The following is a 127679-nucleotide window of genomic DNA, read 5'->3' as shown; positions in this document are numbered from 1 at the left end:
GTAGAACTTTTCTCACAACAAAAGTGGTGTAAAGGTGATACCTTTATTGGCCAACTAGGATGATAATCACAGCTAGCTTTGAGAACCATTCTGTTCCTTCTTTAAAGCTGATTACCTTCTGTCTCTGTTACTGTATGTAGAGTGTTATATTCTTATTGGCTGCCTTTGCTTGGTAGTCAAAAGTGTCACAACCCTTCAGCAAGACAATCAGATCAACTATACAATTATAAAATCAATAAAGAAAAAACAATTAGCAAAAAAAAAAAGACTTTACATCATGACATGGCAAAAGTAGGAGTTATTAGGCACCATGGCAAAATTATTTTACATTCCCCCAATACTTAACAATTACTGTCTGCCCTTTGCTATTGCCTTCCCACTGTGCTTTGCACACTTCTGTTATTCCCCTTCTTGGCAGATTATTTAGTTAGTTAGTCACAGAACATGCAAGACATTATGGCATTTGCAGTCTTGGCCAGAGGAGAGCTGACCGCTGATGCATTGATGCAGTGGTGTATGTAGTAGGGGGAAAGAGGAGCCATTAATAAGAGACAGATTTCAAATAACTAAAAATGCTTAATTAATGTATATTGGAAAGTAGCTAATAATTAAATTTTCTTTAAAATTGCAGTTATTTAGGCGGGCATTCCTTTTAAAACTGATTGGCGCTGACTGATCACTAGTTGCCTATTTTCAACTTAATTATCCATATACTTATTGGCCTTTCATTTCCATTTTCAGGTCAGCAGTAGAAACCACTTGCTGTCTCCCATGAGTTCTGGTTCTCTTGGATTCAAAGCTCTTGTGCAACCTTTGTTCCTCATACAGTAATCCAGGGGACCCCGACCTTTTTTTGCATGTGAGCACCACTCCAATGTAAAAACTGTTGGGGAGCTACAAAAGCATGAAAAAGGTTCCTTGGTGATGCCTCCAAAACTTACTTTCAAGTAAGTTTTGGAAAATAGGCCCTTACTTTGAGACAGGGCTGGAACTAGGTGTAGGCTGAAAAGGCACAAGCCTAGGGCGCAATGACCTGGATACAGAATGCTCTTACCCTAGTCCGGGCTCTCAGCTTGGCATGGCTCGGCTTTTTTGACATTATGAACAATGAGAAATATTGGACTAGTCTTTATTTTTGTGATTTATATTTTTACTGACACAAAGATACATAATTTTGCAAAATAACACTCCTCACTAAACTCTATACATATATACATACACATGAACTATATGTGTATATGCTATTTCACCACAAAGAAGTTTGTTGTTTTACAATACTGAGTTGGATCCGCTACCTTCTCCTTTGAATTATTAGTCCATCATTTCACACTTGGTCCCAGATTGGGGGATACTGTACTGTTTATTGTTCCAGGCACACTTAGCACCTACAGATGTACACAAGAAGCAACAAATGTGTCATTAACCAGACACATGCTCACAACCTGTGAAACTGTCACCTCTGCACACCCTGCAGTTACCTCAAATGCTTTTTAATTACATCTTAAATAAATACGCTGAATAATTAGAGAATAAAGGAGAATTATTTGCTGTTCAATGTAGAAATCAATCATTTTGAAATGAGTGGAGATCTCTGCAGCATTTTCCCCAGGTCCCTACCCTTTGGGTAAATGTACAGCATACTATATTGTTTCCCAAGTGTTAGATGTTGTTAATACCCCTTAGTCTAAACAGCCTTTCATCTGTTACTGAGTGATTGCTTCCTGCATCCCAAGAAACTCCATCTATTGAACTACTTCTCCTGACTGAGGGTCACATGTTGGATATCCCTAAATATAAAGCTGTGCGCCTCAGATTAGGAGCCTAGTCTGCCTACAATGCTCAGATCCTTCTTCTTATATTACCTCAAGTTAAATCATAATATACATATGTATTTTCAAACTAAATAATATTCTAACACCACATCAAAATTATAAACATTTTTATATATGGAAGACTTTTTGCCATGATAAAAACAGTTGTGCGTGGGGCATATTAATAAATACCCACTCAATAACTTACTTCAGGGGATATGTACTGTATATGGCCTGTCAAAAACAGCTCAAGCCCAAGGTAGCAGAATACTGCCCCCAGATCATATAACAAACAAAAATCAGGAGAATCCTGTGACTGAAAATTTCAATGTTACATGTTAATAAAAATATAAATATTACAGACCCCATGGTATTCTTCCTTACGTGTTTTGAACACTCCGGTACTTAGTCATAGGCACTAAAGGTAACAAAATATTTAAGGTGGAATACTATGGGTCTGTATGTATAATATAGATATATAATTTTTTTAACATGGAACTTTAAATAAATTTGTATTTTTCTGAAATGTTTGAGTCACAGGACACTCCTTATTTTTGTTTCATGTTAATAAATACACAAGGTGTGTATGTGTGAGCGAAAGTTTGTATGTGGGAATTTATGTATAAACCATCAGCTTGAAAAAGGAACTAAAATGTTCTGAAAGCTTGCTATGGTTATCTTAGTTAGCCAATAAATGTATCACCTTTATATCACTTTTGTTTTTTTTTTTTCAAAAGGGTTACCCTGTAAACATTTTGACTGGCTAACACGGTACATCACCTTTTCCTGTATAAACCATCCTAATAAACTATTCTTTCATGTTACTGTTCAAGCCAAGAGTGGATTTTTGCTCATTAGAAAGTCATTGCCTAGAGTACACATAACACTACTACTTCTCTTAATGTCATCAATTGGGAATGAATTGGTAATTAAATGCCTGGTGCCTTGGGCCTTTTCAATTGCAAAAAGCTGTACAGCTCAAAGACACAATTGCTGCTTGTTAAAATGAAGATGGTCTTACATACCTCAAAGCCTTTTGCTAAATGTGTCCCTTCAGGCTGGGGCTTTATGCAAGTTTTTTTTTTTACTGCATTTTATGAATAGCGAAAATTCTGTTACTAGTTATAGCACAAGCAAGCAATTACTTTCTTACAATGCATTTAGAGGCAATAATATTCTGTGCACCATTACCTTGGTGTCATTCACTTTTATTTTCTTAGCTTGTTGTCAGAAAATTTCTCTGGGAAAAGGACACATTGCAAAATACCAGAAAATGTCCCATGAGCCATAATAAGCTCTAAGGTAATGCCAAACAGTGATTTGGCTTGGGGGCTTTAAGCACAGAAACAGCCTCCAATAGACTTGAATTGCAATTGTCTGACAAGTAATGGCTTGTTGTCATTATGGGGGGGGGGGGGGGGGGTTGCTGCAGCATTTTCAGACTACTAAAAAATGCTGCATGTAAGTCTATTTTAGGAAGATTAATGAAGCTCAGCAGGTTTTCTCACCAGTTTGCTAATGCTGAGCTCACTCTGCCAAGGTCTATGGCACATGCAATGCAATGATTTTTGAGGTTTTTTGTTTTTTTTTGGAGCAATGAAAACGATACTAGCTGCTACTAGTTTGAATATATACTAATATATATATATATATAATTTGAATATAAACTCATAATTAGCACTCCAAAAAAAGCTGACTCACAACTCTTCCCTTTATGTGTGAATTCAAGTCACCCTGGGCAACAAGGAGCTTTTTAAGCCACCAAAGGCATCAGAATGTTTATGTGCCATAGTCTTTATGCAGCTTCTTCCTTGCTGCCCATGTGGCTGCAGCCTTAAGACAAGTAATTTTGCCTAAAGAAACAGACATGGTTATATCTTTATGGCCTACCTGACCAATATCTGGCCGAAAAACAGCCAAATGTCAATTGGGCAGGTTTAAAAATCCCATCATGGCAAGGAGCGCATTAGCTCATTGATACGAGCCTCACCCCAATGGTCTACATCCCATCAGTGTGATTTGACATTTCGCCCTTGGGCCAAGCAATCGGATCAATCCGATATCATGCACCTCAAGGTGGGGATATTGGGGAAAGATCCGCTGGTTTGGCAACCTCACCTCATGAGCGGATTTTTCAGTGTATGGCCACCTTAAAGGGGAAGGAAAGGCTAAGTCACTTGGAGATGCTAAAATGTTAAGCACCCCCAAGTGACTGGGGCGATGCGCTTCCTCCTTCCGCCTTCGTTTAGCTGCGACTCCGAGTCCGGCGCATGCGCAGTAGAGTGAAAAGGCCGACTTCTCTGTTCGGCTTTCCACTTTACTACGCATGCGCGCGCGGCGAAGGAGGAAGCGCTGCAGGTACCCCGGGCTGGTACTGTTCTCTCCAAACAGGGGCACCAACCCGGGGTACAAGGTAAGCGATTCAAGTCACTTGGGGGTGCCTAACATTTTGGCACCCCCAAGTGACTTAGCTTTTCCTTCTCCTTTAAGTGCTGCTGGACTGAGGTAGCTGCTTAGGGCAATTTTAGTACAAGCAAATGGTGCAATGCTAAATAATTAGTAATACTGACATGTTCCTAATAGGAATGTATCACTTTAAGGAAATTCCTTTTTGCAAAAGTTTGGCCCTGATTTAAAATGACAAACTTCATGACATTCCAACATTGTGCTCATTTTGTTCCATTTGTTCATTAGTCCCCCTTTTTATGGAACAAACTGTCCAGGCTGTGTCTTTTGGTACAAGTCTCTCAAACCTTCATTAACCCGCTCAGTAATGGCACAAAAGCCAGTTTGTTTAGAAACAACATATAGGTAACAAAAGTGACACGTAGGCACAAGAGCATAGAACAATTTGTTCCACTATTATTCCCCCGCAGGGCTGAGTGTTGTCTCAGACACATGTGGAACCCCTTTTTCTACTAAACATAGTACTTTGAATAATAACTAGATTTTTATTTCTGCCAAAATCTTGGGATAATTATTAGGAAGTTGTGCATGCTGTGTTGTTAAGACATTTGATACTCTGCAACTGAAGGTTCCCATTATTTGGCTCTCCTGTTGCTTTCTAAATACTAAGTAATTGAACTATAGTATTGTATTGAACCTCAAACTACCATAAAGAAACCCCTCCACTGCTTTAAATGAAAGTTCCATTCTTACAATCTAAAGGGGTGGGGCCTCTGGTGCGCTGATCATTTCTATGGTAAAAAAAGAACACCCCTATCTGTCTATAATCCCCTCTAATCTATTTATACAAAGTAATCATGTCCCCTTGCAAGCAGGGTCGGACTGGGCCGCAGGGGCACCAGGAAAAAACCCAGTGGGCCCCAGAGCCCTATACCCGATGCCTGTCAGTGCTCCCCCAGCTCCCTTACTTGTGCTCAGGGGAGGACTGCGGGGGATTAGGGGGCACAGCAGGGGCCCCTGTGGGGGACGTGGCCAGTGGGGGCACCTTGGGTGGTGTGTGTCAGTCTGACCCAAATGATTTGCAGTCCCTTACTTATTTGTCAATCCTGCCTCTCACTAATAGAAAAAAAGGATAAAAAGAAATGTAAAAAAAATATGCCATTTATATAGCTGGATTGTACTCCTTACTCCTGATATTACACCATCCATTACCATTTCTGACATAAACATTCAGAATCCATTACAAAATTGAAAGCAGTGATATTTATATGTATTTTTATTTATTCCAGAAATTTGGACCATAATTCTACTTTATCTCAGATTAAAGTCAATTGAAAAAGCGTTTTGCTTTAGGTGCAGCTTTATATTGTTTTTTTACACCAGGATTTTATTCTTGCCTACACATTCATTGCACAGCTTTTTAAATACACATGATGTTACACAGTGTTGCATGTAATTATAGCAGTGATCAATAGTATATTCTCACTCTGCGTAGAATGGCTGGTAATACAAATTTACCAGTATTCGCATTATGATACAGGACATAAATCTCAAAAAAGCTCAAAAATACATAATTGTATAAGAGCTCGTACTGGCATTTTTATCTTTGCATTATCTAACATTTTTATCTTTGCACCCCTGTGGTGGCATTCTCCTGTGTTGCACAACATGGAAGTGCAGAAAGGAACCAATCCCATTCTTCCACATGTGGCTTTAATCACACAGGTGCGTGTAAGCTCCAAATGTAGTAGAAAGCCACTACAGGGGAGCGCAGAAAAAACGCTCATCAGTACAAGCCCTAAAATTTCTTCCATCAGTTGTTGGAATCAAGGTTATCAAATCATATTAAAATTGGGTGAAACTTCTAGAATATTGGGCTTTTATTTAATTCTGTTTGTAATCAGTAAAGCCCAGCAACTTGCATTTATTGTGTTAACCTTACACTAAGGACATGTTCCCAAAATATAGACTTTGGTAAGGTTCTAGTTAGATTGCAGTAAAAAATCATATGTGATTGCCTGGAGTGGCACTGTAGCTCTATAACAACATAAGATGATAGTGGTACACTTACACCAAAGGGCAGATTTATTGAAATGTGAGTTCTATTCATTCCTATGGGATTTTTAGAAGCATATTTATTAGCAGTGGGTGAAAGAGTCCACCACTTGATTAATACGCTTCATAAAACTCTAATAAGTAGTAGTAATGAGTAGAACGTGGAGGAGTTTTTATATATTAAGATGTAATCTCACATTTTGATAAATCAGCCTGTTAACCTTGATTTTTGGGGCGTCCGGTGCAAGGCTGTATTCCTCTCTGCACAGGGTAAGTATTCACAGAAAGAATGTTTCAGCAGCCCTCCAAAATGGTGAATTCAAGGTAATTTTATTCAGCCGAGGAGGCATCTTTTTGGGCTCTGGTACTAAATGACATTTTATGACCCTACTGTTGTAAACTAAATCTTACCTCCTTTTGTAAATTCACACTCTGGCTTTGGTTTGCAAGAAATCATGACAAGTACAAACTGGTATATCATTTGTATAATAAAATTGCACAAAACAGCAAATAACAGTCTTAAGTTAACCATGTTACCACTATGCTATTAGGTTTTTAAATATTTAAAATCTGACACAACATTTGAATAAAAGTTCTATGAGTTTATCCACTTTGATTTAATAGAAGTCACTTGTTAATGTGATTATGCAATTAATTCACTTTGAAATGGGAGAGTAAAAGGCTTACTATGCCAACATGCACCTATACAGAATATAAAGTTCCCCTTATTTTTTGGCATATTTATTGTTTGAGTAAGAGTGGCAAAGAGAAATATAAGTGACAAATGTTAGATAACCCCTGTGAGGGAACAATTGGCCCTTTCCTTGCTGCAACCACAAAGTCTCTAACAAATTGTGCAAGTGGAACAAATTGTTTTGCTCTTGTCTGTCAACTTGTCAAATTTGTTACCTCCATGTTGTTCCAAAACAACTAGCATTTTGTGTGCTTACTGAACAGAAAAAGTTTTTTTTTTAAATAAGAGTTTGGGAGACTTGGTTCAGAGGACAAATTTTGGAGGATTTGCTCCATATGGGAGACTAATGCCCAAATGGAACAAACTGGGAACAACTCTTTGTTTTCATGAACTTTCCTATCTTAAAGCTGAATCCATCATTTGCAAAGAACAGTTGTAAGAAACATTGTCCATCTGGCTCTATAGCAAAAACTACAGAATACACTGGCCAGTCTGTTCCTTTGCTACATGCCCCCAGTGTGTGTTCTGGATTGCTCCCACATTTAACAATTGCTTTGGACTATAACCTTATAGCACTGCTCATGTGGTTAGGAAAAGCTTCAGGGCAATCAATGCTTAGGGCTGCCTGGTATCATGTTGAGTTGGTTTAACAAGGAGGCCCTGTATGAAGTAACACTAAAAACACCTGAGGCATTAAGGATTTAATTACCTATTTGCTTCTAATTGATGCCATTAGCAAAGGTCTTCTAATCACTGTAGTGCCATGTGAACTCTTGTCAATTGCTGTCTGATATGTAAAAAAAAGGTCTGTTGCCTTAAACAGAAACTTTCAATAAGAGTTTTACTGTTTCAGGAGGATGTTCTGCAAACCTACACCTACACATAAAAACATACACCAACTCATAAACACACACAGAACGTGTGCGCAAATTCACACTGTGTGCAGTTCTCCTTTAGAAGGCACACTTACACACTGAATCATGGAGAGATATCCTTAAATGTCTGCATGCAAGAGATTTCATATTACTACAATACATAGTAAATAACTAGCTTACAGTGTTAATTTAATTTTAAAAAAAAAGGTGCCATGTGTAAGCAGAAGAGCAGAGGGGAGTAATAGAGTATTATTACTCTTACAATACATGGTGGACAAAATAATCTAAAGCAGTGATCCACAACCAGTGGCTTGTGAGCAACATTGATGTTGTTCCCAATGGCCTCAAAGTAGGTGCCCATTTTTACATTTCTGGCTTGGAGGCACAGAGACACAGTTTTACTCCAAGCAGAGCCTCCTGCAGGTCAGCAGTCACATGGGGCTACCAAATAGCCAATCACAGTCCTTATTTGGCATCCCTAAAGAATGTTTTTCATGCTAAAGTGACTCACCAACACTTTTTATAACTGAGTGTGGCTCACAATTAAAAAAGATTGGGGATCCCTGATCTAAAGCAAGGTCATCTTGCTAACTTTGCCAAAGACTAGGTCCCCTCAGGGCCCGTATAGATGCATTGGCCCAGGATTGGATGTTTCAGTCCTCACAAAATCTGCCAAGTATGGCCAGTTTTTATAATTGCCTATAACTGAAATCCTACAACTCTGCTCCTTTAGTTATATGCTGCTTCACACATACATGACAGTGTGAGCAGTTGGCTGTTTTACCTGGTAAAATTGTCCTCATCCCACAGTGGGCCCTTGATCCTAAAGGTCCTTGCATGATTGGCAGCTGTCCCTTATCATGGACAGTCCCTGGTTCTGACTTGGTTATTGGAAGTTGTTTCTAGAAAATGTACTTTTTTTTTTTTTGTGGCCTACTAGACAGTATTTCTAATGACAATAAACAGCTCTCATTGTTTGCACTGACCAAAATTCAATTTACACTGAGAATAATCGTATAGCGTGGCTAAATGTTGGACATTTTTGGGTTAATATAATTATTTGCATTGGACCAGCAATTGCATGGGGGGCTGTAATGAACTGTTGATGGCAGACTGGCAAAATCATTTTCCACATGTCTGTAGGTGAAGGGATTGTTTTGGGCCCATACACAGTCCAACAGCTTGGAAAGAATCAGCTTTTTGGAAAAGGCTACTTAAATCCATAACTCCTTGACATTAGTGATATTGCACACTTTTCCATTTTGATTGCAGGTTTTCAGAAGAAGTCATAAAAAAGCCTAAGGATCATGCAAGGCTTTTTTATGACTTTTCACATTTCCTGGAGTCTTTTGGTAAAACTGATCTGCCATGAAATACTTAAAGCTCATCCCATTGCTATCACTGGGAAGTGATATGGTAGTTAGGGAACATTATGTCCATTTAAGATTTTTCTTCCTGTATTTTGACCATTTACAGGAAAAGGAATGGTTGAATCACTGGGGGGGTGGCAATATATTAGCCCCTCCCCAAAAGCACTGGTGAAGGGTACCTGCAAGTAAGTAATCCTTTTTCTTCTTTATTCGCGCTACCTGCGCATTCATGGTAGAGTGAAAAGCTGAACTTTATCAAAAAAGTCAGCTTTTGACTTGAGAACTAAGGAAGAGGATCGCTCGCCTGCATGTACTCTAGGCTAATAGGGGCACCAGCCAGAGGTATCAGGTAAGTGATTACAATCACTGGGGGATGCCTAACATTTGGCACCCCTTTTCCTTGATGCCCAGTAACAAAGCCTCTCTCAAATTCTTATCCCAGTTCTTTAAAACTGAGTAAGAGCATAGATCTGTCTTTCTGTGCAACCAGTAGTTTAAAAGGATGGCTCAAAATATTATTACATCATGAGACTGGTAATTAAATAGCAAAGAGGGGATGCAGATTAGATTATAGTGGAGTTTTGTAAGATTGACCAGGGTTGCAAAAGGCAAAGAAGCATTTACCCTGCCCAACCACCAGGCCGTTCAACTGCTATACTGCAAATTTAGAAAAAAGAAATAAAAATTAAGAATGGTAGTGACTCTAAAAAGATGCCAAGTTATTCCTTATAAAACTAGCCAAATATATACAGGCCTTTTGGTTATTTACATGCTGGGTTGGTACTGCTACAAATTTAAGGCTGTGTAGATAGGATGCCAGGAAATCTACTAAAAAGACCTTTGTTCTGAGCCAACCAGAGCTTTATGGTAAGCAAAACTCTATTGCAAAGGGTGAGGTATTTCAAAAGTGTCCTCTTTAAAATATTTAATCAACTCACATGATATTGGTGACTCTCTAATGGGCATATTTATCAAAATGGGAGATTAGAGCTCAACACAGAAACATTCACCCACTTTTTATTTATTCCTATGGAATTTTTAGAAGTGTATGTATGAAATGGTAAACTCTAACTTCCAGCTATTAATTATTATGCTATCTTACATTTTGACAAATCTGTCCCATATATTGTATAGCAAATGAAATACTGTATATAAGTATGAGTTAAGTCTGTGGAAAAAACATTATTCAGAAAGCTCCAGTTTACAGTAACGCTATCTCCAATAGAGCCAATTTTAAGCAAATAATTCTAATTCTTAAACATGATTTCCTTTTTCTCTATAATAATAAAATAGTAGCTTGTACTTGATGGTAACTAAGCTGCATGAATCTATATTGGTGGTAAAACTGTCCAATTGGGTTTATTTAACATTTAAATATTTTTTAGTAGCTATAAGGTATGGTGATACAAATTATGTAAAGATCCCTTATTTTGAAAAAACCCAGGTCTCAAGCATTCCAGATAATAAAATGCCACTTGTGGATGATGTAAACCTTACTAATGGAACCATTTGGGTGCTAACCAGTATGTTACAAAACTGTCCAAAGAGAAACTACTTACTATGTGTGAGAGCAACAGAGAGGAAGCACATGCACTTTATTAAAAAGAGGCAAAAAAGGAAGTAAATTAACTTGTGTAGTTTGTGGTGCATATATATATATATATAATATACAGTTTGGTCATTTTCCTATGGGACCAAACTGTAAATTATATCCTTATAAATGGTGCTTTGTGAAGACATCAGTTATAATAATATGATGTAATTATAATAATGATGTAATTCTGTCACATGACTCACTAAAACTTGTATATTATAATAAATAAAGTTATAATATGTTAAATAGGATATTAGAAGTCACATCAGACATATCCCTATATTTTACAATAGGGGGTACTTTATGCACTATATATATATATATATATATAGAAAATCTATCTATCATCTATCTATATGTATGGGACTTGTTATCTTAGCTGGGATAAAGTACAAGGTACTGTTCTACTATTATAGAGAAAAAAAGAGAATCATTTTTAAAAATGTAAATTATTTTATTAAAATGGAGTCTATGGGAGATGGCCTTTCCATAATTCTGAGCTTTTTTTATAATGGGTTTCTGGATAATTGATCCTATACCTCTGTGTTTATTGTTAAAAACAGTTTATAATTCATTTGTTGAGCTCCAGCATGGAAACTCATTATTGTGGCCATGCATTTAGAAACTTAAATGAAAACTACACTTTTTGTCTGTTCATTCTTAGATATTTGGCTGTATTCATATAAAGCTGCATTTTTTTGGGAGACTTAATGACAGTACCATTTGCTTATCCTCCCTGCCCATTTGGCTGTAGGGAAAGTGACAGCCTAATGGGATGGCTCATTTACATATCACTGGGAATATAACCTAGGGCAGAGATGGGACCAGCAGATACACGCTCTTGCTCCTACAGACAAGACCCACCCACTGGGACTGCTTTAAATGATTACACCTTTGGAAGGAGTCAGAGTTCTTTATTCTTTCCAATAAGCGGGGGTGTCACAGCAACTTTGTTGGAGGAACTTTACAACTAAGAGAGAGACAAGATGTTACTTCTTTTAAAAGCTATACCACTGCTGCTTTTGGGTCTGATGGCTTCACAGTCACTCTGCGAAACTGTTCAATACTTCATAGATGAAGAAGAACCCTCTGGCACTGTTATTGGAGTTTTGTCACACCATTCAATATTTAACACCACAGACATTCCTGCCTACAACTTCCGTCTGATGAAGCAGTTCAACAGTTCCCTTATTCATATCCGGGACAGCGATGGGCAGCTGAGCGTCGGTGAAAGGGTAGACCGAGAGCAGATCTGCAGGCAGTCTCTTCATTGTACTCTGGCTTTGGATGTGGTCAGTTTTTCCAAAGGACAATTCAAACTGATAAATGTGAAAGTAGAGGTAAGAGACATTAATGACCACAGACCTCACTTTCCCAATGATGTAATACATGTGGAGGTGTCTGAGAGCACCCCTGTGGGCACCAGGATACCTATAGAAATTGCTGTAGATGAAGATGTTGGCTCCAATGCCATCCAGAGCTTCAAAATCACAAACAACAGTCATTTCAGTATTGAAGTGCAAACCAAAGCAGATGGGGTTAAATATGCAGATTTGGTCTTAATGAAAGAGCTTGACAGGGAAAGTCAATCAACCTATACATTTGAAATAATGGCTATGGATGGGGGAGAACCAGCTCTGTCTGGCACTGCAGTGGTTAACGTGCGAGTCCTGGACTTCAATGATAACAGCCCTGTATTTGAGAGAGGCACTGTCTCTGTGGACCTTATAGAGGATGCCCCAGTCGGATATCTCTTACTGGACTTAAACGCTGCCGATGCTGATGAAGGTGTGAATGGAGAGGTGGTCTATAATTTCAGCCCTTTGGTATCTCAAGAGGTACGTCGCCTATTTAAAATCAACTCCAGAACTGGTGGTGTTACCTTGGAAGACCAGGTTGACTTTGAGACCAAGCAGATTTATGAGTTTGAAGTCCAGGCCCATGATTTAGGCGCAAACCCACTTAGTGCTAGCTGCAAAGTAATTGTGCATGTAATAGATGTAAATGATAATGCTCCAGTCATCACCATTACCCCACTTACTTCCATAAGTGAAGAATTTGCCTACATTGCAGAGTCCGCTGCCAAGGAGACTATTGTAGCTCTAATCAGTACTACAGACAGAGACTCTGGCCCAAATGGACAAGTTCATTGCACTCTCCATGGGCATGAGCACTTTATGCTGAAACAAGTATATGAGGATAGTTTTATGGTAGTTACCACTACTACTCTAGACAGGGAAAAGATAGCAGAATATACCCTAACAATAGTGGCTGAAGACCTAGGCTTCCCTTCACTAAGCACCAAAAAATACTACACAGTCAAGGTGATTGATGAAAATGACAATGCTCCTGTATTTTCGAAGCCAGATTATGAAGTGTCTGTTCTTGAAAATAATTCTCCAGGTTCTTATATTGCTACAGTCATAGCCAGGGACCCAGACACTGACCATAACGGTAAAGTAACTTACAGACTTGTGGAAGCAAAAGTAATGGGCCAATCACTTTCTACATTTGTTGCTCTTGATGCCGATTCTGGGGTGCTGCGTGCTGTAAGGTCTCTGGACTATGAAAGAATAAAACAAATAGATTTTGAGATAGAGGCAACAGACAATGGAGTTCCTAAACTCTCAAATCGTGCTCAAATTAAACTCAAAATAGTTGATCAGAATGATAATGCTCCTTTCATAACATATCCACTGCTGAATAATGGGTCAGCGGAGGTCCTGCTGCCAATCAGTGCCCCTCAGCATTATTTAGTTTTTCAACTCAAAGCTATAGATGCAGATGAAGGGCAGAATGCACAGCTCTCCTATACGGTAATGAGGGATACACAAAGACTATTTGCTATTAACAGAGAAAATGGAGAAGTATCCTTAAGAAAACAAGTGAACCCAGACCAGATCAAGGACCTGAGCATTGTAGTCGGAGTTTTTGATTCAGGAAGACCTTCCTTGTCCACCAATGCTACAATAAGGTTCATCCTCACAGACTCTATGCCTTCCAGCGTTGAGGTGGTCATTTTGCAACCATCGTCTGAAGATCAACACCAGATAGATCTGTCCATTATCTTCATTGCAGTTTTGGCTGGAGGTTGTGCATTGCTGCTTGTGGCCATCCTGTTTGTTGCATGTACTTGTAAAAGGAAAAGCAATGGATTTAAGCAGGTACCTGAGAAACAAGGGGGATACAGTAGTGACCATCTACTGAAGAACCACCCTCCTGAAATGGGATCATCCAACGCCTCTGTGTCTCAGTCCAAGTCATGCCAGATCCCAATCAATGCTGAATCTGAAGACTGCAGTATGTCCTCTAACTCAGAACAATGTGGAGACCAGCAAACAGATCCAAAGGTATGCAATTATTTCATTACTGTGTACTGTTGTTCTGTATTTGTTTTTCTACAGGGAAATCCATTTGGCTTCCATCCATCTATTGCTGTACTACAACTCCCAGCATCCTCTAACAGCCATCAGCTTATAGTTCAATCACAAATAACAGGAAATAGGTTGTTTGTAGCACATTCAGGTTACTCACCTTTTAAACATAATTTGACTAACTTAAGTATGTAATTATCAGAATGCAGAAAACCCAGCAATTCATTATTATTTAGTCCATTTCTTTCACATACTTACTTTCACAGTAGATAATGTTTGTGTTACTTCTCTGCAATTAAACAAAGGCAGAACATTGATAGTAACTCAAGAAAACAGTGTAAACCTATTTTGAAGAAAAAGTTCTGTATTTAATGCCTAGTTTTTCTATTGATAAAAGATGCTCCTGGGAAATAGCCAACTGGGGCAACTTAAATCATAAAGATACGGACAGACTGTTTTTTTATTTTTCCTTTCAGCACCCGGAGTCTGTCCCATCTTATAAGACATCTGGTTGGCAGCAGGACAGCTGTTCAGGAAGCATAAGGTAACAATTACTCTTCTCTTGCCTCCTATCAGTTCAGTTCTACAGTTGGAAGCAGTTTCCCATAATACCAAGCTTTTGCCCCATAACCATATTGTAGTACATACACAACATTTTGGATCTGTGCAACCTATGTTTGACCTCTGTTACTGTCTTAAGAAAATTTCAAGGTTTTCTTTTTATATTAATTATATTAAGCAATATTTAAGCTGTGTCTGCGGTTTAACTAAAAAAAAAGAAAACTATTTAGAAAACTATTAAGTCTATTCCATGGTCTGTTTAAGAGGGGATTAATAGAAAATAAATACATTTTTAAGTTTTAAAGTATGTTTGACAGTGATATACAATTTAAAGTCCTCGAGCTGTTGTTACTATAACGTTCAGCTTCCCCCAGTAGGCTTTAGCAGTTAGGAAGATGCTGAGATTTGCAGTTAAACAACACATAGAGAACTGCAGGCACACTTTGTGGGACTTCTTAAGCCCCTTTGCTGCTCCTGCTGGGGTTGCATTATATACCCACTTGGAGACATAGGTAATTTGTTGACACTCTGCATGCTGGAGGCGCTTTTGTGATATCATGTATTTATCATCACAGTGGGAATTCTCATGTGGAACAGTACAGCACAAAGGACAGTGGCAAAGGAGACAGTGACTTCAATGATAGTGACTCAGATACCAGTGGAGAAGGGCAGAAAAAGAGCAGTGAGCAGCCAATACAGACTGGTAAGTGTTTGATAAAACATACTATAAATAACACATACATACTCTCTGCCAAGGAATTATTACATGTGTAAATCTAGGCTGCTCAGGCTTACCCATATATCTTTTGTTCAAGTCCCCTTTAGGTTCGACCCTTACGTAGTAATACTGTCATAGATAAATGGATATATTGTTCAGTTATATTTGCATGTCTAGCTCTAGTTACTGTATGTAGACCTATATATATATATATATATATATCGAACCAAGGGTGGCACACCGCTTCAATCCTTGTCCCAGGTGCACGGTAAAAGAGTTTAATATTGAAAAAAAGACCAGCAACACCGGATCTATTGCAAACAATTAATTATATATTGAAAAATACATGAACTAAGTTTAATAAGTTTGACTTAAATGTAAATTTAAGCATGATGTAGATGATGACATCTTGGAGCAATTCACATTTTTGTGAAACATATATTTACCCCTTTCTGTTCTATAGCTTTCATTGCCATCTGGTTACTAAGCGCACTAATCCTAGCAACAAGGCTATAGTCTTAATGTCCAAATGAATGTTTAATAACAATATAATATAGTCTATTAACTATCAGTATGCGTTATGGTCAATCATCAGATATGGTAGCAAATAAAGTTGAATACATAAGTACAATATGTTTGAGATTACTCCTGATTTTCACTTGATGCCAGTGTCTTGCTTTCAGAGGGTATAGATTTGAATGAACACTTAAAACAATGTGCATGGTATTCTGGGATATACATCTGATATTAATAGCAGAAGGAAGGACTGGAAGTCACATGACATCTGTAGCATTGTGTATTATTGCTGCCACATGTGGCACTTCCTGTCCTTCCCTAACAGAGGATCTGTGTGTTCCCCTGTTATTTGTGTCATGGGACGGTGCTACTTCCTCTTTTGTTTGTTTTTACATGGCTGGGACACTGACAGGGCAAATGTGTAGCCTTAGGCTTGTGGCACATGTGGCATTCTATCTACCATGGGAAACAGACTGATAGTGTTGCTCATCACACATATGTTGGGAGCTGTAATCTGCTAAGATTAGGCATAAATGAAAGCAATATTGCTTGACAAATCTTTTCCTTAGTTACTGCAAGAGGAACTTTCAACTCCTTCCTGTTCTGTTTATACCTGCATTTTTGTTCGTGAATTAAACTTAATAAATGAAAAATATTTACTCTTGTTTTTTTCCCCTCTAGGTACTCTATATACACAGGAAGTGATGTCATACCACCATGTAGATAACCATTTTGGTCACAGAAGAATCAGTGGTAATCAGTGTCCCAACTACACACTGCAAAAGGGTTACACAGTGTCTTATTCAGTAGCTCCTGCTCATTACAATACCTACCATACAAGACAACCTAACCTGTTGCACCTCCCTCACCACAGAGACCCATATTACCATGTCAGCCAACCTAACAGAATGCAGTCAGATTATGAAAGAAATATAGCAGCTAGAATTGGAACATTATCTCCACAAAGATTGTCTAGAATAAGGCACCAAGAATCCTATCAGAACCCACAGGTTCCTCTACAGCACTACCCCACAGAAATAGCTACAGCCTTTTAAGAATGAGACGTGTCTGTTATTAATCAAAGAAAAGGTAGAATCAGCTTAGTATTTAAAAATTGACTGCCCATATTTATGGCTGATACATAGGATTCACACGTATCACATGGTGTTATCTTATTTGAATCCATGCTAGATGCTGTTTTGTCTGTATAAACTTAAATTAAGACAATGCCACTTTTATCCTATGTGGCTGTTAGCATGGAGATTGTAGATGTCCTACTTTGTGAGTGACAAGCCTTTTTGTAGGTCTTCTAAACTTATTTCTGTCTGACCTGAGATAGGGCCCATTGGACATAAAAATGTGTTAAAATGATAGATGTAATATTATTACACTGAATAACCCTTGTTTGATCTCTCCAATCTGTGGCCTTCTAGCATACCAACAACAGCGGAATGTTGCATGCTGGCTATACCTAAATTACTTTGGTTTTTTTCTTTCTCAATTTGAGGCCCTGACTTTCCTTTTCTGACCCAGATCCCTCTTCTTTAACTTTATCCTGGCCTCAAGAAAAAAACATCAATTGGGCCACTAGCTGTGTTCATTTCCCAATATGTTTTTATTTTCTCTATCAACAAGGCCTCAGGCTGGCTATGCATGGGCTGATAAAAGCTTACTTTTTGGAAACTTATCACTTGGGGCTGTCTCCCGAATCAATATCTGCAGTATAATCTAAGGCCCAACAATCTGAACTGCCTTGTTTTGCCCAGTGCACACTGGGATATGCTTGTTTAGGCACCTAGCCACACAAGTGGTCTTCACATGTATTGCCAGCTTAGGCGTATGTACACATACTGGGAAACATGGATTTTTGTTGCACTGACCATTGTTCATGCTGTATATTGTGTATATAATAAGATACTGTGCATGTATATTTTGTGTCTAAATGTTTGTATATATTTTATTTTCAATAAATATTTATATGAAAATATACAAAACAAAGCTGTTATTATTATTATTACCATTATCCTTTCTTTAGATAGTCCTAATTTATGTACCCCAGTGCTTGTTCTTTTTTCATAACAATCTAATTTTACAAGTGTTTTAGTTAAACCATGTGAGGTTTCACATAATATCTTATATTCTCATATTGATATTATCATTTATCCATATATTCATATACTTTGATATACTTTGGAGCTTAGCATATCATACTCCATTTTAGAAATATATCTCTCACAATAGTTTGTTTTTCCCTGCACGGCTAGCATATTGTGAAATACATACTATGTATCTTATTAGTTACATTCCTGTCCGGTACAGGCCATCCTTGAAGGCCATCTTTGAAACTACAATGGTCTTTTTCTATTTGCTATAACACACCCCTATGTATTTGCATGTACACAGAAGGTTATAAAAGTTATGATCACAATAACAATGAATTGAACAAGTTTGAACTTCCATTGTGGTTGTGTCCTTATTGTTCCCGTGCACGTCTTTGTCCTGGCAGGAGAGCTCCCACAGGTCCCTACACAGTCTGCGGTCAGGAACCCTAACATGAAAAACATGGCATAAAGCATGAATTGCATTTTGATTTTCCCTATTTGCAGGGGTGATAAAAACACCACCACTGACCTCAGATCGATTCCCATTAAAATTAATAAGAAGTGCTACAGGTCTCTATTAGCCTTCAGTTAACATTTAGCACTAGTGGCAGGTACTGGCTCACAAAGGGCACTTTCCACTGAGGTAACTGGTAAAACAATGGTACTCTATCCTTTTAATTAAAGTGTTGTAAAGGTATTGGACACATTATCCAGAAGGCTAGGGACACTGGATTTTCCGGATAAGGGATCTTTCCGTAATTTAGATCCCCATACCTTAAGTCTACTAAAAGATTATTTAAACATTAAATAAACCAAATAGGGGTGTTTTGCTTCCAATAAGGATTCACTGTATGTTAGTTGGTATCAAGTACAAGGTACTGTTTTATTATTACAGAGTTAAAGGGAATCATTTTTTAAAATTAGAATTATGGTATTATAGTGTATGGGAGATGGTCTTAACATAATTCTGAACTTTCTGGATAATGGGGTTGTGGACGGATCTCATACATACATATATATATATATGTATAAATGGAGTATTGGAGTTTTTTCAATAAACTTTTTTTCTTTTGCACCAAGTCCCTGAGTGTACGGTACTATTTCTCTATATGTCTACTTTTTGACCTGCACCCAGGGCTGTTATTTTGGCGACGGGTGTGCTCCACTCTGTTCTCTCTCTCTCTATATATATATATACTGTATATATAAATAGTAAATATAAAGACTGCATTTCATTTAAATACAATAATACAATTAGCAACCCCCATCAACAGGCATTTATTAGAATTGCTCAGGTTTTGATCTGGTAACCTGATGATTATTAATAATGCCATTTGCAAAGCAGAAAGTCATCTCTGTTGTTAGTTGCATCTCCACCTAGTGGCGGAACACAGAATCTATTACTAAATATAAACATTGGTAAGTACAGAGAGATTGGTATTCACTGATTCCCATGAAGTTGAAGGTAACTATTTGGAGAATGGGATAACATTTACCTGACTACTGTCTGAGTTAAATATCATAGTACAGCATGCACAGCTTCTATAGCTTCTTCTATAGCCATTGCTTTTAAGTTTTGCAGTACTAATCTGTGCAGCTGGAAATACCAGTAATGAGAATTAAACCAATGTAGATTGGCTCACAAAATGCTTATTTAAATAAGGCTTAAGGTCTCTTCATCAAGCAGATTACAGTTCCTGATAATCCTAAAACACACAGATTTCACACATTAAAGAGACATCTTCCTAGGGATCATACAATATCTATAGGCCAGGGGTGGGCAAACTACGGCCCGAGGGCCACATCCAGCCCCTTGGCTTTTTTAATCCGGCCCGCCGCCAACGCCAAGTCTCATCACGCGAGACTTGGTGTCATTGGCGTGCCGGACGAAGGGGGCGTAACACTGGCCTGGCCCTGCCCGCCCTGGCCCGGTCCGGCCCGGGGGTGAGTAAATGTGGCCCGTGAGCCAAAAAGTTTGCCCACCCCTGCTATAGGCAGACATGTAGGTAGCAAATGTAAACCATGCATAGTAGGCAGGGGTGTAGACCATTGGTTTCTTTGACATAAAAGGTATTAACTGATTCAATGAATTTATATTCACACATATAATGTGTTTGATAGGCCAATAAAAGTCTAGTGCATATTGTTTTGTATTAGGAAATAGGGCTGCTTTGCTGCTTCACACAGTCCCACTTGCCTTCCAGGTTCTTCCGACACAGCTATCCTACCTTTATATCCTTACCTTTTATATTTTAAAAAAGGGGGTGCATTATTAATTATAATACACAAGTTTCAGAGAGTCAAGCAACTAAAAATTATATTATTAAACATCGATTATACCTGATGGCATCACCAAGCACTGTTTATATAGAAAGTAAGGGATATAAGTCACAGAGGAATTCTATCTTCACCAAATAAAGGCACAAGACTGAAGACTAAGTGCTTTTATTAAAGTCATGGAACTTGGACGTGTCCACTAATATCTTTATATTTTACAATGGTGGTACGTAATTTATTATAATACAAAGGTTCCTGTGAGTCATGTGACAGAAATGACATCACTAGGCACCATTTATAAGCATAAAATTTACAGGATATTCATGGCTCCTGTGTATTATAATTGTATAGTCTAAAGGATATTCCTGACTCTCTCTCTCTCTCTCTTTCTCTCTCTATATAAGGGTCCTGGTTGCCCCCCCTTGCTATCCCCATGCTTAGGTTTTTGTAGTCAGAGGAAGGGCGCATTGCTTGAGTAGAGAGCTTATGAATCGAAATTTCGGCTCTTTAAGTCACCAGGAGTGACTTTTTGCCACAACTCACCTCATGGCAGCAGAGTTGGCTTAGACAATTGGTACATGTTGCTACTTCTATGTAAACAAAAAAAACATGCATTTTAAATCTGCCAAAAAATAATGGGACAGTTATTGAAAGGGTAAATATTTATCAGCAGGATCTAATTACCTGTAAATGTATAAAACATGTTGGCATATGAATTCATAGTTAGAATTGCTCTGGTTATTAGCTAGCGCCAGTGTAATAGAGGTGTCTGCCAGCTACTGGGATGCATGCAAAACACACTTCATAGTGAACTCTCCTCTGCTGTCTGATGTATTCAGAGGGTGCTCAGCCAAGTCAGCCATCAGTGTACTTCCCCTATGGCTTGATAAATGGGCGTTGCTCAGTTAAATATATCCCTGTTTTCTCTCAGTGTAATGCAGTGAAGTTAAATATTCCTCTAATGTGATAGCTTAAATAAATACAGACCCCAAATTGTTAATATCTGGATACCCCTACATTTAATCCTATTTTCCAGATATGATTTCTTTTGCTGTAATTTGCATCACCATACCTTCAGTCCACTACAAAATAATAAACCTCCAACTAAACCCATTACGATTGTTATGGATTTATGCATCTTAGTTACATTTAAGCACAAGGTACTGTTTAATTATTACTGAAAAAAAGTAAATTATTTTCTTAAAACTTGTTGCTGTACAACTGGCAGCCTGCACCACCCCCACCTGTCTGGCTGCTTTGACTGCTTATCGGTCTAAGATTTAAATGGTATCTCTGTAATCTCAGTACTGAGATTAACTGGTCCCCTGCATTGTTCACACCTCAGATTCAGGCTGTTTAATCCCCTGGATTGTTCAGACTTTTAAGACCCTGTGTTGTTCACATATTTCAGTACCTGTATTGTTTACAACTCATGCTCTGATTGTAAACTTCCCACACTATTCACCTGTTCACACCTCAGACAGTGTGTGCAGTGAGTGCAGGAGCAGTTCCAGCATTGTGTAACTTTGTGTACTGCCTGCCCTATGCTGCCTGTGTGTGCCATACTCTGCCTGCCCTATGCTGCCTGTGTGTGCCATACTCTGCCTTACCCATGCTGCCTGTGTGTGCCATATTTTGCCTTCCCCATGCTCTCTGTGTGTGCCATACTCTGCCTTACCCATGCTGTCTGTGTGTGCCATACTCTGCCTGCCCTATGCTGCCTGTGTGTGCCATACTCTGCCTGCCCCATGCTGTCTGTGCATGCCATACTCTGCCTGCCCCATGCTGTCTCTGCATGCCATACTCTGCCTGCCCTATGCTGCCTGTGTGCCATACTCTGCTTGCCCTATGCTGCCTGTGCGTGCCATACTCTGCCTGCCCCATGCTGTCTGTGTATGCCATACTCCGCCTGCCCTACGCTGCCTGTGTGTGCCATACTCTGCCTGCCCCATGCTGTCTGTGTATGCCATACTCTGCCTGTCCTATGCTGCCTGTGTACCATACTCTGCCTGCCCTATGCTGCCTGTGCGTGCCATACTCTGCCTGCCCCATGCTGTCTGTGTATGCCATACTCCACCTGCCCTACACTGCCTATGTACCATACTCTGCCTGTCCTATGCTGCCTGTGCGTGCCATACTCTGCCTGCCCCATGCTGTCTGTGTATGCCATACTCTGCCTGCCCTATGCTGCCTGTGTGCCATACTCTGTCTGCCCTGTACTGCCTGTATGTGCCATATTCTGTCTTCCTTATGCTGCCTCTAGGAGTTGAACTGGGCAGGGATTTCTTCTGGAAGTTTGTTAGCATTTGGAAATAGTCATTATAGTCACCCTAAAGTGTGTAATTATGTGCTGGGGTTGCTGTACTTTGTAGAGGAGAAGATGAGGCATATGGATTTAAGAGAATGTCTTAATATGACAAACAATAAACTTATTTCACATATAAATGATGGGTGATATCCCTGCACTGAGCGCCAACCATTTTGGTTTTTGCCTAACTACCACGGTTTATGTGGGTATAGCCTTGAAATTTCTGGCCGCATAGGCCAGAAAAATTCCGGCCCTCGGCACCACAAAAGTTGGACAGCGCTGTCTTAAAATATACTCTGTGGGACATGGCCTTCTTGGGTACAGTTTTGTACCCATCTCAATATTTCCCCAAATACATACAATTGCATGTTTTAAGTTTTATCAAGCCATGGTGTGCCATAGTCCTTACGATTTATATAAAATCTATTGTACAAACCAACCAGTCCTGATATTATCAAGTGTGGGGCCCAACTGGGACCATTTCGGCAGGGCCCCCTAGACAAAGTGTTGCTTGCTCTCACTGGGTTCCAGATCTGGGTGTGCCCTCCCCCTTTCATGGTCCATTGGAAAGATGTAGGTACAGGTTGGGTGCAGGTCCTACAATAGCAACATTTTGCGGGTTAGGGTTGGGTGTGTGTTAATTTTTCCACAACTAACTAATGGGGAGCTGCTGGGGGCATTTACAGAGGCACAGAACTTCCCTGCTAAAGGGCTGTGGTTGCTTTAAGTTGGTAGAGAAGCCCAATACATAATGTACAACATTTCTAGCCTACTTCTTTTTTGTTAAGCTTTAGCTCTCTTTTAATCCAGGTCACATCCCTAAGGAGAATTATCATTAAATTTACTTTGAGACATATTTTAGAGACTATAAGACATATTTTAGAGACTCAATCACAATTATTTTTTCTGTAAACAGTCATGGATTTCAGAGATGACTTCTAATTTACTTATGTTGCACAATAAAATAGTACATTTATTTCCTTTGTTAACAGTGTCAGTTTTAGGGGAAATAGCCTGTGTGTGCAAAAGAGTTCATTCTCCATCCATCAACAATTTGAAAAAAGTGTACAAAGTACAGTGGAACCCCTACCTAGTGCAACAATATCTTAGCTTTCAGTGCATACATAGAAGGTGATATTAAATAAGATCAGTTTTACTGTCATTGTTTGAAGGGCCTAAAAGGGATAATGGGCAGTTTGGTGCTGTTCTACAAAATGGCCAGCAATGGATAAAAATGACCACAAGATGTCTCTAAAGATACATGTTGATATTTTTTAGTCGCTAAATGGGTAAGCAGAATGTTTATAAAGAACATTACACATTGCGGCTATGTGTAAAACTTTCATTAAAAGTAGTAATACCTTTTTCAAAGGACAACACCCAATGTCATTTTCAAGCAAGTATGCACCTGTGTTTTATTAACAGACAGGTTTTTTATACGCAAGGCAATTTTCAACTTAGGGTTTAAAGTCATAGGGGCATATTAACTATGGGTCCCTACACCATATAAGAAAATATCTCAGAAACATGATATTGTTAAGTGCCTCATCTACTATTAGGGCAATGTAACCCAGGAAAAGTACAAATATTGAACTCATAGGGGCACATTTACTAATCCACGAACGTCCGAAAAGCGTCCGAATGTTTTTTTTCGTAATGATCAGTATTTTGCAATTTTTTTGTAAATTGTCGTGACTTTTTCGTAGCCGTTACGACTTTTTCGCAAATTGTCGCAACTTTTTCGTAGTGTTATGACTTGCGCGAATTGTCGCAACTTTTTCGTAGCCGTCGCGCCGAGTACGAAAGCTTCGGATTCATTCAAGCTTCAGTATCGTGACTTTCCTTGGGCCAGGTTGGAGCTGCAGAGTGCCATTGAGTCCTATGGGAGACTTTCCTTGGGCCGGGTTGGAGCTGCAGAGTGCCATTGAGCCCTATGGGAGACTTTCCTTGGGCCAGGTTGGAGCTGCAGAGTGCCATTGAGCCCTATGGGAGACTTTCCTTGGGCCAGGTTGGAGCTGCAGAGTGCCATTGAGCCCTATGGGAGACTTTCCTTGGGCCAGGTTGGAGCTGCAGAGTGCCATTGAGCTTTATGGGAGGCTTTCCTTGGGCCGGGTTGGAGCTGCAGAGTGCCATTGAGTCCTATGGGAGACTTTCCTTGGGCCAGGTTGGAGCTGCAGAGTGCCATTGAGCCCTATGGGAGACTTTCCTTGGGCCAGGTTGGAGCTGCAGAGTGCCATTGAGTCCTATGGGAAGCTTCCAAAATCATGCAAAGTCTGAAAGGTTTGCCCGCCGTTTACGAGCGATAAATACGAAAAAGTTGCGACAATATACGAGCAAATCGTAACGGCTACGAAAAAGACGCGACAATTCGCGCAAGTCGTAACGGCGACGAAAAAATCGCAAAAAGGTTCGTTTCCAATCCGAATTTTTCCGATTCGGATTCGTGGATTAGTAAATGTGCCCCATAGTTTTTTAACGTTGCTCCTTAACATTCTCAGTTGTGCCCACTCACTTTCCACTTCCTGCTTAGAGAGCTAGCTCACAGCCCCTCACATTTTTGATAAGTGCTGCTGCTATATGCAGGCATGCATACATATATATTATTTTAATATATACTGTATATATATATTCCAGCACAATTAATAAGAGATATCTTGATGAACCCAGGCCCGGATTTGTGGAAAGGCCACAAAGGCCCGGGCCTAGGGCGGCACAAGTTTAGGGGCGGCATGCCGCCCCGCCGCAACAGAATTTTTTAAATTTGGCTCCCATACGGAGCAGTCGGGACCTCTCCCCACTGCTCCGTATGGGAGTTTAAATGCGCATGCGCATTGATGGCGCATGCGCACTCAGGGGGAGAGGGCGCCGTGCGATTGCGCATGCGCACTCGCAGGGGCGGCCTCGGGGCGCCGCCAAGTGAAATCCGGCCCTGGATGAACCTTGTCAAACTGCCGAATCTTTGAAAAAGGTTTCAAACTAAACGTGTATATTGACTGGAACACTGAACTATATCTGCTTCTCTTCATAAAAGAAATCTCTTTTCAATTCACAGTTTTTAAGATCATATCTAAATATAAGATATTTGATATACTTTGACCAGTCTACATGTGAATTCACTGTTGTTTCACATTTAAAATGCACTGTCAGTAAAAACCCATTTGGGTATCTGTGTCAGTATGTAATAGGACAATATGTGAACCTTGTTAATTGATATTGCACATAAATAGGTATGTGATCCCTTATCTGGAAACCTGTTATCCTGAAAGCTCCAAATTACAGGCTAGGCATCTCCCATAGAGTCCATTTTAAGCAAATAATTCTATTTTTATAGAATTTTATGATTTCTTTGTACTTGATCCTAACTAAGATATAATTCATCTTTATTGGAGACAAACCAATCCTATTGGGTTTGTTTCATGTTCAAATTATATTTTATGCACTTAAGGAATTATGGTAAAACCCAGTACCTGAAAACCCCCAGGTCTCTATAAATCAAATTTACCAACGTAGTGCAGTGCATGCCTTGCCTTGCAAATTGGTATAAATGTTATATCACTATTTTATAAGCTGATCATAGAAACATTAAAAGGCTTCTATAACAGTTGATGATTTTTAAAAATCTGGGACATTTCTATGAATGCAAAAAATCAATGGAATGAATGTTTTAAATGGGGGCAATACCTGGATTTTAGGTAGCTATGTCACACAACTTATGTTCCACTAACAGAGATGGTGCATTACCAGGTATCTTGTTACCACTTGGTGTCCCAGTAGCTGTTCCTCCGGTCTCCATTGCTTTGTGTGACTGTGCTTAGACAATCCATTTGCACAGTCATTTCATGAAACCTGCAGAGCCACAGTACATAATGTGCTATAATTACTCAAGACCACAACTGCAGCCAGTTCAGCTTGCAAAAACCTATGCTATGTGTGGCATTAGCCTTACTGTATACTAATGAGTAATAAAGAATAAACGTAAATGCTGTTTCATATCATTCATATGTCTGTTAATACAGATGTGGTGCTGTGAGGCAGGGAAAGGGGGTGGTGAAAGGTGCACTGCTGTGGACTGCAAATTTAAATCTTCTAGTCAGTTGTGTTTTGCCTTTTATCTGTAATAAAAGGCTCTACACCAGTGATCCCCAACCAGTGGCTCAGGGGCAACCCCTTGGATGTTGCTCTCAGTGCCCCCAAACCAGGTAGTTATTTTTGAATTCCTGACTTGTTGGCAAGTTTTGGTTGAATAAAAACAAGATTTACTACCAAATAAAGCCCCCTGTAAGCTGATAGTGTGCATAGAGGCTACCTAATAGCCAATCTTAGCCCTTATTGGGCACCTCCATGAGCTTTTATGGTGCTTGTGCTGCTCTCCAAGTCTTTTTACATTTGACTGTGGCTCACAGGTAAGAAAGATTTGGGACCCCTGCTCTACACTGTAGTGCTCGTGCTCATTTAAAATGCTCTTGCAGACTTGTGTCATTGTGTGTGCACATCATATAGGCCAGAGCCTGCTTTTCCAGTAAACACAAACTTTGCCCTTAGTAGTTGTGCCAGGCATTATACTAATACCCTCTGCACTGCATGACAGAGCATCTTTTTATGCACAGTTGTTTTTAAAGGGTTCACCTTTAATGTTTAGTACGTTATAAAATGTCCTATTCCTAGCAAGTTTGCAATTGGACATTGGACATATTCATTAATTTATTATAGTTATTGAATTATTTGTCTTTCTCTTCTACATCTTTCCAGCTTTTCAAATGGGGGTCACTGAGCCCAGCAGCCAAAAACCTATTGGTCTGTAAGCTTTCAATTCTATTATTATTGCTACTTTTTTTTCCTTATCGTTCTATTCAGTCCCTCTCATATTCATAGTCCTGTCTCTCATTCAAACCACTGCCTGTCCTTGGGCGCCGTGTTAAGAAAACCAGCGCTGCCCACGCTGAGTGCAGGAGCAATTGTTTGTAGCAGGTTAAAATCCCAAATGTTCTAATAACCAGATTCCTGCAAGAAAACAGTAAGGTTGCTAGGATGTACTAATAAACCACCTAACATTTTTTAAAGAAGTTTAGAAAATATATTTATGGAAACATCCGCTACACTTTGAGTCCATTCTTTGCTTTACACATTTAGCAATACCTAAACTCAGCAGACACAGAATGCTGTGCTCCCAGGGGTGCAGTGTGTATGAATGCACAGTACAGACGTCCTTCCTGTGGGAAAACAATGTCATTTAAATTCACAGACTGATCGCACAAAGGCTACTCTGTCTTTTTCAGGAAAAATCTAATAGATATAAAAAAATTGTTGTGAATAAATTGGCGCAAGAGGATACAGTCATTTAATGAACAGAATAGATTTTGTACCTAATTGGAGAATGAGGGCCCAGCATTTAGGCACTGAAAGTGGCACAATAAGTACATAAGGCTTCAGATATTTCTGCTCAGAAATGCTGCATGGCAATACAGCATGCAAACCAACTGCTCTACAGAAACATAGACAGCTATAGACTATCAACTTATAGTGGGCTTCATTTATTAGGTTGCACTCTGGTGCAAAGCATTACACTGTGTACATTGCACTGGGACTGTGATGTTCTGGGCCCACCAGTTGCTGCCATCTCAGAGGCCCACCACCCCAGCTGCAGGCCCCCCACCCATACTGCCATCACGAATCCATCCTGCACTGAATGCAAGTCCACTCACTGCACCTGCTACCCCACTGCGGCCACCACAAAAATCCCCTGCCCCCAGTCCCTAACAGGATGAGTCCCACTCTGTTGTTGAGCCCGTAGATCTTTTAAAGTCTCTATGCCAATTAATGCCAAGGCTTTCCTTCTTAACCATTGCATCATGTTACTCACAGGTATTCTGCCCAGTTACAGCCTATTTCTCTCCCTCAGTGTCTTTAAACATCACTGTTCTCTTCTTACATACAGTATGTGTAGGCTACAACTTCATTTGTACAGCTGGATGTTACTAAAACACAAGGAAGGCAAGGAAAACTTATAGCCCTTTTTCCACTTAAACCTTACTCAAGGCTGGGCAAAGGAGGAGTGTGTGAAGCAAAATTTGCAATAACTAACATTTACTAACAATATTCAATTTCTAAGTAGCCATATGATATGTGTATTTTATTTGTCTGGATTTAATTCTAACTTTAGATCAGTTATAGTCTGGGAATGCTGTCACTTATAGTTCATTTATCTTTCAATCCAAAAGCCAGCAGACATCACACTAATTATTATTATATAGCGCTGACACGATATAAGCAATATGTTGGAATATGTTTGCACCTTATAAATAAACTTTAATAATAATACATATAAGCACATGAGGGGCATGGCCCACTTGCATACCTATATTTGTTTCCAAGGGAAAACTTAGTTGTGCCACTTACATACATTAATACATTAATAAATACTCGGCATCATGGGATATTTTTTGGACTTTGCACTAGTTAGTAGTGATAGTTTTGCTTTTCTACTATAACCCCAGCACTGTATTTGTAGATTTGTGTTACCAATGTGTCTATGTGCCATACATAACCACTTTGTAAATACAATGGGAATAACCTTGGTATAGTTCTAAAATGAGGTAAATATGTCATTATTCACTGGTAGTTAAACTTACTTATTGAAAAGGCATGTCCTTTGGGGAACAGTGCAGGGGTAATGCATACCGAGGACTTGTGGTTATAATTCTAAACATGCAGTTTACTGAAAACTGTTCTAATTGTAGGCAAGCACAAACAACTATCCTCAGTTGCCCACACATTGCAGGGCCTTCCACAGAGAAGCAATTGTGAGCAGGAAAATGATGGAGAAGCTCAGTTATGCACTGTTAAGGGGAGGGAGAGAAAGTTTTAAAAGGCAATGAAATAAAGTACATTTAAAGCTAGATACTAATGACTTGGTGAGTACACTAACCCCTGTAAACCTGAGGGTTTTAATGAATTTACAAACACATTGTACTATATGTGTACAAACTAGCCCTTAGTCTGTAAAAGGTCTGATCATTTTTGGCTGCACACTATAATAGTTTGTATTACCTGATATTTATATGACTATACTTCCTAAATAAACTTCCTTCTAAATCTAACTTGAATTGCGTCAATTTGAAAATATAAATAAAATAAAAAAGGCATGTAAGCAATTTCCTATAAAAAGGTGAGTGTATTTGGGGTTTTGGTCTAACTTGTTTAGATTGTTTCCGAGCTGAGAGAAAAATAGAATTTCTATATTGCTTGTGAACTGGAAGAATTTCAGGATTTAGAACATTTTATTTTTTTCTGACCTTGGTGGAAGAGAATCTATGATGATATAGTATCTTTATTAATATCCTGTCTAATAATTTTATGTGTTTGATTTTACAATTTCATTAATACCAATAAACAAGGGAATAAGTACCATATAGAATGTCTGATGCAATAATTTTCATTGTTTTTAACACACTGCAATGGACCTTTGCAGAAGTATCTGTTGGTTATACAAGCATGCCGTCTTTCTGTGTTATTCACCTATAGAAGTCACACTGGCTCCAGAACTTGTATGTGATATTGATAGAATCCCTTGGACAGGGCACCACTAGAGCCCATAGAGTTAGGAAGAGCTGTAAATGGGGCCATGGGCAGTCTCTAGAAGATGGAGAACACACACCCAGTGAATGGATGGAACTACTGATATGAAGGGAAGAGGTCGGGGCAGGTGGCAGGCAAAGTCCATTGTACAGGTTAAAGGTATAAACTGAAAAATGCACAGAACAAAATAGGAACCAGGTAGGAACAAACTCAGAAACAAAGGCAGGAACACTAGGGGGCACATTTACTAACCCACGAACGGGCCGAATGCGTCCGATTGCGTTTTTTTCGTAATGATCGGTATTTTGCGATTTTTTCGGAAATTATCGCGACTTTTTCGTTACCAATACGATTTGCGCGAAAAAACACGAGTTTTTTGTAGCCATTCCGAAAGTTGCGCAAAATCTGGCGATTTTTTCGTAGCGTTAAAACTTGCGCGAAAAGTCGCGATTTTTTCGTAGCAAGTTTTAACGCTACGAAAAAAATCGCCAGATTTTGCGCAACTTTCGGAATGGCTACGAAAAACTCACGTTTTTTCGCGCAAGTCGTAATGGCTACGAAAAAGTCGTGTTTTTTCGCGCAAATCGTATTGGTAACGAAAAAGTCGCGATCATTTCCGAAAAGTCGTAAAGGCGCCGAAAAAATCGCAAAAAATATGAAAAAGTCGCAAAATGTTCGTTTTCCAATCGGAATTTTTCCAATTCGGATTCGAATTCGTGTCTTAGTAAATCAGCCCCTAGGTAGGGACCAGAACAGGATCAGAACAAGACCACAAAGCAGTGGTCAAGCAGTGACTCAGGAACCAGGACAGGACCACAGGAACCAGGCAAGGACACAGAAAATTGCCAGTAGGTATAAAAAAAGCTTTAATAAATATAAATAAAACAAAAATATCAGGAATTGACTCAACAAAGACCATAAACACATACAATCATTGCATTACATTAAATGAAATTACATACAATCATAACATTTTAAAATTTGTGACATTTACTTCAGCACCATAAAAGTGCATATTTTGTCACTTTCTTACTTTGTATCAATTAAAATGATAAGTGCATGATTCTATGGCCAGCGATACGCAATCCCACATTTAATTCTCATTTGAGTTAAATTTCGTCATGCTGCAAGCGTGGGCAAGGTGTGCATTGCATAGCTCCATAGGAAACCACTTTGCAGTCCATGCTTTCTGAGCACCCCACCAGGCTTTCAGTTATCCACATCACCTTTAAACTTTAGTATGTTTAATAGGATTCCTAACAACTTATATTTGGTTTTCATTTTTTTTTTTATCATTTTTTCAATTACTTGCCTTCTCCTTCTGCCTCTTTTTAGTTTTCAAAAGGGGGTCACTGACTCCGGCAGCCAAAACCTATTTCTTTGTGATGCTATTATTATTGTTACTTTTTATTACTTATCTTCATATTTAGTTTTTCTGCTTTTCATATTCTTGTCTCTTGTTTAAACCACTGCCTTGTTGCCAGGGTAAATGCGACCCTAGAAACTGGATAGCTGCTGAAATCATTTGAAAAGCTGCTGACCAAAAAGCTAAGTGAGAAATAAGTGATATAAAAATAAAAGAAATAAAGTGATAAAAAATTGAAGATCAGCTGCAAATTATCTCAGAATAATATGTCTACATCATACTTAAAGTTAATTTTAGATCCTCTCTGGTCTCTGTCCATGTTTCTAATGAGGGGTGGGCATGTTCTAACAGTCTCTGCAAGAAGCTCAGTAGGAGGGGATAACCAATCACAGCCCAGCACCCAGTCACACAGGCAAAAGCAGGCTTCAGTTCCCTATCAGGTCAGCCTAGCTGCTGATTGGTTCCTGTCCTACAGTGCAGTGTACTGAGTGCTGCCAGCACAGCCTTTGTTTTTCACACAATATTTGCCCTTTACTCTTGCACTGTAATCATAAAAATAATTTAATTTGCCCTTTTCTGCAGTAAAGTATTAATACTTCCTTTAATTAATGCTTGCATAAGAGGTCTCTCCATAATCTGGATCTCCATGCCGTAGCTCTGCTAAAAAAGAATTTAAATTTATTTTGCCTCTAATAAGGATTTATTATACCTAAATTGGGATTAAATTCAATATACTGTTTTATTATCACAGAAAAAAGGAAATTTGTTTTTTAAAAATCTAAATTATTTCATTAAATTGAGTCTATTGGAGATGGCCTTCATGTCATTTGCAACTTTCTGGATAATGGGTTTTCTGGATAATGGATCCCAAGAACATTTTTCCATAAGAATATTTAATGTTTCAAATGGTTGATCTATGATCAATATGGTCTGTTGAAGCATACACATTTAAAAAGTTCTTCTGAAGGCTCAACAGGGAAATGCACTGCCATTTTATCACATATACTGCTTAGCCACCATGGCAGAAAGGAGACTCCACATCATTCTTTGTGAACTTTGAACCCCTTGTCATCATGGCTAGAACCTCTGGCAGGGCGCAAAGAACACTTTATAGCGTCCTAGCGGGAGAAAGCATAAACATGCCAAGATTTACCTAAACCATGTGTTTTTCTTGAAATACACAAGATCTAGAGGTTGTTGATAATAGATTGATGTTTGTTGATACTTTTCATTCAGTGAAGCACTTTAGGAATTATCATTAGATATCTGATCTGATGTGAAGTGGCAACTGATGTGTAACAGCTGTAGATCTCAACAGAAATCTAGCTGATCCTATCATGTTATTTTGTCCTGTCATGGTTAGAGTTATAGGAAAGCACAGCAATGCGGCCAGCAGGCTGCTAATATTACAACATGTTCCTAGGAGTTAGCTTAAATATTTATGAATTTCACAACATTGAAAGTAATAGTTCATACAAAACATAAAAATTGAAATAAAACTTCCCCTTTTTCCGTGTCTTGCAGATGCCATGCAGAGACCTAAACAGGAATTGTTTTAGTATTGCCATGGAAACTGTGTACACAAATATGTACAATAAAGAAAAGACCTACTTATGTTTGGATCCAATTTGCAGCTCTTGTTGGGGGGTAAGGCAGAAAATTCTCAACTATTTTTACTCTTATCCATGTTAGCAAAGCAGTGCTTGAAGGTTAGTGGAAGTTACATATATAGTTAAATAGTTACACAGGGTTGAAAAAAGACCAGAGTCCATCAAGTTCAACCCTTCCAAGTAAACCCAGCACACATAACCTATACTTAACAATCTATACTATCACATAAACTATCACATAAACTATATATTCAACCACTAATACTAACTGTAGATATTAGTATCAAAATTGCCTTGGATATTCTGCTTGTTCAAGAACTCATCCAGGCCCCTCTTAAAGGCATTAACAGAATCTGCCATTACCACATCACTAGGAAGGGCATTCCCCAACCTCACTGCCCTCACCGTGAAAAACCCCCTACGCTGCTTCAAATGGAATCTCCGTTCCTCTAATCTATAGGGGGGGGCCTCTGGTGCGTTGATTGTTTTTATGGGAAAACACACCATCCCCCATCTGCCTATAATCCCCTCTAATGTACTTGTACAGAATAATCATGTCCCCTCGCAAGCGCCCTTTTTCCAGAGAAAACAACCCCAACCTCGACAGTCTAACCTCATAGCTTAAATCTTCCATCCCCTTTACCAGTTTAGTTGCAGTCTCTGCACTCTCTCCAGCTCATTAATATCCTTCTTAAGGACTGGAGCCCAAAACTGCACTGCATACTCAAGGTGAGGCCTTACCAGGAACCTAAAAAGAGGCAAAATTATGTTTTCATCCCTTGAGTCAATGCCCTTTTTATACAAGACAGCACTTTATTTGCTTTAGTAGCCACAGAATGACACTGCCTGGAATTAGACTACTTGTTATCTACAAGTTGTCTAGAAGTTCTAGTAGTCCAAAAGAATATGATAAAATTAAAAAACAATTATATAATATACTTGCTGTGCATGAATATTTCTGCCATGGTTCTCATATTCCCACCCTAGCTGCATCATGCAATTATATTTCTAATCATACTGCCAAGACAAGATCAAACCAAAATCAGTATCATATCAAAGGTTTTGGCCTGGGAAGTAATTAGCTTTGGATAGAGATGAGCAAAACACATCAAAATATTTGAATCTTAAAATGTTGGAACTTGTAACTTGTAAGTAAGATATTTGTATTTTGAATTATTATTTTATTAAAGGACAAGTAAACCTTAAAAATTGTGAAATTGTGCAGACGGGTGCTTTTCTAAACAGTTTTTCAATTTACAGTATTTTTTTGTTGCAGAGTTATTTATCTCTTTATTCACTTTCATTGTATACTAGAGCTACGGTTAGCAACCATGGCAACAGTGGCAGCTGCGTAGGACGCAATGGGATGGGGTAGGCACAAATGGCGCCCAGCCTTAGGCACCAATACAGCTTAGCCTGGCACTGTGTCTGTAATAAAATATACCTATACAAAACTTAATATGTTCTATGGACAATTGAAATTCACAATGCAGTAATTGTCTAATAAAGAGTATTACATAGCAAAATACTTTTTTTTTGGTTCTTATTTATGCAATTTTTCTTTTCATTTATGACTTTTATCACATTCCCTTTATTTTTCCATGTTGCTTGTAGACTCAAAGTACTTGTGTTGTTACCTAGTCAATGCAAGGCTGTATTTTATTTTGTCAAATGCATGAGAGTTTCACACCCTGTTTAACTTGCACTCTATATGGTATCGTAACCTTTAAAATATTCCCTAGGATTTATTTTTATAATCCATTGCCCATTTCAAGTTCAAGTGAGCCTGTGCTCATACACAATATTTATAAATGCATTCTTGCCATTTCAGTTTTCTAAAAGTCCCTCCCTAAAAGGCAATTAGGTCACTTAACCTTATGGGAGCCTACAGAGGTTTCAGTACAGCCCTACTCCATGCAATTTCTTGTTTAATGAGACGTCATAGAAGGTCATGTATAAGTATATCTGTTTAAAGCAAAATCAGCATTGTCCTTCCTGGTGGCCCAATGAATAAATATATATTCCAAAGGAGGGGCAGAACACTGTTCTCCTGCTGCTCAGTGCATTTAAAAATCAGAATTTTGGCCCTTGAAGTTACCAGAAGTGGCTTTTTGCTTCCACTCAAGGGGAACTGGCGCCTGAGGCAAGTTCTCAACTTACCTTATGGCAGTTTTTATTACATCCATCTGCAGCAACAGGACTTTTTTAACGTACTAAACTTTGATCTTTTGTGTGTTAAATGACAATAACAAAAAACAGAATTTTCTATCATACTAAAATAATCCTTGCAGTTAGCTGTGTGTTCACGGTATCTTCCAGCAGGTGGTGGATTTTAAAAAAGAAAAATGGCCTTTCTCTGGGTTTCTAGACAGATATACAGCAATCCAAGGTTAGAAGAGGTCCCTGGTGTGCCTTTTATGGTTTTCTAAACAAATGTAAACCACCGACAAGCGGCTGCTTACACACTGGTACAATTAACCTGGAACCAGTTTAATTATTTATTATCAGGGTAAACACTCACAAAGCAGTGTCTTTGAACATATTCAGCCCGTATATGACCAAGCCTCCCCAGAGGGCATGGGTACACGGGGAGATTAGTCACCCCGCAAGAAATCTTTGTTGCTGCGGGCGACTAAGCTACCCGCAATGCCATCCCACCGGCTAGAATGTACACCGCCGATGGGATGGCATACGTGTCGCTGCGATGACCCACAGTCGCCCGAAGTTGCCTTGAGAGGAAACTTCGGGCAACTGTGGGACATCGCAGTGACGCCTATGCCATCACACTGGTGATTTACATTCTAGCCAGTGGGATGGCATTGCGGGGAGATTAGTCGCTCACAACAATGAAGATTTGTCGCGGGGCGACTAATTTCCCCATGTACCCATGCCCTTAAAGTCAGTGTTTTTGACTTGAGAATAGACATGTTGTTCAACGACAGCTGAAGTGTGACACCATGGTAGCTAATCAGATGGACAAGGAAAATTGTCTGAGTTGTTCAAAGCTCTCATTTTCAGTACAAGGAAAGATGGATGCACCACTGTTTTTCTAAGCATCATATTGTTTTAATAACCTCCTAAGGGACATTTGGCAGTGAGCAAAACTGTGCCCTCATTATGCTATAAATAAAAAAGCGAGCAAGATGAAGCACCAGGAAAAATGCAGTCACCCTGTGTTTATACATTAAAGGGCAACTAAAACCTGACTAATGCTTTTGCATTAGTCAGTTTTACAACCATACAATAGTAACCTGTATCACTTTTGATATTGGTATAATTGTTGCACTGTTGCAGTGATCATCAGTAGTCACTTCACATATAGAGCATAGTGGCAGAATTGCCACAGGTCACTGTTCTCCAAATGTTCTGTCTATGAATATTGGTCTGCCTGCATTCAGAAGTACTCTATTCATTGGGGGGAGGCACGTAGGTGTCTACCCTACTTCCCCGCCTGTCCCCTAACTTGCATGTCATTTGAAGGCACAGTTTTGAGAGGCTGCACAGAGGAATGAAGCCATGGAGATCACATTACCTTCATGAGACCCCTGACCCCATGCTGGGTATGATAAACAGATTATGCTGATTGGAGATCTTCAAGTCATTCTGGATGACTGGGGAAATGTCTTCAAGAAAAAGAAAAAAAAAACACAGCAAGTCCTACTACAGATAGGTGGAGGTGAAGAGTGCGCATACCTACAGTTAGTTGGGGGTAGCGCTGAGGACCGGAGAACCCATAGGGAAGAATAATTGAGTAACAGATTATGGAAGGATTGAGAAGATATGGGAAAGCAAGGGCATACTAACAAATAAAGAGGAGAGAGCCTGGGCCTATTCTGTTAGAATACATTTTTAGGAAGGCATTAGCCCCACCCACGTTGAGTCACACACCAATAAGATTACACCTTATATTTAAATATTCACACCTCAGTACATATCCATTGATTATAGACCACAACCTGGCCAAAAACTTCCTGGAAACATGGGTTTGCTTTGGTAACAACTTTATTCCCAATGAAAGACATCTGTTTGCATATCTTAGTGGTCTGCATAGCAGCTAGGCTATTCGTCAGTTTGGGCACAGCATATGTTTCAAGTTTTACAGTCATACACATAACAGATGTGTCTTCATGATCATATTATGTTCTTACGGTATATAGAGCATCAAGGCCTAATGACGTAGAGTTAACTAGTAAGGGGCCCTGATGAAATTGATATTCCTATGGTAACCCCTGCCCTAGGATTTCCACTGCAAAAGTGATGTGGTCTTCCTTAGGTGAAGACACACGGCGCTCCTAGTAGCAGCTACTTGTCGCAACTACAAAAACAGACAATGCTGATCATTTACTGATAATTGTGTGTGTGTTTTAGCATAGGCAATTCTATTGTCTATGGCAGGGTATTTTCCGGCATTTAGTAGCCTTGAAAAAGTACCTTCTACTACGTAGTTCTGTGTGTCTTCACGCTTAACCTTCTCCAAGTGTAACTGAGAACCCTCTACAAACAGCAAAGGGTGTTCTACAAGGCACTCATCAGTTCCAGTGTGCAAAGGTGCAAAATATAAATAACATTTTCCCTCCAGTTCTTACCCCACCATGAAATTACTATTCCAGACAAGGTCGGACTGGGCCAACGGGGCACCTGGAAAAAATCTGGTTTCCCCAGGCAGCCCAGGATGATCCCAACAGGGTGCTCCCCTGAGCCACAGGTCTTCCTCCCCCAATTTATGCACCCTCAGGGGAGGGGGTCAGACAGGTGGTGGGGGCCCCTGCGCGCCATGCAGTGGGCCCTGCACCCCCCAGTCTGACCCTGATTCCAGGCACTCTAGACTAAAGACAAAGCGCAGTCTGCAAAGTGCAAAAAAAAAGGACAATAAAAAGTGTAAATGAAAAAAATGCACATAAATAAGAATAAAAATTCACATTTCGCAATGTAGTATTGTTCATCAGGCTGTTATTGAATTGCCAATTTTAATTGCACATTGCAAACTCTTTAAGGCATGCTTGAATGTGGTGTAATCTTTTGAAGCAAACTTAACAAGTTTTTCATTAAGAAGTTTTATTACATACACTGTCGAAAACAATAACATTTGCAAACTTAATTCCACTGTCAGAAGTGGTCGCTAAACAGTTTCTGCATTCGCAAAGCCCATATTAAATACAATACATTTTCACATTGCCAATAATTTTCCTGTTACCGACTTTTATTACATTCCGGCTCCTTTATTCACTTTGTTCTGCTGTGTAAGAATTCCCAAAGGCCTTTGTAATCCAATCCAATTCAGATCTGCCGCTTCCCCTGATGAATACATTACCTCATATTTACAGTTCCTTCCCAGAAAATGAGTCAATGGTATGAGATGGAGTTGCTTTACTTTCATTTCAAACACTCTATTTTGCCCCCCACATCTCAACCCCCACCAATAGCATCTCCCTACAGAAAGCTTTGCTTATAGTTTCAGGCTATTAGCTGGTCTATTTAGGTCTAAAAAAAATATCCACTCTACAAATGTAAACCCTCCTTCACAGATGTGACTAATACAGAACAGATGCTCACCTAAGCATTCTTTTACAGGAAGTGAAATGTCCAAGGTTCATAAGAGTAATGGAGTTTAATCAAATGATTTCTGTTCCTATATTGTTCCCACACCACCACTTGAAATGATACAGCTTAATGTGAGCCTATATTCTATCCAGTGGGGAGAAAGCGTGCCTTGGTAACTGCTGTGACTAGTATATACGGTACTGCAGCTGTATTGTACTTTCCTCTGTGAGCCAAGACATATAATGCCCCCTGAGGGCTCTAACTTGCCAGCTCTTGATACCACAGTGCTGTAGATTCAGCTTAGAGCATTTCTGCAGCTTGCTTACCTGTTTTATCCTTATGTGCCTATATATCATAAATTCTAAGACCCATTCTTTCCTGCTGCTCATCCATATAAGTTTTGGAAATATGTTTGGTACAGTGAGTCAAATGGTGAGTTTTCCCTTTAAGTTCTCCATAGTGAGAGATGTAAGCTCAAAGGAAGATGTTGATAAACAGAGAATGTTTCCTCTGTTTAAATGGTTTTGTAGTCTGGCCTTGGAAGCTATGGTGTTCTGGAATGAACAAGCAGATCAGGCGACCCATTCCGCCAGTCCAGCTTGCATATTGGAGCTCACTTTCCACAGGAAGGCTGTCTTGTTGAAAGGTATTTAATTGTATTGAAAAGGTGTGTAAGGGTCTCTCAGAGCAGGGGTAGCCTTGAGAAAGTGACTGAGAGTATGATTGTGTCTAAGGAGCTGAGAGGAATGCCAGGTGACTCAAACATTTGTGTTTTCTCACTGGTAGTCCAGTTTAGTGAAGGAACTCATGATTTGTGTTTTGTATGCTGAAAATATTTGGTGGGCGTCAGCTTTTGGCGTATGCGTGGTTTTTTAAACGTGTGCGTCATTACTTTGACACGCATGTTGAAAGCCAACGCACGTGTCATAGAAAGCAGTGCCCACCAAATTTTTTTCGCCACACAAAATTCTTTTGCCCATACTTACTTGTGATTCAACGTTTCACCAGAATTTTACATAACAGGTCCAAATGTGTAGTATATAAATGTCAGTAACTCCAAAAAGGTTACATTCACAGCCAAAAAGTATGTGTGGGGCAACCCCAAAAACAATTCCTCTATACATACCCACCAAGATTAATGTAACTGGGTACTCACAAACACTTCATATAATGCAGCACATATGGATCAAGCAGTAGTCTCGGTGTCAGCCTCACGTGTAGAGTAGTCTCTAAACTTGAGCAGGAACAATACGCCAATAGCGCAAAACCATTTTCTAACTAAGAAAATTAAAAATATTGCGCTTACAAGTAGTTAAAAGCAAACACACCAATTACGAAAGATAACCAGCTGTGAGGAAAAGGTTCTGTAGCCGGCTTCTTTTTCTTTAGAGTTCCTTCTGGTCTGGCTCCTCTTGATGTCGGCACATCTGACATGTTTCACTCATTGGCCTCTTCAGAGGCATGTCTCAGTTGCGTACCGCTACTCCATTTATGTCCATTGCAACACATTTTATATTCATTGCCACACTACGCATATGTGGAGCGGGGGGATGCAACTGGGACACATCTCTGAAGAAGCCAATGAGAAATATGTCAGATGTGCCGCCATCAAGAGCAGCCAAACCAGAAGGAACGCTAAGGAAAAAGAAGCTGCTAGAGAACCTTTCCTTAGCACAGCTGGTTACTGGATATCTTTTGTGATGGGTGTGTTTGCTTTTAACTATTTGTAAGCAAAAACGCTAATTGCATTTGTGAGTACCCAGTCACACTAATATTGGTGGGTATATAAAGGGGAATTGTTTTTGGGGCTGTCCCACACGCTTGGCTGTGAATGTAAACTTTTTGGAGTTATTCACATTTATATACTATACATTTAAACATTCTGGTGAAACGCTATCACAAGTTTAGCAGTGTGAATGCACTTTTCACTTTGGGTGGTACAATTGTACCGCTAAATACTACACTATATTATATTCTTTTGTTTGTTTTTGGTTTGTATAAATTCTCTTAGCTTCAGCGCTGGAGAATCAAATTTTGTTAATCTTGATATATGTGGATTACGTGGGAAGATCAACAAGCTCTGGCTTTAAAACGGGACATTAAGGGGCAGATTTAAAACATGAGTTTAGAGCTTAATTCCTATGGGATTTTTAGAAGCACCATTTTATCAAATGGTGAGTTCTAACTTTCCCCCATTGATAAATGCTTTTCTATAAATTCCATAGTAATTTACAGAACATGGGTGATTTTTTATTTATTAAGCTCCAAACTCGCATTTTTATAAATCTGCCCCTAAGTGGTACATATTAAACATAAGTATTTTTAATTCCCTTGCCACTTGTAAGCTCCTCTTAAAATCAATTTTTTAAAACATTTATGCATAACATAGTATTTGAAAAAGCTGTGGTATGACAGATGATATTGATTATTGGGGTACGATCTTACATTTCTACAAAGGAAATTCACACTCTAGTGGATAAATAGAAGGAAAGATCCATTCTTTTTAAAGATTTTAATTTGGACAGTTTCTTGGAACATGCTGCAAGTGTGTATATACAAGCTAAAGGAATAGGTTTTCAAGGAAAGAGGTTACTTGGGCAGCTGTAGTTTTGTTAATCTGGAATCTGAACATTTCTTGTAAAACACATCTAATATTTAATGAGAGTGTTGAGTCACCAGCTTATATATTAGTCTTTTTCCAAACCAGCTAATACTTATCTTTTTCCAAAACAGTTAAGCAGGATGGCTGAGGTGCAACAGAAGTGGCAGTTCTCGAAAAAAATATAAAGCAGAGAAACTAATCCTATCACTAGCCAAGTATATGGTTGGATTATTATGTTGTTTCTACCAAAATGTGCATCCTTACACTTAACAACATTGAAGCTCATTTGCCAGTTTGCTGCCCAGTTGTCCAATTTACCTAAATCTCTCTGCAAAATAGCAGCATCCTTTATAGTTTTGCACAATTTAGAATGATTAGCAAAAAAAGAGAAAGTACCTACAATGTCCACCACCAGGTCATTAATACCCCTGTAGTATTTCACTAACAACACTGATGCAAGAAAATGTTCCCATTACTAAAATTCTTTTTTTTTTTACTATTTTTTTTAAATTGTATTTTATTAGAATAAACAAATACAGTAAACATTGAGAAACTAAAATTCTTTGTAATTCAAAAAGTTTTCTTTCCAAGTACAAATATTATGTTCCAATCCACTTTTCCTTAATTTAATCAGTAACCTTCTGTGTAGTACTGTATCAAATGCTTTAGCAAATTCTAAAGAGATCACATCCACTGCCATCCCAGTGTCTAGGTTTTTGCTCACTTGTTCATAGAAGGCGATTAGATTAGATTAGTGTGGCGATACCTATTGTGCATAAAACCATGCCGGCACAAACTCATAGGGGGAGATTTATCAATCCACGAATGCTCTGAATGCGTCCGAATGTGTTTTTTCCGTAATGATGGTTATTTTTGCGTAAATTTTGTCACCATTGCGACTTATTGGTATCTTGCGCAAATTTTTCGCTGCTGTTGCGACAAATTCGTATTGTCGCACTGAGTATGAAAGTTTCAGATTCATTCAAGCTTCGGTATTGTGACTTTCCTTGGGCCAGGTTGGAGCTGCAGAGTGCCATTGAGCCCTATGGGAGACTTTTCTTGGGCCGGGTTGGAGCTGCAGAGTGCCATTGAGCCCTATGGGAGACTTTCCTTGGGCCAGGTTGGAGCTGCAGAGTGCCATTGAGTCTTATGGGAGACTTTCCTTGGGCCAGGTTGGAGCTGCAGAGTGTCATTGAGCCCTATGGGAGGCTTTCCTTGGGCCAGGTTGGAGCTGCAGAGTGCCATTGAGTCCTATGGGAGGCTTTCCTTGGGCCGGGTTGGAGCTGCAGAGTGCCATTGAGCCCTATGGGAGACTTTCCTTGGGCCGGGTTGGAGCTGCAGAGTGCCATTGAGCCCTATGGGAGACTTTCCTTGGGCCGGGTTGGAGCAGCCCTATGGGAGACTTTCCTTGGGCCGGGTTGGAGCTGCAGAGTGCCATTGAGCCCTATGGGAGACTTTCCTTGGGCCAGGTTGGAGCTGCAGAGTGCCATTGAGCCCTATGGGAGACTTTCCTTGGGCCAGTTTGGAGCTGCAGAGTGCCATTGAGCCCTATGGGAGACTTTCCTTGGGCCAGGTTGGAGCTGCAGAGTGCCATTGAGCCCTATGGGAGACTTTCCTTGGGCCAGGTTGGAGCTGCAGAGTGCCATTGAGCCCTATGGGAGACTTTCCTTGGGCCAGGTTGGAGCTGCAGAGTGCCATTGAGCCCTATGGGAGACTTTTCTTGGGCCAGTTTGGAGCTGCAGAGTGCCATTGAGCCCTATGGGAGACTTTCCTTGGGCCAGGTTGGAGCTGCAGAGTGCCATTGAGCCCTATGGGAGACTTTCCTTGGGCCAGTTTGGAGCTGCAGAGTGCCATTGAGCCCTATGGGAGACTTTCCTTGGGCCCGTTTGGAGCTGCAGAGTGCCATTGAGCCCTATGGGAGACTTTCCTTGGCCCAGTTTGGAGCTGCAGAGTGCCATTGAGCACTATGGGAGACTTTCCTTGGGCCAGTTTGGAGCTGCAGAGTGCCATTGAGCCCTATGGGAGACTTTCCTTGGGCCCATTTGGAGCTGCAGAGTGCCATTGAGCCCTATGGGAGACTTTCCTTGGGCCCGTTTGGAGCTGCAGAGTGCCATTGAGCCCTATGGGAGACTTTCCTTGGGCCAGGTTGGAGCTGCAGATTGCCATTGAGCCCTATGGGAGACTTTCCTTGGGCCAGGTTGGAGCTGCAGAGTGCCATTGAGCTCTATGGGAGACTTTCCTTGGGCCAGGTTGGAGCTGCAGAGTGCCATTGAGCCCTATGGGAGATTTTCCTTGGGCCAGGTTGGAGCTGCAGAGTGCCATTGAGCCCTATGGGAGACTTTCCTTGGGCCAGTTTTGAGCTGCGGAGTGCCATTGAGTCCTATGGGAGGCTTTCCTTGGGCCAGGTTGGAGCGGCAGAGTGCCATTGAGCCCTATGGGAGACTTTCCTTGGGCCGGGTTGGAGCTGCAGAGTTACAACAGAGGCCTTACCGCACACCCTAGTTCTCCAAATTTAACTGCCCGGTGCACATTGCCAGAGGGATCGGCACCCTCACAAAAACCAGCAGGAAAACAAAAAGCAAAATGGCACTCAGGGCTAACGGGAAATATTTCCTTGTTAGAAAGTCTTTATTTGCGAAAAAGATGCAACGTTTCGAGGCCAATCAGCCTCTTTATCAAGCATCTATGGGAGACTTTCCTTGGGCCGGGTTGGAGCTGCAGAGTGCCATTGAGCCCTATGGGAGACTTTCCTTGGGCCAGGTTGGAGCTGCAGAGTGCCATTGAGCCCTATGGGAGACTTTCCTTGGGCCAGGTTGGAGCTGCAGAGTGCCATTGAGTCCTATGGGAGGCTTCCAAAATCAAAAGCACAGAAGGATCAAAGTCGGAAAGGTTTTCCCGGCGTTTACGATCGTTCAATATGGAAAAGTTGCGACAGCGACGAAAAATTTGTGCAAGATACGAAAAAGTCCAACGAAAAAGTCGCGATCTTCAGAAATTATCGTATCCAATGCAAATTTTTCCCATTTGGGATTCAAACTTGTGTTTTAATGAATCAGCCCCCTAGTATTGTGTGTTCCCAAAAAAGGTGTGTGTCAGTTGATATGACACGCCAAAGGACCCCTAATCATGCACAGGGGAACAAAACATGCTTATAACACTTCTGTGTAACTTAGGACAGAACAGCCTAGAGAATAAAAGTAACTTATTGTAAATCAAAGTATTTTAGATATTTAAGAAAAATGCTAATAAAATGATAGTTAAAGTAAATTTGTAAATGCATTAAGCCCTTTGTCAGTTTTTGGTGTCACTTACCCTTTAATATGTTCAAGATCTCATAGTCTGTTTATTTTAAAAGTTTCCTAGCATGCTAATAATGTGAATGTTTATTTATGTAGGTTGACCTCTTTTTAAGTCCAGATGGCTATGGAAATGTTAGAAAAACATAATAACATTTCTTTAGATCCTTAGAGAGTTTACTAAACCTGTACTTTGAAATCAAGTTTGAACATAAAAGAAATAGAGTTTATCTGCAGTGATTGCAAGTGCTATGTAGCTAAAAGCTGTGATTTTTATGAAGGGATGCCCTTGGCATTTAATATTGATTTCTACCTGCACAATCTTTAAACACTGACCACTTCATTGTTTCATGTCAGTTTAGTGTAATCTATAGGGAAGGTTTAATGAACACAATAAAAGTGAATATTAGCCCTATTAGTTAGCCCTATTTAAGTTTTGGTTATTTGGCTGCTGTATACTAGACACTGCCAACAGTTCTACCTGTGCCTCAGGTGAAACCTCCTAAGTTCCCTCCAGCCTGGCTCACCTTCTTCATGTGCATGCACCAGGCAGGGGTGCAGAGTGCTGCATACATAATACCCCAAAATATTCCTAGAAGTAGAGTCAATAAAAAAGATATAGGTGGGATGCTATCAAACACTGCATACATTAAAGAGACAGCTACAAAACACAGCTATGGGATTTGCATCAAACTAAACATTGGCTATTGGTTACAGGAATTGCCCCCAACACATACACCGGTTTTACTGAAATGAACAGACTATTGTTAATTATTTCTCTGATAAGTATTTTTCCAATCTCTTTTGGCTGCTGTAGCAGAAAATCTTTTTGCATGTGCCACTTCAGAGGTGGGTAGGGTTGGCACCCAGCTGGTATTTGACTGGCCTAGCTGGTAAATCACTAGAGAAAGCCTGGGATTACACATTTACCAGCAATGTAGTAGCAATGTAGTGGTAAATTTGTAATTGCCCATTCTTCATTTTTGTAGATTCCCCATCTATCTACTGACAAGATATCCACCCCTTTTTAAAAGGTTTTATTTGAGCAATCAATGAGAAAGGCAGTGCAAATACAGCAGGTATTCAGTCAAATTCAAAAGGAAATCATAGCCACATTTAGTTGAAACAAGTACATAACTCAGTAAAGTGTAGTGAGGTACAGTTTGATTATATTGGAGTGAGAAGCTGCAAGTAAGTTGAAATCAGGCCCTAATGCTTTATGTGTAGGAGTTTTTCCTCATGGTTGCCAAACCTTTTTGTAGTTTTGGTGGCAGCCCCTAGAGTGGTAAGTGAGTTTAACCAAAAGTAATGTAGTCACCACTGTTTCCCTCCATTCCTTGAGGGTCAGAGACATGATACTCATCAATTTGTGGCTGTCATGGAAAGGGGTGAAATAAAACATTAATTTCAATAAAGTAAATAGTTAAAACTATGTTCAGGGCCAGCCAGCAGGTAGACTAAACTGAATAAGATCAGGTGGGCCACCCAAACCCTGCTTGGGTAGACAGAGAGGGTAGGAGTTAAAGTAGCTTGTTCTAGGAACGATAGCTAGGCAGGCTATCTAGCACCGACAGTTTTGGTCCCCACAAGGAGATTTTTGTGGTAGAACCCCATGGTGATAGTGCACCAGATAGGGATTAATATGGTTAAGGAGAAGGGTAGCAGCCTGTTAAAGCTGTAGAGAGGCAGCTTGAGGAATGTAGGAGACAGGGGCCCTAGAGGCTTGTGGAAAGGTGTGCTGGATAAAGCTTAGACACTGTAGGAGACAGAGATCCTAAAGGCTTATGTGAAGATAAACTATGAGAGTGTGACTGTGAATAATACTCATGAAACTAGCCAAAGTTTCCTGATTTATTCCAGTCTGCCTTGTCTGCACTGTGTTTAACCTGCAATAAAGCCAGTTTTGTTGCACCACGCTTTATGTGAACATGACTGCTGTGTTCAGTAAAGACCCACACTAAAGGTAATAACCCTGGGCACCAATGTTACAATCAGCTTTCTTGCATAAAATAGAAGGGTTTGGAACATGGTTCTCGGGTTGTTTCGGGGTATACTACCGTTAATTATTCCCATCAGACAGTCCTCTAGAGAAACAGCTTGGGGTAAGCTGTGGATGGTGTGTAGTTCACGCACAATTTTCATCCAATAGTACTGAATGTTTGGGCACGACCAGATCATAAGGAGGAATGGGGCTCTGGGTTTCTAGCAACTTGACCGTTAACTCTGTTTCCCTGCTGGAATTCGGCTAATTGTTTAGGTGAGTAGTAAAGCTGATGTATAATTTTTAACTGTATTAATGTATCCCTGGAAGAGATAATAATATGCTTTGGCCCTGACCTCATACCATGCCTCGGGGGTTCACACTGGACATGGCTCTTTTCCATTTATCAAAGCAGGTTTGAGAGGGTGGTGGGATCATGGTGACCACTCTGAGGAATTTTACACCAATTAATTTTTTGGGGGGTAAGATCCCCTTTGACAAACACAATGTACTATGTGCATTATGTGTACCAAATGCACCAAGAAACTCTGCTAACTCAATAAGCGTAATTTAGATTGTAAGTGCTTAAATTAATGATTTATGCTATTCTAACCCTATGGGAAATATGTAAACATAGAGCTGGGTCAGTGTTGAACCCACTACACTAGGATGGGGGCAATTGATTTCTCCCGACTAAACGGAAGCTAGTAAAATATACAATGCCCCAAGTACTCTCAATTATACCTTTGACAGGGTCCATGTTACTACCTAAAGACACCCGTACTCTTTTTTTTGGGGAGGACACATTCAAATATATAAAGTCCAATATATAATTGTCACACAATTTGACCCCATCTCTTAAGGATTCTGATAATTCTGGTTAATAGTTGAATAATGCAGATACTGTATGTAGTACATAATTGCTTGGAATGCTGTTTTTTGTTTATACATACTGATCATAACCCATGTCTTAATATTTATATCTGCTGAATGCCAGCAGGACACTAGTTTAGCACATCTGAGTAACATATAAATGTACAGTAGCCATTTAATTCAATGAGCATATATAATTTTAACTTTGGATACCATTGGAAGCAACAGGTTTTCTCAGTAACCCATAATAGCATAGTTTTAAAAAAGGGCGATGAAAGAAACAGTAAAATAACAATGAAAGCCTGTTTTCAGCTGTTTATGTAGGCACTGATTATAGGGTGGTGGTTAGAAAAAACACATACACTTCTTGTGATATATTAAAGAAGTTAATATATAAGGCTATATTCGAAATATATGTTTCTCCTGTGGAAGAACATTCTATTCTGTTTATAAATGTTTGCTTAAACTGGCCATACCTTCAGAGAACTGAAATTCATGAATAAAGTCTCTGTGTAAGTCTGAACTTATTAATGCAATAAATACTAGGGATGCACCTAATCAAGGATTCAATTTGGTATTTGGCCGGTTGCCAGCAATTTTTGCAAGGATCTGGCCAAGTCTTTAGTTCTCAGGCAAATGGAATCTGAAAGTAAAGAACTGGATAAGTAAAGGCACAATTTTTTTCATATGAAAATCCTGATTTGATCAAATCTGAATATACAGGTATGGGATCCCTTATCCGGAAACCTGTTATTCAGAAAGTTCTGAATTACGGGAAGGCCATCTTCCATAGACTCCATTATAAGCAAATAATTCTAAAATATTTTAAAAATGATTTCCCTTTTCTCTGTAATAATAATACAGTACCTTGTACTTGATCCCAACTAAAATATCATTAATCCTTTTTGGAAGCAAAACAAGCCTATTGGGTTTATTCAATATTTAAATAATTTTTAGCAGACAAGTTAAGAAAGATCCCTTATCTGGAAAACCCCAGGTCCCGAGCATTCTGGATAACAAGTCCCATACCTGTACAACTTATCAGGGGCATTTCAGGGGTCAGGGCCACCCTGAGGCAGAGTTATGGCAGGAGCAATGGGTCACAATGGTTAGTCATGACAACTGCTAAACAGGCCTTATCTTGGCAAAGGCAGTCACCAGCAGCACATGATTTCCTATTGTAATATACATGCTGTCTCTGAGGATCACAGCCATGCAAGTACAGATATGGGCATCAGTGTTTATTCTTTTTGCGTTCTACCTTGAATTGCTCTCTACATTGCCTTATTCAACTGTAGTCCTATTCTGCTGGGATTCTTTTTGGCGCTATAGGAGTCCAGTGTCTGCTATATGGTGAGCAGGTACATAAAACTGCAGATTGTTGGATTGCTGACCTGCTGAGCGGGATTCCCACTTACACAGCAGTTTTTTTCAGAGCCCTGGCAAGGACTTTTCTGCCAATGGGGATCCCCACTCACTTTGCACGCACAGTAATATCTGTGATCTCACACTGCTTATCTCTCCCAGCCAGGGTCGGACCCTTGCCAGCGCTCCCCTTGCCCGACCGCTCCCCCCCTAATGCGTTCAATTATGAGCGCTCAGGGGAGGCCCCCAGGGTGGGGGACCCTGGGGGGGGTCGCTCAGAGGGGGCCCTGCAGGGGGGAGGAGGTGCAGGGGACACGGCGGGCAGGGGCAACTGCAGGGGCCCTGGGGCAGCAGCCCCGGTGGGTCCTGCACCCCCCAGTCTGACCCTGCTCCCAGCACTTCCTGGGCAGGCCTTTCTTCCTGTCAGCTGAGAGTGGTGGGGGCTCCTCCATCTCCCAGAACAACAGAAAGTATGTTACAAGAATTCAGAGCCTCCCTTTATACCCATTATTGATTCAGAAGAATAATAGAAGAATCAGAAGTGCAAACAAAGACACAACAGAATTGATGAGGTAGACCCAGATATAGTATGTACCCTTTAGGTCAGGGGTCTCCAACCTTTTTTACCCGTGAGCCACATTCAAATGTAAAACGAGTTGCAGAGCAACACAAGCATGAAACAAGTTCCTGGGGTGCCAAATAAGGACTGTTATTGCCTATTTGGCAGTCCCTATATGAACTGGAAGCCCACAGGATGTTCTGTTTGGCAGTATATCTGGTTTTTATACAACCAAAACATGCCTACAAGTCAAGAATGAAAAAATATGCACCTACTTTGAGGCCACTGAGAGCACCATCCAAGGGGTTGGTGAGCAACATGTTGCTCACGAGCCACTGGTTGGGGACCACTGCTTTAGGTAACAGTGTTATACAGCTAGAAGCTGTCTAGAAATATTTGCAGGGGATGAGCACATCATACAAGAAGAGCTAATGGAAATATAGTACATAGATATAGAATCTTATGAAGCAAAATTATGCAGAACAAATGTCTCCAGCATTTTTAAGTCTAGGGCAGCAGATAAACACCTTATCCCCAAATAAGAATAATATAAGCAATACATGTGGATTACATTCCCACAGGGTACTGCCAAAATCCAAGGAACAAGGGAATAAAAGCCATTCCTTTGGAATCTGAAACAGGGCAGAGGCATTCTTGAAAACTATACATAAAGAAGAACAGGGATCTAAACTGTTATTGCAAGACCATGCCCTTAGAAACAGATTTCTCTGTGGCTCTTTAGAGACAAAAAGAAGAGCAACAAGAAACTCTGCAGGTGTTTTGTATAATGATAGCTATAACTCTCTCAGCCCAAAAATGATTGAAATGAAGGCAACTATTGCCTCAGATGCATTAAAGACAGAGAAGGAAGTTGGTCCAATTCCCCTGAAGACCAGAGAACATCCGGGCATTAAACCTGAAACCCTAAAAGAGGAAGAAGCTTTGTGTATTAGAAAAGAGAAATTGCCTGAAAACTTCCCCAGATATTTCAATGTTCTTTAGATATTTAAATATTAATAAAAAAATAAAAATATCAGACATAAAATAGTTTGTGCCTCTAATGATATTTGGTTTGTGTGAGGAAGGAAGTTCTGCCATGAAGCTAGCTGAAATTCTCTGCCACTTGTTTGTTCCTCCCATCAAACATTGTTTTTCTAATAAAACCTCCTATGGCCCATATAAGGAAAGCCAATGGAAATTTAGCCCATGCCTGGTGTATTAAAGGGGTACTTTTACCAAATCAGTTTGGGTGATCAACCCAGGCAAAGAATGGCTTGTTTAGCAACCTGCTTGACTTACATAATAACCCAGAGTCTCTGATAAAGGGGAACTAAAGTCCAGCAAGTAATTGGTTAAAAACTCTCTTGGAATTAATTATTATAGCCCAGAACACAAGTGCAGAAACATTAAACAGCCCCGAATTGTTCCAACAGAGTCATGCACAGAGCTTTGGGGCAATAGCTGTGCTCTGCACAAATAATGATTAAAGCCTCTCTGATTACAGACATCTCTATACACTACATGGTTACACAGAACTATTTCCCCTGCATTTGATGTGAGCTGTAACCCACTTCCTCTGCCAATATAAAGTATCTACCTGATTCTTAGCCGTGCTCAGCAGAAGGCCCACCCAAGCAGCATACAATCATTCATGGCACAATCCACCATAATTCTTAAGGGCAGATTTACTCAAACCCTAACATTTCTCATGTTTCTCAGGATCTTGCAGGGAAGGGAAAACTTCATTCCGGAAAGAGGAAGCCAAATAATTAAAATTGTTTAAATATAGAAAAAGATAGACCATATAAAAAGGTCCTAAGAACAGGCAGGATGACTAGTTAAAATGTTGCTAAGTACAGGCCAATCTATAATATACTTAAAGATCATTTAAATGTAAACTTTCATGTTGACATAAGTATAATAACTTCCAGTTTTTAATCTGTAATTACTCTAATAAATGTTTGAAATAAAGGTATGAAATGCTCTCATTATGGACATTTATAAGGTATCATCATATTATTCATGAAATGAGTAATAGGGAGGGATTTAATATGACTTCCTTTGCACTGGATGCTGCTCTAGTTTAGACAATATCTGCATTATGCTTAAATTAAAACCATTCAGACTCAGTATTCAGCTCAATTACGAAGGATTCGAACTTCAGACGAATCCCAAAATATTGGATTCTGTGCATCCCTAGTTTTCAAATCCATGTACATTACATTAACATAACATTCCATTTATCTGCAACACACACCCAAGCCAACAATAGCCTATATACCAGTCACCAAATTCCTCATTCCTACCCTTTGCCCACCATATGCCTTGGTGAACTTTCTGTAGTTATGTAAAGGAGCATCTACAAATGTTATCATGTGACATGAGCCTCAGATAAAAGAAGTGCAACCATGTGTGAAAGCCCAGATTAATGCACTTAGATACAGTCAGCATCTAAAAGTCATACAACCAGACCTATCCAATAATGAAAAGGTTCATGTTAATATAAATTTCTTATACATTATGTGGCTGCATGGCCATAGATGGAAAGTTATAGCTTTACCTGCATATAAAGGCCTTATTGCAAAATTAAAATTGCTTGTTTATATGTGCCCATTCAATAATAAAGCCACATGCAATAAGAGGTAGTGGGAGACAGTAAGTCTGCTTAGCAAAAAGAGCATTTAAACATTTACTTGTTTGTTTACATATAATTTGCTTTCGTCTCCTAAACATGTTGCTTTTGTATGACTCAGCTTCTATAGAATACTAAAGAGGATGTTTAAAAAGAGAAATATAAGTTTGCCACCCATTGGAAGCACTGTTTGTAAGATGGAGGATGGACTTTAATGTACAAAATGAAGGTGCCCCAGGTAATAGGAGGGAAGCAGAAGATCCAAATAATCTACTGCAAGCGCATGGCATTGGGGGGTGGGTTCCTGCTTAATCATGTAAGCAGGAACACTAAAAAGGTCTTACATGATTATATTGTACCACTATATATATATATATTACCGCATCTGCCATGATGGTAGTACCCATATGTAATAAACATGGGGAAAGCACATTTTTGTAGTTACACGCAGTTAATGAGATTTAAACATTTCCATGGTGATATCTATTTACAGACAATCAAAAAATGACAGGTTCCTAGTGATGGATCAAGGCCCAAACAGAATGTGAGTCACGGCCAATAATCTCACAACCCTTAACAGCGCCTGGTATGCACTTTTATTTACTTTTCCACCTTGATGTGCAGCCCTATGGCATCACCACCTCAGAACCATCATGAATTCCAATTAGTACAGAACCTTTGAGAAAAAACTCGAAATCCAGGTCAACATTTAAGTTAGTGGATCTGGACATTAAAGGAGAACTATACCCCCAGAATGAATACTTAACCAACAGATAGTTTTTATTATGTTAAGTGACCTATTAAAGAATCTTGCCAAACTGGAATATTTATATATCGGTAAATATTGCCCTTTTACATCCTTTCCCTTGAGCCACCATTTTGTGATGGGCTGTGTGCTCCCTCAGAGATCACATGACCAGAAATAATGCAGCTCTATCTGTAACAGGAAGTAGTGTGGAAGCAAAAAGCAGAACTCTGTCCATTCATTGGCCGATGAGGCCTAGCATGTATGTGTGCCTTGGCTTGTTTGTGTGCACTGTGAATCCTATGATCCCAGGAGGCGGCCCTTAATTCTTAAAATGGCAATTTTCTACTTAGGAGTACCCAATAGCACATACTACTAAAAGAGTATATTTCTATGAAAATGGTTTATTTAGATGAAGCAGGGTTTTACATATGACCTTGTTCATGCAATATATTTATATAGAGACCTACATTGTTTGAGAAGTATAGTTTTCCTTTAATAGGAAGCTACCATACCCTAGAGTTACTCAACCTCAGCTTTTTGATTATCAGTGTAATATACCTTTCCATACTACAGCAACTATTATACAATTTTAGGATATTTGAACAACCTGTTCTGTGATTTAATATCTTCCCAGATGTTTTAAATTCCTTATCAAAAGTCTGCTTCCTGCCTGTTACTCACTATTGCTACTGTCTGTTTCATAATTTGACTTCTGCTTTGAATTCCCTGGCCTGGGATCCTGGGATGTCCATTGGCTTCTAATTTGTATAACTTGTAAGAACCTGTTCTACCAACGATTGGTGATTCAGGGTAATGTCACTACAATAGATTTGCAGCAAAGTGTTGAATTACTACACACTCCTGGCAATGCATCTTTGGGCAATCCTCACATTTGAATCCACCTACAGTTTGTTGCATTGATGCTTCTTTTGTATATTTGATGTGTATCATACAATCAGTCACCAAAAGCCTATGATGGATGATCAATGTTCTACATAATAGCAATTGAAGGAGAAGTAAACGTTAAAACTAAGTAAGCTTTATCAGAAAGGTCTGTAAATACAGCCATAAAACTCACAGAAAAGCTGCTTTGAGTCCTCTATCAAAAAAACACAGGATTTTTTTTCTTCTTTTGTATACACATGGTCTTCTGTGTCAGACTTCCTTCTCAGAAAAATCCTGAGAGAAGGCGCCGCGTATGCCATCCCACCAGCGATTTATATTCACACCGGTGGGATGCCATTTCGGGGAGATTAATCACCCGCGACAAGTGAGATTTGTCGCACGGCAACTAATCTCCCCGTCTGCCACGGCCCTTAAGGTTAAAACAGATCCAAATCAATTAAGTAAATCCCATTAATTCTTAGTTAATGCAGAGAACCCATGTGGAATGGTCTCCAATCTTCAATTCTAAAGGCAGGAACATCCTGATTAACTTATCTATTACAGAAGAATTACAGCCGGCTGCAACACTGGCTCTGTAAAGGGTAAATCCAGGTCACCTACTGTACCTATATGTATTTAGGAACCTGATGTTTCACCTGCAGACTACAAATCTTTGGGGAAAATGTTCAGTTTTTTAAGAAAGAACATAATCAGTTTGCTGTGCACGCTTACCTTATCCTGCTCCACAGGTACCACCTAATGTGACACAACGCAACCTTACTATGATGCAAATGTTGTCATTTAGACTCATCGCCATATTGAAACTCCCTTAGAAGAAAACAACGAGTTATTGGACCACCAGTGTGCATATGCGCATATGTATGCATGCAATTAATATCTCCTACATTTGTATGTAAGAGTATGTAATGACTTAATCCAACAGGGCAGTGGAACACATGGAGATTGCCGTGGTTACATCTCGGCTACCACGGGCGACAGATCTACCTGAAATGCCTTCCCACCAGCAATAAAGTGAATCACTGGTGGATAGGAATATGTGGTGCTTCATTTTCTGAGGTTGCCCGAAGTTTCCTGTGCAGAAAACTTTGGGCGACCTTTGAAAACAAAGTGTCACAGGTGCTTTCCCATCAGCAAGACACTTCATTGCCGCTGGAAAAAGTATTTCATGGAGTTTTGTCACCCACTGTAACTGAGATTTAACTTTGGTTCCCCGTGCAAGTGGCCTTAATCCAACAGGGTAGTGGAACACATGGAGATTGCCGTGGTTACATCTCAGCTACCACGGGCGACAGATCTACCTGAAATGTCTTCCCACCAGCAATAAAGTGAATCACTGGTGGGAAGGAATACGTGGCGGTTCATTTTATGAGGTTGCCCGAAGTTTCCTGTGCAGAAAACTTTGGGCGACCTTTGAAAACAAAGTGTCACAGGTGCTTTCCCCTCAGCAAGTCACTTCATTGCATTTCATGGGGTTTTGTCACCCACTGTAACTGAGATTTAACTTTCGTTCCCCGTGCCAGTGGCCTTAATCCAACAGTACATATTACATGTTTATCTAAAGATCTTGCAAATTAGACTATTTTTGAAATGAAAACAGCATACCCCCAAATTCCATTGCACTGACCCAATGTTTGTGGTGGGAAAGTTTAGGTCACATCAAAGCTGTCTTGGGCATGCAAAGCTGTGCCCCAAATCTGTCCATTCCTGAACAGAAAGCCTGCCCATATTGTAAGATACTTGGCATGTGTAATAGTCAAAAATTCTTACACATGGAGGCACCTATATATATATAATAAACATGAATCCAATAAATACACTCAGATGGAAAACATTTGATTTTACTTAAAGTACATGTAACTAGATTAATTACGGATGTGTTAAAATATATTCGCACCATATCAGCACATTCCAGATCTCCTCTAGACTGTGTTTCTGAGGGTGATGGGCTTGACATGTGTGATATTAAATCGGTGACTCAGTGTGAGAGTTACAAATACATGCGTAATCTCACATGACTCAGTAACGTCACAGCGATTTACAAGCTTGCATTGAAACAAAGCAATTAATTCTTCAGTTATCACTTAAAATTCATGCTTCAAGCAGAAAACAGTTTGCCAGCAAGTTCCCTTGCCTTCTGCTTGTATCTTCCATACAGACACCCACGTGAGGGAACAGATTAAGTTTATCTCCGTAACACCGGGAGCCCCGTCTTCTCTTCCCACATCTTGAACAAAGGAGGGGACCCTGTGACGTACTGCAGTCACAGATGGAGAAACTGGCTGGCTCTCTGCTTATATTCTCCTCCAGATCCAAAGCTCCTTTAATGGAGTTGTTACTGGCTGTCACGTGCCATCCGCAGGCAGCCCTGCTTTTTCCTGGTGTTTGAAAAAAATGAATGAAGTGGAACACGAATCTTACAATACAGCACTCCTTATGAATAAATGTTTTGGATAAGATTTATTATGAAGAGGCGTATGAGTAAATGTGCTGCATGCCTGCTAAATTATCATCCTAATGACAGCTATAATAGATATTCTGTGAAGCTGAGCCACAAAAGGACATTAGATATACTGAAAAACAATGCCTTTATTAGGTGCGATATTAAAGCCATTTTCATTCACCGCTCCCATATCTGATGCTAGTCTGAAACCTAGACATCTGGGATTCCACTTTTTTTAGCAGTTCCTGGTGGAGGGTTCATGTAATAAAAGTCACAAAGCTTGCACCTGATTGAGGAACCAATCAGAGGTTTTATTTCAAACAGGTGACCCATAAATGCTACTTCCTGATTTGTTGGCATAGTTTACTAGAAATGGTGAAAATTTTGTGAGATGTATTAAATTATCTGACGAATGGTGGCTTGAGTGCCCGAAGCATTATCATGTTGCACCCTATGCGGCCAAATAAAAATTGGGTGTTACACCTTTTTCTAAGGCAAGCTGTGTGTGCACTTCCTATTTTGCTATTTGCAAGTATTAAATTACCCCACCGTAAGTAATCAGTGTGTCAGTGCATTCAGAGTTGCAATGGTGCTTGTCATATTAGCTGACAAAAAGGTATGTGATACACTCCAGCCCTAATGCCGAATGGGTGAACAATTAAGTGCACAAATACGAAACTATTACAACCTGCATGTATAAATAATATAGTTAGATTCAGTTTAAATAAAAAGAGAGGTCTCTGCACAGCTTTACTCAACCAGACAGTCATATGTCAAGCAAATAGCCAGGTTTAAGTTAGCTGCAAGAGCAAATTTGACATGTGACACTCTGGTTAAGGTGGCCAGATCATGTTGATAAAAAAGACGTTTCTAGAAAACCCAGCTACAAGAGTTGTACTGATGCTATTTTATTTATATGCAAACTGTGCAGCACAGCAACTGTTTTATAAGTTTTCTTGACTTTTCAACTATCTAGAAACCCCCTCTTTTTTAAATTGAAAACCCTTTTTACAGTGATATATTGGTATGAATGTACACTATATATATCCGTGATACCTAATTTCAGGGTTCATAATAATACTTCATCCCTAAAAAAAAATGTTCTGCTTTGCTTAGGCAACAGTGTTGGCAAACTGCATGGCAAAATCAGGACTGGATCATTCACACACTTGCATTTACTTTATGCCCTCAAAGGATAACAAAAGATACAAAGAGGGGGGGAAAGGCCCTCTTGGAAATGAGGATTATTTAAAGCAGGTATCAAAATTGCATCTTTTTTAAGCAGATTACTAAAAACAAACATAGAATATTATACAAGTGGACTTTCATAATAAAGTATCTATACCCTACAGACAGTGATAATTTACCAACATGTATCTGGGTAGACATGAACACGCACCTCACAAGGGCAGCTCTAATAAAGTGACACTTGTAGACTTGTGTAAGTAGGTAGAACAAACAAAACAAGGGAGACCTCCCACCAGTCCCAGTTACCCCATCACTCCATGTTTCTTTAGAATCCTTCACCCGCAGAACACAAGCACGTTCAGCTGAGCTGACCCTCCGCACTCGCAAGGTAACTGCAGCTCATTAGTAGAGAACACAATTTCCAGTTAGGCCATGTAATTCTAAAGTCTCTCACCACATGCCCCTTGGTGATTAATGTTTGCAGATTCCGAGTTGATCATTTTCACCCTGTGAATGTCAAGGTAGGGATTTGCTGTGTGAACTCCTGTCCTTTCATTATGATGCAAATAGTAGCTGCTTGGCATTTACAAAGGAGTGAAATAAAAGAAGAGTTAAAGTCCAAAGGCAAATATCTATGAAGAAATAAAAATGACACTTTGTGCAAAGATAATAATATAGAGAACATTTCATTTAAAAAAATAGTGCGTATAAAAAGTGTGACAGCAGGCTAGAATATGTGTAATATCAAACAAATATTCATCTGACAGGAGCTTTTAATGCTGATACCCTTTAACAAATAATTATGTGAGGCTTAGGTGTGTTTTGCCATACTTACAGTCACACCTCACCACATTGAAACTAGAAAAATTAGTAAAGCCTTCTTGACTAATTATCAAAGTTCCCCTTTACAGAATTGGCCTTTATTTCTTAAATATTTCCCCATTTCTGCCTTCGTCCAGCCTGCAATACAATGGTATTTGGTTGTCAAGGACAAGCAGTCTTTCAGTTACTGTTACTTTTTATTGCTCAATCATTAAGAAGAAGCCCTTCCTCATTCATCTTAAATTCTAACTTCCGAGCTGTTAACTGTTTCCTAGGATAATTGGGAACCTAGCAACCAGATAGCCTTTAAAACATCAAACTGGAATTTCAGCCAGAAATGAGCCAGTCAGAGGAGATTGTTGTGTTGTTTGTGGCTAGAGAATTGCTATGTTTTATATATATATATATATAGTACACAGAGAGGAGCACACCCTATACAAGCCCAAATGCCCTTGGTGCAGGTCAAAAACAAAAATATAATAGAAAGAGTGCTGAAAACACAGGGGCTTGATACGAAAGAAAAAAATGTTTTTATTGAAAAAATTCCAATGTTTCGAGCACAACCAGTGCTCTTCCTCAGGTTTGCCCCAGGTTTTCAATAAAAATGTTTTTCTTTTGTATCCAGCCCCTGTGTGTGCATGGCAATGTTCTAGCCACAAACAACACACTCATGTGAGTCAATCCCCTCTTTCTATCTATCATATATGTATATATATCCCTGATAAAGATCCTAATGTGGACCTATACACTGGACATGTGATATGTCATATATATATAGATATAAATATAGACTGCTTGTGAAAAATATTAACATCCACAGCAGCTTATATTTTTTATAAGAGACACATCCTCTTTAAAATAAAAATGCTATTTGTTACAACCAAGTCATTTATAGACATATATACAGTCATGATTTTTATACTGTACTTTTTATTTCTAAATTACACTGTTTATCAAGGGTTAGCAAATAATTCACTCTCCCATTTCAAATGTTATTCTTGAACCAACAAATGTATTTTATTTTAGCTGTAATATTGGTGTGTAGGTGCCATCTCAGTGCATTGTGCCTGAGTCTGAGCTTTCAGAAGGAGCCAGCGCTACACATTAGAACTGCTTTCAGGTAACCTATTGTTTCTCCTACTCCCATGTAACTGGAGGAGTCCCAAGCTGGACTTAAATTTCTTACTATTTCTGCTATCTTGCCCCCTTCCCAGTGCTGGGGGGGGGGGGTGATATCACTCCAACTTGCAGCTCAGCAGTAAAGTGTGACTGAAGTTTATCAGAGCACAGGTCACATGGTTGTGGCACCCTGAAAAATGAAGAATATCGCTAGCCCCATGTGAAATTTCAAATTTAAATATAGAAAAATCTGTTTGAAAAATGGATTTCAATGCAGGATTGTGCTGGAGAAGCTCTATAAACTGTTTTCCTTTAGGTGAGTTCACTTAAAGGTGTTGTTAAGCTTTGAGTTAACTTTTAGTATGATATAGAGAGTTATATTTTGAGACAATTTTCAATTTTTTTATTGTAGTTTTTAATCATTTACATTTTTGTTCAGCAGCTCTTTAGGTTGGAATTTTAACAGCTACTAAACTACCTTAGTGACCAAGGAGTGGTTTGAATGAGAACCTGGTATATGATTTGGAGAGGACCATCTTCAAAAAATAATGAAGACAATAGAAAAGTTGCTTAAAACTGCCCATTCTATAACATACTAAGTTAACTTAAAGGTAAACCCTAGCACATAAGGTGGGTGAAGTAGCCTAAAATTAAAGTAAGAAATACAATTGTAGTTGTGAATTAATAAATACATAAATACGGAGTTTGTGTACTTTGGCACTGAATTATCATTCAACCTCACCACTTTAATCAATGCGAAGTACCAAATATGGAGTACCACTAATTTGAAGTTGGCATTATAAACACAGTATTGCTGGCATTATTCTAAGTTTTAGAAAGTGGTGAAATTGGTTTACTCTCAATGGTGTTCAGATGATTGTTAAATTGTTATTCAATGATATTCTGGCATAAACAAACATTTTATTGAATGTAATCTGTGAAGTGTGCACTTACATAGGAAGGTATTACAAATATTTTCTGCACTATTGACTGGTAAAGCTTCCCATAAACATTTGCAAACCAGCAAATCTTTGCCCAATTTGGCTGCTACATGGTGGACCAAATCAGGATAATGGAGGCCTATACAGGCCTGTCGGCAGAGGACCCACTGGGATTTTCAAATATCAATAGAGCTCTGCCTGAATCTGCCCATACATGGCCAGCTTAGTTGACCAGATAACCTCTAGGGCCATTCTACAGAAGCAATTTTTAGCTGACTACTTTAGTAGGCTAAGGGGGGACTGCCAAGCAGTATATCGACCCAAACAGGAGTCTAGGAAACTGCTGTAAACTGGAAAACCATGGTCAAATTTGATTCAAAGTGACTTTATTAAGGCTTAATAAAGGGCCTAGTATGCCCCAAATGTTGCCTTCCAGATGTTTTTTTTTGAGTCAATAAAGTAGCAAATTTGACCATGGTTTTCCAGTATACAACAGTTTCTTAGACTCCAGGTTGGGTCGATATACTGCTTGGCACCTGATCTTAAAGAATTTTTACAAAGGTCGAGTACTTCATGGTTGTATGGTACTTTAGTTGGCTAAAGCTTCATTCTGTTGGGTACAGTTATTGGTAAAACATGTAGGCCGTGTCACTTTCTCCCATAGAAACAATGAAAGCTTTCCGTCAAACCTGCATTATATCCAACAGGTACAACAGCTTGTGTTTTCAATTTATTCCCTACAAAGTAAACCCTAAACAAATAATCTGACCATTTCATCCTTTTATCTGTGAACTGCTAAAATATGTATTTTTGGTAAGGACTGATCAGATTACAACCCCTTTCATTCGTAGTGTCTAAATTTAAAGGGATAAACTAGTCAGGATGTTCATAGCTTCTGACATTCCATCTTAATATACAGTAGTATATTTTTAAGGAAGGAAGAGGCTTTCTATCTTGAGATCTCTGTATAACCGCTACAATAGATTTGTTAAAGCGTACGGTTGTTGAGTGAGAGGGTATGAATGTATGGCTTATTTTATCTGTATGTGGTTTTGAAGTGATAATGTGCAACCCATCAGTCGTAGGTGGTTACAACTGGGCAACCAAAAATTCTGCAAGTGAGGTGCTGAATGGACGTGCAGATAAGTGCTGCCCTATGAGGTTCTAGAAATGCCACTTAAATCCACACACGGCAGGGCTTGTATAAATTGCAAGTCAGTATAGATAGGAACCAGTACAGCGGCCAGCATGCATTACAATTCATTTTTTATTTGCTCCACAGTATGGGGTCATATAGGTGCTTGCGTGTTTACATGTGAGATGTAGGAAAAGGCTTCTTCTGCTTGATATACTATAGGTGTGGATGTTCTGCATAGTGTCATCAAGGGTTAGGCACCAAAAAGAAAAAGGCATATCCAAAAAAGGAAGTTTTTTTTAGCATCAGGAAGAACTCTGATTTATCCCCTGATGTTCACAGATATAAAATATCCTGCTAAATGGACAAAAAATTGTATGTAGTGCATACAGGTGTCCTAAGGAGCTTAACAGGAAGAAAAGGAATGCTAGCTTATCTCCTACTTTGCACCTTAGGGAACTATTATTATTATTGTTATTACCATTTATTTATAAAGCGCCAACATATTCCGCAGCGCTGTACAATAAGTGGGTTTCATACATATGGTAACATATAAAGCAACCAATAACCGATACAGAGGTGAAGAGAGCCCTGCCCAAACTACTATGCAATGTCTATTACTGAAAGATACCTGTTTGTGGGCCCAGTAGGCCCAGTGCTAGTGGCCACATGGGTCTAATAGGGTTGGCCCGCATTCAAGCCACTGACTCACCACTATAACATAAAGCCATTAGTGGTGTAATCATAAATCTGAAAGTGGTGATGTCTGAAGGAAAGCAAAAATGTAAAGGATGTTGAGATCAGATACAAATCTGCCAACAACATACACACACAGACCCTTATTCAGCATAAATTTCATCAAGAATACAGGCTCACACAGGCAGAACTGTCTCTGATAAAAGTTCTGCTTTGTTTGAGCTGAGCTCAGGAGAGGAGGTTAGGAGAAAAAAAATGAAGCTGATAGCTAGAAATTATTTTCTATGGGAACCAGCAATGCCATCTCTTTACTGGCTGCTAGACTGGAGGGTGTGTTTACTAATCTGAGCTTAACACAACTGAGCATGCCCACAAGCTAGAAGTAAAAGCAAATTCTCGAGGGGGGGGGTGGGTGCGAGTGGGTTACAGGAGGAGAAGGAAATCTAATTTTTGTGTGTGAGGTTTACATGTCTTTCTAATAATGCCAGGTCTGAAAGGTGATAGGAAATGAATTTATTGGCAAAGCCCAGCAAGCAACCCGCAGTTGCTATAACTTTGTAACCAAGGGGGCTGCGTAAATTGAGTGTGTATATAAGAGAATGATTGCACTATACACACAGTTTATATTGTGCATATATATATTGTTAATATATAGCACATCAGACTTCAGTCTTCTTCCTTGCCTGCACCCGGATCCACTGCATCGCCCCAGGTGCAGACACACATGGTGGATTTCAGTGCAGAAACATGTGAGTGTGCTTTTAATTTCCCTGTACATGTGGCACTAGCCTAAGAGAAAAGTGGCAGAACTTGCCACTGGTGTTTCAAGTGGCAAGGAAACAAATTCAACAGATTTCATTCAACTTATAAATAACCAGTATAATCTACACTGTCAAACTAGATCTAATAGATAAACTCTAAATAGTACAGAGAAAAATATTTATCAAAAATATAGATAAAATTGGCCATTAAAGTGCATTTGAATAGAAAACCTTACTGCCCAAAAATGCTACTTGTTCCCAATGCTGCTCATCTATACCAAGTCTCCTACACACAAATGGAGGGGGAAACATTGGTGATGGAAGCACGTCCACAAACCAATACAGTATCAATTATTTAATGTATATGGAGTCAGGGCTGGACCAGATGGTCAATGCATGAAGGCTTCTGCTCTTATCTCTGGGGGAAAGATTACACAAATTAAGGCTGACCAACGTACTGCTTTCTACAGCCCCAACACCCCCCTGACAGCCAAACCAGTCCAATCACATAATCCTGCAAAAGTCTTCTGGCTGCATTTACATGCAATTTACTGGGTTTGGCCAAATGTGAATCCTGCAAAAAGTGCTAGAATGTGGCTGCATCCAAACCTAATGCTGGAATGGGTGTTTCCCTAATGATGACTGTCGATGGTGTCATGTGTGAGCATTCACTATCCATTTTGGGCTGGAACTAGAGGTAGGCAGGAGAGGTGGCTACCTAGGGCAAAACAAGGTGGCGACAGCAACTAGGGGGGGAGGAAATAAGTGAGTAAAGGTGGCCACACACGTGGCGATCTGATGATGTTTTGTGCGACCATCGGTCGCACGAAACATCGTCAGATCCGCCACACACCGTTCAGGGCTGAAACAGCAGATAAGGAGGTAGAAACAATAGGGCCTTCTATGGCGCCCGTTCAAAATTTTCTAACCTGGCCGATCGGCGAGTCGACCGATTTCAGCAGCTTCCTGCGATATCGGTCGACTCGCCGACATGCCATACACGCACTGAATATCATACGAAACGAGGTGCAAGCTAATAAAGCCTGCCAGGGAAAACAATTGTATTTTCTCACAATAAGACAGTTCGCTACTGCTATGCTGCCCATACTGAGACATGTGTGTACCCCAACATAACCATCTGCCAGGGAGCTCCTTCCTGATGCAGGCAGCATGATGCTTACAGTTTCTTATTATGGACAAAATACTATTGATTCCTCCATCAAGAGTGCAAGCTTCCTACCTCCAGTGGGGGAAAACAATTTTTGCCTGATGGGCACCCTTTACAGGATGCACTTCTTTCTGTCCATTTGACCACCGGAGGGCTCTGTTCATTGGCAGTTATAAGTAATAATCAAAAGCAGTATGGCACTATCCATGTATGTAAGTATACAGTGTTGGGCATCATATCCTCTGATATTTACAAATATAAGTGATTACAAAATCACTAGTGGTAAATCAATAAAAGTGTAAGTTTAATCTCAGCTCAGAATTTAATTTACAACAGAGCATATCCTTCAACCCTCCTCCCTCCAAGGACAATTGGAACAGCTGAACTGAGTGAATAAAGATATTGTGTTACCTGGGTGATCCAACCAGTTCCATACCAGACAATGAAAGAAGAGGATCATGTGGTTGGAGCCATAGGTGTCCATGGGAAGGGGGGGGGGGGTTGGGTGCTAGTGTCACTAATTGTGAACCACAACCTGGTCACATGATGCTGTGTAAGTGTGCAGTAAGTGGGAAGCATGGTAATGTTTTGGCTTAGTCTCCCCATTGATTGCCAGCTCTGCTCCTTTTTGCTAGTCTTGCTTGTACAGTATCCCAATACATCTCTCAATATAAAATATTTAGTAATCATTAAATATTTACATGGTAGTGGCTGGGCAGCCTTCTACATAACCCAATTAGTGAACTTTTTGCATATGATTTAGTGTTTAAAATAGAAATTTATATCAAGTGATATCTTAAAGGAGAAGAAAATCCCCCCTTCATTTTATGTTACTTTAAAAAAGCTTTTTTTAGGAGAGTTTTGTAGTACTACAGTTGACTAAGGGATGCAGGCGGGGCCTTTACAGCATTCAGAGTCTTTTCTTCCTTTTTTTGTTGTGGCACAATGTATTTAACCAGTTGTACTACATGTAGGGTAATGTCATTCACTCTGCTTTCTGTGGATCAAGAAGTCCCACCTGAAGCCCCTAGCTCCTGCAGTACCAGAAAACCCAGCAATTCTCCACCGTACTTTGGGAGGGTTGCTGGGAGTTGTAGTTCAATATTAGCCAAAGAGGTGCACTATATACAGAGTATAAATGCCCATGTGTTGATTTTGGGCCGTGTAAGCTATGTTGTGTACTTGAGTGCAGCTGAGGTGTTGGCACTTAAATTGTGTAACTGTGTGAAAATGCCTTCTTTGTGCAGATTTCAGTATTTTTACTGAAAGTGATGATCAATACCTGTAAAAGAAGAGCATTTTGTTGCCAAGACAAATCATATGAAATAGTTTTGTACGATTTTCAGACCGTGAGTGGCTCAGAATTATTGTCCCAATTTTTTAGTCATTTAGTCAATTGGGCAGGTTAGAAAATTTCAGTCATATAAAGAAAAATCTCCTGAAAATTCTTTCCTTGCGAGGCAACTTCAGGCGACTTTGGAAAGCTGAAGTGGCTCATATGTCTTTCCACTGGTGATTTAAATTATTGCCGGTGGGAAAGCATTTTCGGGAGATCTTGTCACCCGTGGTAGCGCTGATTTAGCTGTGGACAACAAATCTCCCTATGTTCCATCACTTTAATCTGCCTAAAAGCCCATTGACAAGTTCTGTTGTTTTTCTCTTCTCTGTATTAGCATTTGTAAGAAGTGCTGCTGATTTCATTCATCTCTATAGGTGGGATATTGTCACTCTATGTGCTGTAAGGACAGGGAAATTACAGGAGTTCCCTTGGGTTTGATATGGGTACTGAACCTGGCCATCCCATGAAGAACAGGACTGGGGCATAAGAATGGATATTGATATTGCTTATGTTTATGTATAGTGTAATATTTATTAATTGTGATTTACACATTGAAATGAATCCCTCCCCCCCTCCCCAGTTACAAAGTTATAGCAAGTGTGGGCTGCTGGCTGTGACCAGACCTGGCTTTACCTGCACCCCAGTTTGTTGCATACAGGCCAGGGAAACAGGTTGCCTTTGGCTGATGACTCCCCCCTGGAAGATTCCCTGCAGCCGCCCATGGTGGGAGCTGCATTGTGCGTGTGGCTGCCTCTTTAAACAGGTCTTTCCCCCTCCCTCTCCCCTGTGCATTCTCCTTTCCAGTGAATAATGACCGCCTCTCCCTGCTCTCCAGGCTGATCCCATGTGAGAGGCTCAGGCTGCCGCACTGCTTGGCTGCGCTGGGGAGCTGGGGGCATGGGCTGTTTACAAGGAGGAAAGGCAGAAGGATAGAAGGCAGCCGAGCCTCCCTGGTTCGTATTGTACAGGAAAGCGCAGCATCTGCAGCCCAGGCCCCCTGTTCCATCCCAGGAACCAGACTAACCTCCCGCTACCAGGATCTCCCATGTCAGCACTGTGAGTCCACCCCCAGGCATGGACCTTTAAATAGGCAAGTCCCCTGTGCATCAGTCAGTGAGAGCAGCCAGGCACAGGCTGAGACGCACCACACAAGCTGAGCTGATGGACGAACCAAAGGGTAAGTGCTACACAGATTACTTTTTTTTTTTTAATTTAAACTTCCCAGTAAAACCTCTGGCATTGTAAGGGTTAAGCCCTGCCTGCACTGGGGCCATGGAGCAGCAGGGGTCACCAAGGAGAAGACTTCACACAAAGTTTCCATTGAAAGAGCTGACAAGATGTCAGGCTTGCCTGCTGTGTCCATCCTCAGAGCCGCTTCTCATTCACTTTACAGTTCAGCTCTTTTCACTGCAGGAGAGATTCGGTGACATGTAGTAGAGACAGTACCTGGAAAGTTCCTGTTCCTTGGGAGGTTCTCTCACAAACATTCCCAATGTGCTCTTTAACTCCCTGCCTACCTGATAGTAATGGTACCTTTGTGTCATGTGCTCAGTTATGCTGAATAGTTAGCTCTTTGGCACACACGTTGTGTGTTGCAGCTGAAGCAAGAGCACCCCTGTATAGCACCCATTCTGCAAGCAAATGATATGTGCATACTCACCGGGTTACTGTCCGACACACACATGGAGAGCAGGATATTAAAAACTGATGCTCTTATCTATGGCGGAAAAATAAGGAGCAGGATTTTGCTCATTATCATCAGTTATCACAATTAATTGTGCAGGGATTATATCAATTTATAAAGGGGTAGTTTACCTTTAAATTAACTTTTAGTTTTATGTAGACTGTAATATACTAAACCATTTTGTAATTTATTGAAGTTTTAATGTTCAGCTGCTCTTCACCTTAGACTTTCAGCAGCACTTTGGTTGCTATGTTTCAATTTACCTTAGCAACCAGGCAGTGGTTTCAAAAACAAACTGGAAGAAGTACTGGAGATGGGCTGAACAGTAAGATAAGTGATTAAAAGTAACCATACAATTGTAGCCGCACAGAGCAATGTGTTTTGGCTGCTGGGGTCCCCAGCCTCATTTGAAAGCTGGAAACAGGCTTAAGCACAAGACAAGAGGAAAAAAAGCATTAAGCATTAATGAAAATATAATAAAGCATTCAGATCAATTAAAAGGTACTAATAATAGGACATTCTATAATTTACTAAACATCTTAAAGGTGAACTATCTCTTTAAAATCCCCAAATTAATGGGATACCCTTTAAAATAACTTGACAAATCATAAATATTCTTAAAGAAAATCAGTAGTTCCATTTTGCAAAAGAGGCAGCAAACAGGCCCTGGTCCAAAGAGCTGGCAATCTATATGTTTTAGATTGGGCTTCTTAAGATTTAATGTAGTTATTTTTGAATGTTTAAATGTATTTTAAATTATGTAATTGACACCAACCATGGGGCTAAAATACTAAACCCTCCAAAATGTATGAACTACACCTCCCAGAAACCCACAGAGAGATAAAGACTATCAGGAGTTCCTATGGATCTAGTGGGCTATTTATTCACTATTTTGCAGTTTCACATATTCAAGATCTCGCTCTGTACAATTTGCTTGTTACAGACTCAGTCACCAAAATAGATTGTAAGCTCTGTGGGGCGGCAACCACAAGGGGTCATTTATCAACATTGGGCAAATTTGCCCATGGTCAGTAACCTATGGCAACCAATCAGATTGTGGCATTTATTTTCTACGTGCAGCTGGCTGAAAAAAAGCCAATCACTGATTGGTTACTATGGGTTACTGCCTAAGTGCAAATTTACTCAGTGTTCTTAAATGTGCCAGACTGTACCTATAAAGACTATGAGTACACTATAGATGTTGTTAGAGCTAGAAGTGAAGGTAGCAGAAGGTTAATAGCAGATGTTTGAGCTCTTCTGCTAATTTTTGCACATAACAGAGTTTTACTAAATTTTGTAGATGATGATTTTCAGTAAATCTGCTGGCTCCAGTCTATATTTAGCTCTGCTCCAGTACACAGCTTACTTCTGCTAACTTAGCTTTGTATGTGTGTAGGTTTAATTTAAACAACAATTTCCCACTTTTTATCTTATTAGGTACAAATGATCAGCTTATGGTTAGTATGGGAGCAAGCTGCAAATAGCTGTTTTAGGGACCAATAAATATTACATCATTTATGGTATCAGCACAGCGTAACTTGCTTTAGGGTAATTGCTCATGGGCAGTTTATTGCCTGCGGCAAATTGTGCTCCTCGCAAGTGACCTGGAAATAAACTTTTTTGTTGTGGTGAATGGGATCGCCATGGGTAAAATGTGAAACGCATATTGCAAGTATAAAAATGCAAACCAAGGCACCGGAATCAGCCAGATAGAGCAGCTGTCAGTGACACACAGCATGAGTGTGTTGGTTGCAGCCAGGGAAAGAAAAGTTAGGTTGAGGTTCAAATAAATTGGCAAATATAGTACCAGTCAAACAATTGGGAGTTTCAGGTTTTTTTCCAGTTAAGGCAGTTATCAGTGCCTTATACAAAGCAGATAGTTATAGAATGGAAATGAAATTCTGATACTTAAAAAAGGGCAAAAAACATCACCTAAGCAAACATCACCTTAGCAACAAAAACAGGCTAAATGCTGACATGATGCAGAATGCCCAGAACAAGCTCTGGGCATTCTATTAAGTAAAGACTCAAGGTATTTGTCTGGAAGCTTCAACACTGTTTCAGACTTGCTAACAAATAATCTGCACCAGTTGGCTGTTGAGCATTCAACTTTTATCCAGTTCACGGCAATTCAGCTCAGGGAGGGTAAAGGAGAAGATAAACCTAAAAATGAATATGTCTAGAAATGCTGCATTTTATATACTGACCTTATAGCACCAGCCTAAAGGTTGGGTATCTCTATAACACTAGTGGTCCAGGCCTTTAATGTTGTCAGAGGAGCTCTTCATTTTTTTTTAGAAGTGTCAGTGACATTGCTCATGCGCATGCTCAGTGTGTTTTGGGCTGTGGTTGCCTTGGACTGGTACAGAACCCCAAAACATGATGTACAACACTTGCTGATAGCTGATTAGGCAGGCCATAATGCCGCTCTAGGCACTCCTGCTCCAAACAAGGTCAAAGCCATGTCTACTTATCCCTCGTTACAGCCATGCTATTTATATCAGTTGTTGAAACCTTTACACTCCAAAAGGCCACCGATAAAAACACCTTTTGTGAAGTTTTTTGGAAACAAAACTGATTGACTAAATCACAAAATTGTCAATTCCCCATAGCACGTCAAAGTAAAGGTTGTCCTAACTATTTACCTCCAAACTTTTCATATGCTGACACCTCCTTGCATGGTTGTATGTCTGACCAGGTGTACAAATTGAACCTTAACCCGCACACCCTTAGCTCTCCAAAAAAACTCACTGCTCGGTGCACAATGCCCAGGGGGATCGGCACCCCCTCCACAGACTCCAAACAAATAGCAGTGGCACTCAAGAGCTTCAAGCGGGACTAGCCCTTAAAATTCTTTATTGCGGAAAAAACATGCAACGTTTCGAGGCAAAGACCTTGACAAAGGGGCGGTCTTTGCCTCGAAACGTTGCATGTTTTTTCTGCAATAAAGAATTTTAAGGGCTAGTCCCGCTTGAAGCTCTTGAGTGCCACTGCTATTTGTTTGGTGTATGTCTGACCAGGGCATTAGTCTTACATCCTCCCCCAACATTACATTTTATAGGGCATATGACCACCATTATAGGGACAGATGAGGGAGTGCTATAACTAACTTGAAGTTTGGTTATTCTTCTTGTGCTTCTAATGATATATGTATTGTGTTAATATAGGGAGAAAAGTGCACTGCTGAATAAAGATAAAACCGTGAAGCAGAGGAATTAAGGGTAGCAAGAGATGGTCATATGGCCTTTTATTTGGAATTCACGTGACCTGTGATTTTCCAGGTTTTTTTTTTTCTAGGACCATAAGGCTACTAAAGGAAACATGACCAAAGCCTCATTAGATTGTTTTGCCATCAGCATAGCTTTATTGTAGCTTAGTTATCATCATTTACTATGTACTAACGTTAAAAAGCAAATCAGTAACCAATGAAGAATTCTTCATGTAAATAGGACACTATGAGGAATGGCATTCCTGTATTTCAGCACTTTCTGGATAACAGGTTTCCTGATAATGCAAGTAGAAATTTCCTGATATTCCCTTCATTTTCTCTCCTTGGAGCAGAACTTAGCTATTCAGCAACACACAGAGAGCTGCTTTATAAAGCCTGATATTATCCTGAAGCCTGTCTGAGTGACTTGTAAGGATAGCATGGGGGAGGGCTGCCCATCTATTGCTGTAAGTGATGTTTATCATTTTACAGAACAGAATGACCTTGCTCAGCCATGGAAGTTTGAACTGAAAGGCAGTCTTGTTGCTGTGGCGATTCTCAATAAAGGAAGATTAATTTAGAATACTTTTGGGGGTGAGAAAGTACAGGAACGCACACACACACACACACATTGGTAGAATCTTTCCCAACTTCAGGAGAATTGTAGCTAAACAGTAGAGTTTGTGCTCTTTCTCGGAAGGCTGGGGAAAGAATATTCCCTTACACTTTTAAGGCTTTGGCCTGGGAATGTGTTGCTATCCCTTCCCTAGGAACTTAAATATTTAGATACAACAGCATTTTGCAGCCCTAGAAAACTGGTAGCACAGGGGTGCCCTTATCAGGTAGCAACAGCCTTGCAGTATTTCTCTTCTCCGTCTATTACACATGGTCAACTTCCATCCATGTGAGCTTATTGGATGTTCCGCCCCCAACTGTTTCTATATAGAGGGACAGTTTTTCCACTATACTACATGTTTGTGGGCCAGAATACAATAAGAGATAAGAGATCTTGATCAGTCAGGGGTACGTACAAAATATCCAGTTGGACAGTCCTGGACTAAATTCCTACAGAGACAAGAATGTAAGGCCCAGCTCAATAGAAAATGACTGTACAACTGATATCTGTAGACTGTAGTCTGTCTCTAATAGCAACATGCCCAGTGGGTGTTCACTTGACTGGACTGCCCCACTTTTATATCAATGTGCATATTTATGCAATAGCATAGCAGTTTGGGCTTCTCCCGTTTGTTTCAGCCCTAAGCTAATTGCCCATTATATAGTTATACCACACTATTGCCGTTATAGCAGCATGCTATGATGAGGACAACAAGGTCAGAGGATGGTTTCAGGCCAGTTAGTGTTAATGGATCATTATTGTTAATGTGCCAACTAGGGGCAAACAGTGCTCTGCAGATCAAGCCATAGCATATAAGGAAACTTAAACTATATGTATATTTGTCTTTACTACAGAATGATAATGAATAGATGTGTTTTATGTCACTTTGCAAATTCCCATATATCATACAATACTTCTGTTAATCACTTTAATGCACAGTGTGTTTGGATGATTATTTCAATAGACACCTCAGGTTGTGGGGTCACTTCAGGGCTGGAAATACATGTTGAGTATTTAGGAACTCTTTAAGGTACAAAAGAGAATTTTCAGCGACAGTGAGAATTATGGGATGCTGATTTACACCATCTTAGTAACCCATAGTATCCAACATACAGAAACACAGCTCTTCAATGTTCTGGCTGCTTGACACACACAGGCCAGAGTTGCATTATAACAAGAGTGACATTAAATACAAATTATATGATTTCTTTAAATTTTTCAGGAAAATCTACTTGATGATAAGTTAAAAAGCGCTATAGAAGGTATTAGTAAAAAAAGGTACTGTAGCTTTGATTGGCCAATTTTTGAAAGAGTATGAAAAGTGCATTTTGGATTGCTTTAGCAGTGTAAAGGATGCAATGGAAGTTGTGTTGTGCTGATGTAACTGATTTAGAAGCAAAAGCATCCACATATTCATAGAACCACACAAATGATCCCTCATCAGACATCAGGATATACATAAATAGTCAGCTGCACTACATGAACCGCACAATTTGATCTTTTTTCTCTTTATAGGTAAATAAACCCTATCTGACATAAACTTACTCAGAGTTTTCCTCTGAGATAATTTGCAGTTTACATTAATTTTCTAGCCAAGCCAAGCCAAGCCATAAAACCAAGGGATTTGCTTACACTACTTAACGTGCTGTGCCTGGTCTGAATAGATCTGCTGTGGCCCTATAAACGGTACATATCATATCATATTCTCCTTATTAACCATGTGTTTTAAGACACTCAACCGATTTAAAGACACAGCCACTAATTAGCAGGAAAGGGGAAGTAACCATTCTTAGTTTCATTTGTTTCCTTGAGAGTCCTGAATAGCAGTAAACAACATCTTGTTTTAAAAAAAAGGAATTAAAAAATAAAGCTTTTCCAGTCTCCTTAAACAATCAGCTGAATCTGATCTAAAGGGAATAGTAAAATTATGTATGTACCAGGGGCCATACAATCCAGAGCCATAGATGTATGTTTCTGGGCTTCACTTTGAACAAAGTTATCTGGAAACATGTAGGCTGGACAGATAAAAAATATCCCAGCACACAAAGGGTTAATTTTGTCTTTTAAAGATGACCATAACAAAAATTGTTAAAGCTGACAACAGTTTATCTATAAATAACTAGGATCAGGGTGCAGTTTAGCCAAGGACATGCACTCCCAGCAATAGCTTCCCCCATTTCAGCATAGATATATTGATATAGTCTTGGCATTTTAGGGATCGTATTCAAAATTATTGTCTGGTATTCTGGTATTTAAAATACCAAGAATGGATTGTTCTCTCCCTGTTGTCATGGGGTTAGTTAACGTCTCTAGCGTCTACCTAAAGAGGGTCTGTTAACTCATGTGTTCCTAAGTGGTGGAACACACAAAAAGCCTCCACAGGGGAATGCAGTTAGAATTGCCCATGTGTAAGTGCCCTTAGAGAGAAAATCACATTAAAAATGAAAAGTTAAGGCCTTTAGTGTGATTGAACAATGATTTCAAACTATTTTGCTTGAATCTTATGTAGCAACTATAGTAACTGTAATGTTGACTTTGATTGTATAGAACATTATTAGTTATCACCTGACCCATCACATTAAATCGTTACTTGTCACCAGGTCCAGACTGGCTTTTAAAATAGGCCCTGGCATGTCAATTACATAGAGGCCCTAACAGAGGCACCCATCAGCCCAATAAATAGTGACTGTCTATGGCATCTTACAGCAGCCCCTCTGGCATTTGTCTAGGCCTGCTTGGCATGGTTAATTAGAAGTTAACTTTGACAGTCATGCAGCAGGAATCTGAATTAATTGCTAATTAGCCATGGATGTTGTGAATTTAATGTGTGTGATTTAAGGATTGAGGTAGCACCCATAGCATTGGGTGCAGCTCTGATACTACTGACTGACTGATTCATGTTTCATCTGATGGAATGAGAAGGAAATTGCAATGTACTTGTAGGTGTGCGTGAGGCCTTCAGGCCCATGATTTCTGAAGAAAAATGTTGCTCGTGGGAAATCTGGCCTTACAGCAACCAGAGCAGGAAGCAGGGATTGGTTTTCCAAGTACAGTTAATAAACAACATATTCATTTTTACATAGGTCCAGTTCCATTATAACATATCCCCATGGGCACTTTTAGCTTTTTTCATTGGGAGTTTAGGACAATAGGGTTGTCCAGGAAGAATGTCGCCCAGTTCAGTGCCATGGCACAAGTTATCCAAACCACTTACTCAGAACACTAAATCCATACCCTTGAAACCCCCCCCACTAAACTATCAATACTAGACCATTAATTGCAATAGCATCCTGGAATGCTTACCAAAATCTCCACAGGAGTGAATGAGCCACCTACCATGCCAGCCACCCCATGTAAGGTGTTATTATTATTATTATTATTATTATTAACATTTATTTATAAAGCGCCAACATATTCCGCAGCGCTGTACAATAAGTGGGTTTCATACATTGGACATACAGAGTAACATATAAAGCAATCAATAACCGATACAAGAGGTGAAGAGAGCCCTGCCCAAAAGAGCTTACAATCTACAAGGTTATCAGATCAGTTGACAATTCAGGGCCATGTGTATTAATTTCATGTTGCAGGGCTGCACATAATATCTGTCAGTGAACCCTCTCTATCTGGATATTCTGGATTTGTTCCTGAATTTTTAACCCAAGGAGGCAACAAAACTGATCTCTACTTAATAGGGGGAATACCAGCCAGCAAATTTGGTAGCTGTTCTCTGCACTAGCACCCAAAGCTCTAACAGGCACCAACCAAACCTAGCAAGAACCACCATGACAGAAACCTTCCAGAAGCCTTGTTACTTTTAAATTGTATGTGCTTAAAAATTATTCCAACTTTTTTATGGTAGATTAATTGTGAGTTTAAATTAGTGCCAGTTTAAAAGTTATTCATTTTGTGGCAAACTAACCCCAGAAAATATTGATCTTGTTTATACCTGCTCCAGTTGCTACAGACCAATTGAACACACTGAGATCAGTGAATTTATAGCAAATCTTATATTACTAATGTGTTCATCTATTAATGTATGCATTTGTGATTGCAAGGGCAGTTTTGGGACCTGACAGTAGTCAGTCCCTACTGTCATATGGAAAGCCTGGAGTTACAGCCTGGTTTGGAGGTGGAGGCTATTCCAGGGTTCCTACAGAGACACATACCCATGTGCATGCTGTATGCTGGAAATAAAGACTCATTTTTTATATTGAAATTGTTGAATTGGTGTTGAAGTGTGAGCACAATGGTACTAATTTTAAGGTTTGAGTGCACTATATGGAGTGGAGTGTACATAACAGCAAGAGTGCTGGATTTCTGGGCAAACAAACACTGCATTGTGGCAAAACAAACCTTTTTATTTTTTTGAGTTACTTTTTAATACAACAAGCATGAAAGACTAAAATCTCTCGTCATGGCACAAGATGGGGCAGAATGGGATATAAGGTCACAACGTGTTTAGGAGGTTTGTGTGAGGTGTGATACTGTAGTGCAGTTAGAGGAAAATTCACGTGGATCCATCCACTTAATAGAAGAGAATGTTTGTTTATAACGACCTGTGAAGTGTCTCATAGATGTGCTATGTTTTCAAGTTATATTTACAGTACTTCCCTAAGCCATGAAAACTGTCCTGAATTGCAGTGTGTTTAGGGGATGCAGCTAAACTTGCAGTAAAAGTTGTGTTATTTGTATTGGGGCGCTGTATGGCTTCCAGGAAAAGACACATGAGAAATGTTCAGTATTTTTACATTCCCAGAGATAGTAACCCCAGCTGTACCTGGGAACTTGCACAGCCTCCTTGTGCACCAAATAAGCATATCTTTTGCAGGGGCTTCAGCTGTTTATAACACACTTTGTACATTATTCGCATTTAAGTGGCAGCCCGTTCCAGCTCTCTGCAGCGTCAAAACCAAACAAGGTAATATCATTAGGTAAACAGAGTCGTCCTACTCAGGCGAGAGATAACTGAGAAATAAAGCAGGTGTGCATACAATTCCAAGTATCTGTGCTCTTGTTTAGCCCCCGTTTTAAAGGAGTACATTCTACTAAAAATAAACCAATAACTTGGATTCCTTCATTAATTCCCTATAATTTAAGAAACAAGATAACATTTTTGCCTCATTTATAATTTGATCATCTTGAATTTCATTTATATATTATTGGAGATTGGTTGATGATGTCCATATTGGTGATGGTGTATGGTACTTTGAAGCACCCAGAGTAGGAGCCTAGGCCAGATTCCTGTTCTGCTGGGTGGTGAATAAAAATAAAATTTGCTTTGCGGTGCCCATTACCCACCAATTATTGTCGCTCAGGCATGATGTCCCCCACAGAAACACTCTTGGTTATATTGTCAAGCTTGGTTGTCTGTGAAACAAATGAAGCATCTTTAGCAGGCCCATATCGATCTACTATTCGGCAGGCAGATGTTGGTCTGCGGCTGTCACACCTACCCTTTTGCACTCTGGTGAGAGAATCGACACAACTTTCTTCATGCTTTATAGTTGAAAAAAAGTGTCACGCAAAACCATTATAAAAATTGCCATGTCATTGTTGGTAAATACTTGTACATATTGAAGCAGATTGTATTTAAGCAGGAGATTTCTACAGGATAGGATATTTTGAGTTTATATCTTCCATCTGCATCTTTTGGTGGCATTTTAATGAATCACAGACCTGAACGAGAGGAAAATGAACTTGGTGCTTTGGGCAATGACCTAAAATATCTTAATTTTATAAATAGCAATGTTTTTTACATTTTTGTGCCTATTGAATCATTTTATAGAAAAGCTGGCAATTGGATGTAGTTTTGGATGTGCTTGTTTTGATATCAATACTCAGTTATTGTCAAAAACTCACTGTTGTACCCATTGATGTCACTCGGAGGCAATTAGCAGTCCCCTGTGATATAGCCTATAGACAGTTGTGGGTCAAGTATTCCTTTAACCTTCATTTAATTAAGAACTTCATTAAGACATTTATGCTGTATACACAGAGCAGGGTTCTTTCCCAAGGGAGGGTTACAGAAAGGTTTGTTTTTCTATAGTTAGTCCTGCACAACTAGATCTTCAATTCAGTAATTCAACAGTCAACTATATTAGGAGGCCTTCAGCCTATATACTTTTGGTTTGAGTGGTCACATTGTGGTTTTTATGCATCTAAGCAGTCAGGAAGGTAAAGGGGCACCTCATCTGTGCAGTAACCCACATGATCAGGTCAGTGCCAATTAACTATCGATGGCCCTCACTGGCCAAATTACATGGCATTTGTGTTTTTCTTGGTTTTTAGGTATAAGTTTATTAGCCCTGGCCCATTTAATTGGAGTTAGTGTTGATGGATAGGTGGTTTGTGCATGATATTTTATGGGCTGATCAATGTTATTTTATGACTGATCAATGCCCATATGCACTAGCTCACAGCAGTGATGGACGAACAAGCAAAAACTGGAACCACACAGCAGATCTTGCAAACCCCGGGCCCCCTGTGTCCCCAGGACCTCCGCAGTCACAGGGTCAGGTGCAGTATGGTAGTTATTACACTACATTACTATATTTACTTATGTATCACTGATGTTACGTAATTAAATATCCATTGTCTGCTGAAGGCTCTCCCCAGTAGAATAACTCCAAATAACTTAGCAAACAAACCCCACCCTGGCACCACTGCGACTAAACTCCCTCCTCACCACACTTCTGTCTGTCCCTAAGGGCGAGTAGGAGGGCAGCTGTTCTCTCCATGCTGGAATTCTGTCTACTGACCGTCTGACCCCTTCTTAAAAAACTTATATACCCACCTCACTCAGTACAACTCTACAAACTGAAATGCCCATAATACCATTAAAATAGGCTAATTTGTCCCCCAGTTATGGCCCCAGCTGTCCCACTACAGTCTGTGAGTGCAGTAAATCAGACAGTATGCAAGTGCTTGGCTCGCAGTTTCATTGCTGTAGCACCTACAGAAGGTGAGTAAAGTGGGGAGGGTGGCCAAGCAAGACTTTGGAACTAATTAGGGTATGGGGCTGTGCTAGAGCAAGTCTTTAGATTTTTTTCAGGATATTCATGCAATTTGACCCTCTTGTGCTCTGGTTGAACTGCATTAAATAACTGTATTCAGAACTGATATCATCTGTGGGATATCTGACCCAGCTCCCCTGATATTATCATACTTGTCTGAACAACCCCTGCGAGCACACACCCTTTTACACCCTGTGATATTTATATATCTAATGTGAGTATATATGTGTTCATAATATATTCCTGGAAACACTAGTACTGGCTGGCATGTGTGTGTTACGGCAATTAAATGTTCAACACGCAGACCTGAGACCACACAGAAGTAATACATTTAATTAGGTGCTAAGGCCCAATGGCATTGTTGGGCAGGCTCTGCAGCATAATGATCATATTTGACTGATGTTTCTAAATGATAAGCCTTGTTTTGATGCAGTTCATTTGCATATTTTATAATTTGTTTTTAGTATTTTGAAGGCAAAAAAGTAACTTAAGCAACATTGCAATTGATCTTTGTAAGTATTTCCAACCAGTGGTTGCCACTGGCAAATATGAAAATAAAAGCCTGCTGAGACCCGGGTAAAATGCCCAATTATAGGTCCTAGTTCTCCTGGGTGTGAGAATATAGTTTTCTTCTAAATTACTGTATGTTCCTGACTATTCTGGTTGCTGGACACCGCATTATTGGCCTGTTCGCCAATGTCAAGTTTTTTTCTAGGTCCTTAGCACTCAAAGGTTGGGTGGTCTTGATAGTCTTCTTTATTTTTTATTAGTTGTCTTTTGTTTCTGCCTAGTGTTCCCACTGTGTGGCAGTGATGCTGGTTAATTCTGTGGCCAATTTTGGTCCATTTACTTAGCTTAGGCTTAATACCTTAAACAGGGGACGTATTTTAATTTTGTTATTGGTCACTGTAGCATATTATGTTCCCTTTTGGTATATACATTTATATAAGCATTGTATGATAAAACTACTTGTTCAGCATACAGAAGTGTGTTTAGTATTATACATAGCACCACATTAGAAAGCTATGGCATATCTTGTTTTTATAGGAGGTTTTGGTGTAACTGTGTAATTTGTCCTCTCTCTCTTTATGCATTATTCCTTCTGGTTCTTACCCCTGGCATCCAACCTGCAGATTTTGTAGTACACTATTACAGCAGCTGCACTTATATTTGCTCTTATATATTTTTAGTCTCTAAACTGCTTAATTAAAAGGGAAAGATACCAGCCAGAAGCCTTTTTTTGTACAGTTTTCCTAACGATCAGATCAGTGCAGTTCAGCCATCATTAGACAAATTACCCAGTATCTTGTTTTTAATGTAGGGAGATTATTTCTTGACCTTTTTATAGGTAAAATTCTGCAAAGAAGTTGTCTAAAATAGGTATTTAAGGGCTAATAAAAGTTGTCATCCAGACTGAATTGGCTGCATATTGACATGTGAATGGGGCACTTTAGACAGTCTGCACCATCAATATCTATTGCAATATCTATTGGGCAGGTTTTAAAACCCTGCTGGGCGAGGACAACATTGGTGCACGGATGCAGCTTTCTACAGAAGAATCACTGTAGGCCCCCATTATAACCCAATTACCTCGTTGGCCCAGGGGCCGAATGACTGAATCAGCCACATTTGACCCAATATTTGAGTGACAATTAGAGTAACAGTCTGCATATTTGGTGGTTAAGGGCAAGGTCACATGGGGCGGATTATCAGCCTGCAGATAAGCGTAGGATGACAGTCTGCCCCTACACCCCTAGTTTGGCCTGCACCTGGAAACATTAATTCCACCCGGGCACACACAGCCGATTATCCGCCAACAGGCGCCAAGTCTGCGCTTATCTGCAGGCTGACAATTTGCCCTAAAGTGTTTTTAATCTGCTAAAATACTTCAGGGCAGTGGTCCAAAACACAAGGCAAATTAACACTGGAGCAGTTTAAGAACAAAATGGTACTGCAATGCCCCAGGCACTGCCCTGGCCTAATTTACTCCCAAACAATGTGCACAGTTGGTATGTGCTTACCCCATAAGACTTAAAGCTGTTATTGCTGCAAAAGGTGGCTCTACAAATACTACAATGTGGGCACTGAATACTTTTGCTAAAGCATATTTTAGTTTATTTTTCTTTGGATTGGGGGAAAAAAATTATGTCACGTTAAAAAAGCAAACGTTTCTAGAGTTACAGTGCTTTAGAAGAAAAATATACCATAAAGATTTCAGATTAGGATTTGTATTTCAGTAAAATAAGAGAAGGGGTCAAGGCAAGGAACTTTATTTCACTGCTTGTTAAAAAAGGGAACTTTGTAGAATCTTGAAGGAAGTCAGTGTGTTGCAACTGTCTGTGTTTCCTTTTTCAGCTACAAATATTTTGCTCACAACTCACATGGGGAAACACAGTAAACTGTGTCGTTATAACATGCAAATATACAACTGATTTTGCCCTTTTTTTAAATACTCGGTTGTTTTACACTAAGGGTTATTCTATTTTAACAGATAGGACCGACACATAGTTGTCTTTGATGGTTTCCTTTGAGGCTGGCTATAGACTAGATTGTTTGTCACGGATGCCCATGCGTGCGGTCTTCAGCATTTGCAGTACAGTAACCACAATGGCTCTGCTGATTTTAAAAGATGATTGTGAAAATTGTATAAATGTGTAATCCAAGTCAAAGCAACTGAGGGATGTCTGGTTTATACAAACCTTACATTCAGAAAATGGATGTATACATTAAGTATACAGGAAAACATACAAAACGACCAATAACCTATACAAGAGGTAAAAAGGGGCCTGCCCAAATGTTTACAATATAAAAAAAGAGCTTACAATGCCATTGGCATGCCACACCCTACCATACAATGCATGCATTGATGCTCAAACTTATAGCAATGTCCATAAACAGTTTATGGGTACAATAATATATATTCTTTCATTTTAATAAGATGAATTATTATATTGGCAGCTCTGTGTAACAAGATGATCTGACCCTGCAACCAAACAACATCAGCCTATCACCACTGACACTATTCTTACTAATATAACAATAATGCAGCATGTTGGTGACAAAATGACAGGCCTTAGAGATGATAAACACACGTGTTTTATGCTTGCGGTCTTCAGCATTTGCAGTACATTAACCACAATAGCTCTGCAGATTTTAGAAGATTATTATGAAAATTGTATAAATGTTAAATCCAAATCAAAGCAATCGAGGGATGTCTGTTTTACACAAACCTTGCATTCAAAAACATTTATGAATAACTAAGCACTAAGGAACTTGGTATTGTATCGCAAAATATTGCATTTTCCCTGGTTTAAATGCATATCTATCTGTATGTTGTGTTATCTGATTTCCAGATATAGCTTGTTTTGTATGAATTTATTGCCCAGCTAAAATTATTGTTATTATTAACACATAGAGCTTATGGGACCTCTTATCTGGAAACCCGTAATCCAGAATGTTCTGAATTACGGAAAGGCCTCTCCCATAGACTCCATTTTAAGGAAATAATTCAGATTTTTTAAAAATATTTCTCTGTAATAATAAAACCATACCTTGTACTTGATCCCAACTAAGATATAATTAATCCTTATTGGAGGCAAAACAATCCTGTTGGATTTATTTAATGTTTAAATAATTTTTTAGCAGAATGAAGGTAAGGAGATCTAAATTTCAGAAAGACCTCAGGTACTGAGCATTCTGGATAACAGGACCCATAAGAAAATATTCAAAACAACCAATAACCTATACAAGAGGTAAAAAGGGACCTGCCCAAAGTGCTTACAATCTAAAAGAAGCGCTTACAATGCCATTGACGTGCCACACCCTACCATACAATGCATGCATAATGCTCAAACTTATAGCAGTGCCTATAAACAGTCTGTGGACACAATAATATATATTATTTTCATTATTATATTGGCAGCTCCTATGTATGTAATGCAGAAGATTCTGAAGATATACGTAGGGGCCTTTTACCTCTTTAACAACCGATGAGTATACACCCATTTATTGTACAACTCTTTGGAATTTGTTGGCTCTTTATAAATAATATAATCATTATTAGTAAGTTAATTTCAGTTTTGGCCTGTAACAGTGTTTCTTAACATTTTTTTGGGGAACCCAAATGATGTCAGTGAATTAGCTTCAATGACCCAAAAATTAGTTTATGTACTGCCTTTTAATAATTTTGTTTTCTATAGTATGCTGATATTTCCCTTGGCCTACAATAAATTCCGTCTTCAATGTTATCTTACTTTTTTTTTTTTTTTTTTTAATGTGGGCACACAATAAGTCTTGTAACAGAGGAGCTAACACTAGACACATAAATAACAGGCACTTACTGTATTTTCCTCCTAGACAGGACATTGGTAAATCTCATGGGTCACATAAACAGCACTGCTGTGTAAATAAAAATTTTAAACCCCAGGAATGGCCGGATTTCCTCTTCAGGTTTCCTTTCAAGTCAGTGAGAGGTTAGCATGTGATCTGTGCGCCAGGGGTGTCCTTTCTTATACCTCTGGTCTTTAGATATTAAGTAAATCCCTGTCAGCTGAATGTTTCTGGTCCCACTGTTTAACAGTTACTGAGTTAGAGGGAAATACATAAAAAAAACTTTAATCATGTTGTACATATAGACCATTTGTGGGTTGTGCTTTAATTTTATCCATTTTTAGACAAACCTATATTGTCTATCCTATTACCAACACAACTGGCACTAGCTCCAGTTGTCCACTTCTTGGATGGTTAATGTCCACAGTTAAGGGTATAGCAGCCTTGGGCAACCCACTGCTCCCTGGATTAACACTCCAATTAGTAAGGGCTTTTATTGTTGCCCACCATCCACTTTCTCCGTGTTACAAAACATGAGACTATTAGAAGTTGCCTTTGGCCCTTATGCCTCTATAAGGTCATGGTACTCATTGGTGCCTTATGATATCCTTATATATTAGAGGGTATATATATTTGGGGGGGAAAAATCTGTTGTAGCTGAAGGTAGTGCAGCACTGCAGGGAACAAGAGAGGTCACAGTATTTTAATAACAGAAGTTTATTTTGTTAAAACTGTCATTTCCCTTTTCACAATGAATTCTTATTTCCTTTTAGTATATAGGCAAGGCCGGACATGATTGCTGTAACTGACCCACTCACATTTACAACACATTTACAATGGGGAACTTTTAAAGGGGAAGCACAAACACTCAAATGCCCACAATGACCCAATATCTTAAAATGGTGTGCTCTACTGAAAGATGTATGTCAAGCAATTTATTGCGTGACTCTTAGCAAAACATGTTTCTTTCTGTGCTGTGTTTTCAGCCACCATTGGGAATGGATGGAGCAAAGCAGGCTAGGAGAAGAGCCCTGCGGGATGTCACTGCTGGAGCAGCTAATTGTGTGACAGTTTTACCTGCACGCAGAAGGCACCAATGCTATTTTTTAATATAAATGGAATCTCCACCTAAGGACTGTTTTTTTACATAATAAGAATTGGAACTTTCCAATATACATTCATTATCAGTTTTTCATGGATTTAAAATTGTTTGTTAACATAATTGCAATTGAAAGCTTGCTTATAATTAAAAATTGAAAATAGGAAAAGGGCCTTCGCCAAACACTTGCCATAAAGTAGAAAGCTTGGCAGTGTCAAAAGTGTCATTGTATGAAAAAGCAGCACCTGTGTTATCAATGATGGAGCTAAGTCCAATAACTAGAAGGGGTAGCCTCATACTTTTGGCCATAAAGTGTATGTCAACAAAAACAGTATTGGTACAGTTGTGGAATATAACTATGATCCAAACTATTTTTTGTATTCATGGCTTCAAAAAAAGTGCAGTGCAAACACTAGATCAGTTAATGGCCAAGTCCAGTCATAGTTAATCCAATGCATTTGTCATTATGGGATTTTTTGTACTTTATTTTTGTATTAATTCTTAGGTCCTTAAACTATTGATCCATTGCCTTTTAGCTGACCAGATGACTGACCTCAGTTGCCTCAGACTTGACAATAAGAAGAGAAAGTTCTTATATACATATTTATATGCAGCATATTACATTTATTAAAATGTCAATGGCTTTAGTATATAATAATCCATAATCACTTCTTATAGAAGTATTGGTGTTGCTTTGCAAATACATTTAGTCAAGATCTTTATTTAAACAGAACTGACACTGAAAATATTCTTGAAGGAACCCAGATGTGGCAGAGAGAAACATTAATAATCAAGTTTCCTGCGCTGATGCTTTGTTTCTGTTAAGCAGATTAGTGCATTTCTACATCAGTTTGGCTTCAAGAGATAGAACCTTCAGTAAGGATAAAGGTGTCCTCCACCCAAAACTGATTTTCTGCATGAAGAAAAAAAATGTAATTTTACACTATTTTTCGATTTCTGCTAATGTCGGTTTTAAAATTATTTGTAAATGGAATTACAGTGAAACAGTGTTTGTTTATGTATTGGGAGTGCAGAGAATGTGCACAGTCAGAAAGACATGGCTTTAATAGCAATTACATTTACATATAACTTTTAAACCATTCAACATTCCTAATTAATGTATATTGGAAAGTTGCCTAGAATTAGAATGTATTTCATTATGTAAGCGAGTGGAGAATCCCTTTAAATTATTAAGGAAAAAGAACTTTTGTTTCTCCTAATTCACAAAAGAGTTGAGAAGATTCTCAGGCACAGATTGACTTACATTGTTAAAGAAAAAAATCTGCCTGAAAGTGAAATATGATTTGGATGCAGTAGCGGAAGCAACATTGTTTCCCATTTTTAGCAGTGAATTAACGACAAGTCCTGTGTAAAGACAAAGCCTCCTTCATTATTGTTATAGGGACATGGAGCAGCCAGACGATAAGCCTCGTCACTGACCGCCCAGGAAGCAAAATATTAAGCACTTTAGTTAGCTGGCCATACATGTAAAACTGTCGTAAAATCATTAGAGAGGGTAACAATAACATACAGAGCAACATTTTGAAACAAAATAATCTTTCTTTTGTTTTTAAATTTGTCCATTCATCAAACTGACTAGTGATATCATTTGGGCTTGTCCATCTAACATACACGTACCTAAATTTCATCTTCACACCCCACCCCTTTACACACCCCACAGTGTTTTCTGCTCATTTTAAGAAGCACTGTGCCATAACCTTATCTCTAATTCCCAGGGAATCCCCTGTGTAGGCTTGAACTTGACCATGTGCATCATACTAAAATCAGAAAATCTATAGTCCATGCCCCAACACCTACCCCCCAGCCTGTGTAATGGTTCAACAGGAACAGAAGTAAGATGGCAACACTTCCTTAGGAAGATCCCTTGCATAGGCTTGGGCTTGCACATTTGCAGTTTAGTAAAATTGTTTGAGGAACAAACTTAGAGATGAGGTTATGTAACAAAAGGCACTACGTTTTCCCAGGAGCAGTAACCCATAGCAACCAACCAGCAGGTAGCATTTACTGGTCACGTATTTAAAAACAAACATCTTATTGGTTACAACAGGTACTACTCTTGGCTAAACTTGGTGCCTTTTATTACATAAGGGGATAAGTCTTTCCTTGCCCTTTAAATCTGAAAAGGCCATAATGAGTATTTAACCACAGGCACAAGACTTGTTTCCCAAAACACTATCTTTCTAAACAAAGACAAGAGCTCTGACAGGTTTGCTGTGCACGATCCATGACTCATGCTCTCAAAATGCACAATTAAGTAAATAAGTATATATATCTGCGTTTGTATTGCAGCTCCTAGCCATTATTTTCTTTTCTTAACTGATGTTGTCCGTTGCGGAACAGAATGACTTGTGCAGAGAGCACTATAATTATTTTAATCAGCATGTTGCGAAACAGATATTAACTGTACTCAGTATGTATCACAGCCTCAGTCATTCTGTCAATATAATTCAACAGACGTAAAGGGATGATAAAGCTTTATAACTGTAATTTATACAGTCATCAGGGTAAGGCGAGGCAACAAGCTGGGGAAATGGCGGAGAGGCTAATATCTCGGTACGTGGTTTGGTAAATAATAGTCTATGTAAAGCAGTTCATATTTCTCAGAAAGGAACTCATTATCACTCTCTGTAGGAGAGCCAGTGACGTTCAGAGGATGCCATGTACTGTGACAAATAGCATTGGCAGCAAACAGGTCCAACAGGTGATTGAAAGCAATGCCAGTCCTTGGAGCCTTAAATCCCAAACCAGGAATGCGATTCACGTGAGAATGATTAAGGATCCATAACCAACTGGCATGTGCTTCCAGTCATGTAGGAGCATTATCCTTCATTATCAGCCCAACCGGATATATTATGTAGGTAAAACAGCTACTACATGTTGGGACATAATTAATAACTATTGCAGTTTCATTTAGGCTGCACTGGAGTCTGGCTCAGGAGCTCTACCTGTCCCTAAACATATTGTGCAGTTGAAATATTCGCTGCCTAAACAAATTTATGATTAATGACCATGTTCCTCGGATGTACATGTTTCTCAGGAAACAGGGACTAGTTACTCCTGACAAAGAGGCAGATGGATACGCACAGTAAGTATGGGTAAAGGAGATATATCTGTCATGATTTATATGATATATGTAATGTTTGTTAATTAGAAATGTATCTAATGTGCTCTTAAAGGTCTTTTTCAAGTCTGGTTATTTTTATGGCTGTTCCCTTCCTTACACTTTTAGTTTCTTCTTTACTCTCCATCCTTTTACATGACCTTAGCTGTTATTATGAGACACTTCTGCTTGATTGCTATATCTGTAGATAATATCAGAACTTGGGCATGAAAACAGACCAAACTAATATACTTGTTTAGCCATAGTAGTTAAAAGCTAAATATCAGAGCTACTGGGAGCAACATCAAATGGGGTGGTGAGCAACATGGGAACAATTATATGGACTCAAATGTGATATGCGCTAATCACTGCAGTGTGATATGTACAGTGTGCGATGAGGAGCAAACTATTCGTTACATTACATACATTGAAGCATCCAGTTTTCAAGCCAAAAGTATGAATAACGTGGTCAATAGATCTTGTTGTGTATGGTGGCCTTTCTTTAAGGGAGAGAAGAAATATAACTTGAAATGTGGCTGCTACATATGCCTCAGTGAGCACTATTGCAATTCAGATATAAACCTAGGTTTCCCCTTAGTTTCATGACTTTAAAGAGCACATTATGTTTTGCAAGTATTTAACTAATTGTGATTGGCTGTCTGGTTTTAAATTCATTTTGGTGTTCTTTATCTCCTAATAACTCTAAAGTGGCAGTGGAAATGTCTTTCAAAAATTAACTTAAAAAGAAATATATATATTTATTTGAACATTCACATGAACAAATATTGGTATATATTTTGGGTGTCTCTGTTCAATAATAGTGAGGTTTCATTTGTGTTGTGGCTTGAAGCAGATGGAGAGTTAGATGGAAAGTGAGCAGATGAGCCCCTTCTCTTCAGTTCCTAATGACCTCCCAGCAACTCTATGGGATATTATTACCAACCAACCAGAGTCTTCATATAATACAGCTATGGAAGAGTGCCAGTCGTTGTGCAACACAGAAGTTAACAATCACTTCCCAGCTCAAATCCAACTTTTCTATCAGATGCAATAATACCGTCTCTAGAGCAATGACCAAACAGTGGCTCTTGAGCAACATATTCCTCACCACCCCTTTGATGCTGTTCATAGTGGTATAAAAGTAGGTGGCCAGATTTAAATCTTTGGCTTGGAGGAAAGTTTTGGAAGCACTGAGACATAGTTTTACCCTAAGCAGAGCCTCCTGCAGGCTAGCAGTCCATATGGGGCTACTAAATAGCCAATCACAGTTTTTATTTGGAACCCTCAAAAAACCTTGTTCATGCTTGTGTGGCTCACCAACACCTTTGAGTGTGGCTCATGAGTGAAAAAGGTTGGGAATCCCTGGTCTAGAGCATTGCAGAAACCATAACAGGGTCCACCTGGTGATATAAATATTGAAGGCAAAATGTACTACCCCACCCCCCCAAGCCAAGTAGTCATTAAGCAGAACTTCTATCAAGTCTGGAAACATTTTAATATTTTCCCTCTGTTACAAGATGCTCTTTTGTGTGAGAACCAGTACTTCTCTTAATTAACAACATTAAAAAAATATTTACTGTTTTCATCAGTATGGAGACAAATAGGCTTTTGTGAGTGTGACAAAGGCTTTGATGCAGTTGAAGTGCGAAGCCTTTTCTTGCACGCTTTATAATGTGGCCAAAACAAAGTTTGTTCCTATGGATACAAATTGTAGACATCTGTAGGTCACCCATGCAAGAAGCAAAGCCTTGTCGACAAATTGCATACACAGTACGGGCAAGAAGTGTGTGAGTTAGTTACAGAGCCAAGACATCTACAGGATTTTGCAGTCTGTAGATAATGTTTAATACCACTTTAAATTAGCTATTTCCTACATCTTGGTCTGCACACCAACAAACCAAATCATAAGGGTGTTGTGCAAAATAATATACGCTCCTTAAGTTTTACTGTTAAAGCGTTGTTTGTAGTTTTAAAAATTTTTATTGTGTGTTGTGCAGCTCTCAGACATGAAAGTACCAATTCTAATGAACTGCCTTTGTGACCTGGCAGCGATGGAAGAGGGATGGTGCGGTAGCCGAGGTGGCCAGCCGGCCAGGCCTGGCACTGACTAAACCTTAGGGGGCTAAAAACAAATAGGCAATACAAAATAAGAATAATACAGTATATGAAATGTAGCCTCCCAGTCAGTCTGTCAAGTTTTCTTAGGTTGCCAGGGTCAGTGACCCCCAACAACTAGATTACATTTGCAGTGGCTAGAAAAAGGCACGAAGTTTAATAACAGATTTGAGAATAGAGTAGAGAATAGAGTTATATATATGCCCATTTGCTGGTGTATACCAAGTACAGGTATGGGATCCCTTATGTGGAAAACTGTTATCCAGAAAGTTCAGAATTATGGAAAGGCCATCTCCCATAGACTCCATTATAAGCAAATAATTCTAATTTTTAAAAATGATTTCCTTTTTCTCTGTAATAATAAAACAGTAACTTGTACTTGAACCCAACTAAGATATAATTAATCCTTATTAGAGGCAAAATCAAGCCTATTGGGTTTATTCAATATTTAAATGATGTTTAGCAGGCTCAAGTTATGGAGATCCAAATTAAAGAAAGATCCCTTATCCAGAAAACCCCAGGTCCCGAGCATTTTGGATAATAGGTCTCAAACCTGTACATGAGATGGACAACAGCCCATGATATTTGCCTTAGCCTTGAGCTTTCAAGCAGTACTGATGGGCTGCAGTATATTCATTGCAGCTATGTTACAAATTGCATAATACAGGTTACCATCCTCCTATTCTGAATTCTGCTTTGGCATTTCTGCTTTTTCAGACCCTGTACTTTGTCTCTTATCTGTTGTTGTTCTACTGATATCTGCAGGCAAGTGGCCGGACTGATTACGTGTTCCTAAATACTTTTTTGGTACAGTCTGACAACAGTGTTTCTTTCATGGAAAATAATGGACACCTGCTCTAAAATATGACAATATTTCAGTAAGGAGTTCCGCGAGCACATATTTCACACTGTTATCTTACAACCTCTCTAAGCACTGTTTATAAGGATTTATTTCACGGGGTTATATATGGACATTGTTTAGTATAGATATATATAAAGATTAATATAACCCCTACTGTAAAATATAAGGATATTCAACGACACCAATGAGTTCTGTGACTTTTACAAAAGGAGGTACATTATTTGTTGTAACACACAATTCATGTGACACAAATCACTAAACTCTGACTTTAAGAGATAACTTGTGGGTACTCAGTGGGGTAGTTTACTGTGCATTAATAGAAGCCTCACATAATTCTGACGATGGCGATGTTGAAGTTTTCATGTAAAGGGGAAGTTATTTTTCTATTATGTTTATGTGAAGATTTATAATGACTGTATGGCTGCTCGTTTTGGAGACCATACTGTAGCTACTAAGTGGTGGCTTAAATGTCAGCATAAAATATGAATTGGAGAGGGCCTCAAAATAATATACATTTCTAGCTTTGCAATCAGATTATGTTATATATATATTAAAGATAGTTTTGCCAACTGTTCAGTTTTTACCCGGACAGCCAAAAGCCTCCTGCCCAGAGGTCAAAACCTCCTACTTGGTTTTCCAAACTAGGAAAACTGGGCAGGACTCACTGAGTTAGCCCTGCCCAGTGACGTCACGGCCTGCCTCTTCCCTGTCCTGTGACATCACGGCTTCACCTCTTCCCTGCCCCCATGACATCACTGCCCGCTCCCTGCCCGGCGACAAATGCTGGCAGAGGTAGCAACCCTAATTAAAGATCATTCAAAAAGGGAATGCCACCTAACAATTGCTTCTCCTTAGCCAATTGCCATACCTGACGGGTACATCGCTTCTGCCTTTAGACACGTGCAATTATGTGCTTTCATTAATTACCCTTGACACGTGCTGATATTCCATTCTCATAGCTGTTCTTTGGCTGAACTTCAACATTCCATTTTAAATAAGCGTGCCTTTGCTGTTTGCCGGTATGAGGTGTCTGACATAAGGACACTAGCTAATATGTAATTAGAACCACATTGATGACCTGAACTATTAACAAGTTCCATGTGTTAACAACCCTGCGGAAGCATTTGCTAATCCTTTAGAGAGCATGTTAAGGAGTAGTGTGCTAACCCGAGCGTTCTAAACTGTCCCTATTGAAGAGGAAATAAGACATTTTCACCACACAGGTATATATTTAATACACCGGTGATGTTGTCCATAGCAACCATAGCAATATCAGCAATTAGAAATTAATGGTCACCTACAAGTCAGAAAACAAAAGCAAATATCTGGTTGGTTGCCATGGGCAATATTACAGGTGATGTTGGCTTACACACTAGGACCAATATGGCTCTGACAAATTTTGTGTTTGTGCCACAAAAAAAAACATTTGTGAACCCTTTGCTTTTCTTGAGACAGAAGGTTTGACATTGTGCTCACAATTACGCCATTTTCAAGCACATGTTACACATTTAAGACAAACAAAATAAACAAAAGGATATAATAATGTGTAGTATTTAGTGGTAAAATTACACCACCCAAAGTCTCTGAAGAAGCCAATAAGCAAAACGCCATCAGGAGAAGCCAGACCAGAAAGAACGCTAAGGAAAAAGAAGCCGTCTAGAGAAGCTTTTCCTCAGTACAGCTGGTTACTGGACTCATTTTGTGATGGGCGTATTTGCTTTTAACTACTTGTATGTGCAATAGTTTTAATTTTCTTCACTATTGGCGTACTGCTCCAGTTTAGAGACTACTCTACACGTGTGGCTGACATGTATTGAGACTACACATTGTTTGATATGTGCTGCATTATATGAAGTTGTGAGTACCCAGTCGCACTAATCTTGGTGGATCCTTATAGATTTGGGGCTGTCCCACATATTTCTTGGCTGTGAATTTAACCTTTTTAAAGTTACTGACATTATATACTATACATTTACACATTTGGATGTAAATTTCTGGTGAAAGTTCTCCTTTTAGGAGTGTGAATGTACTTTCCACTTTGGGTGGCACAATTTTACCGCTAAATACTGTGTATACTTGAGTATAAGCCTAGGTTTTCAGCACCCAAAATGTGCTGAAATACTTTTACTTGAGTCGGGTGCCATGGGTCCCTCCAGACTAGCACCCTCTGTCCTTTGTGTGCAAATTAGGCCACCCGCAACCCTACCACCAGTGCCCTCGCCCGCTACCTAATTCATCTTCATCTACCATCCTCACCTGTCCCATTCTGCACTAGAAATTATATTCGATATAAACTATATATGGTTTTGAAGTATTTTATCTCTTTGTGTTTTAGCTTGGTTGCTGATCGAGCTAAGGGGGTAGTATCATTGTTGATACCATATTGTTTTTGTTGACCCTCTTCTCCACTTACAGAGCTAATTTACTGTTTTTCTTTGAAATATATATTTAAAAACATATACCCCACTGATGCCTAATTTAATATAATTTTATTGGTATTTATTTTGATTATTGAAACTTAGCAGTAGCTGCTGCATTTTCCACCCTAGGCTTATAGTCGAGTCAATAAGTTTTTCCAGTTTTCTTAGGTAAAATTAGGTACCTCGGCTTATATCCGGATCGGCTTATACTCGAGTATATACGGTTCCACACTATATTATATTCTTGTGTCTGTTATTGGTTTGTTCAAATCCTCTTAGCTTCAGCACTGGAGAATCAAATTTTGTTTGTGAATCACGTGGGATGATCAACAAGCTCCAACTTTATAAAGGGGGCATTTACTTACCCGCAACTTTTTGGGGTTGGGGTTTTTCACGCTGAAAAAGCTGTAAAACCCAAAAAAGTCGCAGGAAAAAAAAGTTCAGACTTTTTTGAGATTTATTATGCATTTTTTCAGTGACAATTCTGAATCTGACTATTCTCCAGCTAAAACTTGTTGAGATCATGTCGAAGTCAAGGGAAGATGCCCCTTCACTTCCCTGGAGGATCCTTTTTGCTTCAAAACTTTGGAGGATTTCTGATTTTTGAAAAGTTGAAAAAGTTGCAATTATCGTGCGACAAGTCGTAAACGTTGCGGTTTTCAGTTCAATTTTGGCTAAATGTCTGACATTTGTGAAAATAAGTCTTCATGGTATCAAAAAAATAAAAACGAGGAATTTGAGTTTTAGTAAATCTGCCCCTACGTTTAACTTATTACACATCATTATTATAGGGTGTTAAATATTCACAATGTAATAAATGTTTAGTGAACAGTATTACATTTCGAACAGCGCTAAACTTTCGCAAAAATGTTATTTTACACACCACTAGCAATTTTTATTACGTTCCCCCCTACGGGTCTTCTAGAGGCATCTGTAACTTTTAGAATGCTTGGCATATCTTATTTAGAGGTGTAGGCCTTTAAAAAGCTCCCTCATGTCTATGCACTAAAGCTATAAATCACAACTATTTGTGACAAGTTGGCTGCAGTCCCAAGGTTGTTTTGGATGTGGCTAAAGGGGCAGCTTTAACATTTTGGCAATTTTCCTTGTAATAGACCTGGACTTGGGTGCATGAGAACACTAATATTCCACATCTCCTGACTGATAAGAACACCCATGGCAATCATCCCAAACATTACAAAAACAGTTACTGCCGGGGCCACATCATCTTTTCTTCACACACTTCATCAGCAAGAAAGCCATAAATTCAAACTGATTTATTAAGCTTCATTTTCCCTATTTCTGTATTCCATTGTATATAACAAAATGTGTTGCATACATTTTTGAGGTTTGTTAGATAATGTGCTGGAGCTGATTAGGGTTCTTTCTAGACAAAAAAGAAAATGAATCATGATGACCTCAGTGGAAATTTCTGCAGAGTTTCAATACCAGTTTCAGATCTGCAGAAAGAGACAAATCGAGTGCCTTTTAGTTGCACACTGGCTTAACCATAGATACTCAGGGGAGCTTGGCATATCAGCAAGCAGAAAAAAACAAGATAACAGGCAGAAGGTCATATTAGAAACCCCGTGTCCCTTGAGTTTCTAGCAAGGATTTCATGACTTTTAACAAATACATTTTTATAGCACTAAGGGTTGTGCTCTTTTGCTCCTTAGGATCTTACACTTTTGTTCAATTAAATTATCCCCTAATAAGTATGAGAAAAAGGCAGGTTTTGGTGTGTTGGACTAGAAGAGCTATAGTAAGAATTAGTTTGGGTGTAATTTTCACTTTTGTCTATATTATTTCTAACATTCCATGTAGCACTTCAAAACATATTTCTTTACCCTTGTAATGTCAAGGGTAAATGGGTGGTAATATATATATATATATATATAATACACACACAAATAATCATAGGAGGATCAGCACTCTCTTGAAGTGAAAGCAATGTATATTTATTACTAAATGGTGAAATGCAAACAAATCTGACATTCCGGTCCCTCCTGGGCGCCTTTATAAAGGAGATATATATATATTTTTACATGCTGTCTGCCTGTACACATAATTTTGGGGAGAAATTAGCTATGGTAGGCAGGTACACAGAGGATTAGGAGCCTAGAGACAGGGACACCACTTTTCTTGCCCAGTGCATCTCTCACAATATATATAAGAACTAGGGTTCGGTTTTAAACGGACAGCCCAGTTTTCCGAAGGGCTGTCTGGGTCAAAACCTTCTGCCTGGTTTTCCAAATTAGGAAAACCGGACAGGATTTATTGAGATTATCGTGGCGATCAGCCCCCGTAATGTCATGGCCCTGCCTCTTCTCTGTCCCTGTGACATCGCAGCCTGCCCCTTGCTGGCAGAGGTGGCAAACCTAGATAAAACACACCTAGCAACTGTTGGGAAGTGGGAAAAAGCTTATTCTAACAGTTTTGAATGTTTCATCCTAACTCTTTGCATGGTGGGACAAGGAGTTAGGCTACTGAAGAATCTTCTAAATCTTTCACTGGATTATTAATGTTCCATTTTATTGTCACAATTCGTAAGTAAGCCTTGCCAGACATCTACAGAAAGAAAGTGCTTTATTGTGGTGGGACAGATGAGCTGTGAAATATCGCAGTTGGCTCAAAACACTGGCAAATATTTGCATCTGCTTGAGTTTCTAAGGAACAGGCCACAGTACATGTACAAGTGTTAGACATTCACTATGTGGGAGGCAAATGACTGAGGTTTGTGACACCGCTGGTACTCTCAGCATTCATACTACATGCTTGGGTGTGACTGGGATTAAATTCTGTTGGGCAAAACTTGGTGGCACTATACAGGTACATCTGATCAGACTGAGAATGTAGGGATGGAGTACTATATGTAGCATTGAGTACCAGTGGGATAATACTTTTATACTTGATATGTGCTGAATTCAGAATGCCAGCTGTGCAATGTTTTGCACAATATTGTACATTACCCATCTTGCACCACAGATGTCTCAGATTTGAAGAGCAGAGATTAGGGTGTCTGGACAAAACCAAGAACAGGAATTCAGTTAGACTGCATGGCTTGTGAGCTTAATATTCCATACCTGTGTACCAGATGCAGAGAGGAAGTGGGTGCCGCTTTTTCTGTCACAAGCTGTGCGTTTGTAATGTACTTTATACCCTCTGTGCTTAAACTATGCCACGCAATCAGAAAATGTGGCATGCAACTGCCATAAAGGTAGCACCTTTATATGTCAAGTTGCACACAGATGCCAGTAATGTGACCAAATGCAGTTGTAAGGGACTGCTACTTCTGCTGCCAACTTATTGTCATTAGTATCATGTTGACGGTTTGTAGTGAATCTGTGCATTGTAAGTGCCCCTCTGGCAGTTGCTGGACTGTAACTTTCAGCATTCTGTGTCAGCTGTAGAGATGTGGCAACCTCTGGGCAAGGCACTGGTTAGTACTGCTGTGTGAACACATTTTGTGCATATTTCTGTCTTTTGTTTTTAAAATTCTTAAAAAAACAAAACAGGACACAAATTCAGAACATGGTGTTTGTAATGCATTACAGCGGCGACGGACACTTCCTGTTAAGGTTTATAAATGAAGTCAGCAGCCTTCTTATCACTTATAGCAAGTTCCTTTTTTTAATTTGAACAAAGACTGAGGTTATTGGGTTAAATGAAATGCTTGCTGGGTCTGGGATTTTGATAAGTAGCTTCTTGGTGGGTCATAGGTCATAGGAATTTTAAGAATGTTGCCCATGTTTTGCTTACTATAGGGCATTAATAACACATGCTTAATCTCATAGAGCCAGCTTGGTTGGAAGTCTCCATGACTTCAGTGTTTTGTCATTCAAATAAAAATGACTGTGTTCTCAACCTCTGCCTTATTATGTATGTGCCCAACTGTGTTCTAGCAGGGGACACTTTCCTGCTTGAGCTACATATTGTGCAAGACTGATAAGCAGAAGTGTATTAGGTTCAGCCTTTCCAAACCCCAGTCTGGACCCCAGTTGGTTTAGAAAGTGAAAAAAATAAATACTCTGGAGTACCTTTTGTGAAGTTACTCTCCAAAAATGTTCATGCTGTCCATAGTAACCTCAGGCAGTTGGTGGAGGTGTTGCCAGGCAACATGAAACTGCAGATGGGATATTTACTTTTAACTTTTGCTCCACATGAGTGGCTAAGGCTGGACTTTTGGGACAGATGTTACTCTACTTAAATGCCAAAAATGGAAATATGTAAGAATGTCATTACGTGGGATACTGCAATGTTAGCTGATTACATATACATACGGCTGACATGAATAGGAGCAATTAGTGCCTCTCTAGAGAGCTGATTGGGCATTGTGCTTCTGTGAGCTCATTCACTTTATCTGAGGGTTTCATTCATAAGTTTATTTTACGTGGGTTTCAGGGTTTGGCAAAAAGACGTCATCGTTTAAATTTCTGCAAATTGTCAACAGGTGTTCCTCCAACAATCCCTATTTACGCCATGAGACTAGTCTGAAAGCTGTGTTGCCTCTCAGATGTTTGCTCATTGTTTCATAAAGTCCTTTTTTTTGTAATATATCATTTATTTGGGGTTTTGGCACTTCTTAAATTACAACTGTTGAAATTTAAAGGAGCACTAAAGCGGCAGAAACAGCTTTCTTGACTGTTTTAATCACTTGCACAGTTCTGCCGAATGACACAGCACCCTCAGCAGCCACGTCTAAAGGCTTCCATGCAGAGGCAGATGCTAGCCAGCTGGAGAGGTAATCACCCTTCCACATCAATCCCCAAACCAATAAAAGCTGACATTTTCAGTTTGTGTAGACCAAGATCCAACACCATGCATACCTTTGAACGTTATAAAAAGAATGAAAAGGAGCACAAAAAGTGACTGCCGTAGTGTGGGGCAAAAAGATAGAAAGAAGAAAGTGTCCACTTTTTGGAGGCTTCACCCAAATACTAAACCCCTTTTTACATTGTAGTATGTGCTGCCCTTTTGTTATACCCATGTTGGTTTTTACTTTTTATGTCCTTACCCCTCCTTGCTCTTTGCTCATTCCTTCTCTATCTTCTTTTGATCTCCCCACTCCATTTGCTTTCTCCTCCTTTAAATGTCTACTTTCCACTTTCCCTTGTTGCAACCTATTCTTTTTCAGCTCTCACATTTTTTCTTTTTGCTCTGTGCCCATTTTCTCTCCTTTCACTTTCTTTTTTCCTTCTTTCCTTGTGTGCTGTTGTTACTTATCTCTGTTAAATGACCTGGCTTTCCCTGTGTTCCACAGTTTCTTTTTTCCTATTGTATTACTAATTACCTATTTTTTCTATTCTCTTTTACTACATTCACTCTTTCCTTTTAAATTCTGCTGTTTTCCTTTTATATTTGTTTTCCTTTGGCACTACTTGTAGACACTTATGTCTTCTACCTTTCTTCTTTTTCCTGCTGAGACAGAACAGTTATATAGCAAATGAAGGAAACTCATCACACTACATTCTGAATGGACTAGGTGCAGAAGAGAGAGTTCTTTGAATCCCCGACCACACATCCACAACATGCTGCTTTCTCATATGTGACAGCAGGAGCATATAAGGATAAAAATGAGACCACGGCTTTTTCACTGGCTAAATCCGAGTGCTGCTGTTTCTTCACTTGGTGCTTCATAAAATATAGGAAAGAATCTTTGGTGCAAATAGTTCATTTATAAAACTAATAAATATGAACTTATAATGAATTTTTCGAAGTTTAAAGGAGGAGAAAAGCTACTCAGGCATTTTACTGCCAATAGATTAGTCACAATAGTGCAAGCTAGAATGCTATATTTATTCTGCAAAATGCTTTACCATACCTATTTATGATAGCAGCTGCCATTTTAGCTTGGTCTGGCGTCACTTCCAGGTAACAGTGTGCCGGCAGAGAACAGCTTTGGGCTCAGATAACAGCAGATAGGGGAGGGGGAAAGAGGAGCAAACTGAGCAGGCTCGTGCCGTGCCCTGAAATGTGGTGTTTCTTTTCAGGGAGGACTTACAGCAGCTGTTCTGTATGTGTTTATGGCTATATTTACATAGACCTTTCTGATAAAGCTTACTTAGTTTTTTTCCTTTCCTTCTCCTGTAAATACATACATATAACTGAAATATTAGCTTTAATATTTGAGTTATTAGCATTAATATTGCACAGATATGGATCCATCAAATTGACAGAGTCTAGCGGCTTCTGTATCTTCTAACATTTTTATTGCAGTTTCCAGTTTAAAGTAACCAATAAAAAGGATATAATAGATGACTACAACACAGAGCAAGGGCCACAACTCTTCTCAATTTGTGGTTTTCCATGTGCTGAGATTGCAAAACAAAGGCAGCTCAGGTAGATCAGAGATTGTGTTATAATCATTTAGTTTCTAGGGGACTGAAAAATCCAAGCAATATAAAAAAACATTATCAGGAAATCCATAGCTCCCAAGTATTCAGAATAATTGGTGCCATACCTGAAAAGCCCAAACTTCACGTATCTGCATAGTGAAACAGAATTCTAGCAGCCCAGTAAACTGTGTTTGAAGTAGATTGGCTGAATGTTCTCCTAGACCTTAGACTGCAGAAACGATGAACGTGTGGGCACAGAGACACATGCAGCATGTCCAAATAAGGCCAACATTCTCCTCTACAATGTTTCTGTTTCATTAATCAAGTGAGAATATCTAGCATGTTAGCTAGTAGGTTAGTAGAAAAAGCATATACTTTTGCCCTTATGTGAAACAACACAATGTTCCTATCAGAGGCAACAAGTAATAAGGACCCAAACATATGTGGTAATTGCTCATCAGAAAGGGTCCCACTGGACCCCTCACTCATAGACCCACCATTTGTGGTTCGGTGTGCTTCCCATGCTTCCAGTGTCTAATTATAAAATATTATTGAAGTATAATTGTTAGATTTTTATTCTATTATTTGCCATTCTTTATCGAACAATCAAGTTCTTGGTGGACAACATAAGAGTAACCTTTTGTTTTGACAGTAGAAAATGTGCCAAGCAAGTAAAAGCTAAATACACATTAATACATGACAGTCAAGTTACCAAACAGATCATGTAAAAGTGTTAGGAGGAGCGGTGGGGGACAGCTGCAGGAGGAATATATCCAGCTGCTGGATAGTTTTTTTTTTTTTTAAAAAAAGGAAAACTTGCTGGCTGTGAATGGGGGAAGTTCCTCAGTCCTGGAAGTAATCTCTGTATTGGTACTAAATTTGGGATATTTGGCAGCTCTCCCAGAACCTTGGGACGAGCCCTCAAAATCAGGACTCAGGAAGGTATGATATACTGGGGGATCTGTTCCCATGTACAACCAACACAATCAGTAGCCATTCAGTGCCATTCTAAGTATCAAGAGTTTATAGTACACACAGGGGCCTGCACTGATGCAAAGCATTTTCATGCCAACCCCTACAGCAATGATGGTCAGTTTATCATTTAAAACATTTGCCTAATGGCCTAAAAGAGACCAATTCTGCCAAATCTTAAAACCTGGCCTGAAAGAATTCTATTGTATTTTACTGTAAAATGGGTTTGGATTCAATTCTCCTGTGCAAAGAAGTACCTTATAGAGGATTCATTAAGTCCCACAAGAATTGAAGTGGCTTATGTTAGCCATTACTGCTTTAGTTACTTGTAAATGTTCCATTCTCAGATTACATACACAAGGATTCCCTCAGAAAGATGGGCTAATAATAGCTGCCTTTTCAGCAGAAACTGGGCAATATTGCCTTCGAACTACTATAGAAAGTTTTCATTCTTCCTTACATTCAGCAAGCTTGGAATTCCCCGGGGCATCCCTGCTAGGGGAAATATTTAGAAGTTTCTTTCCTTAGATGACCTCTTAAGTTTTTCTTTGGTTCATCTTGCCCGAGGACAATTATAGCCAATGTGTCCTTAAGAACTGGCTTAGTTTTTACCACAAAAGTTTCTAAGTTTACTGTGTCCACATTGAAAGCATGGAAGCTCCAAGACAGTGGCCCGTTCTCTTGCTCATTATGTAAATGAACCTAAAAAGAAAGAAAGACCTTCAGCTGTGGAAACTGATTCTATCTTGGGCATTTCTCTCTCTTTCATTGGAGTGTTTGGCTAAGGAGAAATGTATCCAGATGGAAAGAATGTGCTTTATGAGAGGCAGTGAATGGTGCAGATTGTTAGTATGTATAAAGCAGTGCTGCAGGGAATTCCTTCTTTTAAAATGTGACATAATTCCACCGGAAAACAACGTATTACTTCCTTGCCTGCAATCAGAAAATACCAACTTCCTCGCTACAAAGCCTAATTTGCATTCAGAGCTCAAACTGAATGGAGCTTTTCTCTCTAAAAACCCTTTAACAACTGGGGAACATGGAATCTTATGAACTCGGCGTTCTGTTTTCTTTGTAGTTACATGTACACACAGCCTCAGGGAGCAGCCAAGGCAGAACATCTTCAGGGATTAACTCTTATTAACTCAAACAGTGCTCTTGATCTGCCGTCTCCCTGTCTACATCTGCTTGAGTACAAGGTTGAACTTTCCATTATAAAAATACTGGATAAATAAAAAAAGAAACATATAATACAACGTAATATATATATATATATATATATATATATATATCTTTATAGAGGATTTACCTGGAATTAAAGTGTAGAGTCATATAAAGAGAGAGCACTGAATATCAGTGGAATGCATAAGCTAGCATGAGAACAGGAGCATAAAGAAGACTACACCTAGAGAAGAGAGTAGAGACCTGCATGGGGCTGGTTTTGGATTTTACCACTCAATCTACCCATCCTAATGGGTGACACTAGTTAGAGTAGCTATAACAATCATTTAATAAAGGGCACCTATAACACAGCAAATTCTTAAGTGATGTGTATTACAGGCAATCGTCATCTCTAGTGCTAACAGATGTTATGTTGTCTTCTAACAGGGTTGGATGGGCCCTGCTGACCTAGACCCAATCTCAGCTGGGGCTCCCTCCCCTGATCACGCATAACATAAGTATAATGTAAGCGCACTTGGGGGAAGGGGGTTGCACGGGCCCTTGGGGAGTGTGGGGGCCTCGGCCCTGTCTTCTAATGAACTACATCTAGAAATATGCATGCCCTGGATTCCCCTAAATAAATATTTTGTGGAACATAAATTAACTTTTAAGGAATGCTTCATATGACACAAAGTTGTTGTTGCACTATGCCTGCAGATGCATGCCCTCCAAGCTGAGCACAAAGCAAATAGTTGGCCTAGAGCAGTGATCCCCAACTAGTGGCTCAGGGGCAACCTGTTGCTCCCCAGCCCCTTGGATGTTGCTCCCAGTGGTTATTTTTTAATTTCTGGCTTGGAGGCAAGTTTTGGTTGCAGAAAAATTAAGCAACCAATCACAGCCCTTATTTGGTACCCCTAGGTAAAATTGTCATGCCTGTGTTGCTCACCAACTCTGTTTGCATTTGAATGTGGCTCACAGGGCAAAAAACTCAAGCACTTACTGTGTTGTTACATCATGATCTTGCAAGATACAGTTATTAAATAAGGGTTCCTTTAAACTGAGCAGAACTGCAATATCCACGGTAAATCACTTTGTTATTAGTGGTGAGTAACTTTTGTTTATCTTGGTTTTCTGTGAAGCCATACAAAGCCATACAAAAGAAGGCAACAAAAAACTGTTGGAGGACAGGAGGCAGCCTTTGTGTCTCATAATCATGTCTGTTTGGCCTATAGTACATATTATTTTAAGGACTGGGGTTGGGGTAGGGCTTTACTTTCCCATTTAAGTGAATGTCAGGCAGCAGGGTGTGTTATAGAGTTCAGCCAGCTGAAAATCTCCCCATTTGCCAAGGACCTTATTTTGAGTTTTTATGTCATATATTATACTGTACTATACTGCATCAATACTGCATCAATTTTATAATATATGTGGACATTCTTTAACTAGTAACATTGCATATTCCCATTGGCTACATAAGCTTTGTATGATGTGACATTTAAAGGAAAAGTCAAGTGATTTTAAGGATTCAGATTCGGGCAGGCACATGGATTTGGTCAAATCCGAATCCAGCTGAAAAAGGCAAACTGAATCCTGGATTCAATGGATCCCTAATAATGAAGCAATGTTTGGTAACAGGGGGAGCAAGTCCATTGCTGGTTATGGTAATCATTTAAAAGCAATAATGCCAAAGATTTACTGGTACAGGTATGGGACCCATTATCCAGAATGCTCGGGACCTGGGGTTTTCTGGATAAGAGGTCTTTCCATAATTCAGATCTCCTACCTAAACTCCGCTAAAAACATTATTTAAACAGTAATTAAACCCAATAGGATTGTTTTGCCTCCAATAAGGATTAATTATATCTTAGTTGGGATCAAGTACAATGTACTGTTTTATTATTAAGGAGAAAAAGGAAATCATTTTTAAAATTTTAACTTTTTGATTAAAATGGAGTCTATGGGAGATGGCTTTTCTGTAATTTGGAACTTTCTGGATAATGGGTTTCCAGATAAGGGGTCCGATACCTGTACTGAAAAAATTTTTTGAAACATTTGAGTAAAGCATCTCCTAGCAATAACAGAGAATATTAATCGGCTACAATTATATATATAAATAGCTTTCTGAAAAAGATAATGTATCCCCTGTAATAACCAGCAGAGGAGCACCTGAAAGGTGGAAGAGCCAGGCGCTGTTACTGCCTTAGTCCTTCTAACTGTGTGGCACTGATGATGAACAAAAGCTGAATACTTGAAAAAAAATTGAAGCCCAATTGAAAACTGCCTTAGACTATCAATGTCTACATCATACTAAAAGTTAATTTAAAAGTGAACTACCCCTTTAAATTTGAGCCAGACCCCCTGCCCTGACAGATTTCAAGTAGAATAAGATGAAAAAGAATTCCAGTCAGATTGGAGCAGTGTGAGTAAAAGAAGTAGGGCTTCAGATATCCAAGAATGAACACAATACAGATTACGTAGAGGTAGAAGATGAGCTCTGTATAGCTGCTGCTGGCAGTGTTATGAATAGATTAATATCTGTTGTTGTTTGCTGCCTTGACTACTAATCCTCAGAGCCCATGTACATAATCATAACAAAGGTATTATTGATTCCAGGCACTGCCGAGCTTTTCCGACATAGTTCTCACATGTTCAACATTTGACATGGTACTTTCCCTAAAATCTTATCTTTATATATTATGTAAAAGATGTTAATTAAAATCTTGAAGAATTAAGTAAAAAATGTGCCTGCTAATTTGTGCTTAATGTATCCAATTTAGTACTTTCATGCCTCAAATATATGCGGCACAACGGGCAGTGTTTTATATTGGCATCATTGGCATAACTACTAGTATTGCTGAACATTCACTCTCCCTTTGGCTTTGACCAATAGTGGACCAACATACTATGGTTCAATATCTCAGCGCATTTACCTGGTAGGTATATTATGTAAGTACAGACCAGCAGGACAAAATACATTTCCCCAAAACCTTTTACAAGTTGATGTTCTTAAGGAATGAAAACTCAGTTGCGTATGTTTGGTATAAACATAATTGAAATTACTTAATTTTTACAGTGCAAGAGTACCTTGGTCACACACACACATCTCACTCCATGTCTTCCTGCGTGCCTCAGGAGGCTTTAGCGATGCCGCCCCCTTGGTCCCCCCGCGCTTACCTGTAGAGTGCCGGGATGGGGGTATTGGGGAAGGGGCTGCATAGCTAGTGCAGAGAGCGCCTTTTTGCCGCACCTGGTAACTTATGGGCCACCTCATGGCAGCAGCGCCCCTGACTGTATGTATAACCCCTATGTAGTGGCTTTGGCATCAGTGGCCATAGAATAGGAAACTCAACTAAATTTTTGATCCTTTGATTTTTTGATCCTATAACAATAAATTGATAAACACAAGAGAACTGATAGTTAACATAATTTCAAAAAAAAGAAAATATTTTTTCTTGTATTTATGGGAAATAAATAGTATGGCAAATTAAATTAATATTTTGCATTTTTTGGTGTAACCGGTTCTTTAAGTTTTAGGGAATGTGCCATGTAAATGTGCTTTAATGTGCTTCTTTTTCTCTTTGATTTAGTTATAATGATAACTTGGCCTGCCAAAAACTCCATGGTGATAAAATAAACAACCCAAATAAAGGAATGAATCGAATGCATAAAAAATACAATATCTGATGAAAGCTATGCAAAACGCACAATCGCACAGTTTTTGTCACTCCTAATTTTTTACTGACTTTAAATTTTCCTATGAACAGAAAAATACACTAGCTTGCCAGACTTAGAAACACTTTTATTATGGGGCAGACTAAAACTAGAATTTTTCTGTGACTTTGAGTCAGGCGCATGTGCAATAGAGTGAAAAGCCGACTTCTCTGTTAAAGTTCAGCTTTTCACTTTACTGCGCATGCGCGCGGCGATACAGGAAGGAGGAAGCGCTCGCAGCTACCCCGGGCTGGTGCTGTTCTCTCCCAACAGGGGCACCAGCCCGGGGTAACAGGTAGGCGATTAAAGTCACTTGGGGGTGCCTAACATTTTGGATGCATGTGTGATGGGTGTTGGGGCTACAGAGGTGGTCTAGTTTAGCAGCTAGGGAGACAGTTTGGATGGCCATTTCTTACATGTCTAGATGAAGCACACTCTTCAGTTGCATCATCATGATAAATATTCTGTGATATGAAGTCTCTTTTTCTAAACTACAGGTAACTGTAAGTATAAAGGAAACAGTAAATAGCCTTAATGCTCTGCAACCAAACCACAGAATTCATAACAGTTGATTCAGAGTTCCCCGTCTTTTTGGCCTTACGGTCAAGGTATGCACATTGTTCCACAGGTTGCCTTTAGGTGAGGATGACTTAACCATAGATGAGCAGTATTTCTAATTGTACTTTCTTCCAATGTGCCCTCCCCTATCATTTCTTTCTTAAAAGCACAGCTTTCTTCTGCCATCGTAGAAGTGAAACTACCCAAAATGTTATAGGTCTTGGACAGGTGTACAGATCTCAAAATATATTATAATGGCATAACCTTGTGGAAACTCCTGCTTTCTGTACAAAGGCTCTGATCACATTTTCCCCTTTGTTGCAGCTGTAAAACAGAAGAAGACATGGCACAAAAAAGTCATAATCTTCCTAGGAGCTCTGTTTGTCTTGGGTGTTATCTCTTTAGTCGCAATTGCAGTAGTGCAGAATAAACCTCTTCCAAAGAATATTAAGGTAAAACAAATAAAGGCTGATCATTATTGTCTGATTTACATGTAAATTGTATTCCTTGAAAAGTTTACAAAATGAATCTGCATAGCTAGGAAATTTTAGTGATGGGCTGTAGCTCCAAATGTAGGCATGGCAAATGTTAAAGGTAACTACCTTCAATATAGAGAACATTTGCCATGCCTACATTTGGAGCTACAGCCCATATAGTTACAGCACTGTGAGCACAATAGCTTTTAGACTCTAGATGACTCACATATAAAAGTAACTGAGTATTGCTGACTACCAAAGCCATGAAACACTCGTGACAAGAATAAAAACACATGGAAATAGGAAAGCTTCCATCCCTGGTTTCTCATACATTCCCTGCAAATAGTCCTCTAAATCTACACCTCTACCCAATAGCCACTCACATTTTTCCCAGTCTTTTCTGCTTGAAACCTCTCCAAGTTCCACAGAGGATAAACTGTTCTAAAACCACCTCAGGGGGAACCCCTACCTAGTGACTGGGTTTGAGTTGGATTTAGGTTTAAAAATGACCATCAAGTCCATCAAGTTCAGTACCTTCAAATGAACCCCAATGCACATAAATACACATACAAACTTATCTATACACTGACCTAGATCACTCTATATACTGATATTTACACTAAACAAATTGTTGTTTTAAGATCATAATAGCCTTAGACTGCTGACAAAAGTCTAGTATTAGCAGTCTGAAAATGCAAATATCTCAAAAATGGCAAAAAACTGGAAATGAATGTAAATTGGAAAAATATTCAGAGAAGCATTCATTTATTTTATTGGTTTTAGATGCCCTTTATAAAAAGATGTAGCTATATGTGTGCATATATATATACATATATAAATAAAGGAACTCATAAGCTTAACAAAAACTAGTGAGGCCTAGTTTAGCAAGGCTCCACCCACTCTAGCCAGGTTACTAAGGTGTAACATGAGTTTGTCTCATGTTCTGTAATGATGGGTCAATGTGTTTTATATATAAATGGATCATGTCATTTACAGGAAGGAAGGCAATGAGCAAAGGGCAAAAAACGCAATCAGCAATTTTTTTACGCTTTGGACACTGACTTCCTTTATTGCTGTTTTGCTTATAGTGTTGTTAAAATGAAATGTGAAAGCTAGGGATGCACTGAATCGATTTTGGATTTGGCTGAATACCTAATCCAAAACATTCAGCTAAGCTCTGAACAGAATGCAAACACTAATATGCATATTTTAAGTTGACATACATACAAAAAAGGTATCATCTGTGAACAAAACATTGGCAGGTTCCGTTGTATAGAACTTTAACATTGGATTCATTGGATCAAATATATACCCTAAATATTCAGGATCCAGAATCCTGGATTGGGTGCATCGATAGAACAAACTGCCCAAGATTTATCATAATGGTTATCTGCTCTTTTTGCAGTATGGCATTGTGCTGGACGCTGGTTCGTCCCATACCAGTGTGTATATATATGAATGGCCGGCAGAAAAGGAAAATGACACCGGTGTTGTACAGCAGATAAACGAGTGCAAAGTTGAAGGTTGGTAAATTGTTCCTTTTTTATATTTTTGTTTTTAAACTACTATTACATTGCACACAATTACAAGATGATGGCAATACAGCAAGTGGAGTAGTGGAAGTGTAAATTACAGGCTCCTGTTAGGACTTGTAATTAGTTTTTGGCAGCCTTTTCCGTGCCATTTTCAGTCCTATACTTTAGCTATAAGGAAAGAGAGCAGAAGACATTGGGGCCCACATGAGGGAGGGTTACTTAGCATTCTGTTCTCTGATTTTGTGTTTCCTGACATTTTTGCATCTTGCTTACCCTTGGAAACAGCACCAAAATTAACCCAGCACCCTAACCCTAGTGCCTAAATCTGCATAGAAGTCCTGGTACCATCTAAATTCTTTACTGGCTAACCTCAAGGAGAGAGGTGCATTGTTATAGGCAAATAATAGCAGAAAATGTTAGATACCTGCATTTCTAATATATAAGATGCTATTCTTGAACTCCATCCTGTCATATTTACAGATCATAGCATACCAATTCAGTAAACAGACTTTTTTCACAAATGTCCATTTTTTTCAGCCTTCTTTTGTACTGTTTATCGATATGTCTAAAGAAAACCATGTCACACTTATTGCAAACTGTACTACTTTGTCCTTTATCTGTGCTTGGACACATGGGGCTATGGTGCTTGTCTCAGTAATCTAATCTCAAACAGCTCACAATTTCCATGTGATAGTATTCCTTTGTATTATCAGAGCGCTCTTTTCTTTCTCACTCTTGAGCTGATAATTTTGCTGTGAACCTGCTGTCTCACTATTTCAACACTATTTCAGTTGCTTCATCATTAGTTTTCAGAATTTTGGTCAAGCCCATTTCTGACTTTTACTAAAGTATAACCGATACATTCAGGGCATCCTGCAAGGCTCCCAGCAACATGTGTAGAATGGCAATTGTTCGCCTCCAAATATACCTAACCTGGCCTTTAGAATTGATTTTTGTTGATTATTAAGTAGCTTTCTCACCAAATCTCATCCTACTTGCTTTTTGCCTTGGGCTGTTTAACAATTGTTTTTGGCCCAATGGCCCCTGGGGGTCCCATAGTTTGGGGACCAATGCTGTAATGGTTGTGACAAACATCGGAGCCTGTTTAGCAATCTGTGAAAGAAATCAATGATCAAATACTACGTGAACACCAATCATTGCAAAGTAAAATCTCGAATGTTTAGTAAACTGTGTACTTATTGGCATTTACATTTGCTGCATGAGTATTTTTTGTTTTAAAGGGCTGACCTGGCAACCCTACCACTCATGCAGCAGGTCCTTGAAAACACAACACAGGGGCTCATATACCAACAGTTAGCAACATAAACAGTTAGCAATGAAGTCCTTAACTTGTTAAAGGGTTTGACTTTTCCAGTTGTGTACTCTGCATAACACAATAATTTATGAGGAGAGCGTACTGTTCTTAACTCTTAGCAATTGAATACAACTTCATTAGTTGTAGTATTAGGTGTAGTTGTAGTTATAGTTTTTACTATATGTATACTTCCTTATTGGGATATATCAATTTATTATAGTAAAATATTGCTCTATATTTTTGGTGAAGCAAAATTTCTTAAAGGGGAACTATCGTGAAAATTAAATTTTTCAGATGGATAGATATAATCAAAATAATAAAATTCTCAAATATATTTGTTTACCAAAAATGCTTACTTTTTTAAATAAAAGAAATAAGATTACAGACTATTAGAAGCCTTTCTCACAGAGTCAGTTCAAGGGATTGCTGAATGGGAGTGGCAACAACGTGCTGTGATGTCACAAAACCAGTAACAATGTCCCGCCCTCCCCTATGCTGAAGGCAAAGCATCCTTCCACACCTCAAAGCTTCCACTTTGCAGCAACTTATCTCCCACAAATCACTAGGTACCAAGAGAAAACACCCTAAATATGAACGCCAGTTTGATGACCAATATGTATAGGTTTACCTAAGTATGTGGGTGGCATGTAGGGGCCCCAATGGGAACATACCCCCATATGATTAATTATTTCTGTCATTTCAGCTCCTGCAAAATCAACACATTTACATCATTATATGTGGGATAAAGCTAGTAAAAAGTGTGCTTGCCCCTGTAAGCCATATATTTTTGGAAAGTACACATTCCAAAGTACCAAGCTGCAAAGCTTTTCTAAGTTTACCGATTTTTATGACATTTCCAAAAATCACCTCAAAACCTCCAATAGCCAGCCTCTTATTTTCTACAGGTGATTAGGTACCAAGATAAAACATCCTAAATATGAACCCCAGAGGTCTACTGAACAGTTTGATGCCCACTGTACATAGGTTTATCAAAGCACATGGCACTTAGAGACCCCAAAATATACCTTGTGCACACTAATTTCATGGCTTACCTTTACCTAATTCATAAACACATGGCAGTTTTATGTGGGGTAAAAGCTGCAGAAATGTAGGGTGACCCCTGAAAACCACATATTTTTGGAAAGTACACAATCTGACAAATCCAAAAAGGTTAAAGAGTCTTTTTTTACACCAAAGTACCAATCTGCAAAGCTCTCCTAAATTTAGTGGTTTTTATGACTTTTCTGAAAAACGTTTAAAAATGTTGCAATTTGCCACATCTCAATACAATTTCTTGCTAAAGTATGTTGGATGTATAGACCCTAAATGAAAATAGTGCATATGAATTTTCCCTGAATTTGCATTACATTCCCTGAATTTGCATTACATTACATTCTCATATAAGGCTATTGAAAAACATATGGAAAAACACAGAGAATTGGCCCCTTCACTGGCATCCGCCTTCTTCCCTGCGCCCGGTACCACTGCTTTGTCCAGGGTGCGCACACGTGTCAGTTCCTAAATGCATACTCACACATTTCAGAGCTGAAATCCACTGCGTGTGTGCACTCTGTACATAGCAGTGGTACCGGGCACAGGCAAGTAAGAAGGCTGATGCCAGTGAAGGGGCTGATTCTTGGTCTTCGTTCAGACAATCCAGCCCTGCGTAGCAGTAGCCTTAGTGTAACACTTGGCCAACCCTGTACCATACCAAACAGTAATTAATTACTTGACCTTGGTAACTCCCCTCAGGGTTCAGAGTAGGAATTACAACCACAAACACAGATTTGGGAAAAAACATTTACAAATCTGAAGTTTATTTTTTTTAGGCAAATGTTACACAACAGAGGTTATTTTTCCCATGTGAGGTTGCATACGCAGTTGGCCCATTGTAAGGGTTTCTTTGCACACACACACACACACACACACACACACACACACACACACACACACACACACACACACACACACACACACACACTCTCTCACTCTCTCTCACAGAAAGACACACATAGATTCACGGACTGACACACACAGATATACCCACACACGTACATATACACAGATTTACCCACACACACACACACACAGATTTACCCCCCCCCACACACACACACAGATTTACCCACACACACACACACACACAGATTTACCCACACACACACAGATTTACCCACACACACACACACACACAGATTTACCCCCACACACACACAGATTTACCCACACACACACACACACACAGATTTACCCCCACACACACACAGATTTACACACACACACACACACACACACAGATTTACCCACACACACACACAGATGTACACACACACACACACACACACACACACAGATTTACCCACACACACACACAGATTTACACACACACACACACACACACACAGATTTACCCACACACACACACAGATTTACCCACACACACAGATTTACCCACACACACACACACAGATGTACCCACACACACACACAGATTTACCCACACACACACACAGATTTACCCACACACACACACACACAGATTTACCCACACACACACACACACAGATTTACCCACACACACACACACACAGATTTACCCACACACACACACACACAGATTTACCCACACACACACACACAGATTTACCCACACACACAGATTTACCCACACACACAGATTTACCCACACACACACACAGATTTACCCCCACACACACACACACAGATTTACCCACACACACACACACACACACACTCTCTCACTCTCTCTCACAGAAAGACACACATAGATTCACGGACTGACACACACAGATATACCCACACACGTACATATACACAGATTTACCCACACACACACACACACACACACACACACACACACACAGATTTACCCCCCCCCCACACACACACACAGATTTACCCACACACACACACACACACACACACAGATTTACCCACACACACACAGATTTACCCACACACACACACACACACAGATTTACCCCCACACACACACAGATTTACCCACACACCCACACAGATTTACACACACACACACAGATTTACCCACACACACACACAGATTTACACACACACACACACACACACACACACAGATTTACCCACACACACACACAGATTTACACACACACACACACACAGATTTACCCCCACACACACACAGATTTACCCACACACACAGATTTACCCACACACACACACACACAGATTTACACACACACACACACACACACAGATTTACCCACACACACACACAGATTTACCCACACACACACACAGATTTACCCACACACACACACACACACACAGATTTACCCACACACACACACACACACAGATTTACCCACACACACACACACAGATTTACCCACACACACACACACAGATTTACCCACACACACACACAGATTTACCCCCACACACACACACACAGATTTACCCACACACACACACACACATTTACCCACACACACACACACAGATTTACCCACACACACACAGATTTACCCACACACACACACACAGATTTACCCACACACACACACACACACAGATATACCCACACACACATACATACAAATATACCCACACACACACACACACAGATACATACAAATATACCCACACACACACACACACACAGATACATACAAATATACCCACACACACACACAGATACATACAAATATACCCACACACAGATACATACAAATATACCCACACACACACACTGATAATGATACACATACACACAAACACCCAGAGATATACAACTCTCCCCTCTCCCAAAAGGCACCTAAAGGCAGCAACTTTAGCTCTGTCCCTTCTCTGAAATCTTCACAGAAAACTCCTGCTCTCTCCTGACCCCGCCCCCTCCCAACAGCGTGTGCATTACAAACCAGCATTGGTAGGTCACTGCTGCAAAAGGCTCCTCTCTCCGTTCAGGGACAGATTTCTGCAAAACTCCTGCCTCTACTTCAACTTCCCCCTTCCCCCGACTGTGTCAGAAGTAGTTCCCCCCCCCCTTCACAGCACATGCTTTTAGCTGAGCAGTGAGACACGCTGATGTCCCAGTTTGAATGCCCTGTATGTAATATTCACCAGCCACTGATTTACTTCTTACAAACCTTTCTAGGGAGAGGGCACTGCAAAAGGAGAGAGCAGGCAGGAGTTTTGCATTCAAACGGAGCCTCTGAAGCCATTGAACTACTGATGCTGGCTTTCCTTAGCTCCAGATTGACAGCACTGGCGGCCAATGAGAGAATGGCATACCTGTCAGTTAGCTAAACCCGACTCCGACTTCATAGCAGGCTAGGAGCAGGGCTGAGAGAAGCAGCTGCTAGAGGGAGCACTGTGAAAACTGATATATATTAAAAACTGTATAAAATTTTTAATACATTATATTTAGAGACTTTCATAACTTTATGTGATGATTCATTTTAATGATTATTAATTTCACGATAGTTCCCCTTTAATGATACAGCTTGACTATGTTCAATCAATCCTTAGATGGATGCGACCCCTAGGATCTCAGTAGTGTCAGTTTATACGCGCTTTGCACGTTTTCAACGCGTGATTAGTATACGGGTATAAATATACGTGTACATAACAAATTTCTTAACCAACAATATTATATTATATCATATTTTATCATATGTTGACCAATACTGAATGTATAAGTTTTCAACGGCTGTTATTATTTGTACTGCAGATTATTTTTCTGCATAATGTAAATATTAATGTTTGAAAATATTTTAATGCCTTTATTTGGCTATAATGTTTAAAAAATCCCAATAAAAATGATTGAAACTAACTTGTTAAAGGGTTTGTTCATCTTTGAGTTGACCTTTAGTATGATGTAGAGAGTTATATTTTGAGACAATTTGGAGTTGGTCTTCATTTTTTATTATTTGTAGTTTTTTTTAGTTATTTTACTTTTTGTTCAGCAGCTCTCTAGTGTGGAATTCCAGTTGTTATCTGGTTACTAGGACCCAAATGACCTTAGCAACCAGGGAGTGGTTTGAATAAGAGATTGGTATATTAAAAGACCTGAGCAGGAAAATAAGTTATAAAAAGTAACAATAAAACTGTAATCTCACAATAGTTATTTGGCTGCTGGGGTCTGTGATTCCCATTTGCAAGATGGAAACAATCAGCAGAGGATTAAAAAAAACCCCATAAAAATAAATAATGAAGACCAAAAGAAAAGCTGTTTAGAATTGGTCATTTTATAACATACTAAAAGTTAACTTAAAGGTGAACCACCTCTTTAAGAAAGGAAAGTTCTGATTGGTTGCTCTGTGTAAATGCCCTGGTGCGGTTTAACACTTGTGTTAATAAATCAACCCAAAAAATACAAAAATTTTTCTTAGAAATGCTTATGGTTTTGGTTTCTAAATGGAAATCATTTATTAACAGACAATGCAGTGCAACATGAAGCTTTAATATATATCCTGTTTTAAAGAGGTGTGGTTGCAAATATAATATGCTTTATTTCAGTGCTGCCTAGTGCGTCAGCCTTACGTGTTGCATAACTATAAATCCTGTGTATGAGACAACAGTTGGCTGACAAAAAAAACCTTGAAGACATTTGCATGTTTCATATCAGACATAATGGGAAGCTCAGCAGACACATTTTTTTAATTTGGCTCAGAATGGGGAGATCTCTTTATGTCATCTTAGGATAAACCTGGCACATGAGAATAAACAGTGAGAAACCATGCCAAGGAAAACTTCCAACTTGTTGAACGCATCTGCCTGTGTCTTTTCACACTACTGGCCAGTACTATATACCTGTGATGCACAATGTTACAGTAATACAGAGGGCTGCCCAGTGAATGTGCTTCAAACTCCACTAGAGGGGATTGTTAAAGAAATGAAATGCACATCTAAATGAAGCGTAAATTATGTTTTCAGTTTTATGCATGAAACTTAAATCTCTTCTCATAATGCGTTTCTTTTCCCTATGAAAGGCAACGGTATATCCAGTTATGGCCACGAGCCACTGAAGGCCGGTCTTTCTCTACAGAAGTGTATGAATAAAGCCCGTCAGGTCATTCCTGAGAAGCAGCAAAGGGAGACACCAGTTTATTTAGGGGCCACAGCAGGAATGCGTTTGCTCAGGTATGAGAATGTCTCTCAGAATATTACTGTCATAACTGTCATTACTATAAAAATCCCATGTTGTCTTGTGCACTTTATAAAGTAGGAAATTTTGTCTTGATTTAGACCATACCAGGGTTGGACTGGGGTGTCCAGGGCCCAGATGGGCTTTGGCAGAATGTGCAGAACTGGCGAGTCTGAGTGTGTGACAAACTTAATTTCATGAGATTGGTACAGTAAGGGGAGCATAGAGAATAGCACTGTACAAGCACAAAGCTTCCTGCTACATGAGAATGTGAAAGCTGCCTGAAGTAGGGATCGCTGACCTCTACAGAATTGCAGCATGGGGTGCAGTGCCTTAAAGAAAAACTATACCCCCAAACAATTTAGGTCTCAATAAAAATATATTGCATAAAGATATACTTTTTAGTAGTATGTTCTATTGGGTACTCCTAAATAGAAAATTGCCATTTTAAGAATTAAGGGCCGCCTCCTGGAATCATAGGATTCACAGTGCACACAAACAAGCCAAGGCACACAAACATGCTAGGCCTCATCGGCCAATGAATGGACAGAGTTCTGCCTTTTGCTCCCACACTACTTCCTGTTACAGATAGAGCTGCATTATTTCTGGTCATGTGATCTCTAAGGAAGCACACAGCCCATCACATCAAGGGAAAGGATGTAAAAGGGCAATATTTACTGATATATATATTCCAGTTTGGTGAGATTCTTTAATAGATCACGTAACATAATATAAACTATCTGTTGGTTGAATATTCATTCTGGGGGTAAAGTTTTCCTTTGAGGGCACATGACATTTTTACGTTGTGTTTTTTAAAAAGTTATTGGCGTAAATCCACCCAATAGGAAGTTCTTTAGGCAAAATGGAATACGTGCAATAGTAAAGCCACGGGAGTCTAAAAGCCGTCATCTTCCAGTTCCCTTTACCAAAATTGCTATTGAGTGTAACAGAGTGTATTTTCTGACTCACAGGCTAACTAATGCAACAATGGCTGAGGAAGTCCTGTCTTCAGTGGAAAATACGCTGCGTTCCTTTCCGTTTGATTTTCAGGGTGCCAGAATAATTACAGGACAAGAAGAAGGCGCTTATGGATGGATCACAATTAATTATCTGCTTGGAAACTTTATCCAGGTTAATTTCTGCTTTTGGCGTACTGCTCTTACAAAGCCGTCAGTGGGGGGTTCTGTGCTTTGTGCAATTTAAATGAAGAGTGGGAAGTTGGGGATCAGTAGGCAGTAACTACACGTTATATTCCCATGCCTGATCTCTGTAATCTCTCTGTAGTCTCTCTGTGCCTGGCGTTACCCATTGTTTCCCAGCATCGTCACACTTTCAGATGATATTTTTTTCCATTTGTTCAAAAACATAGTTCATCCTTTAGATATGCCATAGGATGCCCTATTCTTAGCAATATTCTAATTGGTCTTCATTTTTTAAAGGGGAGCTTACACACCAAAATTTGTTAAAGAGCCCCACACAAGAGAGAACCCCCTAATATGCCTATCACTGTAATCACTGTAATCTGGTCCTTAAAAAAAAAAGTATAAATAAATACCATTTTTATATGCTGAAATCCAGCTGCAAAACAGTTCTCCGTTTCTGCATCGTTTGAAATCCTGGCAGGGGTGGAGGAACTAAAACATTGATGTTACAAATTGTAACTTCTCCACAGCTTACAGACAGCATGCAGGAACTACATAACCCACAATGCTTTGCACTGCGACCAATCTTTCCTTATTGACATCACGTTTGCAGGGAATTTTGGGATTGGGAGAATGCAGGCTGAGGACAGTCGACTACTGTTACATTTTATTTGAGCCTCAAAGTAGTCAGCCAGATCAGCAGGGGAACAGGGACCAGGCTTAGGGAACTGTTCCAAACCATATTATTACATTAATAATCATGAAAAGGCTGCATATTTCTTAACTGATGTATAGTGCAAAGTTCCTTGAAATAATGTGTACTTTTCAAAAAGTCATGTTTGGCTGAAGTTCCCCTTTAATTTTTTCCCTAGTTTTCGTTGTCCATTGGAGGTCATGCACTCCAGCAACCAAAACATTATTTCTAAAGTTTTATTCCTATTTTTACTTTTTTAGTACTTATCTTTCCAAGCACCTTAGCAACCAGGGAGTGGTTTGGATGAGAGATAGGTATATGATTAGGAGAGGGGCCTGAAGAGAAAAAAAAAAGTTACAAAAAGTATCAATAACAATTAAACTGCAGCCTCACAGAGCAATAGCTTTTTGTCTGCTGGGGTCAATGACCCCCATTTAAAGACTGCAAAGAGTTGGAAGAAGCAGGCAAATAATTGAAAAACTATAACAAAAACCAATAGAAAAGTTGCTTAGAATTGATACTGAACGTAAATGTAAAGGTGAACCACCCCTTTTATTGTTTTCCCTGGCATTGTGGCCTGACAGCAAAGTAAGCACTGGAGCGGGGAAGGGCCCAGGGCCGGTGAGTGGGGCCGGTCTGGGAGTTGGTGGTGGGCCCTTGCCTCGGGTACCCGAGTCCTACTCTGAATTAGAGGAAAAACTGCAATTGTTACAGTTATTTTCTTTCAGGAAAATGTAAATGAATTTCTTTTACAGACACATACTGGTATTATTGCTTCAAAACACTATTATTTTTCCTTGTTTCATAGGATTCAGGTTGGTTCAAATATATACCAAATTTCAAACCCACTGAAACTTCCGGTGCACTGGATCTTGGAGGTGCTTCAACACAGATCACCTTTGAGTCCAAAAGAGAGATTGAATCCCAAGAAAATTCCTTGCACTTCCGCCTTTATGGAAAATCCTATGATATCTATACACACAGCTTTCTCTGCTATGGAAAGGACCAAGCTCTGCGCCTTCAGATAGCTAATAGTATAAAGGTATGTATTGATCTACTATACAGCTATACTGAACATGGTTTAATAATATTGTTTAAATTGGATCTCTTATCTGAAAACCTGATATCCAGAAAACTTTGAATTGCAGGAAGGCCATCTTTCAGAGTCAATATTAAGCAAATAATTTAGTCTCCTGCCTACCCCTAGTTCCAGCCCTGGCCCAAGGGATATGTGAGAGAATACTAAACATGCCGGTATGAAAATCTGCAATTTTAGTCAAAGGACCCTACTGTACTAGGAGGCCTCGGAACCAGGTTTTAATAAAGCACTCGGTATAAATGTACCAGGCATATTATTAAATTAAAGTTTCTTTGCACCAAAATCTGCGCAGCTTGGTTTCAAGATTACAAATGACAGCTCATTGAACTGTCAGACAGAATTGGACCTTAACTTGCCTCCATTGTAAGAAGTGCCAAGGGCTGGATATTGGATGTAGGATTCGGAAGTGGAAACTGGAAACATAGAGCAAGACATAGAAAGAATGACCTCTCAGATGTTAGGCCCAGCTCGGCAGTAAATCTCCCAACACTTTTGACAACTTTTCTGTACAACTGCTAAAAATGGTGACAATTGGAATTTTATTGCTGCCTCCCAAGTTATGTAAACTTGTGATTTAAACTGGCTTCAGTTTATCTTACTATTCTCGAAAGCCAATTGTAATGGGATCAGAAACGTCCCATTTATTCAGCGCAGCTTTGCCAATTTTCTCCTGCTTGCTACACAATTGCAACAATTACGTTTTTATCATTGCCTTTTCTCCAGATTCTGAAATCTGTACTGAGATACCATAGAACTTGCCTCAAATAGTGGATGTATTTTAATCATAATTGTTCCAATAAATTGCTCTGATGATTTATATATATTCTTAGATGGGTTTCATAAATGGTTCTGACTGCTTAACTTACAGTGAAAATATTTACTTGCCAATGCCTGCAACAATGCTGTTATGATAATGAGGGTTATTTATATCATCTAAGTTAGCATCTTCTCAGATTCAGGATTTGATTTCTCTTCATGTTTCTGGGTACAGATGCCTTTTTTTTCCAAACACAAAGCTTTGAGAGGAGGAAGAAAAGGTGCCTATGGGAGCAAAACGTTAGCTATAAAAAGAGACCAAGACCCTTATGGTTCATGTAGGATCCATGGGTCAGTACTGACCTTTTAAAACCTGCCCTTTTATCATATTAACCAGTCGAAAGCCATTTTTTCCTGCTGCTTTAGATGGCTTAGCTTCCATTTTGGGTGCTCATGTATATTTTTGAGCACAATAGAAAGGTAGCGAATTAATCATTTTTTTAAATAAAACAGTCTCAGTGCGTCATAACTGATATGTACAAATAATACCCTAGAGCAGAGATCCCCAAGCTTTTATACTTGAAAGACACACGCAGATGTAAACAAGTGTTGGTGAGCAGCACAAGCATGAGAAAAGGCCTTTGGGGAGGCCAAACAAGGACTGTGATTGGCTATTTGGTAACTCCATGTGGACTCCTACTTTGAGGCCACTGGGAGCAACGTCAAAGGGGGTGCTGAGCAACATGTTGCTTATGAGCCACTGGTTGGGGAGCACTGCCCTAGAGGGAGGATCAGGGTCTCTTGACTGTGGACAATATTTTATCTGAAACCGCCTCAACAATAAAATGTTTACTTCCACTTTAAGCCTCCCAAAAGAGGTTCATGGCAAAAAGAGTTCTACTGCACTGTACTATAATTTATATGACTTTATCCATTAGCAGCTTATTTCATTTGTCATTTATTACAGGATGCAACAGATTCCATCCTTTTGGATCCTTGCTTTAACTCAGGATATAGAAGGAACGCAAGCACCAATGACCTCTACAGTAGTCCCTGCATATCTAAACTGAGGATACCAACAGCACCCAGCACCTTAGATATTAGAGGCACTGGCAATTACCAGCTATGCAAGAGAAATGTCCAGGCAATCTTCAACAGAACACATTGTACTTACTCACATTGCTCTTTTAATGGGGTTTTTCAACCAAGTTTGGATGGCACATTTGGGGTAAGGATTTTCATCTTTAAATACTTTTTAATACACTTACTCATAAGTAAAATCCAAGGTGTTGTCTCAGATGGCGAAGATACTGTTCATGATTTGTTAATCTTTTAAAAAAAAAACGTGACACAGGGTCAAATTCGACCTTTTGTGCATTGTATGTGTTTCCTATGGTCCCCCCAAAATAAATAATATACTCAGGTATTACACAAATGTCTAACGTGCAGCATTTCAGCTAATCCCAGCTCAGACAGATTTCTGATCTCATGGGATGCAGTTAGTTATGGGGTACTTCATCAGGCTAGGAAAAATATCATTTGTCTTACTACTCAGGGCCTGATAGAGTACATTTGTGCCTGTTTGGGAAATCAAACTCTAAATAAAACCCATATGAAATGAGAAAATAAGGGCATAAAGCTAAAGAATATATATTTTTTTTTTCCTGCAAGCATACAGAGAGGCGTACCATTTCCAAATAATTGTTTTGTTGGGATTGCAAAGAAAGCGTGGGTTTTTCAATTTTATTGGAAAAACATAATTTCTATGTAATTGTGAGGTGGTTCTATCATTTCCTGTGTGCACATATACCGGTATGCAATCCATTATCTAGAAACCTATTATCCAGAAAACGTACAACTTACAGGAAGGAATTCTACCATTGACTGAATTTTAATTAAATAATTCACATTTTTTAAAATGATTTCCTGTAATAAAACAGTACCTTGTACTTGATTGTGACTAACATATAATTAAGCCTTGTTGGAGGCAAAACAATCCTATTGGGTTTAACAAATATTTAAATTATTTTTTAGTAGACTTGAGGCTTGGAGATCCAAATTAAAGGAGAAGGTCATTTTGGCATTTTACTGCCAATAGATTTGCCATGTTAGTGCCATCTAGAACACTATATTTATTGTGCAGAAAGCTTTACCATACCTGAGTAAAGAACCCTAGAAGCTCCATCTGTTTGTTTAAGCAGCTGCCATTGTAGCATTTTAGCTTCCTGCTGCAGTTATAGCCATTGGAAGCTCAGATCACACATTCCTAAGGGAGGGGTAGTGAGTTCTTATGCATTCTTATGGAAGGGGGAGAGGGAGAGAGGACAGAACTGAGCAGACTCAAGCCTCAAACCTGAAGGAGCCCTAAAGAGAGGAAGTCTGATACCTAAGAACATGTTTACAAAAAAGGAGACAAGAAATCCTGTGTTTCTTTTGATAGAGGACTCTGTGAGTGCTTATGGCTGTATTTACATAGACCTTTCTGATAAAGCTTACGTAGTTTTTACCTTTCCTTGTCCTGGATAACAGGGCCCATATCTGTATGTATATATATGAATGGGAACTGCTCCTCTGTTTCCCTTAAAGGGGTTGTTCACCTTTAACTATTAACTATGACGTAGACATGCTAATTTTTTTGTTTTTCCAGTTATTTAGCTTTTTGTTCAGCAGCTGTTCAGTTTGGAATTTCAGCAGCTGGGTTTGTTTACCTTAGGAACCAGGCAGTGGTCTGAATTAGAGACTGGAAAATGAAGTGGACTGAATAGAAAGAAAAGGATTAAAAAGTAGCAATAATAATAAAATTGTGACCTCACAGAGCAATAGTTTATTTATTGGCTGCCGGGGTCAGTGAACCCTATTTGAGAACTAGAGAGATGTAGAAGAGTAAGACAGATAATTCAAAAACTATAAAAAAATAAATTATGAAGACTGTTTGCAAAGTTGCTAGTTCTATAGCATATGTGAACCGCCCATTTAAATTATAGTGATGGATTTACTGCTATAGCAGAATCCGCATATATCGGTCACACATCAGAGAACTATGGCAGTCACTGGTTTCTATATTGGGTTTATGTGCAAGTAATTAATGAATACCTTATACATGAATGCAGGTATGTGTGGTTTTCCTGCCACAGAAACCCTGGAATATTATTTCAAAGTCAGTTGTGTTTCTGTTTATGATTTTTCCCCTACAAGGTCTGTAGCTACTCTGTGGAAGGATATGTAGGTTTTAAATGTAAACTAAAGCTGTAGTTAATATTCAGTCCTAATTCTGTTTTTTTCCCCGCTCCAGGCATTCTCAGCATATTATTTTGTTATGAATTTTTTAAACCTTACCAATGAGCAAATGTCTCTTGACAAAGTAAAAGAGACGGTAGAAAGACACTGCTCCAGACCATGGGACGAGGTAAGACATAAAGCAAGGTTTTATTCTTACATGCAGATATGGAGATACTGGTGGATCAGCTAAGGTTGCCACTTGTTCCACTTTGACCCAAACAGTTCAGTTTTTCTAAGGCCTGTTTGGGTCTCAACTGTCTGTTTGGTTTTCCAGCCTTAAGAAACCCAAACAATAATCTGCCCAATAAATGAACATTTAAATATTAAAATACTCACTGTAAGTTTTCAACATTGCTTAGTAATCATCAGAGTTCAATTCTTATTATTACAGAAAGAAAAATTAAATCAGTGAAAAATTAGGAATTCTCATTCTCAATAGGTTATAATGAATAAATGAATCTGTTAGGGCTATGGTGAATGCAGCATTTTGGTCACTGCTACTTACCTAGATTCCATCTCACTCATTCACTTGCCACCATCTAAAATGCTTACTCGCATGTTTCGGAGTGCTGTCAATTGGTGTTGACTGCTAATTGGACATTTCATCACATTAAAAGAGTTATGTCTGAGCATAGGCTTAACAGAAGGCAGAGTAAGGATTTGAGGAGGGAGAATGACCTAATAATGTATGTGTGAAAGTCATTTGCACCCTAGGGCTACAATATTTAAGCACGGCTAGGTGCCTCGTGAGAGATGGGGCGATACACTGCGTGCTATAAAGTATTCAAATATTAAGGTAAATGAGGCTTTACTTGACTTTATGTCCATGGGTCACAGAGCACTGAGGTTATTTCTAATATCGTTACAATTTTCTGATCAGTAATTTAAGGTCCTGTTTACTAAGGGTAAGGTGAAACTGCAAGAGCGCTAGGGGCCACAAAATCGTCTTGATGCACTAAGGCATGCTCCTAGCCAAGGATTAAAAACGTGTTCAAGGGATCCATGTGCTTAAAGACTGCCTTTCTCAGACATTAAGGTCACGATTATTAAGCGCCTTGCAACCGCCCACCCCACCTGTGCGTACAAGCTTGGGGCATTCCATGGGAGGCCAATGTGCTCTCCACCTACCAACCCTTCTATGGCAGCACAGCATACAGAGTGATTTGATCCCCCTTCTTTTTGGGCAAAGTTCTGTATCTCAGCCTGCAGCACACAAATTGCTCCATGACAAGATGCAAAAAACATGGTGCTTTGATCCCACTATTTGCACTTTTTTGTAAATGATACTCTGAAGATGGAATTTAAAGGGCTATCTAGCACATTCCCAAGCAAACAGGAAGAAGTTTGGAAGTCAGAATGAAACATGGATAGGATAGAGCAGGGGTCTCCAACCTTTCTTACTCGTGGGCCACATTCAAATGTAGACATAGGGAGCAACACAAGCATCATAAAGTTCCTGGGGGTGCCAAATAAGTAGCCTCTATACACACTGATAGCTTACATGAGGCTTTGGTAGTTTAGGCAAAAAAAATGAAAACACTTAAAACATCAGACTGGATAAAAATCACGACTAACATTACATAATATATTAAACATTAATGTAAAGGTAAAGCTCTAAACTGAGTCTAGCTCATGGAGACAGTAAACACAGTAATTATTATTATTAAATAAAAACGAGTTTATCTTCATTTGTTTGGTTTTTTCGGCACAATAACTGCAAGGGAACGTGGGACAGTCTATCAACTCATATGCAATATCTGTTAATAACTGTTGCAAAACAAAAACAGTAAAACAATATATTCTATTACAATGTCTTTATGTTATTACAATATGTTTTTCTTTCTCTTAAGGTAAAAAAAGACTTTCCAAAAATTAAAGAAAAATACCTGAGTGAATACTGTTTTTCTGGAACATATATATTAAATCTTCTTGAATATGGATACGGCTTTAGCTCTGAAAACTGGAACGATATCAGATTTTTAGGCAAGGTAATAATAACTAATGTGTTCTTGTTGCAGCCAAACGGTACTGTCTATTCAGGGGGAACAGGTGGTAGATCATTTTTTATAATGCACCAGTTTCAGTGAGTCATGTGATTTGCAGGGTATTCGTGGCTCTTGTGTATTATATACAGTATTTATAATACACAAGAGTTTGGAAGTCATAGTTATAATACACAAGAGCCATGAATATCCTGTAAATTAAATCCTAATAGATAGTGCTTAGTGATGTCATAAGTTATAGTGATATAAGTTCTCATGAATGACTCACTAAAACTTGTTATTATAGGAAATAATGTACCCTATTATGTTAAATATGAGAAGTCATCTTGTAGTTCCATAACATGTATGAAAGTCTTTGGCCTCGTGCCTTTATATAGTTATGGAACTCCTTTTACTTCAAGGTGCATTATTCACTATATCACATGTATGTTCTTGGCAGAAACTAATTTCCCTCCTACACACAGGTAATGGGAGAAAGGAGTTAATAGAAAATGAAACCATCACTTGCATTGTTTAGATAAACTCTACATGTTTTAATTAAACAATAACAAAAAACCCCTCTTTTTTGAACTAATGTTCAGTCTTCTATATACATTTTGGAGCAGATTTATCAAAATTCGAGTTCATGGAAAAAAAAGGCAGATGTGGAAAAAAATAACCTTGCGTAACTTTTCTTCTCATATACTAGATTATTTAAGAAAAAATATGTCAATATATTCCCACACAACTTCTCAGAAAAAAAGTTGCATGCTGGCGAGAATCACATTGTACCATTCATTTTTAATGAGGCTAAAAAACTTGAATGTTTTAATAACTTGGGAAAATAAATAAATAAAGTTTTTATAGATAATTCCCATTGACCTCTATTGGACCTTGCCAGCTTTTACTTGCTGGGTTTTTCTGGTGATTTTTCAATGTTTTTCCTCATTTTTCTGTTATAAATACTGACTATTCGTGGTTCTTGAGAATATTCTTGGGCATATTCGCGTTCCTGTTTTTATTGCTGCGTTTTTTTCTCAAGTAATTAGAAAAATTTTATTTTGATAAATCTGCAGATTTAAAAGTAGAATCACATTTTAGAAAAAGGAAGCAGCTTAATTCTTTAAAAATCGAGGGTCAAACAATGCTTAGTTTAAAAGAAATTGCAATGACAGATTAAATTAGTATTTTGCTGCTGATCCAGATAATTTAACTGTGTTTCAGTGGACTCAATGGATGTTATTTCATCTTACCTTCTAAGAAAATATGGTTTGGCATTTCCCATTTTTACTAATAAATAACACATCTGAGACCTTATTTCTATTTACTTGCAGGACCATTCTTCTGACTAGTGCCCTTTACTTTTTGTTTCAAAATTGTTACCTGCATTGCTTAGATCTTTGGCGTGCTTTCTATATTACTGCCAAACAGCAGTGCCGTTTAGGGCTTTGCACCAATGGGCCAGTACTAATGCAACATGCCAAACTAATGCAGTGCAGGAAACAACTTGGCATTGGAGTTGCAAAAAGCACTGCTCAGCAGGACAGGCAATCCTAGGGATTGTGTGGCACTATACAGTGAATATATAACAGTTTGTGATGAAGAGAAGCAATCTATGGAAGAAGTAGAGAATAGAATTTAATCTGAATAGAAAAAGATACAAGGAGAGCAGAAAATAAAAGTTTGAAGACAGGAAGGGGACTGGGTGGAAGAAGGAGAAAGCAAACAATGAAAGAGAGAAAAATGGTAATGGAAGACAACAACTTGGCCTTAGGGAAAGAAGGGGTGATTAAAAGAGGCTTGGGTGAATAAAACAGAGAGTTTAAAGAAAGCAACGAGATGGGAGGAAAATGAAGAAGAAGAAAGAGTAGTATTTATTGTAGTTCAGCATTAACAAATTACAATATGGTTGTTGGGCCCTTGGTAGTCACTTTTGTGGTGGGACCTTGGTGCCCCGGTCTGACACTGACTGAACAAAAAAAAAAAAAAATTCATAGATTGCTAATGGTTTATTGTAGCATTGATAGCCATTTTTATCTACTGTATGACCTCTCTATGAAACGCTCTGTGACTGCATTAATTTGTATTGTGATCTTTTCATTTATGACTTTATAGATCAAAGACAGTGATGCAGGATGGACACTTGGTTATATGCTGAACCTGACCAATATGATCCCTGCAGAGCTGCCTTATTCTCCTCCGCTGTCCCACGCTGGTTACACTGGACTTATGGTCTTCTTCTCCATTTTGTTAGTCTGCATTATTTTGACTTGCTGGCTGAGTTTCCGGAAACCAAAATGTCTACACAAGGGCATCATCTAGAAACAGTAAAAGACAACTGGAAATGAAAGGGAAATTATTCTGTATGCCACTGGCTGCGGACTTAAGCGACGCCTCTTGCAGGCAGCGCAGTCCGTGTCTACAACGAGGAACTTGAGAAGTAGCTTGCAAAAGCGCATTAAGACTGACCACAAAATAAGCAGTTTGAACTCTTGGGAACAGTTCTTGCTGTACATGGATTTAAGTTGCAGTTCTCGAACGGGTCGTTTTATCCACTTCATATTTATGAAGCGTGCTTGCATTATGTTTTGAAGAAGGAAACATTGGAAGTTCGTCTGTGGGCGAATAACTAAAACCAATCAAAGTACCAATGAGACTTCAAAAACTGATCTCAGGTTACAAGACACGATTCACGCTAATGGCGCATTTTTATAAGTTTTCCTCCTTTATGATAGGAATCTGTTCTTAGTTCTTGTTGAGAGCCTCTGGTCTGGGTAGAGGCCAGTCTTCAGAAGCCGTTCACAGGCCAATATTTTAAATCTTGGATGTACTTTGCAATGCAATACTATTCTTTGTAGGGTTATTGTTACAATGGCATTCAGTGTGTTGGGATAAGGGGCTCTTAAGTTGTTTAAGAGATGCTATTCCTAAACAATGCACATGTACATATTGCTACTGCATCTGCCCCCAGCTTCAGCTCTTTATTATTCTTATGCTTCCACATAGTCCCCATCTTTAGAAACAATACACAGTGAAGACCTAGGTTCCTTCCTTCAGAGTAAAGCAGTGGACAACAGCAATTGTAATACCAAATGGAAGATCAAAGCTATATGCAGCAAAAGAATTGCAATGAAATATAATAACTGTGCATTATTATAGGAATTCAAATTAGACAAATCTTGTAAAGGAAATCCTAGGGACATTGCCATGGCCTCATTATACTGTGAATCTACTCCCAAAGAAGCAGACTTTGCCATTTGCTAATGCTACATAAATCAGCCCCTGAGTATCTCCACAAGATTCACTGTCGGTGACTATTAACATGCACTTTGGCTTTTAGACATTTAGTTTCCTCTTTTACGTTGCTCCACTGCTCCTTTTTATGGGTTCGGTAAGTAGGTGGACAGTGAAGTCCATTGAAGTTTGCACACCCCAATCTTTGAAGCCAGAGACTGCAAGTTTGACAGACAAACACAAGCAGGCACTAAAAGTCATTGAATCTTTGGTAATATCTGTGAATCTCCTGGCAAACTGCTAAGACTGCTAGGGGAACAGGTTCACATTGGCATGAGGGTGTCCTCTATGAGGCAAAGTTATCCATTAATCCTGGTAGTCGCTCTTGAGCACTATTGCTGCCTTCTTCTGCCATAACCTATTGTTATTGTTGATGTATTCAAAATCAATTATGTTTCTATAAAGAAAAAGAACTTCGGTTATCACTGTGTTGTGTGTACTTTACTGGAGCAGACACTGTGCCTTTGCTTAACAAAGAGATTTGTTCCTCTTGAGCTTCTGTAGGAAGCATTTATAAATGAGGCTTTCTATGGAATTACACCACAATCTAATTTTTAACTGACTATTCCACAGAGATACAGAATACTACAAATGTTGTGTGCCTCAGCAGCATTTCCACTACAGCTTAAATTGTTCTGCATTTTATCAATACAATATATATAATTATTACATTTGTAATACTTTGTCCTTAGTAAGCACAATTTCATAACACTTCTCTATACACATTCACTTCACTACTGCAAAGCTGGCCCTACACCTGTCAACTGGGTCACTCTAGATATTGGTGTATGGAGCCAAAAGCATGGTCTCCCCATCCAGTATCTACTCAGGCATCAGCCAGATATCTTTCAGGCAGGTTTAGAAGCACAGTCAAAGAAGACAGCATCAGGCTGTTCATGTGGCCTCACAAAACAAGTAGCTCTTGGGTGGATTTGGTAACCGATGTCATCGCATTTTCGGCCTGGAGCTAAATAATCAGAGGAGCCCAATTTGAAATGGGGGTTTCACATGGGTTACCAAATCCAACCATTAGCCTCTTGTTTTGTCAACCTTGGCAACCTATTAAGTAGAAGTTTAACCCAAGTGGGTAGAAGTATTTCCAGCGAGTGTGTGATAGGTGAAAATTATTTGAGATGTTATGTATCCTTCTGTACTACTATGCCTAGGTACTTGAACTATCTTACTGGGGTGGAGGGGAAAGAATCAGTGGATATGGCTGTATAAGTGGGGAAAATGTTGGATTTTCCAAGATGATTTAAAGACCTGATAAGTCTCCAAATCGTTTAATAAGCTGCAAGGCATCTAAGAGAGGTGGACCAGGACTCTGGCTTATGCCGTCTTCTCTAGAATTGCCTGGGGTGCACGGGGGGTGGGGGGAGTCAGTGGTATAAGGGGGCAGGGCAATAATGTAGGTGGAAGGACAGAAGG

The 127679-nt window shown here is 39.3% G+C and overlaps 2 protein-coding genes and 1 long non-coding RNA gene across 3 annotated transcripts; 2 read left to right on the top strand and 1 right to left on the bottom strand.

Moving 5' to 3' along the window:
- Positions 1-11582: 11582 nt before the first annotated feature.
- pcdh8l (protocadherin-8-like) lies at positions 11583-17968 on the top strand. Its single transcript, XM_002937179.5, has 4 exons — positions 11583-14155; positions 14656-14723; positions 15316-15443; positions 16656-17968. Exons 1-4 carry the CDS (start codon positions 11792-11794, stop codon positions 17027-17029), a joined length of 2934 nt encoding a protein of 977 aa, XP_002937225.1. The 5' UTR covers positions 11583-11791; the 3' UTR covers positions 17030-17968.
- A 37569-nt stretch (positions 17969-55537) lies between these two features.
- On the bottom strand, positions 55538-58204 carry LOC108648128. The gene is made up of 2 exons (XR_001924865.2): positions 57555-58204; positions 55538-56090 (listed from the first exon to the last, which is right to left on the bottom strand). It is a non-coding gene; the product is annotated as an uncharacterized LOC108648128 (long non-coding RNA).
- Positions 58205-66205: 8001 nt separating this feature from the next.
- Positions 66206-126673, top strand: entpd1 (ectonucleoside triphosphate diphosphohydrolase 1). Its single transcript, NM_001006795.1, is given in 10 exon segments — positions 66206-66501; positions 104856-104983; positions 106413-106530; positions 113851-114001; positions 114977-115136; positions 116650-116883; positions 118664-118924; positions 120989-121102; positions 122826-122963; positions 125073-126673. Coding segments are annotated over 10 exon segments (1527 nt in total). The 5' UTR covers positions 66206-66485; the 3' UTR covers positions 125280-126673.
- The last annotated feature ends 1006 nt before the right edge of the window (positions 126674-127679 follow it).

Source organism: Xenopus tropicalis, chromosome 7 (assembly GCF_000004195.4).
Source record: "Xenopus tropicalis strain Nigerian chromosome 7, UCB_Xtro_10.0, whole genome shotgun sequence".
Classification (NCBI taxonomy): Eukaryota; Metazoa; Chordata; class Amphibia; order Anura; family Pipidae; genus Xenopus; species Xenopus tropicalis.
Note: the sequence above shows the minus strand (reverse complement) of the source record. Positions and strands in the feature narration are given on the sequence as shown.

Excerpts from the sequence above, each read along its gene's own strand:
- pcdh8l (XM_002937179.5), top strand. The coding sequence starts at position 11,792 with ATGTTACTTCTTTTAAAAGCTATACCACTGCTGCTTTTGGGTCTGATG. Across the intron at positions 14,156-14,655 it reads ACCAGCAAACAGATCCAAAG|CACCCGGAGTCTGTCCCATC; the intron begins GTATGCAATTAT and ends TTTTCCTTTCAG. Across the intron at positions 15,444-16,655 it reads TGAGCAGCCAATACAGACTG|GTACTCTATATACACAGGAA; the intron begins GTAAGTGTTTGA and ends TTTCCCCTCTAG.